The sequence below is a fragment of the Ursus americanus genome, chromosome 30 (genome assembly GCF_024610735.1).
Source record: "Ursus americanus isolate L20-20 chromosome 30, mUrsAme1.1.p, whole genome shotgun sequence".
Taxonomy (NCBI): domain Eukaryota; kingdom Metazoa; phylum Chordata; class Mammalia; order Carnivora; family Ursidae; genus Ursus; species Ursus americanus.
The window spans coordinates 30,455,811-30,593,996 of NC_142156.1; the positions used below are offsets into that span (position 1 = coordinate 30,455,811).

Below are 138,186 nucleotides of genomic sequence, written 5' to 3' on the forward strand. Positions count from 1 at the left end.
CCTGTTCAGTGGGGAGTCTGCTTCTCCCTCTGACCCTCCCTCCTCTTGTGCATTTTCTCTCTCTCTCTCTCAAATTAAATAAAATCTTAAAAAAAAAAAGTAGGTCCCCACACTTTCCCATCACCCAGTTTTCTTTTAAGATTTTATTTATTTGACACACAGAGAGAACAAGCAGGGGGAGCAGCAGAGGGAGAGGGAGAAGCAGGCTCTCCGCTGAGCAAGGAGCCCAATGGGGACTCGATCCGAACACCCTGGGATCATGAACTGAGTGGAAGGCAGACGCTTAACTGAGTGGAAGGCAGACACTTAACTCGGTTTCCTTTTCTTCACAGCACTTATCAGTGTCCAGAATAATCTTGGTTATTCAATGATCTTATGCAAACAATATTTATTGTGCACCTACTATGTGCCAAGCACCTTTGTAATCGCCGTCGGATTGGACGTCCAGTAAAGGCAGGGTGTCTCCCAGTCCCGTTCATCTGTGTTCGCCCAGCACCCTGGCGGCACACAGTAGGCACTTCGCACTTCGGGGAGCGCTCCGCCCGCCCCTCCCCCGCTCCAGGAAGTGCGGGGGCTCCAGCCGCCGGGCGGGCCGCGATGCATTCTGGGAAAGCAGCAGCACCAGTTCCAAGATGGCGGCCAGCAGGAGGCTGATGAAGGTAAAAGCCATTCTCCGGCGCCGGTCGGGCGGGGTGGGGGGGGCGTCTCGGGCCCGGGGTCCCCGCGGCGGACCGGGACTCCTCGGGGCGTCGCCGCTGGGTCTCCCTTCCCTGTGTGGCCCCACCGCCCCCCTGACCGCACGCGGGCTGAGGGAGGTAACGGGGCCGCCTAGGCCGCAGCCTGGGCGGGAGCGCCAGGCCGCGCTGGGAGCTGCCGCTGGCCCCTCCGCCCGGGCTGGGGCGTTCACGTCGCCCTCCGCCCGGAACCGGGCCAGGTCCTCCTCGCGGTGGCTGCCTCCCGAGTCGGGGGCGGCGTTGATGTGGGGGCCCGGCCGTGAGGTCCCAAACCGGGCGCCCGCGGGGAAGGCCCGAGCGCCGGAGCTCCGGCCGGGAGCCCGCGCCGCCGAGCCGCCCCGCCCTGGGCCGCAGCGCGCCGGTTTTAGAGCTCCGGAGGCCGGGAGGTTGGGAGGCTTGGGCTGGGGAAGGAAGGAGGAGGCCAGGCGAAAAAAGTTAGGGCAGTTTGTTTGTGGGTCGTTTGAAATTGCTCTGGGTCCTAGCAAACTGTCGCCTTGTGACTGCAGAGTCACACAGCGGGCAAGTTCCAACTCCAGGAAGGCGTGGGGTCGGCCGCGTTCGCGGCGCTGTTCTTCCCCGTCTCCTTTTCAACCTACCATTTACAATTATCAGTATCTCCTTTCCCCGCTGAAGCAAAAGTGCCATTTCAGGGGGTGGGGTGGGGATTGGCTTCAGTCGTTCGAACCCAAACCCGCCAAAGTTTATAAAAATAACTTGGTACTTTGTATCTTACATGCAGCGGGGTGCCTTCTTGCTAAGTGGCTCCTCTGGTGAGGAATACAGATGCTAAACTGGCTTGGTTCTTTCTCGAGTATGTTTGCCGGCGTCCTCAGGAGGACTCACAAGATTTGTGAGTCCGCGCCCGGATAGTGCTGCCGGGTTGCACCGGGCCGGAAATAAAAAGACCCGGGAGCTGATTTCCTGAGAGGAGATAAAGAGCTGGGCCTCCTCTTGGGCAGAGAGCAGTGCTTGGTGAAACTAGACATTGAACTTGGAGTCACAGCCTCTGGGCCCTCCCTCCCTGGGAACGTTTCCTTTCTTTTGTTCACTAAGGGCTGGAGACGACATTTAACTTCATAAAACTGGATTGGAAGTGGGCGCAAAAGAACAGTCAGCAGATTCCAGACTTCTCATCTTTTTTCTCCCGGTGACACCACCATTCACCCACCAGTCATCCAGATGAGAGAACTGTTATTCACTTATTTCCGTACTCTACTCCCCAAATGCAGTCACCCATTAAGACTTGTGGATTTTACTTTAGACGGAGTTCTTGAGTGTGCTTCCCTTCCTAATCTTACTGCAATTACGAGTGTCCGTACCCTCATCTCTCAGATGCTTTTCCAAGTACGAACTCGTCTCGGACTCCCCTTCTTGGACACCAAAGTTCTTTTTCTAAAGTAAATATTTAATCCTTTCACTCCTATTGAAACCTCTGTGATCTTATTGTCCTCAGCAGTTAATCTTAACTTCTTATTTGGCATGCAAGACCCTTCTTAGGCTGGCTGAAAGTAATCTCTTTAGCCTCACCTCCTGCCCCTTATTTTCCCACTATCCTTGCAAATCATAGTAGCTACTTTTTTTTTTTAAGCTGTGCCTTTGTGCAGCCCCGTACTTCACATTCATAATCATGTTTAATCTTCCCTGAAAAGTAGACATTCCCATTTTGTAGGTGGGAAAACGGAATGCTGAGAGATTTGTTGCGTTGCTCCAGTTTGCCTAGCTTGGGAAAGTGAACTATAATCAATCGCATTTCTGTTTGACTTCCGAGCCCACTGCTCTTACTCAGTTGCTATGTGTTCTTCCTTTGCACTTGCTGTTTGGTCTTTGAGAAAGGCTGCCTTCCCCCTCTCCTCTCCTCCCTTCCAGGGAAATCCTAGGTTCTGTTCCAGTGCCAGCTACTCTCTGAGGCCTTTGCCCCGTCCCCCTTCAGAGTAGGTTGTTTCCTCCTTTTTGTGACCACAGCACTTTTCTTTATGTTTCTCTTCGAGATTTGTCCCAATCAGATTTTGTGTTAGACTTGCCTTCCTATTGGGTTCTGAGTTCCTCGAGGACAGGAATCTTGACCTAATTCATCCTTGTATGGTATCCCTAGTCTACCCCAGTTGACCTAGTTTGGGGTTCGCAGGCTTCCAAGGGTCTGAAAGGGGAGTTACTGTGGTTTTTAAGTTATTTTTGTGTTTCCAAAAAACTGAAGCTTAGAGAAAATGTGTAACATTAACTGAGTGCTTTTAAGTGCTAGATCATTTACGTTAATTCTTTTCAATAACATTTAGAGTTAGCATATTGTCATCTTTATTTTGCAAATGAGAGAATTGTGAGGCTTTGATAGGTTGAGTGTTACTAAGGTGGAGTAGCAAGCTGACCAGGGTGGGAGAGGTAAGAGGTTTAAATCTCCCTAGCTTCAGATTCCAAGGTCTATGCGCCTTTCTTACTCCAAGGATGCTTGGAAGACTATGTAGTTTCTTGAGTTGTGGATGGAAATTCTTTTAGTTTAGTAGAGGAATGCTGGTTACATGATGCAGGTCATTGGCTCTGAGAGTCAGGGTTTAAGCGTGTTAGTTAAAAAAAAAAACACCAAATTATTGATGGATGTCGATCAGTATCTGGGGTGGAAGTAATAAAAGGCGTTTTCTTTTTTTCTTTTTTTTTTTTTTAAAGATTTTATTTATTTATTCGACAGAGATAGAGACAGCCAGCGGGAGAGGGAACACAAGCAGGGGGAGTGGGAGAGGAAGAAGCAGGCTCATAGCGGAAGAGCCTGATGTGGGGCTCGATCCCAGAACGCCGGGATCACGCCCTGAGCGGAAGGCAGACGCTTAACCGCTGTGCCACCCAGGCGCCCCTAAAAGGCGTTTTCTATGATGAAAGAAACATGTTGAAAAATCAAATGAATTACATCTTAAAGAATTTTAGATTTCCTCAAAAACTATTATCGAGGACACTCACGAAGATTTCTTTATAACAATGGACTGTCTGCAGATAGTATAAGATACATTATTAAAAGTAGAGTGATTTGTATTTGGGCTGAGAAGTTATTTTAGGCAAGGTGAGTATGATCAAGTCTTTAATTTAAAAAGCATTTGCCAGGGGGCTCCTGGGTGGCTCGGTCATTAAGCGTCTGCCTTCGGCTCAGGTTATGATCCCGGGGTCCTGGGATCGAGCCCCACATCGGGCTCCCTGCTCAGCGGGAAGCCTGCTTCTCCCTCTCCCACTCCCCCTGCTTGTGTTCCCTCTCTCGCTGTGTCTCTCTCTGTCAAATAAAAAAAAAATCTTAAAAAAAAAAACCAAAATAAAAAGCATTTGCCAGGAGCCGGAGTGGCTCAGTTGGTTAGGCTTCTGTTTGCCTTTGGCTCCGGTCGTGGTCCCAAGGTCCTGGGGGTCTGACGTTGGGCTCCCTGCTCAGCGGGCAGTCTGCTTCTCCCTCTGCCCCTCCCCCGGCTCTCTCTCTCTCTCTCTCTCTCTCAAAAATAATCTTAAAAAAAATAAAAAGCATTTGCCAAAAGGATTAGCCTTGCTCAGAACCCTTTTTAGGAATTACAATGTTAAAACATTAAATACATTTTAATTTGCAAGCAGCAAATTCAGCATTGGTGGCAACAATTCGAATGTAACCATTGCTTCTATCAGGAAGGGAAATAGCTACAAAAGTGAAACCTGTAGGTGTGGCTAAGGAAATTGATTGCAGTCTGATCATTTCTTTTCAGCCTCTGAATTGCACACATGTCCCTTAAGGGCCTTGCAGCTGGGTATCTTCCCAGAAGGGCTTTTCTAAGTGGGGAAAGTTAGAGATTTAAGAAGGGGGGGTGACATTTTATTAGTTATTATGGTGTAACTGTTGAGATAAGGAATTGAGATTTGTAGCACCCTTTTAATGCTATTTAAATAATCTTCAGTCAGAGGGTTCCTGGGTGGCTCAGTCGACATCGGACTAGTGATTTCGGCGCAGGTCGTGATCTCATAGGTCATGGGATCACCCATCTGTGACGGCTCGGTGCTTAGCGGGGAGTTGGCTTGGGGTTCTCTCCTTGTGCCCCTCCCGCCACTCATGCTCACCTGCACGCGCTCTTTCTCTTTTTCTCTCTCTCAAATAAATCTTGAAAAAAAAAAAGTTCAGTCAGAACTCCATATTGGTGTACTTTGTCTCATGGTATACTCCATATTGGTGTACTTCTTATGGTTACACATGAATAAGTGGGAGGAGTCACTAAATAACAGTTCTTTTCTTGGAATTCATAGGCAATAAACTGGTTTGCTTTTGAGTACAAGTTTATGTTCTCTGAAGTTGGGTAATTAACATGATAGTAGTGAGCATGTCTGGTGGGTGTGTTGTGTGTGTCAGAAGGTTTTCCAAGATGACGCTGTGCCAATATAAATGTCCTGAATGCACTGGGTTTTGGGGAATTCAGAAAAGCATTGCATTTTTTCTTTTATCCTAAATGTAAAATCCCAGTAAGTTGGGATTATTTCGGCCTCCCTTAATGACACTCATTGTAAATGTTTCTACATTAAAAGAAAATTGGGGCAGGCCCTGGAAAAGAGAGTGTACTTAGTTGTTGCAACATTTGCGATCTTTTCTTAAGGTCTGTACTAGAACAAAAACACTTGTCTCAGGGTACTTGGACCTATTCTGATTTTGTTACAACTCTATCAAGAGTTTGTCAAATTAGTGTCATATTGTACGAAGTCACTTGGACATATTCTCATTCCATTGGAGAGCACCATGAAATGTTCAAGAGATATTTCTATTTTCTTTGCTATAACGCTAAGGGATTAAACTTAGAGAACCCCAAGATATCTTTCCTGAGCCCAGATTTTGTATCTAACCACCTTGAGAGTTTTCTCTTTGAATGGCACGTGGAACTGTAGTTGTCCAAGCTCATCTGTGCCCCATGCTTCTTCGGTCTTACCTTCCTTAGTTAATGATTGCCTTGTCTACTCAGTCACCCAAGGAGGAACCTGGGGAAGCCCTCCTCACTCCATCTTCCCCCATCTAGCCACTTGCCAGATTCTGCTCAACTAGGCCTTTATCTCTGGTGTCTGTGTGTCTCTTCTCCATACGCAGTACTGCTCCTTTAGTTGAGGCCATCCATTGTGGTAGGACACCTGCACTGGATTCCTCGGTGCTTCCTCTTATTCCTCACCAGTCTGTCCTCAGTCCCGCATGATTCCTAACCAGCAGTGCATCAAGCAGAAGTGCATGTGCTCAGGGCTCAGGCCCTGCTCTCAGCGATTGGAACCAAATCCAGGAGATCAGGGCTCTGTATTTAAAAACCCACATTCCTTAGTATGTTCCTTCAAGGTCTGGTCTTGACAGTCTCTTTCCCCACTTGCCCTTGGGATCCCCTAAACATACTTTGCACCCTTGGGTCTTGTAATGGGCCTCCCTGGCTCTTCTCTCCATCAGGGCAATTTCTTGTCCTTTAAGGCTCAGCTCACAGGGCACCTCCTCTTGGCTCTGTACTCGAGGAGCTCAGTGAGGGAGAAAAACGCCATGCGTCTAGAACAAAGAAATCCTGGTCTGTCCATTGTATGCTGGATATATGCCAGCTGAATAATGGAGTACAGGGGAGGGAAAGATCCTCTGACATTGAGAAGGTGGAACTTGGTCTGGCCCTGGAAGAATAAGCAAGGGTTTGGTTTGTTGAGGGGAGGGGCCTGGCAGCCGGTGAGGTTAAGTAGTTCATCCCTCAAAGTGAATGTGGGCAGTGGCTATGAGAGATGCCCTGGGGAACGCTGGTGACAGTTCACCTACTTCCCAGTATGGCTGCCTGCTTCTTCTGACCTTGTGCTGTCTCTTTCTTAGGTTTTAGTTAGGCTAGCCCTGAGGAATTTTCCAGAAGCAGTGGGTAAGTGGCCGTTTTACCCTAAATTGGTATATCTGGTGCACCTGGCCCTCCAGAACTATGAGCCTTCCCTCCCTCCCTCTGCCCTGGCAGGGCTGAGTTCTTTGGCCAGCCACGGAAGACTTGTCTCTGCATGAAGGAGTGTTGCAGAGGGCGATGCTGATGAGTTTAAGGATAGGTGGCAAAGAGATGCCTGGGCCTTTCAGTTTAGGGGGTCAGATGTATCCTCAGCTTCAGGATCCAGGACAAGCAGCAGACTGCTCACATGCGAGAGCTTTTGCCTCCAGGTTTTCCTCTAGCCAGCCTTGTCTGTCTGTTCTTACAGGCATAGACAAACCTAACCCTCACCCCAGTAAAAACCGGGGAGGAAAGGATCTTTCTTTCAGGGCAAAGCTGTTGAGAGGAAAAATACACTATACTGGTTAAGAGCTTCTGAAAGGGCGCCTTGGCCGCTCAGTCAGTTAAGCGTCTGCCTTTGGCTCAGGTCATGATCCCGGGATCCTGAATTCGAGGCCCGCATCGGGCTTTCTGTACAGTGAGGAGCCAACTTCTCCCTCTCCTGCCTGCTGTTCCCCCTGCTTGTGCTCTCCTGCTGTCTCTGTCAAATAAATAAATAAAATCTTTAAAAAAAAACCCAACTTCTGGAGGTTGTGTATCCTGTGCCTTCCACATCTTAGTTGGAGGAACTTGGGCAAGTTACTTAATCTCTGTGTGTTAGTTTACTTAACCTATGTGTGAAAGTGAAATAAATTAGTATATATCACATGTTCTGGAGAGTGCTTGGCATATCCTAAGTGTCAGATACGTGTAGATTATTATTATTATTATTCAGAGTCAGCAAGACACGTGCCAGGGCAATGAGGAGAGCCACCTGGCGGCAGGAGGGGAGGCAGGAGGGGAGGGCTCGGTGCTGAAAAGGTGGGTGGGGCCAGGTAGGGGTGGCATGCCTAGACGGGACCTCACCATAGGCAGAGCCTGTTCTCTTTCCCTCCCCTCTCTCCTGCCTCTTGAAGTAACCTGTTCCTTAGGGTTAGCAAGAGGTTTCTTGAGACTGCTGTGTGAATGTATGTGTCTTTGTTTAGAAATGTATATTTTTTCCTGCAAAATTGAAAAGCTCTTGAATTCAAAATCTGTCTTCCCCGTATCTCAGAATCTCACCCTTGTATTACTTCCTCCTGTCCTGCATGTATGATGTGCAGTGCAGTGACCGTCACAGTGTCCAAAGATGAGCACACCAGGCGCAATGGAAGGCACCGAACAGTGCTGAGCTGGGAGTAGGGGTTGGGAATTTGAAGGGAACTCTCTCTCCTTTTTTTTTTTTTAAAGAGATTTTATTTGAGAGAGTGTGCACACACATGCGTTCAAGGAGTGGGAGAGAAAGGGAGAGAATACCAGTCAGACTCCCAGAGCCAGGAGCCTGGTGCGGGCCGATCCCAGAAACCCAAGATCGTGACCTGAGCCGAAACCAAGAGTCGGACCTCAACCGACTGAGCCACCCTGAAGGAAACTCTTAAATAAGTAGTTGCAGTCCCAGGAATAATGCTGTTGCTTTTTGTCTTCTCTTTCAGCCCTGAAGCAGAAAGTTAAGGAAGAGCCTCCTGGCTCTTTGCAGTCTGTTTAGAATTCCAGAGCTGCAAGGGGCCCCCTTGACAGACAGGAGGCTGAGGCTTCGGGAGGGGGGGGGGCACCACCCACAGGCTAACAGTGGAGCCGGGCACACTCCCTGCCCAGACAGGCCTCCTTGCTCTCAGGGTCTTGCTCCTGCTCTTCACGTGGCTGCTTTTGGTTTTTAAGGAAGGACATGGTGGAGAGGAGAATTCATTTCAGGTTAGGTGCTGGTTTTGTTCAGTTTTTAACATTTCCAGGTCTGTGTTGATTATAGTTTTCTGTACTTCCTGATCTTGTCAGATTCCGTTTCCACTTGTTTACCAGCATAGTTGAGCAGAGGAGTGAAATACGATTTTGACAGCCCCTGGCCCAGCGGGTACATTTGCCAGCAAAGCAGTCAGTAATATCAAATCCAGTGCTCATGGTGGTGCTGTCTTTCTGAGAGGGGATGCTGCCTGACTCTATCACGGGATTGGAGAGTGGGTACAACTCAGAAGTTGAACAGCCTCTGAGTCCCTTCTGACATGGTTTGTAAAATACCTGCTTCACACCAGCATACCTCTTGATAAGAAAACTCAGCACAGGAAAGCTAACCTCACAGAAGGAGACCTGCCACATGTTTTACACATGCGGTTCCCATTCCGGTCTCTCATGCTGGGGTGCTGGACTCAGGAGTGTGTGACGTAGGTCAAGAACGCCAGGTACAACCATGTTCAGATGGGGACAGAAACCTGTTCCAGGGGCAAGGCCCACATTCGGAAGCTATGTGGGGAGCTGGTGTCAGAGCCCGCTCAGCTGGGGCCCGGGCTGTGCTCACCCCGAGGTGTGTGGGCAGTGCGTTCCTATAAGCCTGTTCTGAATGTTCTCTTCAGCCATGCCCTCTTAGAATGACCTCTTGATAAGTGGCCCATCACCCTGGAGCAGTGTGCTGTGGTCGAATAACCGGGACCTGAGTTCAGATCTTAACTTCCGCCACGGACTCACTTCTGTCATCACTTTGAGCCTGTGTCCTGATTCTGCAGTGGGATAATGAAACTACTTTGTGGAGTTATGATAGTAGTTAAGTGCATTAGTTGTGATTATTAATAAGTAAGTGTAGGATGGTATACTGCTGACCCATGGAAGGGTTGCTGTGTTGTTGTGGGTCCCGCCTCTTTTGCTGAGTATTCATTGAAATAAGAGAAATCACATTTGGGGCGCTCTGAAACCTTATGTTTAGATGTACAGTATTTTGAATTATATTTAAGTCATGATTTAGTGTCATTGCCACTGGTTGCTTTGTCCAAGCTTGGAAAACACATTTCTGTCAAAATTAGTTACTTGGTTCCCGTCACACAGAAAAGCAGGAAGTAGTTTTTTCAAATTATTAATGTCCTCCCAATTGTGTAGCTGGTACTTGAGAGCGATACTGTACTTAGATTTAAGGCAGGTTTGTGTAACTTTCCCTTAGAGATCCAGCTCCATCTGCCAGGTTTCATTTTGCCTGGATAAGAGGAGCCTAGAAACGTTCCTTGCACAACATAAACACTCAATGACCAGCTGTGAAGGGTTAGGGCAGATGCTGTATTTGTTCATGCTTTTGTCATTACAAATCTGGGGAAGTGCTATTCCAGAGCAGGCTGAGCCCTCCCAGGATCCTGCTCAGGAAATAGGAGCTCCTGCGCTGCCTGTTGGCAGGGGAAATCTTCACCACCCTCACCCACTGCTTTGTGTGGCTGAGACACTCTACTGTCTCCAGTCCTGGCCGTACCCTGTAAAAGGCCTCGGAACTTCGGCTTTACCACCTGTAAGATGAAGCTAATATGCCTGACCTGCCTGTCTCCAGGGGTGTTTCGAGCTTCCAGCCCTAGTCTATGTGTTGTTTATTATAAACACTGCAGAGTGGTGTTGTGACCAGCCACCTTGTGCTTCTCTCTCAGGGTCTTGCTCCTGCTTTTTACATGGCTGCTTGGGGGCTTATCTCCTGCACTGAAGCCACGCACCTTCCATAGCATCTTCGTTTCTGGATATTCCCTCCAGAAATAACCGGCTCTTTCCTAGAAGACCACCTCTTCCCTAGCATCTCTCCATTTCTATATGGTGTTTTTTATTGTTTGTTTTTTCATTTCTGTTTCTTGTTGGGATTTTGAGGGTGATGAAACTAAGCTGTTGCCCTCCAAAGGGGAGTGTGGTGGTGATGTATTCTTAGCAACTCCTCTGCCTTATGTTTCTTTTTCCTTTTTCTTTTCTTTTTTCTTTCTTTTATTGAGATACAGTTGATCAGGTCATTTCTGGAAAAGCTTTGTGCCAACAACTATAAACATATTCATTTCTTTTTTTTAACATGACAAACTTTTTTTGTAAATATTTATTTGGGCACCTGGGTGGCTCAGTCGGTTAAGCATCTGCCTTCAGCTCAGGTCATGATCCCTTGGGTCCTGGGATGGAGTCCCGGATCAGGCTCCCTGCTCCATGGGGAGCCTGCTTCTCCCTCTGCCGTTCCCCCTGCTTATGTGCGCGCATATGCGCTTTATCTCTCTCTCTGTCAGATAAATAAGTAAATAATAAATCTTTTTTTAAAAAGATTTATTTATTTATTTATTTGAGAGAGAGTGCACACAAGCTCACAAGGGGAGGGGGGAGGGGCAGAGAGCTGAGGGGAGAGCTGAAGGCAGATGCTTAACCAACAAAGCCACCCAGGTGCCCCCATATTCCTTTCTAATTTAAGACCCTATGAGTTCTGGTCATAGGCTGTCAACACCATATCGTGTCTATTCCCTGCTATGTAGAGTGGGGAATGTATGTTGGTACCTCGACACTGTCTTGGATTTTAAGAACTATGGTGATATAATTATGGAAGGGAATGAACTGACATTGATTGAGTATCTATGAGGGGTGCTAAGTGTTAAGACTGTATAAGTTTCTTGTAATTCATAGTAGAGCCCTGTGAAGTTGGGTTTCCTATGTTTCAGGTGAGACTGCTAGAAGACTTGGAGCTTCAGGTGCTATGAGGGGTGGGGCAGGGGCGTAAGCCCAGGCCTGTCTGGCTCTAGAGGCCTCTGCTCTTTCTAGTCCAGTGACAGTTTGACAGCTGTTGAAGCAACTGCTTGTCAAATCAAAACATTGTTTCTCTGTATAATATATAAAAGTGTTGAAGAGAATAGTTGGGGATTGCAATATTTTGATTTTTTTTGTCTATAGGAATCTTCAGAATAGAGAACAGTAAAATAAGCAGTGTAAGTCATAGTAAGCGTTCATTTAAAAAAAAAAAAAGTTCAGAAAGATTTCCAGGTTTCTGTTACCACAGACTTGTTGCAGTAAAAAGGATTCCTTACATTGCTTCTGTGTGCCTGGCTCAGTGGGAGGTGTTAGCTCTTTTAGGAGCTTATTTCTAGTCATGGAAATGACAGTGAATTAATCAGGGCCTCAGTATCTTCCTTCGTAAAAGACCAGATTGGATGAGCATGTTTTTTTGTTCTTTTTTTTTTTTTTTTTTTAAGATTTTATGTATTTATTTGAGAGAGATCACAAGCAGGGGCGAAGGGTAGAAAAGCCGACTCCCCACTGAGCGGGGAGCCCGATGTGAGACTCGATCCCAGGACCCTGGGATCATAACCTAAGCCGAAAGCAGGCGCTTTATCAACAGAAACACCCAGGCGCCCTGTGTATGGTGGTTCTTAAGCAGGGGTACACCTCACTGTCACTGGGGGATCCCCTGGCACAGGTGCCCAGACTTGCTCTAGAGATTCTGATTCTGCAGGTCTAGAATGAGGCCTAGACACGATTCAGGCTTTCTCCCTCCACCCTCCCTCTCTGCCCCACCTCTCTGCATATGAGTGTTGAATAACTTCCCTGGGGCCTTTGGGTGCACTCTCTGATTGAGAGTCCCCTAGCAATAGTTAACACTCCAGCCAAATTTGGCTCCCAGCTGCTTCCCAAACACACCCGGTGATTTCTTCTTTCCATGGCTCTGCATATGTTTCTAGCACACGGACACACCTGTTCTCTTCTCTGCAATGGTTTGGTTTTCCCCATCCTTCAAGGCCAGTCTGACAGCCTTTGTTCCATGAACCGATGACCCTGTGCTGTTACCTGTGGGGCCTCCCTTGCTCTGACCTCCAGTTTCCTAGAGTAGCGCTTCTCTGCTCTTCTGACGTCATCTCAACAGCCAAGAAGATGGCGCTCAGCTTTACTCTCTGTGGTTCCCTTAGGGGTACAGGATGCTATCGAATATGGTGTTTTAAACTGTATAAACACCCCCTGCCTTGTGACTTGCTGTCCATAGTGTTGATTTGACATCTGAAGCAGCCCTGGCTTTCATAGCTGATTTTGCCTCTGTCCATTTGTCTGGATTTCTTAAAGCGGACTGTGGTCACAAGCTAGTTAAGAATCACTGGCTCCTGAAGGGTTCTCAGGTCCTGTGTGAGGGTTGTCTGGGGAGATTTTGAATGGTTGCCTTTCCAGGAGATTTCCATCGTAGATTTCCAGGAAAGAAAAAAAAAACACTGTTAAATACTTTGCCCAAACTCGGATGCACACACCGCAGTCATGTAACAGAAAGCCCACTGTGTATATAGCTATCTCCTGCCGTCCCTGAGTCTCCCCTGCTGGGGGCAGGGCCGTCTCCTGTTAGTCCCTCAGAGCTGTTAGGCAGTGATCTGTTTCTGGAGCTTGCCACACTCTGGCCTGGCATGGGCATCAAGCTCTCTGGGCTGGAGTCTAGGCATTGGGCTTTTCCCATTTTGAAGAGCTGGGCAGCACACCCATGCTCTTGTGGGTTCCCTCAGTACACTGAGGTCCACCTCCGGGTTCAGAAATGGACCTCATTTTGAGAAGCATTGCTGTCTTCTTCACCACTTGCCCTGGCTGGGAAGCCTGTTTTCCCCTGCCGGGAGAAGGAATGAGCTAGTGGCTGGTTCTGCTTTCCCCCCTGCTCTTCTTTTGGTTTGTCAGTATGGCGCCCTCAGCCTGGAGCAGCTGCCCCAGCGCAGCTTCTTGCAGAACTGAAACAGACCTTTGGGAGCATGTTTTGTAAGCTCCTGTTGTTCTTGGCTTTGGTCTTCCTGACTCCGTTCTAGAGCTGGGCCACTCTCAGTTTTCCTTTGTCGGGTTCCTTTTCCCCCATCGTTTGTAATAATATCCTTTTGAATTTGAACTCTGAATTTACATTGGTTTCTTTAAATTCCTTCACCAGTTCTTCTCAGGATCCTTCTCAGTTATAGGGGTGCACTTCTGCTTGAGGGTTTTTCAGGCCCCTTGGGTCATCTTGCCTTTTCGAGTCTCAGACCTTCATATGAATCTCTCTTCTCTGACTGACTTGAATCCGTCTTCTTCAAGTTGTTCTCCTTGGTGCAGCTGTGATTGGCATTTTGGCCTGAACAGTTCTTGACTGGAGGACCTGCTTGTGCAATGCAGGACTTTTAGCGTCCTGGCCCCTGATGGTGCCAGGGGTTCTCAGCAGCTGCAGCTCTAGGGGATGTTGGGAAATCGGGTGGGGTGGTGTCACAATGCTTGGCATGTAATGGGCAGGGCTCGGGATGCTCAAGTGCAGAGTCCTGCCTGGATGCCGGTGCCACCCCGTTGAGAAAGGCTCTTCTAGGGCTGCCCAACATTGCCTGGAGATTATAGGGCTTGCTTGCTTGTTTGTTTGTCTTGGTTTCTCTCACTTCTGCCTTATAATCACTTCTTCCTTGTTGGTTAGAATTATGCAAAGGAAGTTGCCTCTTCCGCTCTTTGGTGAGTTTAACTTGACAGCAGGGTAAATTGAGAGTGTCTGATAACCAGCAATTGATAACTGAGCTTTGGAGTCCTTGAGCCTCCCAGTTCTGCCAACATTAGTGTCACCCTTCTTCTCTGGCAGGAGGTAGGAAGGATGGCGTCCTCTCCCTCAGTACGGCTTTTATCTTTGTGCATGTATCTCTTTCTGTCTCTCTCTTTTTTTTAAGTAGGCTGCATGCCCAATGTAGGGCTTGAATTCATAACCCTGAGATTGAGTTGTGTACCTACCGAGCCAGCTGGGGGCCCCAATGTTCATGTATGTCTTGATATCAGAGCACCAGTAGGTGTCCTCTCTGCACCCCTGCCCCCAGTGCCCACTCCTTCCTCCCTTTTTCTTGAGCAAGATGCAGGTTTTCACTGCCATCTTACAGTTGAGTCTCATCTTGCCATACTTCTGTAATCTTTTGAAATTTACCTTCTTGGGTTTATTACTGATGCTTCCTATTGTTAGTATGTGGATTTCTGAAGCCGCATGTACAGATTATTTTATTTAATTAATTAATTTATTTTTTAAAAGATTTTATTTATTTATTTGACAGAGAGACAGCTGGCGAGAGAGGGAACACAAGCATGGGGAGTGGGAGAGGAAAAAGCAGGCTCCCGGCGGAGGAGCCTGATGCAGGGCTCGATCCCAGAACGCCGGGATCATGCCCTGAGCCAAAGGCAGACACTTAACGACTGAACCACCCAGGCGCCCCCAGATTATTTTAAAATTAATTTCCTCCCATGAAAATTGAATATAGTCTCATTGGTTGTCCGATTTCAAAGTTCTATCTGGAATTGTTTTCCTGCCTATATTTGGTTTAAAACGTTTCTGATAGCTTGGTAGGATTTGTCTGTAGTCAGGAATCTTACTGTAGCATCTTGCACCAATTACCAGAAAATCAAATACGTGGTGAGTCTTTCCCATCCCAGAGTCTTTTTCCTCCCCAATCACCAGCTTCCTGTCCCTTCACTGTCCTGATAATTAAGCAAGTGTTTGATCATGACCATGAGCTCCTGGGGGTTTTAGATCCCTGCCCTCAAGCTTGCCCTCATGGAACTTATATGCTGTTTGGGGATAGAGTGGTAGAGTGAGATTTATTTATTCCCCATCCTGAAGGCTTCATTGTCCCCAGGGGAGCATTTCTTTCTTTCTTTCTTTTTTTTTTTTAAAGATTTTATTTATTTACTTGACAGACAGAGAGACAGCCAGCGAGAGAGGGAACACAAGCAGGGGGAGGGGGAGAGGAAGAAGCAGGCTCATAGCGGAGGAGCCCGATGTGGGGCTCGATCCCATAACGCCGGGATCACGCCCTGAGCCGAAGGCAGACGCTTAACCGCTGTGCCACCCAGGCGCCCCCCAGGGGAGCATTTCTGATGAGTCCTGGGCAATAGCAGGAGGACCAGATGGCAGTTGGCAGGTTGAGTGGTCTCTCAGGTTCCATGTTCTCCTTCCTGCAGGCTCAGGAAGAGCAGCTGGACCACACTTTCCCCAGTGCAGGGGCCACAACCATGGCAAGTAGCTTCCTACGGAAGCTGAGCGTTGCTTAGAAATGGAACTCCTCTCTTAGTGGCAGAGGCTCTCTCCTCTCACTGCGTAGCTTGTTAAAAATCCCCATTTCAGACTCCACCCCACAGTTGCTGGACCAGAATTTCCAGGGCTGGGGCCTAAGCCCATATGATTGTGGTGGGCAGCTAGGGTTGACAAGCAGCAGCACCCTGTGGGAAGAAACTTGGTTGGCGTGTTGCCTTCCACGAAGCACCAGCATGTCCCAACTGCCTGTTCTGCATGGTCATTTGATACCCTGTCCTCCTCAGCCCGCTGCATGCCAGGCACACCACACATCCTCCAGCTTAGAACCTGTAATGTCGGCTTAGTTCCTACTTCCTCTGGAATTGTTTCCCCACCTTGTAAACTGTTGCATATATGATGGGAATGTGGGTGCAAAGCATCTTTTGGGCTAGATGTAGAGGCTGGTGCAGAGCCTCTGTGCCATTGTGAGCCAAGGCACCACACAAGGAGGGGCTTCTCCGTTGCAAAAGGGTGCAAGGGCTGGACCAACAAGGAGGAAACCAGGGCCAGTGAATAAACTGTCCTGCCTGCTAAGCCGGGTGGTGCTCTAGGGATGCAGAAGAAGGGACCCAAGAGATGCGAAGGAGGCTTTTGTAGCAAGGACAAGAGGCCAGGTTGGGACTTTGGCGGGATTGTGTCACTGCAGGTGTCTGAGGATGGAGGAATATTGGGAATGTGAGCAGGCCGGCACACATTGGGTCTGGGGCCGTAATGCCTGCTGCATGTTGACTGGAGTTGTTGGAGAAGCAGTGGTGCACAGTTGAAAAACAGTGACAGACGGTTGCAGACTAAAGACATCTCAGGCAGGGCCCTGAAGTAGTTAGTCCCGGTGGTCATGCTTTCTGGATGAAATGGCATTTGCTGCATGGACTGTTTGTATAATAATCCCTCGTTTGCAAAGGGTTCTCTCGTGTACAACAGGGTTTCCCCTTTGTTGTGTTCAGTTCTGGGTCTTACTACCCCCTTTTTTTTTGAAGCTGAGGGAATGAGGGTCAGTGAAAGGCTCCTGTCCCCCTCCCCATCCCAGACTGATTAGTTGTTCTCTTCGCCGTGTCCATGCTGAGGCAGAGTTCTGAAATCACACTTATGCTCTGGGTAGAAAACCTATGTGTTTGCTCCTAGTCCTTGGCATCTGACTCATAGCTTAATAAATCTTGGTTGGAAGAAGTCAGGTCTGTAGCACCTTTCTTGCATCCCTACTGCGTGGCTGCCCTGTGTAGGGGTCTGAGGGTGATTAAACAGAGGTCTGGTGACCAGCCCAAAGAGGAGGCGATGTGTCTGCGGAAGACAGTTATTTATCCCACTGAGTTCCATTGGGTCACTGAGGTGGGGGCCTGTCTCGGTCTGGGGCATGGGTTTGAGGGGACCGTTGTGGCTCCAGGCCTCTTAACCAGACCGGGCGCAGTCTAGTCCACACTCTGAAATTTGGTCCTCAGTGGTGTTGGCACTCGGTTTAATTTGAGGGAGTCAGGAGGGATCTTAATGTGTGGTGCTTTCCCCTGTTTGACACCCCTTTATGCTTTGTTAATCAACAGGAGCTTGAAGAAATCCGCAAATGTGGAATGAAAAACTTCCGTAACATCCAGGTTGATGAAGCTAATTTATTGACTTGGCAAGGGCTTATTGTTCCTGTGAGTATTGAACACTTCCACTTCTTACCAGATTATTCTTCAAGGTGATGTGTGTGTGTTGGGCTTATGTCTCCGCTCCCAAGTAGGCTCTTAGGTGAGGCAGCCGACAGACGCACAGAAGGGGGCTGTCACTCTAGGATGTAACAAGGCAGGGACCTTAGCCTCGGCTGCCTGAGTAGAATCCCATCTCTGCACTGGTTTTGTAACATTCCGGGGGGGGGGCCCCCCGAGCTTTCCACATTTGTGGTTATTGCCCAGGGAAAGGAGCATGTGTTTGTGCTCCTGGCTTCCCTGGCTTCTCTGTGCCTAGCCCCGTTTGTCCAGACGGGGCTGCCTTCTCTGACCTCTCTTGGGAGATGGTGGCTGTTCCCATTTAGATCTTTTCTTTGCTTCCCTGCCTGGTTTTGCATCTGTGTGTCTAACCCTCTGGACACGGGTTCCAGGCTTTATTCCTGGCACCCTCCAGTATGTGCCTTCCGTTGTTTCAAATCCCTTTGCCTAATGGCCTACCTGGCCCCCTCACCCAGTGTCTTGTTTGGGGCTTCTGCCTCTACTTTCTGACCCCCACAGCTCTGCTCTTTCTGCCTCACAGACTTCTGCCTTCAGGTGGGCTCAGGCTTGCTCCTAACAGTGGCCTTCCTGTGGCCTTGCTGTCCTCTTGATTTAGTGTCTGCTCTTTCTCCATCCTTTCCTCTCCTCACCCCTTGAGAGCCTCGTCCTGTACTAACTCCAGTTTGCAATCCCAGTTCTCCCACCCTCCTGTAACCACCTCACACTGAGCCCACGGCCCCCCTCTGGCCTCAGCCTCGGCAGCCCCAGAGCCTGCTTGCCTGTGGAGCCTTTGCAGCCTGTGCGGCCTCCGGTTCTGTGACCTTGTGTCACTCACTCCTGTCCCGCTGCTGCTGCTTCTGAGCTCTTAGACATAGGCCTTGTTTAGTCTCCTGCCTTTGTCTCGTGCTGTTTCTTGGGGCCCCTGCTTCTTCCAGCATCACAGATTACTAGATTAGTGCACGTGAAGGAGTCCTGTCCTTGCCTCTGTTCCTGCCCTTTCTCCAGAGCTACACCATCTGTCCATGAGGTGGCCTCACTTGGACAGCGTGTGCTTTCCAGGCTCCCCAGCTCACAACCGGGATTTCATCGCAAGTGCTCCCTTCCTTCCTGTTTTTCCATCCCCACCACGTGCTTTTTTCATCCCCACTTTCCTCGTGAGCCTCAGGCCCTTTTCCTGTGCCTGTCCCTGTGCTACATTGTTGTGCAGAATCTTTCTCCTTATGGGCAGATTGGCTACTTTGCCAAAGCAGAACATGGGACATGCTTACTGTAGGTGCTTTCTTCTTGATGCCGGTTATAGGTCATGCCCTTTTTAAAAGTCCTTGCAACTCAAACAGCAGATACTGGATTCATACTTTATTTTCGTGATCATTCGAATAATGAAGGAACGGTATGCTTTTGTAGTGTTTCAGTACACATTCAGAATTTTTAAATGTGGGAGCATCCAGTCTGGTTTTGAGGATGAGTCCTTGAGATTTCTCCAGGCTTGGAGATGGTAGGACTCAGGGCACAGTGTGTAGATGGTAGAGGGGCCCTGGCTGGGAAGGTTCAGCCGGTGACCCCCAGGGCTGACCTGCTGTAGCGAGTTGTTAGGTACTAAGTGGAAAGACCATCTGACCTGTCCCTTTTCTAATTGATATTTTGTATCCTACTGATATAAGAAGAGTTAATCCGTGGATCTTTTGAAAAATGGTAAGAATGAATGGGACTGTTTTGAGCAGTCAGACTTGGGCAATCTGTCCTGTGATCTCAGTGGCCTGAGAGTGCAGGCCGGCTCCAAGGGTAGGTGGCTCTCATCAGGCTCTGCCCAGAGCATGACCCAAGGCCTCCCTCTGGTGTCATGTTGGTGGACCCTGTAGCGTGGGCTATGGTTTCACGGTGGAGACTCTCTGGTAGAATGCAGCATGCTTGGGTTGAGGCTTTGGCGAGTGTCCAGGCCAAAGCCTCACCTTCCATTTAGGGGAAGCTGGGCCCAGGGACAGTAGGCCATAGCTACTCTCTCCCCATTCCACTGCCTCTTCCCATTTCTCTCTTGTGTCCTTACTACAGTCACTGCCCAGGCCCCCTGGCTTGGTGTAAGGAGCATTTCAAGGAAGAAGTTAAGGTGCTCTTAGCAACTGACCCCTCCACGGTCTTCACTAGTACCCCACACCTGGGCCTCAGGTCTTCCTGCACCATAGGGGCTGGGTCAGTATGGGGAATTTTCTCCCCAGACTCACCTGGGGTCCACTCAGCTGGGGTGAAAGCAGGGTCAGGCTGGTAGAGCATAGTAGTCCAGACTCATGCGTTGACTGCCTGGTACTGGTCCTCAGGGAGCAGCTTAGTGAATATGACCTAGCTGTAGCTCAGAGAAGGGGCAGACCCAGACTCCCCAGAGAGGGAAGATGGGAGTGAACCAGATTTGGTGCTTCCTCGAGACATTTCACTGTTACCATGGCACTTCAGGCTTATTCCCTCTAAGCACTTGTTTTTATATACATCTTTTTTCATTGGAAATTCGGAGGTGTTGGCTAAGGAAAAAATGATCTCGAAATGCTATCATGAAGAAATTCAGTAATTTTTTGGACACCTGCCCTTCAGGAACTGGAGACGTGGTGGTGAGCCTTCTCAAATTTCTCACCCAGTGAACATGTTGACTCTTTTTTTTTTTTTTTTTAAGATTATTTACTTATTTATTTGACAGAGAGCGAGAGAGCACAAGCAGGGGGAACAGCAGAGGGAGAGGGAGAAGCAGACTCCCCACCGAGCAGGGAGCCCGACGCGGGGCTCGATCCCAGGACCCCGGGATCATGACCTGAGCCGAAGGCAGACGCTTAACCATCTGAGCCACCCAGGCGCCCTGAACATGACTCTTACCCATTAGCATATCCCTCCTAGCCTTTTACATGCATTTTTTAATGGACCATTTGATAGTTTCATAATTATCACATCTTCATCATTTAGTCCTTGCCTCAAAACTCTTTGTGAACGTAATATCCCATAATATTTGTGTTATCATTTATTCAATCATTCCTTTAATTTTGGCCACTTGGATTGTTTTTCCATTTTTAAGATAATTTATCTATGAACGTCTGTATGTGAAAATCTTAGTGAGCATCTTTGTTTATTTTAGGTTTGATTTGTTTTTAAAGATTTCATTTATTTTTTTTCAAGTAATCTCCATACCCAACGTGGGGCTCGAACTCACAACCCTGAGATCAAGAGCTGTGCACTCTGCTGACTGAGCCAGCCAGGTGCCTGTATTTTATGTTTGATCTTAAGATGCTGTAGTCTGACCAGGAGGATGAAGGTTATATTATATATATCTGTAAGCCTGTGTATTGTCAAGTTATTTCCCAGAAAGGTTGTGCCAGTTTATACTCTTATGGGCACTGTCTGCACCAGTGCCTGCACATGTCCTTGTCCATCATGGAGATTGTTGGGTGTTATTAAAGGGGGTTCTGAATGGCAGTACTTCAGCCCCCAGGCTGTGGGGTCTGATTGCCCCGGTGAGAACCCTAGCCCTGCCCCTGACTGGTTTGGGGATCTCTGGCAAGTTTAGTTTGTCCCAGTATCTTCACGTCTAAAAGGAGTACTCATCTCTCTGGTTGTTGTCAAAGTTCTCAGTGCCTGTGTGTCAAGTGCTTAGTCTCACTCTTACTATTAAAGTCTTTGTGGGGCTCGCTGCAAAACTGTTTGGCAGTATGTAGCAAAGAGCCTATGAAACAAGCATCCAGAAAGAAATTGTTGCCAGTGTGATAGGTGCAAAGGTACTCAATTGGATTTGTGTCTTTAGTCCCATTCAGGCTGTTATGGAACAAAATACCAGATACTGGTTAGTTTATAACAACAGAAATTTATTTCTCACAGTTCTGGGAGCTGGAAGTCTGAGATCAGAGTGCCAGTCTGGGGAGGGCCTTGTTCTTGGTCACATACTTCCCGAGTATCCTCCAAGTGGCAGAAGGAGCAAGCTAGTTCTCTGAGGCCTGTTACAAGGCACTAATCCCCTTTATGAGGGCTCTTCCTTAATGATCTAATCGCTTCCTAAAGGCCCTACCTCCTAACACCATCATTAAGTTTTCAATGTATGACCTTTGGGGCTACACAAACATTTAGACCATAGTAATGTGCATTTCTGATTTTGTTATTGTAGTTGAAGCTTTTGTTATTAATTTTTTGACTGTTTATATTTCCATCATCTATTATCTATTGGAGTTTTAGTATGTTGCTTTGCTGAATTGTAAGAATTCTGTATATTAGTCCTTTGTGTCTAGGAAAAATATTTTTCAGCACACTGTTTCTTTTCTTGCTTATTCAAGAATTCTTAACTTGAAAGTTTCTCTTAAAATTAAAAATTTTTTTGCTTCATTAATTTTTTTATTGTGGTAAAACACACTTAACACAAAATTTGCCATTTGTAAGTACACCATTCAGTGACATTAATTATGTTCAAAATGTTGTGCAGCTGCCACTGTCTATTTCCAGAATTTTTCATCACTCAAAGAGAAACTCTGTATCCATTCAATAGTAACACCCTTCTTCTTGTGGCCCCCCTAGCCCCTGGGAACTTCTAATCTACTATCTTCAAGAATTTACCTATTGCAGATATTTCATATAAATCATATAATATTTGTCCTTTTGATCTGGCTTATTTCACTAGCATAATTTTTTCAGGGTCATCTACCTGTATCAGAACCAGAACATCATTCCTTTTTTATGGCTGAATAATGTTCCACTTTGTTTTTATACCACATTTTGTTTATTCACTCATATGTTGATGGAAACTAGGGTGAAAAAAAAAAGAGAAACTAGGGTGGTTTCCACCTTTTGGCTGTTGTGAACATTGGCATGTGTGGTTGAGTCCCTGTTTTCAGTTCTTTTGGGTGTATATGTAAGAGTAGAATTGCTGGATCATATGGTAATTCCATGTTTTTAAATTTTTTGAGGAACCACCAAACTGATTTTCACAGTGGCTGCCTTGTGTACAAGCATTCCAATTTTACTTCATCCTCACCAACGTTTGTTATTTTACTTTTTAAAAAAGTTACAGGCGCCTGGGTGGCTCAGTCATTAAGCGTCTGCCTTCGGCTCAGGTCATGATCCGGGGGTCCTGGGATCAAGCCCCGCATCGGGCTCCCTGCTCAGCAGGAAGCCTGCTTCTCCCTCTCCCACTCCCCCTGCTGGTGTTCCCTTTCACTGTGTCTCTCTCTGTCCAATGAATAAATAAAATCTTAAAAAATAAATAAAATTTTAAAAAAGTTATAGCCATCCTGGTAGATGTGAAGTGGTATCTCATTGTGGTTTTGATTTTTTTCCCATCGTGACTATATGTGTTGAATATCTTTTCATGTGCTTTTTGGCCATTTGTATATCTTCCTTGGGGAAATGTTAATTCAAGCAAGGTCTTTACCCTCTTTCCTCTTTCTTTCTTTTCTTTTTCTTTTCCTTTTCCTTTTTCAAGTAGGCTCTATGCCCAGTGTGGAGCGTAGCAGGGGGCTTGACCCTGAGATCAAGACCTGAGCTGAGATCAAGAGTCAGATGCTTAACCAACCGAGTTAGCCAGGTGCCCCAAGACTTAAGTTTTTTAGAAGCAGCAGTTTTAGGTTCACAGCAACATTAAGAGAAAGGGATCGAGATTTCCTGCATACCCCCTGGCCCCTACACATGCCTAACCTCCCCCATTATGGACAGTCCCTACCAGAGTGGTATATTTGTTACGATTGATGAACCTACCTTGACACATCATAATCACCTAAACCCATTAGGGTTCATCGTTGATATTGTGTATTCTGTGAGTTTGGAAAAATGTATAGTGGCACATACCCATTATCATAGTATCATACGGAGTATTTTCACTGCCCTAAAATCCTCTGTATGCTACTTTTGCATTCCTCCCTACCCCTTGCCCTATGCCCACCCACAGCAACCACTAATCTTTTTACTGTCTTCATAGTTTTGCCTTTTCTAGAATGTCGTTTGGTTGGAATCATACAGTATATAGTCTTTTTCAGACTGGCTTCTTTCAGTTATATTATACACTTAAATTTCCTCCATGTCTTTCATGGTTTGATAGCTGCCTTCTTTTTAGTGCTGAATAATATTCTGTTGTCTGGATATTCCACAGTTTATCTGTTCACCTACTAAAGAGCATCTTGTTTGCTTCCAAGTTTCGGCAATTATGAATAAAGCAGCTATGAACATTTTTAGTTGGGTGCTTGTGTTCTCCTTGTCTTTGAATTGTAGGAGTCCTTTATATGTTATAGATATTAAACCCTTACCAGATATATGATTTGCACATATTTTCTCCTATTCAGTGGGCTGTCCTTTCACACTTTTGATAGTGTCTTTTTTTTTTTTTTTTTTTTTTTAATTCATGTGTAGCTGACACACACTGTTACATTACTTGGCTAGTGTTCTTTGAGGCACAGTTTTTAATTTTAATGAAGTACATTTTATCTGTTTTTTCTTTTGTTGCCTTCAGTATCATATATAAGAAACCATTGCCAAATCCAAGTCATACAGGCCTTCCCCTGTTTTTGTTTTTGTTTTTTTAAGTAAGCTCCACACCCAGTGTGGGGCTTGGACTCACGACCCTGAGAGCAAGAGCCTCGTGCTCTAGCCACTGAGCCAGCAGTCAGCCCCCACCCTGTTTTTTTCTAAGAATGTTTATAGTTCTAGCTCTTAAATTTATGTCTTTGATCCATTTTAAGTTAATTTTTACATATGGTGTAAGGTAAGTCCACCTTCCTTATTTTGCATGTGGATACCCAGTTTTCCCAGTAGAGCAGTTGAAGAGACTGCTCTTGATCCTGGCATCTTTGTTAAAAATCAGTTGAGCATATATGTGGGGGTTTACTTGTGGGCTCTCAGTTCTATGTTGTTGGTCTGTATTTCTGTCTTTTTGCCAGCCACACTGTTTTGGTTACTATAGCTTTGTAGTGTGTTTTGAAATCAGAAGTGCGAGTCCTCCAGGTTTGGTCATCTTTTTTTCTTCTTCTTCCTCTTCTTTCTCTTCTTCCTCTTCTTTCTCTTCTTCCTCTTCTTTCTCTTTTTCCTCTTCTTTCTCTTCTTCCTCTTCTTTCTCTTCTTCCTATTCTTCCTCCTCCTCCTCCTCTTCCTCCTCCTTCTCCTCCTTTTGTAATGATTTTATTTATTTATTTGAGAGAGAGAGGGAGCACAAGCAGGGGGAGCAGCAGAGGGAGAAGCAGGCTCCTGGCTGAGCAGGAAGCCTGACACAAGGCTAGATTCCAGGACCCTGGGATCATGACCTGAGCCAAAGGCAGATACTTAACGACTGAGCCACCAAGGCACCCCATACTTTTTTTTTTTTTTTTTTTAAGTAAACTCTGCCCCCGACGTGGAGCTCAAACTCACAACCCCAAGATCAAGAGTCGCGCGCTCTACCAACTTAGTTAGGTGTCCCTTTGGTCGTCTTTTACAAGATTGTTTTGGCTATTCAGAGTTCCTTGAGATCCTGTGAATTTTAGGATGGCTTTTCTATTTTGCAAAAATAACACTTGGGATTTTGGTGGAGCTCACATTGAATCTTGAGATCACTTGGGTGGTATTGTCATCAGAATATTAAGTCTTCCAATCCATGAACCCAGGATGTCTTTTCATTTAGTTAGGTCTTTAATGTCTTTCAGCAGTGCTTTGTAATTTTCAGTGTGTAAGCTTTATGCTTCTGTATTAAGTAGCTGAGACTGCCATAACAATACCATAGACTGGATGGCTTAAGCAACAGAAATTAATTTTTTCACACTTCTAGAAGCTAGATGTCTTAGATCAGGGTCTGGCAAGGTCACTTTCTGGTGAAGACTCTTCCTGGCTTGCAAATGGCTACCTACTTTGTGCTCACATGGAGAGGGAGAGCAAGGGAGTTCTTTGGTGCTTCTTCTGGGAAGTGCAGTGGCCCTCCCCGCCCTAATCTGCAGTTTCAGTTGCCCACAGTCAACTGTGATCCCAAAGCAGATGATCTTCTTTCTGACATATCGTCAGGTCAGTAGTTATGATGCCTACGTGATTCACCTTACATCATCTGATCGCATCATCACAAGAAGAAGAGTGAGTACAGTACCGTAAGATACTTTGAGAGAGACCACATTCACATAACTTTTATTACAGGATATTGTTGTAATTTTTTTTTTTTTTTGGTTAATCTCTTACTATGCCTAATTTATAAATTAAACTTTATCATAGGTATGTATGCATAGGAAAAAACAGTATATAGATGGTTTGGTACTATCTGTGGTTTCAGATACCCACTATGGGTGTTAGAAAGTATACCACGTGGATAAAGGGGGACTCCTACTGTACATTAATCCCGTCGGATCAGGGCTCCACCTTATGATCTCATTTAACCTTAATTACTTGCTTACCCCAAATACAGTCACACTGGGGCTGGGGCTTCAATATATAAATTTGAAGGAAACACATTCAGTCTATACTAGCCTCCTTGGTTAAATTTGTTTTCTAGGTATTTTATTCTTTTCAGTGTTATTTTGAATGGACTTGTTAATTTCGTTTTTTGGATTATTCATTGTGTAATTAAATGCAACTGATATTTTTATGTTGCTTTTGTTATCTTGCACTTTTGCTGAACTCATTGTGTGTGTGTGTGTGTGTGTGTGTGTGATCTTCAGGGTTTTCTACATATGAGATCAGGTCCTCTTTGAGTAGAGGTAGTTTTATATCTTCCATTCCAATTTGGATATCTTTTACTTCTTGCCTAGTTGTCCTGGCTAGAAGCACCAACACTTTGTCAAATAAAAGTGGGAAAATGCAAGCATCCATGTCTTATTCTTGATTTTACGGGAAAAATGTTCAGACTTTCACCATTGAGTGTGATGTTGGCTGTAGCTTTTTCATATATAGCTTTTTGTGGTGTTCTTTACCTAGTTTATAAAGTGTTTTTTATCATAAAAGTGTGTTAAGTTTTTGTCAAGTGCTTTTTCTGCATCACTTGAGAGGATTGTGTTTTTTTCTTTATTCTGTTAATGTGGTGTATTACATTAATTGATTTTTGTATATTTAGGCATCCTTGCATTCCTGGAATAAATCCACTTGGTGATGGTGTGTAATCGTTTTAATATGCTTCTGAATTCATTTTGCTAGTGCTTTGTTGAGGATTTTGGCTCAAAACTCATATGGGATTTTGTTATTTTCTTGTAGTGTCTTTGGCTTGAGTATTAGGGTGATGCTGGCCTTATAGAATGAGTTACAAAGTATTCCCTTTTTGGAAGAGTTCTAGTAGGATTGGTGTTTATTCTTTATACATTTAGTGTCATTCATCAGTAAAACCATCTGATTCGGAACTCTTTTGTTGGGAGATTTTTTTTTTTTAAAGATTTTATTTATTTATTTGACAGAGATAGAGACAGCTCGCGAGAGAGGGAACACAAGCAGGGGGAGTGGGAGAGGAAGAAGCAGGCTCCCAGCGGAGGAGCCTGATGTGGGGCTCGATCCCACAACGCTGGGATCACGCCCTGAGCCGAAGGCAGACGCTTAACCACTGTGCCACCCAGGCGCCCCTCGTTGGGAGATTTTTGATTACTGATTCAATCTCCTTAGTCATTATAGGTTTATTTCTGTTTTCTTGATTCAGTTTTAGTAGATTTAGTGTTCCTGGGAGTTTGTCCATCTTATCTAAGTTATCTAATTTGTTGGTGTACACAACTGTTTATAGTACTCTCTTACGATCTTGTTTATTGCTGTAAAATTGGGAGTAATGCTTCCACTTCATTTCTGATTTGAGTAATGTTAGTTTCCTTTCTTTTCCTTAGGCAGCCTAAGCAGAGGTTTTATCAGTTTCGTTGATTTTTTCAAAGAACGAGGTGTTTTTCTACACTCTGTTTCATTTATCTCCTCTGTAATTGTTATTTACTTTCTGCTGGCTTTGGGTTTTGTTTGCTCTTCCTTTCTTCGTTCCTTAAGGTGTCCAGTTAGGTTATTGATTTGAGATCTTTCTTAATTGTTATTATTGGTGTTTACAGCTGTAAAATTCCCTCTGAGAGCTACTTCCACTGCATCCCTGAAGTTTTGGTCTGTTGTGTTTTAATTTTCATTCATCTTTCAAGGTATTTTCTAATTTCCCTTGTGATTTTTTTTCCCTTGACCCATTGTTTTTTTAAGAATATGTTTAATTTCCGCATATTTGTGAGTTTTCCAGTTTTCCTTTTGTTACTGACTTCTAGTTGCATTCCACACTGGCCAAAAAATATGCTTTGTGTGGCTTAACATGGTTTATTGTAGAGTATGTTTCACAGGCACTTGAAAAGAACATGCATTCTGCTACTGTTAGATGGAGTGTTCTGTATGTGTTAGGTCTAATTGGTTGTTCAAGTCCTCCATTTCCTTGTTGTGTTATTGAAAATGGAGTATTGAAATCCCCAAAGATTATTTTAGAACTTGTATTTCTTATCTTTCTCCCTTCACTTCTGTCAATTTTTGCTTCATGTATTTTGGTTCATATGTTTGTTGTGTACAGGTGTGTAATTGTTCTTCTTGATGGATTGAACCTTTGTCAATATATAATGTCCTTTGTTGTAATCTTTTTTACTTAAAATCTATCTTGTTTGATAATAATATAGTCATCATAGCTCTCTTTTGGTTACTAATTGCATAGAATATCTTTTTCCATCTTTTACTTTTTTTTTTTTAAGATTTTATTTATTTATTTGACAGAGAGAGACAGCCAGCGAGAAAGGGAACACAAGCAGGGGGAGTGGGAAGGGAAGAAGCAGGCTCCCAGCGGAGGAGCCTGACGTGGGACTTGATCCCATAACGCTGGGATCACACCCTGAGCCGAAGGCAGACGCTTAACGACTAAGCCACCTAGGTGCCCCTCCATCTTTTACTTCTAACTTCTTTATGTCTTTGTAAAGTGAGTCTCTTGCAATCACCATATAGATGGATAGCATTTTCTTTTTTTAAAAATTTATTTGCCAGAGAGAGAGAGAGAGCACGAGAGAGAGAGCACCGGCGGGGGGGTGGGGGGTGGGGAAGTGGCAGGCAGAAGGAGAAGCAGGCACCCCACTGAGCAAGGAGCCCAGTGTAGGACTCGATCCCAGGACCCTGGGATCATGACCTGAGCTGATGACGGATGGTTAAATGACTGAGCCACCCAGGCGTCCCTACCTTCCACTTTTATATTGTTACTCTCAGAAAGAGCAGTTAAAACCCAAAGTACAATAATCTATAATATTAGCTTTTATAGTTTTCTGTGTAAATTTATTATTGCTCTTTATTTCTTCATATGGCTTTAAGTTACTATCCTTTCATTTAGCCTGTTGGACTCCTGTTTGTATTTCTTTTAGGGAAAGTGATGATTCTCCCAGCTTTTTTTAAAATCTGGGAATATTTTAATTTCTCATTCATTTTTGGAGGGTAGTTTTTGCTGATATCTTTTCCTTTCAGCCCCTTGAATATGTCATCCCACTGCCTTCTGGCCTCCACGGTTTCTAGTGAGAAATCATTTGTTTGTCTTCCTGAGGATCCAAGAAATCACTTCTCTTTTTACAGCTTTCAAGATTATCTCTTTGTCTGGGGTGCCTGGGTGGCACAGTCAGTTAAGCATCTGACTCTTAATATCAGTTCAGGTTTTAATCTCAGGGCTGTGAGTTCAAGCTCCACACTGGGCATGGAGCCTACTTAAAAAAAAAGATTATCTTGGGGCACCTGGGTGGCTCAGTAGGTTAAGTGTCTGCCTTTGGCTCAGGTCGTGATCCCAGTGTCCTGGGATTGAGCCCCATGTTAGGCTCTCTGCTCAGTGGGGAGCCTGCTTCTCCCTCTCCCTCTGCCTGCCATTCCCTGTTTGTGCTTGCTCTCTCTGTCAAATAAATAAATTAAAATCTTAAAAAAAAAAAGATTATGTCTTTGTCCTTGGTGGTTTGAGTATGTGTCTTGGTATAGATGTCTCTGAGTTGATTCTGCTTGGAGTTCATTAAGCTTCTCTTATGTGTAGATTTATCTTTCATGGAATTTGGGAAGTTTTTGTGCATTATTTTTCAAATATGTTTTCTGCCCCCCCTTTCTCAGACTTCTGGGGCTCCCATAATGTGTATGTTGGTCTTCTTGATGGTGTTCCATATTTTCCTGGGCTCTGTTCACTTTTCTTCATTTCTTTTTCTTTCTGGTCCTCAGACTGGATAGTTGTCCTTAATTTCAGGCAGTTCTTTCTGATTTTCTGCTTGCTGAAATCTACTGTCAAACTGCTCTACTGTGGTCTTCATTTCAGTTATTGTTTCAGCTCCCAAATTTGTTTCCTTTTTATAATTTCTGTCTATTGGTGTTCTCATTTTGTTCAGAAATCATTTTCCTGGTTTTAGTTAGTTCTTGGTCCATGATTTGCTTTATCTCTTTGAGTATGTTTAAGACTTGATTTTAGGGGTGCCTGGCTGGTTCAGTCAGAAGAGCATGTGACTCTTGATCTCAGGGTCGTGAGTTTGAGCCCTGTGTTGGGTGTAGAGATCACTTAAATAAATGAATAAATAAAAACTTAGAAAAAAGAAGACCTTTGATTTTAATTTTTTGTCTTGTAAGTCCAGTGTTTAGACTTCTTCAGGGATGGTTTCTGTCTATTTGTTTTATTCCTTTAAATGGGTCATACTTTTCTTTTTCTTTTCTTTTCTTTTTTTTTTTTTTTAAGATTTTATTTTTGGGGCACCTCAGTGGCTCAGTTGGTTAAGTGTCTGACTCTTTTTTATTTTTTTTTAAAGGTTTTATTTATTTATTAGCGAGAGAGGGAGTACAAGCAGAGGGAGTGGCAGGCCGAAGGTGAGGGAGAAACAGGCTCCTTGCTGAGCAAAGGGCCCAGTGTGGGACTTGATCCCAGACCCTGGGATCATGATCTTGAGCCAAAGGCAGACGCTTAACCAGTGGAGCCACCCAGGTGCCTCAGGCGTCTGACTCTTGATCTGAACTCAGGTCTTGATCTCAGGGTCGTGAGTTTAAGCCTTGCGTTTGGCTCCATGCTGGGTGGGCATCGAGCCTACTTTAAATTTAAAAAAAAAAAATTATTTTATTTTATTATTTATTTTAAAAGATTTATTCATTAGAGAGAGAGAGAGAGGGCATGTGTGAGCTTGAGTGGGGGGAGGGGCAGAGGGAGAGGGGAAGCTGACTCCCTGCTGACAGCCCTGAGATCATGACCTGAACTGAAACCAAGAATTGAACACTTAACCGACTGAGCCACCACCCCCAGGAACCCCTGTTAGTTAATTTTTTAAAAGATTTATTTGTGAGAGAGAGAGAGTACAAGTGCACACACACGCAGGCTGGGGAAGGGGCAGAGGGAGAGAGAGAATCTCCAGCAGACTCCCCACTGAGTGTGAAGCCTGAAGTGCAGCTCTATCTCCCCACACAAATCATGACCTGAGCCGAAATCAAGAGTCAGACGTTCAACCAGCTGAGCCACCCAGGTGCCCCAAGATTTTATTTTTAAGTGATCTCTAAACCAATGTGGGGCTTGAATTTTCAACCCCAGGATCGCATGCTCTATGGACCTAGCCAGCAGGTGCCTCTCCTTTTCTTGTGTCCGTTGTGATTTTTGTTGTTGTTGTTGAAAACTGGACATTTGAATATTACAATGTGGAATCAGATTCTCCCCCTTGCCCAGGATTTGCTGGGGGTTTTTTGTTTTGTTTTTTAATTAATCTCTACAGCCAAGGTAGGGCTTGAACTTACAACCCCAAGATCAACAGTCACATGTTCTACTGACTGAGCCAGCCAGGCGCCATGGGGTTTGCTGTTCTTGATTGTTAAAGGTTTCACTTGTGTTCTACCAATGTTTGGGCTGAAATTTCCTTGAATGTCAAAAGCTTAAAAAAAATAAAAAGAGTCTCTCAGTCTGTGCAGACTGGCTCAGCGCTGGGGTACTGCTTTAACACGTAGCCAGCTCAGCGCAGTTCTCCCATAGCCTTTACTTGTTGCTTGCATTGAGGCTACAGTTAGCCAGTGGTGAAAGTTTCAGATATTCTCAAGGCTTTGTTGAGCATGTAGCCTGTCCTAGGCACATGCATGGCTTTCTCAATTCCCCAGTGTACCTGGGCACTTTGGAATGCCCTAATTTCCCCAGGTTTCTCCTTGGCTTTTCCTCTTTTGCTTTCGGAAGTCTATCGTATGTCTCAGTCATTGTCTTTGCTCCAGTTCGCTGTGGGCTTTTCATTGCCTTACAGTGTTTTTGAGCAGTGCCTGCGATTTTCCACCCTTGTGTGGATTCTGAGTTAGGCAAAACAAAGATAAGCGCCTTGTAGTCAGCCCCTCAGGTAGCCCTAAGACAGATTAGAACAGACAGACACAGAAATTTGCAAGTAAGGTCTGCTGTGCTCCCTCTGGAACTGGGGCCCAGAGCCCCACACTGGAAATAGAGGCTGCCATCTGCAAGGTCGTCTGCTGACCAGCCAGGGAGGGGGGGTGGAGTAAGAGCGAGTAAAATTGCCACAAAGCTTTCCCGCCAGTTTTCAGTAGCCTTTTTCTTGATTCTGCATTGATTCCGTGGCTGTAAACCTTGAACTGTTTTCCAGAGTTCATACAAAGTTGGTTCTGACAGTTTCTGTGTGTGGGGGGGTTTTGTTTCTTTGTTTTGTTTTATGTTTCTGTGGATGGGCGTTTGGAGCTGCTTGCTTTGCCATTTTGTTGATGTTGCTCTCTCAATTTTTAAATTTTAATCAGGAATGAGTGGATTTCATTAAAGGCCATATTACTGTCAATTAAATTTTATGATATGGGTTTTCAAAGTGGCCTGTTAGTTAAACCCCTCTTCCCTTTCTGGATTAACCCCTCCTTCATCATGAACTATTTTAAAAATATTCCATTGTAGGGGTGCCTGGTGGCTCAGTTGTCTGAGCGTTGGCTCTTGATTTTGGCTTAGGTAGTGATCCTGGGCCATGGGATTAAGCCCTGGGGGGGTCTCTGCTCATCAGGGAGTCTGCTTCTCTCCCTCTCCCTTTGCCCCTCTCCCCTGCTTGTGGGCACACGCACACACTCTCTAAAATAAATAAATACATCTTCAAAATGCTTTTTAAAAAAATAAAAATAAAGTAAAAAAATAAAATGTTCCATTGTATTAAGTTTTCTAGTCTTTAGTGTTTTTGCCTCTGTGCTCATATGTGAGCTTGGATTGCGTTTTCTGTGTGCTCGTGGATTTGGGTAGAATGGTCATGTGGGCTTCATGTGTCATGAAGTAGAAATTCCATTCTTTTCCTGTGTTGTGAGTAGTTAATTTTTGCTTTTCTGGTAATTTCTGCTTTTATGTTATGATATCTTCTATTTTCCTTGGTGTTTGCTCTTTGTCCTTTTCTAATTTTGTGCTTTGAGTGCTTCATTCTTTAAGGCAGGAATTCATTCCATCTCTTTTTTTCCCCTTCAACTTTATTTGAGGGAGAGAGAGAAAGAATTGGGGGGAGGAGCAGAGGGAGAGAGACAAGCAGACTCTGAGCTGACCACGGAGCCTGACACAGGGCGCAGTCTGGACCGGGGGATCACGACCTGAGCTGAAACTGACAGTCAGACGCTTAACCACCTGAGCCGCCCAGGCACCCCAGGAATTCATTCCATCTCGTGTTCCTTTCTTGCCTGGGCTACTCCTGTCCCCTGTCATTGTCACCCCGAACTTGTGGTGGTGCTGCTACTAGCTTTACCTTTTACTGAGAAGGTAAGACATGTACAGATGGAAACATTCCAACAGTGACAGTAAGTCTTCCTTCTGACTGTGCCTCAGTTCCTCGTTTGTAAAATGGAGCTAATAAGTGCCCGCTTCTCGCAGTGGGCAGGGGACTAAATGAGTTGACAGTGCAGCGCAGAGCAAGTGTTTACTGCAGCTAGTGTTGTGGTTAATGCTCCAGTCAGCTGCCCTGGATGTCTTTGCCTTTGGGCTTCGGAACCACAGACTTGTGAGTCATCTTTGTATCCCTGAGGCCTTGTATATCAAAGGCTGCCTTAAGAATTGTTTTTTGAAATGAAATGAAGGCCCTCTGGAGAGGCCTTGTACTTCCTGGTTGTTTCCCCCACCAGCTGGTGGGAGAGGAAGTAGAGTCTCTCTGACAGGGCAGTTTCTCTGGCCTCCACGCTGGCTCCTGGGGTGCACTGCTCTCCTTTCAGTGCCTACACACACCAGGTTCTGGTGAACCCCTCCAGAATAGTTTTGGGGATGGGCATGAGTTGCACTGATAATGTCCTCTTTCAAAAACAGGAAGTACTTTTGTCTCTGTGGAGGCTTTTCCATTTCAGAGGTTCTTTGCAGCACCTCCCAGGCTCCTCAGCACATCTCCCCCATCTGGGCTGCATACCAGCCTCTTTTGAACAGCTTCTCTCCCTTGTCTTGTGAGCCGCAGGTCAGTGCCCTCCACCAGTTGACTCAAAGTTGGACTGTGGCTAGGGTACTCGAAACTGATTCTTGAGTTAAATTCCTATTAGCCTTCGGGGAGAGGCATCACATTTTCTCAGGAGCAATACACCTTTTTCTGCTCAGGAAGCCACGCATACCTCTTCTATTTAAGGTATCCATCCTCCTCGCCCTGAGTCTTCCCTGAAACTCCCCATCCCCTGGTCTCAGTGAGTCACAGCCTTCCTTCTGTGTTCTCTCCAGTCACCATCCATACTGGTGAGGTCACTCTTGACTGCAGTTAAGGAAACCCCCAACTCAGCTTTGCTTCGAAAAGGGAAAGTTCTGCTCCTGACAGAAAGTCCTATGGGGCCTGCTCTGGGCTGGTTAATCCAGCAGCTCAGTGATGTGAGCAGGGACCTAAATTCTCCCTGTCCCTCTTCTCCTGTTCTCAGTTCTGTTCAGCCTGGCTTTCACCCAGTCATCACATAGCTACTGCAGTACTGGAGTCGGCTGCAGGGCCCACAGCGGCCAGGGTAGGTAGACGGCCTTCCCTTCACTTCTTTTCTGTCTCTTTGAACAGTTTATTTTGAGGTAATCATAGATTCTCATGCAATTATAGCAGTAGACATCGGCAGTACCTTTCACCTGTTGCATAACCATAGCAGAGTATCACAACCAGAAAATTAACAGCGATACAGTCTACTGACCTTATTCAGATTTCTCCAGTTTTAATATGTGTGTGTTTATGTCTGTGTAGTTCTGTCATAATATGTAGTTTGGTGTGACCAAGAACAAAGACACCCATCCCAGAAGCTGCCCACAGGCCCCCCAATGTCATGATCCAGAATCAGGACACATGGCTTAACCCTTCCCCAGCCCCACCCCCATCTATCACTGGCTGAGGTAGGAAAGTCCCACAGTGGATAGTGCTGTCCAGTCGGGGTATCCTGTGAGTCCCAGCTGTACTCCTAAATTTTCTAGTAGTCCCATTACAAATTTACAAATTCATTTTGGAGTTCATTTTGATGAAATCGTTTACATGATGCATTATATTAAAAATGTTTCTTAACACATAATATCAATAATTATTACTGAAATATTTTAAATTCTTTTTTTTTTTGTACAAGGTCTCTGAAATCCAGGTGGTATTTTGCACTCATATCACATCTCAACTCAGAAGAGTCGCCTCCCTCCCTTCCTTCCTTCCGTTCTTCCTTCCAAAAAGGTGATTTTACTAAAAGCCCCAAGGACCGGGGCGCCTGGGTGGCTCAGGTCAGCTCAGGTCTTGATCCCTGCTCAGCGGGAAGCCTGCTTCTGCCTCTCCCACTCCCCCTGCTTGTGTTCCCTCTCTGGCTGTCTCTCTGTCAAATAAATAAATAAAATCTTTAAAAAAAAAAAAAAAGCCCCAAAGACAGGACCCATGGGTAGAAAGAGCTGCTGCCCATTTCTTTCTTTCTGCATGGAGCGCATTGTGGGGCTTCCACTCCTGACCCTGAGATCAAGACCCACGCTGAGATCAAGAGTCTGATGCTTAACCGACTGAGCCACCCAGGCGCCCCAGAAGCATCACATTTCAAATGTGCAGTAGCCACTAGCAACAGGTGGCTGCTTCGTTGGACAGGTTTAGAGCAGTCAGGACTTACCCTGGATCCCAGTGAGGGAGCAGCATGACCACATACAAAACTGGAGTTTTGCCTGCAAAGAAATGGGGAAATGCCTGTTGGCTGACAGCCTGTTGGGGTCTGCTGTGACCTGCCCCACATCACTTTACCCCGTCTGTTTGGGCACTCCTCAGTGTGACTTTTGCTTTATTGTGGTATGGATAACTGTCTCAACAAGTTCTGGGTCAGGTAGAGAAGCCTGTATCAGTTTCCCTTCCACTTCCTGTCGCTAGCACCACATGTCGCACGTAGTAGACACCTCCCAAACAGTTTGTAAATTGAACTTGTAGTTATCCTGAAGCAGTATTTCTCAATGCGATTGCATTGTAAACCGCATTTTGTTGTGTGCCTGTGGGTTATTTGTGTAGGGTTGTCCCTGTTTCTCGTTCAGTAGGTGCCAGCGGCCAGCTTTGTCACTGGGACAATGTAAGGACACCTTCAGGCATTTCTCTCTCTCTTTTTTTAAGATTCTATTGATTTGAGAGAGGTGGGGGTGGGGTGGGGGGAGAAGCAGAGGGAAAGGCAGACTCCCCACAGAGCAGGGAGCCCTACAAGGGGCTCAATCCTAGGACCCTGAGATTATGACCTGAGCCGAAGGCAGACACTAAACTGACTAGACCACCTAGCACACCCCACCCCCGCCCAGGCATTTCTAAACCTGTGAGGGACAACACTACCCTTAGTTGAGAACTACTGTTTCTATGTTAGCTTTGATTATTTTTTAAAAATTATTTATTTCTTTGAAGCAGACAGAGCAGGAGTGTGTGAATGAGCACACACACACTGCATGAGCCGGGGGAAGAGGCAGAGGGAGAGGGAGAGAATCTCAAGCACACTCCCTGCCGAGTGCAGAGCCTGATGTGGGACTTGACCTCATGACCCTGAGATCATGACCTGAGCCGAAACCAAGAGTCGGGTGCTCAGCCAACTGAGCCACCCAAGTGCCCCAATTTTTTTTAAAGTGTTATTGAGATTCACAAACCATGCATTTCATCCTTTTAAAGTTTACAATTCAGGGGCGCCTGGGTGACTCAGTCAGTTAAGCATCTCCCTTCGACTCAGGTCACAATCCCAGGGTCCTGGGATCGATTCCCACGTCGGGTTCCCCTCTCAGCGGGGAGCCTGCTTCTCCCTCTGCCTCTTCCCCTGCTTGTGCTTGCTCTCTCTCTCACTCTCTCAAATAAATAAATAAGTAAAATCTTAAAAAAAATAAAGTATACAATTCAATGGATTTTAGTATATTCACAGAGTTGTGCACCTATTACCACCATTTTGGAACATTTTTCATTATTCCCAAAGAACACCCCCCCCCCCCATAGCCATCACCCTCATCCCCCCCAGGCCTAGGCAACCAAAAATCTACTTTGTCTCTGTAGATTTAGCTATTTTGCATATTTCATGTAAATGGAATCATACAATATATGACCTTTTGCGCCTGGCTTCTTTCCTTAGCATAATACTTTCAGGGTTCATCCATGTTGTAGCATTGTCAGTAATTCATTCCTCTTACTGCCAAATAAGGTTCCCTTATAATGGTTATATTCTGTTTACTTATCCATTCATCAGTTGATGCATATTTGGATTGTTTACCGTTTTTAGCTGTTAAAAATAATGCTGCTGTGAGCATTCACATCCAGGTTTTTATGTGGACGTATGTTTTCATTTCTTTGGGAATTTACGTAGAAGTGGAGTTGCTGGGTTGTATGGTAACTGCCATTTGAGGAATCTTCAGACTGTTTCCACAGTGGCTGCACCACTTAGGTTTCTACCAGCAGAGTATAAGAGCTCTGATTCCTCACATCCTTGTCAGCACTTGCTATTGTCTGTCCTTTTAATTACAGCCTTCCTAGTAGGTGCGGAGTGGTATCCCATTGGGGTTTTTGATTTGCACTTCCCTGATGGCTAATAATGTGGAACATATTTTCCTGTGCTCATTGGACATTTATATATCTTTTTTGGAGAGATGTCTGTTCGAGTTACCTTGCCCATTTTTAAAATTTTTAAAATTTATTTGGGTCTGTGTGTTTTGTTTTTGTTTTTTTAATTTAGTTGTAATTAGCTTTGGTTTTTAAGAAAGCAGTAATATCAGTTTTTCTTTTTTTTTTTTTTTTAAGATTTTATTTATTTATTTGAGAGAGCATGCACAAGCAAGGGGAGCAGCAGAGGTGGGGGGAGCCTGACGCGGGGCTCGATCCCAGGACCAGAGCTCATGACCTGAGCCAAAGGCAAATACTTAACTTACTAAGCCACCCAGCTGCCCCTCAGTTTTTCTTTTCTAACAAGAACTTGTTTTACTTTTGTGAATGACCTGGAGTTGACTCCCTGTCTCTTAGATGGGCTGTGAGGTTCTCATACTTCCTATTTTATTAGCCACTCTTAAGTTGTGACTGGTGCCTGGGATATCCAAAGATGTGGAAATGTTTTTGTGTACAAGCTTCTGGGGTCATTGTGTTTCAGGTATGGTTAAACCGTTATTCTGAGAGCTGATATTCCTGGACATATTCAAAAGAATACCATAAACCCTGGCATTGATGATTTTATAATCAAGAAGAGAATCTGCTGGTTTAGCAGTTCAGTTAGCAGACATTTGAGGCTCGCTTCTGAGGCTGCCTTGGGTTCCCGCTCTTAGGTATCTCCTGGACTAATAGGGGAAGACAGGTGATCAAAATGCAACTATCAGAACATGGTAAGGAGCCCACCAGAACAGCAAGGTTCCTTGCCACCACTTCCATCTCTCTTAGATAAAACCAGGCTTCTTCCTTATATGAAAACATATTCAGGGCGCTGGGGTGGCACAGTTCGTTAAGTATCCAACTCTAGGTTTCGGCTCAGGTCATGATCTCAGGGTCATGGGATTGAGCCCTACAAGGGGCTCCCTGCTCAGTGGGGAGTCTCCCTCAGATTCTCTCCCTCTGCCCCCCCCCCCAGCTCAAGCCCTCTCTCTCTCCCTTTCCAAAATAAATAAGTAAATCTTTAAACAACAAAAAAGGGAAGAAATGTCATTGTTGATCTTGCGGCTTCCCACAGTGGGTGCTGCCACCATGTTCTCACAGCTCCCTACAGACTTGCCAGCCCTGCTTTCCTCCTTTTCAACCAGGGGAGCTGGCCAGTGCTCTTGGGAATGCATGGTAGCTTTGCTTTTTATTTAAAAAGTATGTTGGGTCTTTAGTGCTCCCACGGACACTCATGATACTATTGATTTCATCTTTACAAATGAAATGAAGTTCATGCCCTGCAGTGGGGTGGTGATAAAGAAACTGTGGTACACCCAGACCTTATTAAGATTGAGGAGATAAGTGTGCATGGGTGATGAGGGTAATGCCAGCAGCAAACTGCAAGGTAAATGAAAATAAAGGTGGTTATGGCACCGTGCGCGCAAATCCCCAGCATGTGAGAGAGTGCACGCTGATGTGTTCACCTAAAAGAAAAGGGGCAGGAGTGCCATCTGCCGGCGTGCTGGCCCCAGGTCTCTGTCAGGGAGGAGAGATGAGGGTAGCACGTTTCCCCACCTTTTCTACAACAAACACAGATTTCTGTCTCTGAGAGCACCGAATGTCATTTTAGCAATTCTAGAGGCCGGATTGTAGAAAGTGACATGTGTTCCTTCTTGGCTTGCCTCCCCTCTACCTGAGGGTCCCTCCTTCAAGCTTGAGCTCCTGTCCTCTCCCTCCTGGGAGAAGTTAGCCACCTCTGGCCAAGCTCCCTCAGCCTCCACTGAAGCAAAAATGCAATTTATTGAACAAAGTTTTATTGCCTCAATTTTCTGTTTGTTACTTCATGGATACAGTGTTTGAAGGCAAAGACAATCTTGAAATTAGAGGGGTTTATACATAATGTCCATAACGTACAACATTATAAATTGACTAAATACCACCAAACCATACATGCCAAGACAGTTACTTGTCTGTTAATTTTGCCTCAATTAAAAAACTTTTCTTCCCACTTGTAACAAAACCTAAAAACTTGCCAGAGCTAGTAGGGTGTTTGGATATCTTTGACACAGGCACCCCTCCTTCCCTTTTCTTCCGTTGCCCTCTGGTGATTGGTGTACTGTTCTTGATTAAAGTATTTGGCACTGTCCCAAGCACAGTAGAAGAGCTCCTTCAATGCTAGGTTATTTTTTCTGTCAGGGAAGAAGGAAGATTTCTCTCAACTCCACCCTGGCCTCCGGGAGCCCATCTGAGGCTTTGGTTTCCTTCTTTCACCTTTTTGTTGCTACATTTGTAGTTCCAGTCTCTCACCTTCCTTTCCGAGTCCTTACTCACCTTACAGCCCATTTCACCGGAAATCCTCACCTGCCAGACCCCTTCCTTCTTTCCCCTTTGCCTCTCTGGACGGAGGTGGGGCCAAGTCCTGCCTCTCTCAGGACCCAGCCCTGGTCTGGGTTCTCTGCTCTTCTCTGCTTTCCTGCTGATTCTCCTGCAGCTTCTCCATCTGCCTTTCTGGAGCTGTAACGATTGAAGCCAAACAGGGGAGCCATACATAAAACATAATTTTGTCGCCAACCTCGGATTACACTGGGGACATTTTTTGGGGAAAGAGCATCCCTCCGCATTGGTGGGAACTGTTGAGCTCCTGTCAAGCCAGGCACAGGCTTTGTGGACAAAAGCCACAGGGGCGCTGCCCTCCATGGCCTCTTTAACAGTGAGTGCTGCTCCACCTGCAAGGTGCTGTGGCCTAACAGAAGTGGGAAACATCTGGATTGCCGAATGAAAGACAGTGTGTAGCAACGTGAACAGAAGTACAAAAGAATAGAGACAGTATGACTCCAGTTTTATAACTTCTTGTAAGTAATACGTACAGATGGCCAGAATAAAACGCCTCTGTTTACACTGTGTATGCATAGAGGACATGCCACGCCATGCAGCAGGGGACTAGCGGCTGTTATCCTGGGGGATGGAATGTTTAATACACTTTTTTGGGTACAAATGTTAGCTGCTTCCATTCTTGGGGGGAGAGTGGATTGTGTGTGAGAGGTATGTATGAATTCAGAGGAAAGGAAGTTCCTTATTGAATTCAGTTCATGACGATTGTGATTTTTAAATTTAGATACAATTCACAGGGTAATTTGGTCACGAGAGACAGGCAAACCAGTTCTAAAAATACTCGCACTCGGGGCGCCTGGGTGGCACAGCGGTTAAGCGTCTGCCTTCAGCTCAGGGCGTGATCCCGGCGTTCTGGGATCGAGCCCCACATCAGGCTCCTCCGCTGTGAGCCTGCTTCTTCCTCTCCCACTCCCCCTGCTTGTGTTCCCTCTCTCGCTGGCTGTCTCTATCTCTGTCGAATAAATAAATAAAATCTTAAAAAATAAATAAAAATACTCGCACTAATACTTTTAATATGATGGAATTCTGTAACATTGGGTCTTCACTGACAAAGACCTATACTGTGAACGGCCCTACAGACCAAACTGTTGGAAATAGTACAAACGACTCCTCCTCAGAAAGCAGGATTAGCGCAAAATGAGCCTACTGGTCAAGCAGATTTTGTGATTCAGGCAACCAGAAAGCGTACTTTCAGAATAGATATGAAATAATAAATACTTGACAATTTACAAAGGGTAAGAAGGCATCGTCTGTGTTCAGAAGAACCGTGAGCTTGTCTCTGCTTTTGACAAGATTCTAGAGTGGACCCTGAAGGCTTGAGAGCATAGAAGGCTCCCCTTAACAAAACAGCTCAACTCTGGGGGACAGGCAGCCAGCAGGGCAGGTCCGGGCTTGGCATCCTAGTGGTAGTGAATCTCGGGCTTTGTTAACTTGCCGGGTGAAGCATAGGGAAAGGATGCTGCTGAGGGGCCGTCACCAGAGTGGACAGAAGTGGATGCAATGCACAGAGCCTTTAGTCTGTCTGACACTTGAAAGGACAGCATGTTCATTAGATCGAAACCAGGATCTTCCTGTTCACGTCAAGTCAGCCACGGGTCCTGCATGTGGTGTCGGACAGTTAGCTGTGCACTCGCTGTGGGGGCATGCCGAGTGGCACCGATCCATGTCAGGGAGTGGGGGGTTGGCCTGACTTCCTCTCCCTGCCAGAGAGCTGTGTGGTGTCCTCACTGCATCACAGAGAAAGCAGTCACTGTGGTGACGCAAATTGCGACTTCAGTGGATAATTGAAGGAGTCGGTCTTCGCTCAAGGAAGGGAAGACATGAAATGCAATGGAGTCTTGAGACTCCTAAAGGGTTCCCTGGGGAAGGAGAGATTAGGTTTGGCCCCAGGGTTGGGAGTAGGACACGCAGGTAAAAGGCCCCAGGTGGTTTGGTGCCACATGTGGAGGAGCTTCCTCTTGGTCTTAGTTGCCACAGAACGGCCTTGTGCCTTGCAAGGATCTGAAGTTTTTACCCTACTCGCAAGCTCACAGGGTAGCCATGTCGGCAGGAGACGCGAGACTTCCCGTACAGACAGACAGTGACTCACGGCACAGCGAGCAGCGTGAGCAGTAGCACATTCTCATCGTTCCCCGGCCCGCAGTCCCACAGAGGTGACGAGGATGGGCCCAGATGGATTCCTGCACGTGCAGGGAGTCGTGTTACAGGAGAGGACGTCTGAGTTTAGGTCCTTCGGCTGATTGCTCAACTTCCATCTCGCCTGTCTTGTTTCCAGATGTGGGTGATGACAGCCTCTGCCTGAGGTTGCTGTTGGGGGAGGGGAATTGGAGATAAGACAGAAAAGCAGATAGCAGGTAATAAATAAGTCCTTGGTCAAGAGTGGTCGAATCTTCTTTACATGCATGTGTATCGTGACTAGAGGCAAATGCAGAGAAGTGGATTGTTAGCACAAAAGCAGTACTAAAGTTATTTTACTTTTTCCTTTTCTCCTCAACCATACTATTTATAAAATAAACAATAAACACTTTAAAACCAGTCACTTACATAAAGGGAGAGTGGATACGTGTTTGGCTAATCACCTGTAGAGTCTTCAAGAGAGAGAAGTAAAACTTGAAGTCTGTTCATTAATTGAGAGCATGTAAAATTATCAGAAGAAATTCATTTTACATCTAAAAACATTCCTTGACACAGTAATATGAGCTACAAACATGTTTTCTCATTACGGTCCCTTGTAGTTTCTGAGCTATCTTCCACAGAATAAGTTTAGCTCTGAAATGTCAAAAATTCGCATGTGGTGCTTTAGGCCTCTATTTAGAAGGTGTATCCTGTGTTTTAATTTTTGCACACCTTCTTCAGCAAAAATCACTGGGACAGGTGGACAGTCTGTGTGATTGGCACACACCCAAGCCACTCCTTTGGTCATCCCCAGAGCCCCGGACAAGGACAGAGGCTCAGAGAAGTTAAGGTGAGCTTAGCCGTGTTCCTTGGGTAGTGGTGAGAGGCTCAGCCTGTCCTGCTTCTGGTAGCAACAGAGCTGCTTTTCTTCAGCTTTTTGCCCTGCTGCCAGGCACGTTGGATTGTATGTGCTCGAGCCTCCTCATCAGTTCAGACTGCAGTTACACTCCCATTTCACAGCCGTTCGGGAATGTCCCAGGCTCGTCCAGAGAACAGGAGGCAGAGCTGAGGTTAGCAATGCCAGCTGGAACCGGCTCATTCTTGTCTCCCAGCTCCTAGCACAGGGCCCCGCATCAGGTGGGGCCTGGGGGTGGTTGATCAGTCTACGGTAATGAATGAATACATCTGGCAGATATGACCAGCCAAACAAAGTTGTACAGGAAAGCTCTTTTTACATGCCTCAAGTCGTGTAAGTGAACATGATTTTTACTTAGAAAATTGAAGTTTCTCTTAAAGACCAAAAGCAAAAACAAAACAAAACCCCTAAAAACCAAAAATCAAAACCAAAAGCAATCTTCTCTGAGTTCCCCCATTTGTAATTTGTACAAATTTGTATGTTTGTAACAGTGGGTTGAGCTGTCCTTGGTAGTGAGTGACTCCGAGTGGACACCCACGACAAGGCCTGGGAGGGGTCTGCTGCCACTTTAACTTCTGGACAGTATTCTAGAGAATTCTGTGTTCCTGAAGAAGGGATTAGGGAAGGTTTTGTTGGGATAAAAATGATTTTCCAGCCCTGTCTTCTAACCTTTCCCAGGTGTGTGCAGGGCTCTCTCCCCACAGAGGCACCCGGCCTGGACTGTCTGCCAAAATCTCCACCTTTTTCCAGACCCTGAGTCTCCCAACTTCCTCACAAGCTTCCCCACAGATTAATCTTCTGACAGGGTATCCCACTGCTCAGAGGGGAGTTTAGAGCCCTAAACGTGGCCCCAGCTTTTCCTCAGGAAGACCCCATGCAGCCTCTCAGCCACACTGGGCTCCCAGCCTCTTGTCTTGCCCCAGATTGCCCCTTCCAGGCCCCACCATCCTAGCCTTCAGTCTTCTCTGCCTGGCAGAGCTCTCTTACCGCTCAGCCTTCCCTCATTTTACCTGGCCTCAGAGGCCCCTGCTTTCTTTGGGTTGTGTGTGATACAGCAGGAGAACCAGAGTACTAGGAAAAGGCAATAGTGAAGGGGTTGGTCAACTTCCCAAAGGTAGACAAAGGGTGGGGAGAGGCTGGGCCCTTTATCTTGGGTCATCTCTCAGAGGCACACAGACTTTACCCCTGGTGTGACTCTTCATATTTTCTTTTTTAAAAAAATCTTTTTAGATTTATTATTTTTAAAGATTTATTTATTTTAGGGAGGGAGGGAGAGAGAGAGAATCTCCAGGAGACTCTGTGCTGAGGGTGGAGCCTGACGGGGAACTCAGTCTTATGACCCTGAGATCATGACCTGAGCTAAAACCAAGAGTTGGACATTTAATCAGCTGCACCACCTAGGCGCCCCCAACTCTCTCTGTTTTCAAAAAAGGTGAGATATTTGCAAAAGACCTATCTGATAAAGGGCTGTTACCCAAAAATATACAAAAAACTCTTAAAACTCAATAATAAGGAAAGAGACTGATTTTATTTTTTATTATTATTATTTTTTTAAGATTTTATTTGAGAGAGAGAGAGAGAGAGAGTGAGCAAGAGAGCACAAGCTGGAGGAGGGGCAGAGGGAGATGAAGAAGCAGAGGGAGAGGGAGGAGCAAACTTTCGGCCGAGCGGGAAGCCTGATGTGGGACTCCATCGCAGGACCCTGGGATCATAACCTGAGCTGAAGGCAGACTCTTAACCTATTGAGCCACCCAGGCACCCCAAGAGTCTCATTTAATTTTTTTTATATTTAAAAATTTTTTAAATTTATTTTTAAAGATTTTAATTATTTATTTGATAGAGAGCAGGAGAAACAGCAGGGGGAGGAGAAGCAGGCTCCCTGCTGAGGCAGGCTCCCTGCTGAGCAGGAAGTCTGACATGGGACTCGATCTCAGGACCCTGGGATCATGACCTGAGCCGAAGGCAGTTGCTTAACCAACTGAGCAACCCAGGCGCCCTAGGAGTCTCATTTTAAAATGGACAAAAAAGGGGTGCTTGAGTGGTTCAGTCATTTAGTGCCTGCCTTTGGCTTGGGTCCTGATCCCCGGGTCCTGGGATCCCGATCCCAGGTCGGGCTCCCTGCTCAGCAGGGAGTCTGCTTCTCCCTCTGCCCCTCCCCCTGCTCAGGTTCTCTCTCTCTCTCTCTCTCTCTCTCTCTCTCTCTCAAATAAATAAATAAATAAAATCTTCAAAAAATTAATAAAATGGGCAAAAAATCAGAACAGATATCTCACCAAGGAAGATAAATATATAGATGGCAAATAAGCATGTGAAATTATCAACATCATATTGTCATTAGGGAATTGCAAATTAAAATAACAAGATACCACTACACACCTATTAGAATGGCAGCAATCTAAAACACAAAGACCAGGGTACCTGGGTGGCTCAGTCGGTTAAGCGTCTGCCTTTGGCTCAGGTCCCAAGGTCCGGGGATCAAGCCCCACATTAGCCTGCTTCTCCCCCTGCCTGCGGCTTCCCTGGCTTGTGCTCACTCGGGCGCGCTCTCTCAGACAAATAAATAAATAAAATCTTTAAAAATAAATAAGTCTTGAAAACAAAAAACCCTAAACATACTCTTAACCTACAATCCAGGAGTCATGTTCCTTGGTATTTCTCCAGAGGAGTTGGGAGTGTCCACACAAAAACCTGCACACAGATGTGTAAGGCAGCTTTATTCATAGTTGGCAAACTCGGAAGCAACCAAGATGTCCTTCAGTGGATGAATGGATAAATAAGTGGTGCTAAATCCAGACAATGAAATATTCAGTGCTAAGAAGAAATGAGCTATTGTGCCATGAAAAAACATGGCAGAACCTTAAATGCATATTACTAAGTGAAAGAAGCCATCTGTAAAGGCTATATATACTGTAGGATTCTAACTCTTAACGTAGGATACCATACCAAAACCATAAAATGCACGATACTAAGAGTGAACCCTAATGTAACTGGACTGTGGGTGATAATGAGGTGTCAGTGTAGGTTCATTGATTGTAACAAACGACCCACTCTGTGAGGGACGTGGATAGTGGGGGAGGCTGTATGTGTGGAAGAGGGGACATACAGGAACCCAGCTTAGCTTTCCCCTGCTATCCAAAAGTAGGGCATTCCAGGGCGCCTGGCTGGGTCAGTCAGTGGAGCCTGCGACCCCTGATCTCGGGGTTGTGAGTTTGAGCCCCACGTTGGGGGAAGGGGTTACATAAGAATAAAATCTTAAAAACCACACAAACAGAAGTAGAGCGTTCCTAGGAAACCTTGTGTAAGCCAAAATGGTGTAAAGCAAAGAAGCAGTTAGTTACCATTAATTTGCATGGAAAAACTGTTTAGCGTTCCCAGACCCCAAAAATAACCTCTCTTATGCTTGTCTGATACTTTAGGACACATCTTGCTAACATAACACAAAGTAAATGAAGATAGAGCCAGGTGCTTACAGACGCAGTTCAGAGCTCTGGAGGCTTCCCACCGAGATGCTGCGTGTAGTTCCCGGGGAAGGCGCTGGGCGGCGCCACCTCTCTGGCTGCTCCTGGTGTGCGCTGCCTCTGTAAAGGATTGCAGCAAAACACTGTGCTGTTTTCACTTTTTTGCCTTTTTTGGTAAAAGTGAAAATCCCCTTCAGCTTTCTTTTTGTTGGCTAGCAGAACAGGTACTAATGTAGGTCTTTTGTGAAAGTGAAATGGCGGCCCTCGAACTTTTGTTGGTTTTTTGGGTTTTTTTATAATAATTTTTTATTATGTTAGTCACCATACAGTATATCCTTAGTTTCTGATGTAGTGTTCCATGACTCATTATTTGCGTATAACACCCAGTGTACCATGCACTACGTGCCCTCCTTACTACCCATAGGCCCTTGAACTTTTGGAAAGTGAGGGGTACCTGTACTTCCCTCTTGGTGTTGCTGTAAACCTAAAACTACTTAAACAAAGTCTGTTAAGGATACAAAGATAAAGAGACAACACCATCAGTCTCAGAGCTTTCGGGAACTTAGCAGACATCTTGCTCTAGAAATACTGATCGATTGTTGGTTGCCCTCCAGGTGACAAGGCTTCAGTGGGTGTACTGTTTGAAATAAATTAATTCTTGAAGTAAACAGAGCAGTTCTGTCTCAACGACAGGTTTCGAGCTGTAGCGTGTTCATTTTGATCTTTTCTCGTTCCCTGCAGGACAACCCTCCATATGATAAGGGGGCCTTCAGAATCGAAATCAACTTTCCAGCAGAGTACCCATTCAAACCACCGAAGATCACATTTAAAACAAAGATCTATCACCCAAACATCGATGAAAAGGGGCAGGTCTGCCTGCCAGTAATTAGTGCTGAAAACTGGAAGCCAGCAACCAAAACCGACCAAGGTAAGGCATGCTTCTTGTGCCTTCCTCGGATGGTGCTGCCGTGGGGCAGCGGCTCTTCAGTCCCTTCTAATGCCATGTCTCACAGAGTCCAGAGAAATCTTACCTGACCAACTCCAGTGCACACAGAGGTGCTGCTGAGCTCCTGCCGTTCCTCATGGGCGGGGCACATCTCAGCTAAACCGCGGGGCACATCTCAGCTAAACCGTTGACCTGCGTAGGCATTGGAGGAGGCCCTCCTGTGCTCCCGACTGGTGGAGACACACGTAGAGACACCAGCCCAGCATTGGCTGCCTGTGCAGTGAAGAGGTGTGGGCACCGTCCCTGCAAGTTTTTGTGAAGGATTGCAGGGCCGCTCTGAGTGAGAAGGGGCGAGTGGTGTTTAAGGTGGCCTCATACATCAGTTAGCACATGAACTCAGACTTCAAGGAGGAAGGGAGGTCCTGCCAGTCTAAAAGAAGCGTGTAGAGCAAAGCCACGTGGCGGGCAGCACAATGCCAGTGGCTCAGAGGGGGTGGTGTGGGGTGGGAGGGGGCGTGGTCATGGGCTGTGTGCCCTGATGAAAGCACAAGGTTGGCTTCAGCGGGCCTGGAATGACTCGTAATTGGATGTGGCCACGTGTCCGGGTGCCTCTGTGTGAGCGTACATGTGCTTATCTTTCTGGGAAAGGTTCTTGATTCGCTATTATGGGTAGCCTTCCTCTTGTCCCGTGGAAGTGTCTAGATTTTGTTACAGACTGTGTCCGGTTTTTATTTGTTAACTCCAGAACTTTCTTTTGAGCTCTTAATCCTATATTTTTAGTGGCTTTCTGATGTGTAGCTACCTGAACCACTGTATGGTCTTTTCAGATTAAAGGGAGTGGATGAGGCTGGAATTTGCGAGGCCACAGGTAGTTTTTCAGGGACCGATATAGTCATTTTTGAGTGGAACCCCTGGAAGATGGAGTTGAAAACCTTTTGCACGGGAAGTCGAGCCTTCTCATTTGAAATAATTGCCGTGAAAGGTGTCCATCAGGTTTCACAGCTGAGTAGTAGAAAGGAGTGGGCTTCAGTGTTGAGTCAGAATAGAAAGACCTCCAGTGGACATGGCATTCGGTCATGTACAAGCTGATACTTACAAAAGCTTGACGAAGTATGTTCTTAAGTGCACGTCCTTGGGTTTTTTTCCTGTACCACTTCCTAGCTCCTCGCGTACATCAAGCCTCCTGGCACTTGCTGCCGAGTTCCCTTGCTTCTGCTATCTGTTAATATATTACAAACCACCTCAAAACTTCACGGCTTAAAATAAGAATTTGGCATTTCTCGTTCTGTAGGTTGGCTGGGCTCAACTGGGTGGTTCTTAGCTGGTCACTCATGGCTCAGTATCTCTATGTAATTCAGCATTCATGGCAACGTTAGAGTACATAACTGCTGCAGAAAAACCTAGAATCGACTGTACATGGAATGTCCAGAATAGGCAGATCTACAGAGAGAGCACAGAGTTGTGTTTGTGGGGGCTGGGATGAGGGGATTAGGAAGTGACTGTGAGAGTGGGTGTTGGTTTTGGAATGATGAAAATGTTCTGGAGTGAAATGGTGGTATCACACAGTTTTGTGTGTCTACTAAAAACAACCTACTTGTATACTTTTAAGAGTTTTTCTTTTTTTGTATCTCAATTTTTTTTAATATCTCAACTTTTAATTAGGGAGTAGGGAAGCATTAAAAATTGAGCTAAAATACCAGGAGTAAAGTAAAAAAACAAAACAAAACTATATCAAACAGAGAGGTAGTAGAGTTGGCAATTATAATATCAGAAAAAAAGAACTTGAAGACAGTTTTGTTCAGCAGTGTATCTCGTTTCTAGTAGATGTCTCAGCGACAGAGCAAGGGCTTAGTTTGGTGGTCGAGTAAAATTTGCCATATGAACTAGAGTTAGTAACAAACCCAGCCTGATACGGACTCTATATGTACCAAACAACAGCAACAAAATTACATAAAGAGGAAAATCAAATAATTCCTCAACTGAATGTTTCAGTCCCCCGTACATTATTATCTTAAGTAGATAAAATTTAGAATGAGGACTCAAGAAATAATAATAAAAAGCGGAAGACTAATTAGATTTTATAGCACATTCTGTGAAGGCTGCTTAGCATTGCACGCCTTCAGGATTGGGGGGGTTACCATTCACATTTTATTCTGAGAATGGAGCCCCTGGATCTCCTTGAAAGGGGGTGGGGGTTGAATCAAGGATATTATTTACATCCCCTCTTACAAAGAAACTGTAAGAACAAAACTGAGGAAATTTTATAGCCTTTATACCCTTTATTCTCTGATCCTATACGTTGAGAGTGGGAGGTAAAATTTGATAATGTTTTTAAACTCTTACATTTTGGAGGGGAAATAAAATACCTCTGAGGAACATTTGGGTCAAGGAAGAGATTTTTAAAAAGCCAGGGCTAGACCATTTGTAAAATGTAACGAGTGCGCTGCTTTATGTGTGAAAATGCTGGGATGGGGCCACAGTTGTAGTCTGAAAAGCAGTCGTAGCTGTCAGTGTCCTCCCTAGCAAAGCAAGCTAAGCTCAGCTGGATTTTATTACAGTTTAGCTGAGGAGCCAGAAATGCACCCAAAGGAACAGAGAAAGAATGAAGTACTCGTCAGAACTACTATATAAATTGGAAAATATTTCGACTTGATCAAATAAGCAAAAGCACGTTCCCAGAAAAGAATTAAATAGATACAGCAAACTTGCAAAGTGATTATCTTTTGAAAAGCCAGCCTTAGTAATGAACAGATGGTTCCGTACTGATACATTAGGTATTAAGATGAGCGTAGTGAAAAGCAGAGAGCCTGAGTACCCGTCACAGAGGGTGAGCAAGAAACCTTGAAAACCTCTCAGTGCCCCCCACACGCCCAAGGCGCTCATCCAGGCAAGAGCCCCTTGAGGTTCCTGACATGCTAATGAAGCAGCAGGTTTGCTATAGAACAGTTTCTAATCAGCAGAAGACAGGAAGCCATGTTCATGCACTGAGTCACATGTGGTGCAGGTTTCTAACCTGAAGTCAAGAACAACAGGGGGACATGGCACAGTCTCACAGCTGAGCACGGGGTGGAGACTCTGGGAGCTTGCTGAAATAGGGCATGGCCCACGAGCTGGGGTAGTGTCTGAGAGAAGCTGTGAAAGGTGTCCTCAGGAAGAGTGTGTGTCCCACTGTGGTTGCTTCCCTGGCTGGACGGGAGGGGGCCTTAGGTGCTCTTTTTAATGTGTGTTGATGCATGCCTTCTGTTGATGCCAAGTGAAAGTGATTTTCCATGGCAGTTAGGAACATTTACTTTTTCTTTAAAAAAAGTACTTACATTTTAAAAAATGAGGTGATTAGAGGAATATATTAGGTAAATAATCATTTGGGCTATATGTGCATATATGGCAAACAGTGGAATACCAGTGGTGGCAGTTGGGGAAATAGGAACAAACAGAATAGCTCTATTATCATTTGTGCTGTTACACAAGAATCAAAGGGACAGATCTTGAATAAACAGACAAAAATATACTTCCAGGGCTTGCTTCCTCTTAGAGATATTTCTAGGTGTGAGGTTAGTAATGCCTGCCCCTGAGGGTGGTATGGAGATTGGATTAGAAACTGCCTCAGCCTCCAGAGATGCTTCCAGGCCCTGCACTCCTGCTTGCTCTGCACAGTCCACCCTCCTTGCCCGCCAGCCCCTCCTCCCTACTCATCCTGGACCCCGTCAGCCCTGCATGGGCCACCCCTTCTCGCCTGTGTCCACCATGGTCACAGAAGCCCTCAGTTGCCCCGTCTCACCTGGTAGCGCTGATAGGCAGAGGTGAAGGCAGGTGGTCTTTGGATGCCTGGTCAGGAGTACTTTGTGCTGTTCCTCCCACTCAAAGTAGAGCTCGTGGCTGGTTAGGCCTTTGTGCCTGGCTCAGCCAGCATTAGCATTTAATCCATAACTTGTTATGCTGGGGTGAAAGACATGGTCCCCAGCAAAGAAATCCGTGGCATATGTAATCCAGAGGAGAGATGCCTTTTTGCTGGGAGCATGGCAGTGGGAAGGAACGCAGCATTCTGGGGCTGCTGGTCCTAATCAGGGCTAGGTGAAGAGAAGCGTGTGTGAGAACGCAAAGTGGCTGCGTGCACCCCACTTCTGAGGTGTGGCCTGGGGTTCCTGGACCTTCCATGCTTCCCCCTCAATCTCCCTTTCCCAACTTCCATTCTCTGTGGCCCTCCCATCCCAGGGCTGGCCTTCCAGTCCATCTAGGACTTACTGTACTTTGGGAGAGCATTGTGGAGCCCACCCCAAGCAGTTGGTGTGATTTCTTCTTCTGGAATTGAGAGCGTAACACTGCTGAGGGCTATCTACCTTCCAGCAGTTCCGACAGGGTGTCAAGTGAACCCTTCTCAGCTAGATCAGAAGCTCCTAGGGGTCTTGTGGAGTGGGCTCATTATGCATTTACACCATGCCTACACCAGACCCCCCTGAACCGATCGTAGTGATGGGACACGTCACCCAGTCCCTACCCTGGAGAAGCTCCACCTGTGTGTCCAGGTGTGCGTATATGTATGTGAGGGGGTGTCCGTGCTAGGCCCGAGATCTCCAGAGTTCCGGAGAAGGGGGAGGGAGAGTGACTGGGGGTTCCCGAAGATGTCAGTTCAGAAAGGTTCCTGGAGGAGGTGGAGGTGTCACTCTGAACAGCTACCCGCTGTTAGCATCTTGTGGCCCAGCACTTTTCTCCCAACGACAGGGGAAAGATGGGTTGCGCCCTGATGGTTAGAATTTTGTGTAAATGGGAAGCCACTTTATCGTAAGAGCACCTTGACGTAAATCAGTGTTGCAGTCAGAAGTTGCCCTTTCTGAGACTGTTCTAACCAGCGGTGCCTGGTCCTTTTCTTGGCAGTAATCCAGTCCCTCATAGCACTGGTGAACGACCCCCAGCCCGAGCACCCACTTCGGGCTGACCTAGCTGAAGAATACTCTAAGGACCGTAAAAAATTCTGTAAGAACGCTGAAGAGTTTACAAAGAAATACGGGGAGAAGCGACCTGTGGACTAAACTCTGCCGCGACCGATTCCAGCGAGTGTGAGCGGAGACCCCGAGCAGTGAAGACACCCCGCAAAACAGGACTCTGTGGAAAATTGACACGTGCCACCGCCTGGCGTTTGCTTGTGGCAGATACTAACTTTCTACAGTTTTCTTAATCAAAAGTGGTCTAGGTAACCTGTAAAGAAAGGATTAAAAATTTAAGATGTTCTAGTTCTGCTTTCTTTGTTTTAAAAATCACTGCTTCAATCTACTTTAAAAGAATGGTGTTTCTTTTCTTGTCCAAATTGATCCAAAACCTTCAATTCACATTTAGCCCTTAAGGTTAAGGGGGAACAAAAGGTTGCAGCCCCCTTTCCTCCCTGCCCTTGCAACTCCCACTTTCTTGCATTGGGTTTATTTTTCACTCATTCACTTCCCCCAGACCCAGGGCTATCTCCTCCGTAAAGGAGAAGAGACTGCTCCTGGCAGTTCTGGTGGCTTCTCTACTCCCATGTTGCACTACCCTGTGTGGGAGTTGGTTCAAATTCTCCTGGCTCCAATTTATAACAACCTCCTTAAAAAAAAAAATTAAAAACAAGCAAACCACCACTCACCACCCCACCACCTCCCCCTCACCACCAAAAACAACAAACAAATAACAAAAACAAAAAAACCAGCCATGAAAAGGGAGGCCCAGTTCTTACGTAAAAATCTGGCCGGTGTTACCACAACAACATTGATTAAATGGGCAAACCCTGATGTCCTCGTGCGTGATTGAACTTCAGCCTGGCCTGGCCTGCTTGGGGAAACCCAGGTCTATGGCAACCCCAGGGGAGGGCCTGCCAACCAGAGGACGCTGTGTACTTGTGTGAGGAATTTCTCGCCAGAGAAGCTCCTGAGGCCAAAGGCTGATGCTCCCCCCTGCAGCCACTGTAGAAGACGTGCCGGTCATCGCAGACAACGCTGAAGCCAGAATGTCCATGGGAAATTCCACGCTCACCTGTTCACCGAGCTCCGTCTGAATGTGCCACGGAGCTCGCTCTCCCAGCTCCTCAGTGCAGCGCAGCCCCACTGCGACCCTCCCTCGGCACGGTTTGACCCTTTGCGGGGTTGCAATTGGCGGGACTTGGCTATAGCCAGCAGCAGGCTGGGGTTGCTGGCGCCCTGCTGGCCCCTTCCTTCGGAGCAGCCGGCCAGCCCAGGAACAAGACGGCCTTCCCTCTCCCTCTGGACTCACAGCCTTTGCAGAGTCAAGCTCCACGTGAAGCTCACTCAGTAATATCCTTTACATGTGTTTTATATTGTTTTGACTGCCTTTTTTTGTAGAAATAAAAATTGACCTTAGAATTGATCATCAGATGAACTTGTAAGGATTTGAATGTTAATGTCTTTTCAAAGCAAGTGGGACTGCCCCTGAAATCGAGAATGCGTGTCACTGACACCCAGAGGAAGCTGATGGTCCAAACGCCGTGTGTCACCAACTCCTCTTCTGCCCCTGGTGGCTGCCCTTCTTGGTTCTCAGGGGGAACTAGATCCTGTGGAGAAGATGACGTAAAGAAACTGCTTTCTGTGTTTAGCTGTCTAACTTGGGATCTTTCCGGGGCTTGCGGACCTGTAAGGTGGTCTCACCTGCTCAGAGGTGGGTGTGATGGTCGGTTAGGCAGCATCATGTTGTTTAGTTGCCCAGGTGCGTGGCCCCTGTGGTGTGTCAATGAACTCGGCTTCTTTAGTCCTCGGTACGCCCGGGGCGGGTTCTGGAGACCCCCGTGTGCCAGGAACGCAAGAGCGCCGGGCCAGTGTTTCCGTATCTGTCTCTTCATTAGCAGAAAGGTGATGATGGACTTTATTTCACTCACACGCAGATTTGTAATAAAACGCCAAATTCTGTCAGAAGCTATACAAATAAGCCACCATTTGTTCTCGTTGCTTCTCTGAACCCCGAAAGATTGCCATTCTTGGAAACTGTCCCGTTGCTTCATATCTCTACCAGCGTTTGCTCATCATGGGAGGATACCTTTGTCAAAGCCGGCAGCCCCTCGGGGACTCTCAGCCCTGGCATGGCAGCGCATGGTTTGCCCCCTCAGAGGCCTGGCCCTGGGAGAGCGAGGCAGTGGGTGGTCCCTCCCTCAGGCCTAGGCGGTTTGTCCCCGGGACGGGCTTTGAGCACGCTGGCGGGCAGCCCTGGCTGCTCCACAACCCAACAGCTGGGTCCTCTGGAGAAGGGGAGAGCCGTGGAGCAGCCCCCGCCGATCCAAGCCCACTCAGGAATTCACACCCGCCGGGTTCCTCGGAGTGCGCTGGGTCCTCCCCCTCCGCCCTGCCCCTCCCCGCCACACCCACGGCGGAGAATAGGCTTTCTAAGATGCTGCGATCCCGTTCTGCTGCCCTTAATAAAAATGCTCTCCGACACTGGTTTGGTCTTGTGGGTTTCTTCCTTCCTGGGAGTGGGCAGAGCCAGGGCCTGTGTTCTTGTAGATGGGGGAGGGCTGGCCAAAGCCCAGGCTCGCTCTTCTGCCTGCTCCTCTCTCCCCACGCCCAGCTTTTTCAAAAGAGGTGCACAGAGGTGCGGCCTTCCCAGGAGGGTAGCAGAAAAGACTGGAGATCCAGACCATCAGGGCCTGCCAAGGGGCACCTTGGGTGTCAGGGGAGCGGACAGTGGCCTCTGTGTAGAGGCCTCATTTCAGTCCACTTGTCAGTCCCAAGAGAATGATACCATCCACATTTAGTGGAGGAGCAGACTGAGGTCCTGAGAAGGGTGGCCGAACTAAGGAGGGTGTGCCTGAGGGTAGGGCTAGGCCAGTTCCTTGAATGGTTCCAGCCAGAAACCTGCCTCCAAGTCCCAGTGTCCTGTTGCAGTATTGACTCAGCACGGGGCCATGATGCTTATTTTTTTTATTTCCCCAGTGGAGATCAGACCTGCCCTGTCAGATGGGTCTGCAGGTGTCCTGGAGGAACCTTCCTGGGACGTCATTTTACCAGGAAGCAGGGAGCCGGTCCTTGGATCATCAGCAGGGTACTCTGCCGTGTTCTAGCACTTCATCCTCCATTGATTCTCAGGACAACCCCATGGACACCATTATCCCTATTTTTACAGAGGAAGAGACTGAGGTTCATGATAGCCAAGGAAACCAGGCCTGGGTTTTTACAGCCTGGCTCCAGAGCCTATTATAGTCCACCACTCAGGTCCCTTGGAGCCCGACCCTTCCCAAATCCAGAGCCCTACAGGACCTTCTCTCAACTTTCTGAACTCTGGAGCCACCATTTTCTTGCCTTCCTCGCTCTTGCATTAATTGTTCAGCTCAAAATAACGCATCTACTCTATCGCTCTGGTGCCCACTGCAGCCTGGCTTCTGTCCGCCCCTGGCTTCCTGAAGCTTCCTCTGGCAAGGGCCCCAGGACTTCCTCACTGCGCAGTCCACAGGCTGGCGGCCTCTCAGCCCCACTCTCTTGCTTCAGTTGGCAGCACCTCTGTGTCCCAGCCTGTCAGGGCAGCCACCTGACCCAGTTGAAGGCAAAGCCAGAGCTGGTCTTGGTTCTTCTTGCCCTGTCTGTGCTGGCTCTTCCTCCTCTCCCTGCTTCCCTCGTGCAGCACGGGGGGCAGGGGGGATGGCACCAGCTGGAGAAGCAGAGCTGAAGGTGGTCTGGCTCAGGCAGTGCTTGCTCAATAGCTGTTTCCTGGGTGATTGGAACATACTCTTGCAGGAGGGCTCCTAGGGGCACCACACATGCCTCAGAGGATCAGAGCGGAGAGCACTGCCCAACAGCAGGCGGAGGCCAGAACTGAGGCCCAGAGAAAGAAGTCACTTCTTCCAGAGAGCGTTCTCCGAGTAGGCCTGGCTTGGTTAGGAAGCCCCTTTTGCCCCCCACACTTTGTGTTCCTGACAGACTGTGAGCTTCTTGCAGGCTGGGCTGTCCCGGCACCCAGGCCTGGCCTGGCCCAGAGCAGACCTTCTGTTCCTGACTGATGAATGGGTGGAGAAGAGTAAACCCCTTGCCTAAACCACCCAGTGCACAGCAGGTTTGACATAAGGAATACCCCCATCTCCCCAGTGGGGTGCTAGTGACCAGCTCGGCAATGGGCCCTGTGCTGCCTGCAGCCTTCTGCCTTCTCACTTTCCCTCCCCTTGTGAAGTGGACCTCGGTCTCCAGATTATTCTACCAGTCTGGCCATGCCCCCCCTCCTCTCCACTGTTACATGCTCATGGTCCCTAGGGCTGACCTGGGCCCTCAGCTCTGCTCACCCCTCTCTCCCTCCCTGAGCAACAGGAGCCCACTCCACAGCTTCGTCTTGCGTCTGTGCAGACCCCAAGACTCTCCTGACTACCTACACCTCCGTCCTGAGCCTCACAGCCACACAGCCAGGTGCCTCCTCCTCTTGAAATAGAACCCCCTTCCCCCCTCAGAGGAGGTGCCTCTGTGCCAACAGGCTACCTTCAGGCTACCTCTACCGGCTCCAGCCAGCAGCTGCAGGAGTGTGGCCAGACCCCACTGGGCTGAGGCAAGGAGGTGAGGGCAAGGCACTAGGAGGGACTAAGTGATTCCAGTTTATAGCCAGGGAGGAAAGGGCTCGTTGCTGAAAGAATCATGGTCAAGGGAAGGTTATTGTGAAAGATGGAGCCAGAAAAGGGTGGGCTGAAGCCACAGTCAAGGGGGTAGAGCTGTAGGATGGGGGCAGCTGGAAGCTTCAGAAAGCTATCCATACCTCAGGACTGCCAAGGCGGAGAGGGCTCTTTGGGCACCTGATTCCTTGCCTGACACAGTGCATGGTGAATAAATGAACAGGTGGCTCCAAAGCCCTGATCTGCCACTTCTACTTCTTGGTCTGTAAAATGGGGATATCGGTCCCTGCACATAGCGGATTATGTGAGATTAAATGAGACCGGAAGGATCATTGTTCCATTTGCCTCTCCACACTCCAGAGTGGGGCAGGACTCTGTGTTCCCAAGAACTCCCTGCCTGCCACCTTCCCCATCTGCTCCCTGCATCTCCTTGATCCAAGGCACATGAGCCCCAGTTGACAGGGCATGCACACATCACCAGGTCTGGTGAGGACTCCTGGATCCCATTTCCAAAGAAGACTGTTCCTCCTGGAAAAATTTAAATAGGCTTGCAGGACCTGCTTACATCTGCCTCCAGGATGGCAAAGGGATGCCTGTTGAGAACAGGTGACTTTTGGGGTGCCCAGGTGGCTCAGTCAGCTAGGCTTCCAACTCTTGATCTCAGCTGAGGTCTCTATCTCAGAGTTGTGAGTTCAAGCCCCGTGAAACAACAACAACAAAACAGGTGACTTTTTAAATAAAATTTGAGATGATATTACCTTCCAAAAAGTAGCCTGGTGAGACATTCTTCTCCCAACCTCCCTCCCCCCAAAATAATAAACTTAAGCATGAACAAAACTAGAACTTGGAGTATGTTTTGCATATCTATTCTGTTATAATGACCTGGTTTGGGCCCTGAAGGAGTTGCTTTTGCCCTGTCTTGTGTCTGTGAATGTTTTCTGGGCACAGTTTAAAAACCACCCAAATTTACAAGACATATCTTTTATTAATACAGTGATCTCTCTCTCTACTACATCTGAACAAGGAAGATGCTTTGGCAGGCCCCAGGCTCAGTTGTCACAGGGCCTACATGCCTGCAGCCAAGATGGGTTGCCAAAGCTCTGGCTGCCATTCTGAGCCATGAGGACCTGGACACAGAGGTGACAGGGGCTCACCCAGGGAAGTATGTTACTGGGCCCCCACTCTCGGCCTGGTTCCAGGCTGTCCCAGGGCTTGACACTGGCCCCCTTTCTGTGCACTAAAGGACATTTATGCTTGGCTGGCTGTCAGGGGCATGGTGGGGAGGGCTCCAGGAATGTTTCCAGAGTGGCTTCTCCAAGGACCCCTTCCCCAGGCCTCTTGGAGTCTAGGTCGTGAAGTGTGCAGAGCTGCACTCCGTCCTGTGCAAGCCGGGCCCGAAGTGTGGGCGCGGTGAGGATACGCAGTTCATGCAGCCGCTCCCAAGAGCAGGAAAAGGCATCGGGGCCCTCCCCGCAGCCCCCCGCGGGAGGCACACTCGGGTAGCCAGGGTGTGCCATCAGCTCGGCTGTCAGGGCGCGGCCCGTGGGTATGCCTTCCAGGGCCCGCGCTAGTGCTCCAGTTACGCGGTGAGCAGACATGTGCCGACCGCATGTGCTCAGGCCCACGAAGGCATCCGTCCACCTGTGGATGTAGGGGCATCAGCGGCAAGGACCAGCAGGTCTGTGATGGGCAGGGCTGGGGTGGGTGGGGACGACGTCAGTGGACGCCTGGGGAACGGCATAGGTGTCAGGTGAACCGCCGGCAGGACCCACTGGGATATCGGCGGGACAGGGGCGGAGGGCCTCACCGTAGGCCGTAGCGGGAGAAGGGGCCCACGGCTGCCCGGGCGTCGCGCTCCACCGCACAGGCGAAGGCACGCGCGGGGGCCTCGAGCCACGCGCAGCCGCCCAACCCGCGCTCCACCGGCAAACGTGTGTAGCTCACCCCGTTGGCCTGCAGCGTCTCTGCGAACACCTGGCACACGCCTGCAGATGGGGAGGAGTCAGGAAGTAGCACGTCCTACTATCTGGGACCACCTCTCACCCCCAGCCCCCTCGCCAGGGAACAACGCCCCCCGCCCCAACCTGGGAGCACGTGCACGTGTTGGTGCCCATCCACATGCGTGGGGTCCCCGCCCAGTAATTCCCGGAAGCGTATCAGCTGGGCCTCCAGCTCTTCCCGCACCTGGAGAGAGGACGACAAGGCACCTTGAATGTCTGGGAGCAGCTACCTAGGAGGACTCCCTCCAGGTGTCTCTGCGTGACTGCTCCAGTTTGAACCAGGAAAGCATCTATCGCGCTCTCCTGCCCCTGCCCCTGCCCCTGCCCCTAAATGGCTTCATGGTACCCTCGGGACGAGCCTTGGGGGTCAACGCGAGCCTCTTCCTGCAGCCGCCACCTCCGCACCTGGGGCAAGGCTACGTCTCCGGCCGCCACCGCCTCTCGAAATCCCATCTTGCCGAGGAAGAAGCCTTCGGGGCTGAGCAGCGACGAGGCGCCGTGGCGGGCCGGGCCCACGGGGCGGCCCTCGGATAGGTTGGCGTGGAGGCCCGTGGGGATTTGGTGCCTGCAGGCGGAGCGCGAGCGGGAGCACTGACGGCCACGGAGCGGCGGCTCCCCAAGCCCGCCCGGACCCTGTAGGGTGGCGCCACTCACCTGCCGGCCAGCTCCGCCGCGCTCTCTGCGGCTGCGCCGTTGACCAGCAGGGATACACTGGTCACAGCCCCCGCCAGGAAGGCCTCTACGATGCCTTCATCGCGCCGCGGGCAGTAACCAAAGTCGTCTGCGGTGACCACCAGCCGCACGCGCGCTCGGGCCATGGATGCTTCCGCGGACTGCTCAGGGCTCGGGAGGACTGCATCCAGGCCCCACCCCTAGACGCAGTCCGAGGCTCCGCCCCGACGCGCACGCCCCGGCGCGGCTGCACTTAGTCTTTGTTCTCGCCACCTACCGGTCCCGGTGTGGGCCTGCAACGATCTCCCGCCCGCCGCACAGTGCGCTCGCCCTAACAAACCACAGCTGGATTTATTGTAACGCGGGACTTTCAGTAACTGCAAAAATATTAGTATGAAAAATACAGGGGTACCTGGGTGGCTCAGTCGTTTAAGCGTCTGCCTTCGGCTTAGGTCATAGTCTCAGGGCCCTGGGATCCAGCCCGGGGTGGGAGTCCCTGCTCACCCTGGAGTCGGCTTCTCCCTCTGCCCCTCCTGCCTGCTTGTGCTCTCTCAAATAAATAAAATCTTTAAAAGAAATACGAAAAATAGAGGGAAAAAATGGAAAAAAAATTTTCTCTTACCTTTCCCTAAGCTCACCACTGTTAACTTTCTGGGTAGTGCCCTTTCAGTATTTTTCTAAGCAAATAAACCCGATTCCTTTACTCCCCCACCCCAAAGTTTTTGTGTTGTTTTGAGACGATAATGATCACATCACTGTTATCTCATTCTTGTAACGTTTCATTTTTTGATAGTCTATCAACTTTTTCAAATTTCCTATTTGGTGATTTTTTTCTAGGAAGAGGCTTTTTCTTTCTTTCGTTCGTTCTTTCTCTTTCTGAAAATAAAAGTTCTAAGTAAGAAAACATGTATACAAAAAAGAAAAAGGAAAGGAAAGAAAAGAAAAAGAAAGCATGTATACCAATGGCTTTGTTTGAGGAAGCATTAGTCCCGATTCCACAACTCGAGCTCTGTGCCAGGCTACAACGTTTACATTCATAATCTCATTTTTTTCCCCCTCTGTAGTCCACAAAAACTTTCCTTACTGATGGCTATACAAATAGTCACCATGGTTGAGAGAGTTTTCATTGTGATGTGTCTGCTTTGATGTTCCCAATGGAAAGTGCAGCGTTTGTGTCCAGCCCGTGAAGCTGGTAATGTCATTCCTGTTTTACAGATGAGGAAACTAATGCTCAGAGGGGGGAAGTGTCTTCTTGCCCAGCGTGGCCCTGCCAGAAGTAGTGGAGCTGGGACTGGCCTCCAAAGCTCTGGGCCTACTCTGGTTGTCTAGCCCCTAACTCTCCCCTGGGTTGGGGGCAAAGAGGGCAGAGCTGAGCTTGAGCATAACAAATCATATGCTCCTGGTGGGATGTTGTACAGATCAGAGGCCGCACAGGGCTCTTCATCAAGCTCCTGGCATAAGGATTGTTGTGTTCAGTCGTGATTATTGAATTGTTGGACTTCAACTATCTTTCTCCCCTGGAAAGCTGATCCTGGAAAGCCAGAGGCCCTGATGGCAAGCAGATTGGAAAGAGGAAATTGACATTTATTCAGCACCTACTGGTATTAGAAATACTAGAGATTAGGGGAGAGTGCCTCAGTTCCTACCCCCAAGGAGCACCATCTGGTAGACAAGTGGCAATACAAGTGGCAGAGTCAGAATGGGGTTTTTGTTAATTCTGTTTGGGGTGGCTGGCCTTCTGGGAAGGCTTCTTCAGAGGAGGTGACACCTGGGAGGAACATTAGGAGGAGTTTGCTGGGCCGAGGGGTAAGGAGGGAAAAGAGAGAAAGATACACAGGGCTCTTACTGGAGTGCCAGGTGTGTTGTCCGCAGATTTGATTTAATCTCCATACTCCCATATGGAAGGATGCTCAACTATTTACAGAGGAGGAGCAGATGATCAGAGAAGTCGAGTCACACTGGCAGGAAACAGCAGAGCTAGGAATTGAAGCTGGTCTGTGTCTTAGAACTGGGACTCTTACCACTGCTCTCAGGGACACCACAGAGGGGAGGGGGCTGAAGACACCCCCCCCCCCCCACTGTGGTCGTCCACACTGGGCGAGGGGAGAACCCTAGAAGGGAGCAGTCAGAGAGCAGGAGGCCCAGGACAACGCAGCGACCAGAGGTCGGGTCGAGGCAAGTGCTTGTGTCAACAGAGGAGGCTGTGGCTTTGACCCTTTAGGGCTCCCCTCAGGTTCGGAGCGCGGACCGGAGCCAAGTCTTGGGACTTCTCCTGGCTTGGGGGAGCAGTCAGATGCATCCATTGACACCCCCCCACACCCAGCTCCCACAGCGAGTGTGGGCGGGGCAAAGATAGAGAAGCGGGGGAGGGGCCAGCCTGGGTCCCGCCCCCAGTCATTGTTCCGGGGGAGCTGGAAGGCATTGAGGCCCAATCAGGATGTAGCATGTAAATGAGCAAGCCTGGCAGGTCGGGGAGACTCCAGAACTTGGTGTCGCCGCCCTGAAGAGGGCGCAGACTACATTGACCTGCACCGTGCGAGGCGCGGACTCTGGTGAGCAGGTCGGCTCTGGGCCAGGGGCAGAGGCCAGGGAGTTTTGGGTCTAGGAGGAGGGAGGGTCGGACACACTCAGGCCCAGAGATGGTCGGAGACAGCATGCGGACGTCCTTGGGGACCCCACCCCCGACGACTCTGGACACGGACCGTGCGCAGACGCCCAGGGGACGCCGAGCAGAGGAAGGGCCCGAAGCGTGAAGGACGTGGGGTGAGGGGAGGAGGGACCCGCGGACCCCGGGACCGCTGACGCAGTGGCTGACAGACGAAGGGAGAATTGGATTCATGGAGGACTAGGGAGACCCTCACGCCATCTCCCTGCCGGCGCAGAGAGGAATCCGTGGCTGCGCTGCGGAACCAGAGAGAGAGGAGGAGGATAGCCAGCCCGTCCACCCTCACCATGACCAGCTGCCGCCACCATTCCGGATACTTGGCAGACGACGAGGCTGGCCACACCACCTACATGGCCTGGGTAAGTGTGTCCGGCAGGGCCCTGACTCCCAAGATCCCCCAAATGTTCCCCAACATCCCACATCACAGCCCTTTCTCAGTGCCTATTGACCTCATCTCTGAGCCTCCTAGTGACATCCATATCACCTTGACCACTCCTCTGACCTTCTGCTGGGCCTTAGTCACCCTTGACTTCATTCACTGTGTCCCCTGACCTCTAGCAGCTCTGGAGGAGCTTGGTAGATTGGGACCTGAGTGGGAGCATGGAGTCTACTCAGAGCCCAAGGGTCAGGACTACAGGTGGTCTGTATAGTGGAGACGGCTGGTCTGCTCAAAGTACAGAGAAGCCCACGTAGGACTCAGAGAGGTTTGTGATTGCCCATTCCTGCCCTGTATGAGGGCAGAAGTGGGCTTTCAGACTCCCTGGCCACATCTTGTATATATGAAATGTATGTGTCAGGGAAGCATCAGGGTGACCCAAAAGTGATCCCTAATTTGCAGAAGAAGAAATTGGGCCTCAAGAGGGACCATCGTGCCCATGGTGTCACAGCCTGCAGTGGCAGAGCCAGCGTCCAAATCCAGGAACTTTCTGACTCCAAAACACACTTCCTTCCACTGCCCACTCCCACTCAGCTCCTGGCACCCTAGGAGGACCCTCAGGGACCCCCTACCCCTGTGGAACATCCCTGCCTTCTGTGACATGCCTGTCTGCTCTGGTGCAGCCGCCTAAGAAGCCACTGTTCCCGGAAATGAGGCAAGCCTCCAAGTTGGGCCACATGCCACACCCACCATCGAGGTACACTCCCACAGAGAGCTTAGGGCTCCGTGGCCACCGACGAAACCCAAGGGACCCTCGGCCCTTTGGTACCTTCTTGGATTTCCTCGTCGAGGGTCAGGTGCTAGACAGCCTACAGACGGTGGTGGAAGAGGCAACGGAGCGCATGACCACTATGAAGACAGAGGCTGGGGTTCCACTGGTGGAGGTGCAGGACCCCATAGAGGTGCCGAGGGGTGGGCGGCGGGTGCGTGCCCGGCCCAGCCTCAGTACCGTGCACCGGCACCAGGCCCGGCCCAGCCTCTGCACTGGATGCCCCAACAACTACCCATCCTCCTCCAGCTCCATGTCCGACTCCCATAGCAGCTTCACAGCTGGCTGGCTGGGCTCCCCCAACCGGCACAGTGACCTGGGCATCCATGGCATGGGCTCACTGCCACCCATGAGGGATAGACTTTTGCTGGAGAAGAACCTCAAACGGCTGCTGAAGCTGGAGAACAGAGGGGTGAGATCTAGGGCCATGGCCCAGGGTGGGTGGGATGGACCACAGTCCAGAGCTCAGGGCCAGGGTTAGCGCTGGCTTGGCTGCTTTTGAATGCCCCTGAAAACCCCCCTCTCTCTGCAGAAAGGCCTGGGTCAGTCCTGCTTCCGGAGGGACTCCCTGCTGTGGGACTCGCTGGGCAGCCAGGCCAGCAGCCAGTGGACCCAGGAGCCACCTCTGTCCTGGTTCTCGGGCCTGCTGGACTCAAGCACAGGCACACCCCAAACATCAGAGCCCAGGCCTGGAGAAGAGGAACTGACCTTCCTCAAGCAAGAGTTTGATAAGGAGATCAAGTCATTGTTGAGCCAGCCAGCGTCCTTTGACCTGCCTGGCTACTGTTCATTCCGTGAGCCCCATCAGACCCTGGACTTTCTGGCTGAGCACCACCTCTTCCCCGCCCTTCAGAGTGTGGTCCGCCAGGCTGTGGACAAGCTCAGTGGCGCCCGCCGCCATGATGGCTGCCCTCTCTTCCCATCAGAATGGGAGCCTGCAACAGAGCCCAATTCTGACTCCACGCCAGGCTCCAAGCCAGCCACACCCACCGATGGGGAGGAACCCTACGATGTGCTTCCCACCCAAGTCTCCAGCTCCAAGATGATTCAAAGAAAGAGCGCCAAGGGCAGAGGACAGGCCAAGCCCAAGGAAGGTGGTTCCCCTGTGTCTAGGGCCCAAGTGGCCACCAGATGCAGGATCGAGGTGACACCCACAGAAGAACCCAAGGTTCCCTCACCCCACCACAGACAGGAGACTCCTGACCAGGACCCTGAAGTACAGAGATCACCCATACCTTCTTCTGGGCCCTTGAGCTCGAGCCAGAAGGCCCATCCCTGGCAGAGCCTGCACATCACTCTGCCTGCCCCTGGGATCGTGGTGGAAGGGTCCTCCAGCCAGACCCCGTCCACCATCTGGGGAATAGCTCCTCCTCTCGCCTCCCCCTGCCCTGGCTTCTCCCATCACCTCCCACTTGCCTCCTCTGTAAGAAGCTTCTCCCCATCTCCTGTTTCACTGTATCCAGAGATGACCTCAAGGGTGGAGCTAGGGGGCTTAGGGAAAGGTTTGCATGGGAAAGGCTCTTTCAGCTACAACCCTTAGCATCCACTGTCACAGGTATCTTGCCCTGTGCAGTGGAACCACCTGAGCAAGCGACAAGCTGATGGGGAGCAGAAATCCTGGCCTAGCTACTGCCAGGTGTGGTCAAAGATGAATAAAGCCTATTTTTTATCCTGGGCATTTTTGTAATGTTTACAAGTGAATCTCAGAGGTCCTTCTCTGTGGGCAGCATCCTGTCCCTTGTGGACAGCAGCCTCAGCCATAGCGGGGCCCTGCATCCTAGGTCCAGCTTCGTCTGCTTCCAACCTTGGACAGGACTCTCCAGTGTGTCTGCCGAGAGCGAGTTACTCAGGAAGGGTATGGAGGAGACGTAGGTAGGTGGCTGCACCCTGGTAGATTCCCGGCATAGCCCCTGACCCTCATCTCACCGATCAAGGCCCAGGCAGGCTTCCTTCCTCTGAACCTGGCCTGGGGGAGAACCCCAGGTTACCCAGGCTCCAGTTTGGCTGACACCATGACTGACATCACCAGCCTTGCCTCAGGCCTGCCAGGTGTGGCCTGTGTGAGGCCAGTGTGGTAAGTGGGAGGGTGCGGCCGGCATGCAGGACGTGTGCTCAGCTGTTGACTGAGACGGCATAGCAGATGTGGCAAGGCAGGACCGCGAGGGCGACAAGTGTGGCATCTGTGTGGGTGATGCGGAGGGTGCTCTGGGCGTGAGGGGCATCCGAAGGCATCAGGAGTGGCATGACATGTCTCCCTTTCCCTCCCCGGCTGTTGCACAGAGCCCCAATTACAAGTTCACGAGGAAGAAGCCACTACCCTCCATCTCCTCCAAGTCCAGCGCGTCCCACATCTCCAACCCCTTGTACGAGGAGCTCGTCAACTACTTGGTGGAGCAGGTCGTGTCCTTGCTCATCTACAAGTACAAGTTTGAGAAGAATCTCTCCAAGCAGCTGGGCTTCATCTCCTTCCCTGTCACCGAGACGCTCATGGACCTCTTCCTGGGCTTCAAGAAGGTGAAGGGCTCCCGCATCTGCCTGTCTTCAAAGATCGACTGGAGCTGCCTGCTGCGCAGGCTGGAGGAGGCCGAGTGGGCCCGGCAGCTGTCCAGACAAGCATCCCAGCATGACTCTGCCTCCCAGCGTAGCTCCCACCACGGCACCGCCCACCGCAGGGCCCCCCACCACAGGGCGCCCCAGAGCAGCACGGAGTCCCCCTCCACGCTGCTGGAGCCGGCCACCCAAGGGGATCAGAGTGAGGCCACGGAGTCCAGCCTCAACAGTGAGTTGCCAGACTCTCAGCTGCTCCCGGCTCGGGAGGGCACTACAGCCGAGGAGCGGGAGCCCGCAAGCCAGCAAGAGCCCAAGCCTGCGGTGTTCTCCGGCACAGACATGGGCTCTCATCAGTATCAGGAAGTAGTAGACACGGACAGTCAGAGCGATGAGGAAGAGGACGAGGACGATGACTTCTTAGGGGACAGTGGCACGTCCCAGAGCTCCCCCGAGCCTCGAGCGGAGGTGGAGGTCAGCCACCCCACAAACGGCCCCAGCGACCCTCTGTGAGGCCCCCGGGGAAGCTGCACCCAGCGCTTGATTCCCTGCCCCTCCTCTTGCTCCAATGGACTGCTGCCCCCCATCCCCAGCCGGTCCCTGCCCCGAGCAGAGGCCAGTGTCGGCTGGATGCCCACGAGGAGCTCTGCTGGCCTGTCAGGGGAGCCAACGGGAGAAATAAAGCTTGTATTGATGGAGCACAGTTTTCTCGACCGGCGATTGCAGCCCTGCCTCTGCAGGCCTGAGCACCTGCCCTGGCGTAACACCTCGGACAGGCCTTCACGACAGCTGCCATGCCCTGACCCCCTGACCGCACACGCTCTGCTTGAACACAAGAATCTGCTCGCGGCTCTTCTCCGCTCCAGTGTGCACCTTCCTGGCTCTTCCAGCCTCTTAGGACTCATGGCCCCTTTCCCTAACGGCCCCTATGCGTCGCGGTTCCTGCTTCCAGAGGGAAGGGCAGCAACCGGCTCCCTCTGACATGCCGTACCCTCCTATTCCTCTCGAGGAACCATGCAGCCGGCCTTTCCTGATGCCCCCTGTCTTTCTTATTTGTATTTCCCAGCTCCAACTCCCGAATCTGGAGGGTCCAAGCTAGGTCCCATGGGGGCTGCCAGTCTGGCAAGCTGTGCGACCAGGACCCCAAGATGGGTGGGTCAGGGACCCATTTTTCCAGAAAGCTCTTGTGGCAAGGATCTTTTAGGGCATATGCTCAGCTCATAAGGCCCATTCCCTGAGGCCACCCACTGCCTCCACCACCATAGTGTGGGCCCACAATGTTTTGGTACTTTCTTGCCACACCACTTGGCCATAGTCGATTAGCCCCTTTGACGCATCCCTGTTCCAAGCTAGGGCGGTCAGTTTTTTCCCCCCAGGAGCTTGTAATTGGGATGGACTGAGAGATTTTTTTAAGTTTATTTATTTTTAGTAATCTCTACACCTAACATAGGGCTTGAACTCACAACCCCGAGATCAAGAGTTGCATACTCTTCCAACTGAGCCTGCCAGGCGCCCCAAGATAGACTGAGAGATTCTGGTGCAGTTTGCACTGATTGCTAAAGACAAGTGGACAGTGCAGAGCAGCCATCTTCCAACCCCTCTCTAGAGAGGCAAGAAATCCTGTCTGTAGGGAAGCGCCTGGAGGGGAGCCCTAAGGGCTCTGACATGCAGCAGCTGGCACGATACCTACCAGCTTTGCAGGGCTCTCTGCCAAGTCCTCCAGGGGAAAAGAGCACAGAGCCCCGCCCCCCCCCCCCCGGCCTCAGAAGCACATGTCTAGAGACTGCCCTGGAGTGGGAGCAGCCCCTTTGGGAACTGCCGTTGCACTGTGCTGAAGACAGCTGACCTTAGCTCCTGTTTCAGGCATCCGTTGCTGTGTAACCACTCCAAGGCTTAAGTGGCTCCAAAGTCCTTTTTCCTAATGCTGGAGTTTGGCAGGCTCAGCTGGCGGTGGTGTAGGCAGTCTCTTGTGTGGCTGCTTCTAGCCGGGGGCATGGCTGCGACCAGAATGTCCCGCATGGCCTCTCCCCATCCAAGCTGTCTCCCCAAGGCTCCTGACTGTTCGGTCAGTCATCTAGCCTGCAGTTCCTTACAGCACGAGGCAGCAGCTGGCTTCCGAGGGAGAGGAAGCAAGAACCACTGGTCCTCTTGCAGCTTGTGCTCAGAAGTCCCAAAGCAGCACTTCTGTGCCATTCTCTTGGTCAAAGCGAATTGCCATGCCCGCCCAGATTCAGTGTTTTGATGAGAGAGTCCATGTCTTGATGAGAGAAGCAGCTTACACTTATGGGGATGGGAGGAATTGTTAGTAGCCGTATTTGGAAGCCAGCAACCACCCTCCCCACCCCATAGCTGATTGCTCCTTGAGCGGTCCCTGGAACCAAGTTGAGTGGGTGAGCATCTGAACCTGAAAGCAAACTGTGGCTGGAAAGTGGAGGCTGCGGAGACACCATAATCCGCCCTGAGCATCTGCCCATAGGGTGAGCTGGGGAAGGTGGTCTGCAGGGGAAGCTGGGAAAGGGAACAGCTTTGAGAAGGCAAGAGGCCTTGAGAAAGTCGAGGGAGAGCCAGGTTGGCTTCTCTTACTCCAGTTCTGGGCTCTGTTGGGGAGATTGCCTGCTGGGTCCTCACCATCCGCTGGTCTTACATGCAACGGGAAGCTGTTGGCAGCTTTAAGCAGGTGCCTGGCATGATTTGATATATGGTTTTTTGTTTTTTGTTTTTTTTTTAAGATTTTAAGTAATCTCTACACCCACATGGGGCTCGAACTCACAACCCCGAGATCAAGAGTTGCATGCTCCACCGGCTGAGTCAGCCAGGCACCCCTGATTTTTTTTTTTTAATTTAAGTAGGCTCTATGCCCAACGTGGGGCATGAACTCATGACTCCTGAGATGAAGAGTCACATGCTGTACTGACTGAGCCAGCCAGTTGCCCCCCTCCAATACATGCTTTCTAAAGTATAAATCACTTTCCTGTGTGGAGAGTGACTTGGAGGGCCCTGAGCAGTGGAAGTACAGGACTCTGTTAGGAGGCAATGGTCGATATCTGGAGAGGAGAGACCGATATCAATAGATACCGATCTGGAGAGTGGCTTGGATTAGGGCGATGATAAGGAATGCAGGAGAGATGCTTTACAATCTGTTTTGGAGTTAGAGTCATCAGGATGTGTTGGATGAGATGTGAAAATGTGGCAAAGAATGGAATTAAAGACAAGTCCCAATTTGGGGGTTCAATCAAGGCAAGTGGAGGTGCCATTACTGCGACTCAGAAGACTGGGGGAGGGGGAAAAGTTTGAGGGAGGAGACCAAGAATTCTGCTTTGGACATACTAAGTCTGAAATGCTTGTTGGTATGTCCAAGAGAACATATCTATTGCTTCCCAGATTATACTCTAGCCCCTCCACCATGGATTGGAGGCCCCTCAAGTGAGTGCAGGGTCTGCCAGGGCAGATCTTTAGCAATTTAGACACCCTAAACCCTGAAAAGATCAAGTATCTTATCCCATATGTAATTCAAAATAGAAACACTATTAAACATGAAAACCCCAAAATAACATGTTGCTGTAATTAAAATGGCTCTACTCTGGATTTTCTGAATGCAAAATTCCAAATAATTTAATTAAATATAAACTTTTCTCCCTGCTTCGTTGGTGCCGCTGGTGCATGGGTTGTCAGCCTATTGAGTAATGTAGCCCGGAGCCAGTTCCCCAGTGGCTCTCAGCACAGGGACTGGAATTAAGTCAACATAAGAACGTTCCACCAATGAATAAATAAAGAGTAGTATAAGTTCTCCTCCCTTGAAGATTGAGCTGACAGCCCTCTGAAAAGGCACTGAGACAGCGACCCACTCATCAGAAACCTGGCACACTTAGTTCCCACAGTCACTTGGTCTCCCCGATTTCTGGTTTCCTAAGAAACTTTGGGGCTTTTAGGTGAGAACCTAGCGTTATCCTCAAAACCACAGATCCCTGCTGCCCTCTGCTGCCCAGTGGCCCTGTGCATGTGATTCCGCCCTGCAAAGAGTCCGTGAGTTGCCAGGGGAATTAAAAAAACCCAGAGTCCAGGGACTGAGGTGACCCATTCTCATAAAGGAGGTAATGACCGAATCACTGGGGGATTAATTAATCCTGGGATTCAGGGACTGAAGAACCAAGTTTATCCAGTATCTGAGATGCATCGACCTCGTGACCACAAAATCCAGTGGTCCAGCAACCCTGAAGCTGAGGACCCAGAGTCCAAGAGGAAAGATCGTGATTGAAAGCCCGATGATCCAAGATCAAGGGGTTTTGTGAACACCTGCCCGCAGGGTCCTGGGATCCCCAGCCAGGTGTCCAGGGGCTCCCGTGCCCCTGGGTGGGGCGCCCGAACCTACAGAGCCGCTCGGCAGCTGCTCTCTAACCATTCTGCGCCGCACCAGCCTTCCCTTAGCATTCATTGGTGAGTCCTCGGAAGCGTGGACCAATCAAAACCCTCCTCGTGTCTCCAGCCCCCTCCCAGTCGCCGCTCTGGAAAGCTGGGGGCGGGGCCCCTCCAGGCTGACCCAATGGCAATGCAGGCGGAACGCCGTGCGGGCTGGCGATTGGCTGCCCTTACTGGCTCTGTCAGAGCCGGATTGGCGGGTGGCGGAGACGGAAGCGTCCCTTGGGCCCGAGCCGCCGGAGCTCGGCCGGGGCGATGTGGAGCGCGGGTCGCGGCAGAGCTGCCGGACAGGCGCTTCTGGGGCTGCTGCTGACGTTCTTGGTGGCGAGCAGCGGTGCCGCCAAGACCGGCGCAGGGCTCGTGACCTGCGGGTCGGTGCTGAAGCTATTCAACACGCAGCACAGGGTGCGGCTGCACTCACACGACATCAAATACGGATCCGGTGCGCGGGGCCCGGGACTGGGGCATCGTCAGGGGGCGGAGCCCAGGGCTGGGAGTTTGAAGGTGGGGTGGACTTGGGGGGAGTCTTCAGGGCTATGAGTCTGGGGGGGGGTCATCAAGGAGCCTGGCTAGGGAGCCGGGGGGGCCAAGGACCGGCCGTTTTAAGGGGGGGGGGTCGTCGGAATATTGGGGGCGAGGAGGGTCGTCCGGGAGCTGCGGGCCAAGGGACTTGGGAGTTCAGCCAGGGTCCAAGGGCCAGAGATGGGGGCTGGGAGTGAGCCGTTGGGGTCCCAGGATTGAGGTTGTCCCGGAAAGTTTATGGTGTGCGGGTCAAGGGTAGGGAGTTCAGAGATTGACTGCGACCCCGGGGTGGGGTGGGATGTCGCCCCTCAGGCAGCGGCCAACAGTCGGTGACTGGCGTGGAGGCGTCTGACGACGCCAATAGCTACTGGCGGATCCGCGGTGGCTCGGAGGGCGGGTGCCCGCGCGGGTCCCCGGTGCGCTGCGGGCAAGCGGTTCGGCTCACGCACGTGCTAACCGGCAAGAACCTGCACACGCACCACTTTCCGTCGCCGCTGTCCAACAACCAGGTGAGCCCTCGCCCCGGAGAGGCTCCTTGTGTGTGGTGAGGGGGAGGGCAGGGGCAGAATCTTGACTCTTCCTCTCCGTGGCTCTGAGCCTCAGCTTCCTGTGCGAAGTGGCAATTTCAATTCAGAAATGTTTACTGAGCACCACCTCTGCGGGGCAACTGACAGGAAGAGAGATCTGCTGGATAGCTTATCTCCTGGGGTTGAGTTGGACCCAGGAAGGGGATCCACAAGGCCTTTGGGTGGCGAATATGAAACTGGGCAGGGAAGGAGGGACTCAAGCTGGGTCTGGAAGGATGAGTGAGAGTTCTCCAGGCCACAGAGGGGGAGAATAGGGGTTTTTGCCAGGCCTAGGGAAGAGCTTGTGCTCCAGTGGAATTCATTGAAACTGGGGATGGAGAGGTGAAGGGGTGGAGTTGGGGTGGATGAGGGTTGTGGGGTTAGGGAGGGAGTGGGGAGGAACAGAGGCTGTTTGTATGAAATAGAGACCTGTCAGCCTAGGATGTCATGCTGAGTGAGGCTCAGAGAGGTTAGGAAGGGGAACATGGAGGAGAGAGGAGGAGGCCTTAGCTACTTGGGGGCCAGTGGCTACTGCCCAGACAGATGGGGTAGGGTGTGCATGTGTTTAAAGAGACCGTGTTGAGAGCCTACTGGGTGCTGGGGGTGGCGGTGGTAGTGTCCTATTTTGCAGCTGTGGAAGCTGAGGCTCAAGGGTACAGGGAAGGACCCAAGGACCAGTGCCCTGGGTGTGAGTGCTGCTGCCAGAGTGACCACAGGGGATTCAGTGTGCCCTCTGTGGTGAGCACTGTCCTTCTACCCCCTGCACCCGTAGGAGGTGAGCGCCTTTGGGGAAGACGGTGAGGGTGACGACCTGGATCTGTGGACCGTACGCTGCTCAGGGCAGCACTGGGAGCGAGAGGCCGCTGTGCGCTTCCAGCACGTGGGCACCTCTGTGTTCCTGTCAGTCACTGGAGAGCAGTACGGGAGCCCCATCCGCGGACAGCACGAAGTGCATGGCATGTCCAGCGCCAATACACACAATACGTGGAAGGCCATGGAAGGCATCTTCATCAAGCCCAGTGTGGATCCCTCTGCAGGTCACGATGAACTCTGAGTGCCATGGATGGGTGGATGGAGGCAGCAGGGTGGGGCATCTGCGGGGCCACTCTTGGTGGAGACTTTGGGTTTGTAGGGGTTCTCAAGTGCCTTTGTGATTAAAGAATGTTAGTCTGTGATTGTGTTTTGCTGTAAGCCTGGGGGTGAACAGGAGGTGCCAGCCGTCCCTGACCTGGCTCACCATCTCTTCCTTAGTGCAAAACCTCTTGTCTCCAGCACGGAATGACAGCTAAACCCATTCAAACCTTGATGCTCTTTCATGTATGCCAACACTGCCATCACAACATCCCTCTCCACCTTCAGATGGTCTGATGGCAAGTGACCCCAGTTCCCTAGCTCCTGAGCTTCATGAACCTTAGTGTTAAGGCCTCACACCCTAGCCTGCCTGGGCATGTGGCATCTCAAGCCCCCACTACAACTTTCCAGGGTCCCCAAGGAGATAACAGAACTTCAGAAGATATTACAATGGAAGGTAACCACAAAGGACTACTACCTGCAGAAATCTGAGTAGTGTTCTTGGAAGGAGAGGCACAATTCTGGCAGGCAAAGCATTGCAACTTAAAGGCAGGAACAATAAATGGGAGAGCCCTAATAAAGGAAGGGAACAGTTAGTTTTGCTGGTGCATAGGTGACCTCTAGAGGTCATGGGGGAGACTACAGTCTTCCTGGACTTGCTAACTTGGCCCAGGTGGGACTGTATAGGTAGGAGGGGAGGGGTTAAAGGGAGCTGCTGGGGGTGCAGAGTGCCACTTTCCTGAATGAGAATACAAGAGCCCAAGGAGAAGCTGGGAGTAGCAGCTGGTGGGAAGGGGCTTGGAGGAGTGTGGGCAGAGCACCTTGCAGGTGAAAAATAAATTGTGAGACTTGACGGGAGGTGGCTCATGCTGTAGGCCCTGGACCATTACTTCCCCGCCCTCTCAACCCATGAGCTGCTGCTCTGATCAAACACAGACCACCTGACCCCTCCACTGCCAACCCCCTCAAGCATTTGTCTGCAAGTTTAAGCTCCTCTCCCATCACCCACCTGACCTGCGACATGACTGCAGTACACCTAGATGAATAGCAGAACCAGTGTACAGCATGTAGGAAGCCTTGGGGAACCAAGGCTGAAGCTGTGACAACACTTAAGATGGCTCCAGACAGAACACAGGACAAGACCAAAAATTAAATTGCAGCAGCAGCAGCAGCAGCAGCAGCAGCAGCAGCAGCAGCACAGCACACGTTTACTGAACACTAAGTGTCAGGCACTTGGCCAACGATTTACACAGCATCTCATTGCTCCTGGCAACAATTCTGGGAAGCAAGTTCAATTGTCTTAATTTTGCAGAGGAGGCTGCAGGTTGGTAAAGATTCAACCCAGCTCTACCTGCCTCAGAAACATTTGCTCTTGGTCATTGCATTGAGAGAATAAAGGGGGGGGGGAGCGAAGAACCATAGCCTGAGCAACCCCCCCCCCCCCCAACACACACACACACTGCAGCTGTGTGAGGGCTGAACGATGTATATCCTCATGGGTTATCAGCTCTGGGTAGGCACTTAATGCGTATCCACAAAGTGGATAGCAATCGCGGAGACACTCAAGCTGACACTCTCTTGCCCGTACCTCCCACAGATCCACAAGGCTTCAGGGCTCCAGGACCAGATCTCTGCAGCTCAGGCCTAACCGGGTGGCTTCAGGTCAAGCCAGGCGATGAGGTGGGGTTGGGTGGGGAACGGGGACTACCCCAGCCGGGAAGCCCACTGCAGCCGAGTATCTTGTCCGGGAGGGACAGGGAGAGATGTCAGCACGCAAAATGAAGCAGCCTGCGGCACTGCACCGCAGAGAACTAGAAGAGGGTTCGGGCATTTTCCCAGGATCGCAGCCGTCTTCCCAGTGGGCTCAGCTGCGTGGACTGCGCCCCCCTCCGGGCTCCCAAGCATCCTCGCCGGTGCCACTATTAAACTCGCGGAGACTGGAGCTGAGAAAAGGCGGGCAAAATCCTTTTTGATAAGTTATGAATGGGGAGAAAGTGTTTGTAGTACTCATTGTTAAAACCACGGAGCCGGGGACTTGGCTCGCTCCCGGCCAATCGGAGCCCGGAGGCTATTTTGAAATCGCTCCGGTTTCAGCCAATAGGCGTGCAGGAGGTGAAGCCCCGCACGGACTCCGACCAATGAGCGCGGCGTTATGCTAAGAAGCCGGGGGCCGGGCCCCGCCGACTGTCAGCGGGTTAAAGATGGAGCCGGCGAGCGAGAGGGCGCCACGAGGTGCGGGGTCGTCCTTATGGGGACGACAGGGGCGACCAACCGCCAGGACCTTTCTTTCGCTAACCTTCGCGTCCTGCCCTGGCCTGGTTTGGAAGGGGCGTCCCGCCGCGTGAGTAGCAGGGTCCGAGGCGGAGAGCACAGGCAGGGCGGCCCTACCCGGCGGGACTGTGCGGAGGGGAGAAGCCCCGACCCCGGGCGCCCTCCCCGGGCAGGGGACTCCAGAAGGGCGGGAAGCCTCCCTTGTTCTTTGCTTCGCTCTGGGCCGCCAGGCAGAGAATCTTTAGGACTGGAGCCCAAGTTGGGGGCTAGGGGTCAGGAATGGGGGGCCTGAGCCTGCGGGGACGCGTCGTTCGGAATGGGGCCACCCTCCTTCTCTCGGAGCCGCAGGCCGAGTGAGGGCGTAGGGTCGTCGGGCTGTACCCACCCTCGCTCCGTGCGCGAATGGGCTTCGGACTGCGGTGGAGCGCGGGTCCCTCTCCTTTGTGTGTTCGCCCCCTCCCCCGTCCGCTCCCGCTCTTGGGTTGGAGCTACCCCTCAGTCTGGGGTCTCTCCCGCACCGCAACGTGGAGCGTGCTGGGGAAGGTCGGGGACCTTCTGACGACCTCCAGGACCGCAGCCCTGCCGAAATCCTTCCCTCCTTGAGGTCCAGGACTGGGCCTCTAGCCCCACCCACCCCCGGTTGAGCTTCCCGCCCTGAGCTTCTTGGGGTCCGTGGGGGTCCCCCCTGCTGGCCCCAGGTGCTCTGACGAGGTTGCACTACTGTGCTCTGAGAAGCAGTGCAATGATATTGTCAAAGCATCTGGGACCAGCCTTGGGAACCCCCCCTTCCCCACACCACCAACCCCCTCCCCAGGCCGGGCCCCTTGGGCCTGCAGGCCCTCCCCTCCCCCCCTCCCCAGCCTTGCTCCCTTCTCCATGGAAACTTGAGATCCTGGCCAGGCCTGGGCCTCTAGGGTCAGAGGGCACCCTTCCCCCCAGGCAGAAGCCCCACCCCAGTGGGCCTGCATTCCAGGTCTCAGATCCTCATGGACCACCACCGGGAGAGGCGCTGGCAGGCCTGCCTGACACTCTTTCCCTGTTGCACTACTGTGGGCCGCTGGGAAGCAGTGCAATGATGAAAGGGCATCGGTCAGGCCCAGCCCACCACCCTTAGCGCCTGAAGGGAGGGAGTTTTGCTGCCTCACTCCACTTTCTAGCAGTTAGGAGCAGGTGTGGAACTGGGCTGGACCCTCCATCAGAGGATTAGGTGAGTGCAGAGCTGGGGGATCCTCCCACAAATTCTCCTTCTGGGTTGCGGCTGAACAGGAGCAGGGGCAGGGGCCCTGGATTCAGAAAAGCTCTGGTTTGAAGAAGATCTTTCCATACGAACTCCCGGGGTAAGGTCGGGGACTCCAGGTTCCGTCAGGGCCTTGTGGAGGAATGGAAACCCACTGTATTGCCTGGCTCAGTCCCAGCTCAACTTTGACCATGTGCAGGTGAACTACACCCAGCCCTCCTTGAGGGCTTGGGGAGGGTCAGACTCTGGAGAGAACATTCTCCTGGGTTCTTAGGAGCAGCACTATCTGGGGTGGGTGGGTGGACTTGGGCTATGAAGCCCATAGGTGATACCCATCAACCATGCCAGCTTGTTCTCTTACAGGGAGGTATGCTGCCCTGAGACTGCAGGAGGGACCAAGAGGTGCCTGGCATGCCCCTCCTAACAGCTACAATTAGGGGGGATTGCCAAGGAGCCAGGCCCCAGGCATGCCTGCAAGGCCACCTCCTCCATCAGGACCTGCCACAATGCAAAAGGCTTTTGTGTGCCCAGTGACGGTCATTCAAGCCTGTCTCTTTTGAGAGGAGGCCTAGGTTTCCAGATGGGCATTTGGGAGTACCCCTCACCCCTGGCTGAGCACATCAAGATGTCAGCTTCACCCCCACCCTGGGGGGTAGAAGACTGGGCATCTGTGGCTGGAGGTGGCCATCATTATTTCTGTGTAGATTCTGTGCCCACGGGCTGGAGACCCTCATACAGCTGTCTCTGGCCCTTGCTGGGGGATGCTTGTGAACTCAGGGCTTTGCTCAAATGTTCCCTCTTAGGGAAAGCCTTTCCTGGGCTCCACAGCATCCAATATTCCTCCAGTGGAGCCTGTTAGATGGAAATTTCTCATTGTGACTGAAGTCCTCATTAGACCGGGAGCCCTGAGGGCAGGGACAATGTTCCTTTTTATATCTCTCTTGGCAGTGCCTGGCACAGAGGAGGGGGCCAATACAACTTTAATAAATACAAATAAGTACATGAAGTGTGAAGTATTATCAGCACAACATGGTGGGGGGGGTAATTAGGGGTCTACTTAACCCCTCAGAGGATGCTTGTGCTGTATATAAAAAGCCACATACTGTATATTTCAAAGTAAGGTCTTTAACTCACACAGCGACAGAAAGTAGAATGAAGATTTGAACCATGTGTATCATATCTGTTTGCACCCCATGCTAAAATTTTTTCCTCCTTGGTTATTTTCATCTTGCTCTCTGGCCTCAAAGCCGGAGGAAGTGAGGTCCATCTCCTATGCTGGGGACAGCAGAACCTAGAGGGTTGGTGGTTTGGCAGTGGGAGGTGAAAAATCTCTTTGGACTTCTCAGATACACTCCATGGATCTCAGGTTGATGGGGGTAAAGGGGGTGTGGAAGCAACAGAGAGGAAGCAATCCAGGGTGGACCCCCTTATCAGAGTGGCTGCGGTGGATGGTGGTGACATCGCCGACCAAGTAGGAGAGGGAGAAGAGAAGCAGGTTTGGGGTTGGGAGGGAAGAAGCTGTATGCCAAAATGGGTATGTTCAGCATGAGACGCCCAAGAAACGTCCCCAGCAGAAACTTGGATGTGGTTCTGGAATTCAGGGGAGGTCTGAGCCTGAGACGCAGGTTAGAGTTGGTTAAGTCAGCTCTGAGTTGGGACCAAGAAGTGGGGTAAGATCGCCCCAGATGGTACCGCGAAGATGGGCTCTTCTGAAACGCATAAGGAGCAGCTGGAGATGCTGGTGAAGAGCAACCACGAGTGTTTGAGTATAGAGTATTGAGAGAGAAGATAGAAGCTGGGGAGTGGTGGGTTTGATGCTGAAGAGTAAATCAGGAGACAAAGAGTGAAGTCTGGGGCCAGAGGAGTTAGGGGCTGAGTGAAGCCCTTGGTGTTGTCTACAGACCCCTAGGAGGGAGGCCGAGCAGGCGGAATGGGGAGCAGTGAGAGCCTTAAAGAAGTTTGAAGAGTTCGGGTGCTAACCACGTTCTCCGCGTGGCCACTGCCCGCTCCCCCACCAAGGCCTGCAACGCGCCAGCAGGATGGGGTTTCCGCCCCGCGCGGCAGCGTTTGCCCCGTCGAAGGCTTCAGAGCGCATGCTCAGAGCGGGGGCATTGTCGCGTGCGGCCGCCTCGCGCGGATTGGTTCCCTGCTCGCGAGCTCCGGGGGGATTGGCTAGAGCGGTCGGGGCGGTGGTGGCGGCACGCGGAGGGAGGCTGCGTCGGCGCGGCGGCTGTGGGGCAGAGAGCAGGTGCGTCCCCGCGGTCCCCGCCCCGATGGCCCCCGTCGGCCGCGGCGACCCGATCCCCGGCCCACGGGACGTGCCCCTGTCCCCCGGCTCGAGGAGGGTGGGGGTCGGCGCTCCTGGAGCCTCGGTGGCCCCGCCCCGACGGCCTCTCCGCCCCCAGGCCGCCCGGGTCCGCCCGCAGCCCCTCTGGGATGGAGGTCCTGGACGAGTTCGACAGCGAGTTCCCCCAGAGTGTGACCTTCTGCCAGCTCATCTCCGAGGAGGACTTCGAGAGGCAGGCGGCCACCTACACGGAGCGCGCGCTGCGCCGCCTCTTCCGCAGCATCGACCGCAACCCCGCGCTGGCCGAGAGGGTGGTGCGCAAGGGCAAGCTGGCGGAGTACGAGGGGCGCGGGCTCCTCTCCTTCTTCTGGGTGCGAGCCGGCCGGCGGGCCTCCGAGGGGGGAGGTGCGGTGGGGGGTGCTCACACCGCTCCCGCTCGCTGTCCTCTGGGGCGGAGCTCTGAGGATACATTAGGGGCGGGGCGGGGCCGGTGTTTGGGTGGGGAGGGCCCCTTCGGGCCTAGCTGGAGCGGCAGGGTAGGGTCTTCCAGAAGCCCCAGGGGGCCCCGCTTGGGAAGTGCGGCCGGCAGGCGTCTCACCTGTCTGGCTCCGTCCTGCCCTGCCTCTCCCCTTGTCGCAGGCGAAGTTCTTCTGTGCAGTTCAGGGGGAGCTGAATTGTTGCAACAGCATGGGTGCCCTGGAGATGCACCAGCGCCTGGAGCAGCTGAAGAGGAGCATGCACCGCGTGCACCTCTACTCCCAGGGTGAGGCCCAGCCTCTGCCAGGCTCCAGGAACCCAGCGGACCTGACGCGCGTTCCCTCGTCCCTGGTTCTGTGCTTGGCGGCGCCTTTTTTTTTTTTTTTTAATTTGGTGTTTATTTTTAAAGTTTTTATTGTGAAAATGAACATACACAAAACTGGTACCGGTCACCCTTCAGCTTCAGCAACTGTCTCCATCTTGCCAAGCTTGCTTCACTCTCACTTCCCCCCCTTCTTTTTTCTGGAGCATTCTGGGGGGAATCTCAGACATCATTGTGTTCCTGGATCCTTTAGAATGCTTTTTTATATATTAAAAAAAGACATTTTGTTATCACAATGTTACCCGGATATTATTGACAACAATTTCTTAATATCAGTTGATACTTGGTTTGGGTGTTAGGTCCTTTGAAGTTCCTTTTCACTAGGATGGCCATAAACTCCATGTCCACACTGGCACACTTGTGAGAGTGGAATGGAAGGGGGCCACACTAGTGACCACGAAGGGATGGTAAGTGAGGGATGGCCACATCTGTTGCAGTCCCTTTGAGGTGGGATGCCCTCACCTCACTCCCCCATGCCATCAACTTGAAGAACTGTGTTGTCCTTTGGGGCATTCCACTCTGGGTTTACATCTGTGGTTAGGGGCCACTGGTGCTGTCTGTCCTGTCCCCCTGCCTGTATTTCTTGGACAGTTGCTCTAAAGCCTTGATTAGAGTCGGGTTCAGTTCTTTCGGTGCGTTTGTCTTCAGTGATACGGTAGCTGGTGGTGGAGCAGCTCTCTCCGTTGTGTCAGGCGGCCCTGCTCACCTGGGGGTCCCACCGCCCATGCTGCTGCGTGTGAGTGCGCCACACCACCTTTTCATCCGCTGGGCCCACAGTATGTGTAGCTCTTACATGGCCTTACACTGGCCTCCTGAGGTAGTGTCCGTGCTATTAAACTCATTTTACTGCAGAGGACATAGAGGCCCAGAGTCACATAGTAAGCAGTGGAGTCTGGACTTGAACTCAGGTTTGGGTTGCTCTGGGGCCCGGGCTCTTAGCCTCCAGGTCAGTGCTCCCTGGTGGTGGTGATCATCGTTCTAGAAGAACCCTTTTAATAGGCTGTATGAGGCACTTGTTCATACCCACTTTGCTAGCGTCCAGTAGAAATAGACGCATTGAATATAGGAAGAAAACCTGAGGTGGAAAGAGGAGAGGGGGCAGGCCCCAGAGTCCTGCTACTCAAAGATTCTCTCCCTGAGCCCACTTCTGTAAGACCTCCTACAGAAGGGTTTCCTAACAGAGAAAGCAGCCTTTGCACACCCCCAGGATGGTAAACTCACCATCCAGGGCCTGGATACCCCATGAAGGTGCTGGCTGACTCAGGAGCTTTCCACAATGCTTGGGGTAGGTGGCAGCCTGACCTGCCTGGGATAAGCCCAGCCCTCCTTGGTGGTGATACTCTGCTACTTCCCCTGAAATTCTGGCCTTGAAGTCAGACAGTCGGGGTGTGGATCCTGTCTGGGAGCTTCCAGTTCTACTTGTAAGAGAGAGACAAAACTACCCTTTCTGCATGGGGGTAGTTGTGGGGTGGGTGAGATGGTGCGTGTTGGTGCCCCTCAGCGGTGGCTCTAGGCATTCTAACGTTGTGCCCTGTGGGGGAGGAACCTTGTGAAGAACCCACACCGTTGTTTGGCCTCCACTCTACCCTGTTCTGGCCATGGGGTAGGCACTCATTGGTCCCTTTTGTTACAGATGCCAAGAAGAAGAGAAGAAAGCCGAAACTGAAGAAACCAGAACCCATCCTCTTGCGAGACCGATCAACCTCCCCATGCCTGCCACCAACGTTGCTGCCACCTCCACCACTGCCGTCACCTGCCACCACCATGGCCTCCGTGGTGGCCCCATCACCCCCTGTCTACACTATGCCTAGGGTCTTTGGCCCCTTCCCTCCGCTGCCCAGCAAGTCGGTCAGTGAGCTCATCCCCCGTTCCACGTGGTCCTGGGAGGGGCAGGCTCTGCCCCTCTGCTCAGAACCACCCCAGCGGCTCTCCCGGGCCCACGGCAGTAACTGTCAGAACTTTGTTTTAAGTGGCAGAACACTATCTGGAGACAAAATCTTGGGTGGAATGTTGGTGGATTAAGCAGATAAAATGGGGTCTGCTCTGGTCGAAGGATTGGAGGCATGGAGTTTCACCTGGTTGGCCTCAGCTGAGCAAGGCAGCAGCCAAAACACGGGGCAGAATGCTCGGGTGCCCAAAGGACAGGTGGAGAACCGTGGCCACCCCCCAACATCTCCAGCCCCATGCCTGCTCCGCGTCATGGCTGGTGTTCTCCTTGCCACTCTCTAAGTGCCTGTGCAGTGCCTTCCTAACCGCCTGCTTCCCCTGTCCCCTGCTTATCCCGCACACTTGCCAGGCAGCCCCCCATCCTCCCTCAGTTCCCAGCCCCCATCCTGTCCCCATCCGCCTAACACCAAGCTTGAGGTGGGTGCTAAGGATGTCCTTGATGTATTTGTTGAATGAGTGATGGTCACATAGTTTCTCTAGTTCTTGTATAAGGTATTTTTCTTCCCAGTGAGGCCCCCAAGCTTGTCCTAAGATTTCCTTTGTTTCCTGCAGATGGAGAAGTTGGAGGTTGCAAGGTCAGAAGTGAAATTGAACTGGGCTGGCCTGTCATCGAACCCAAAGAGGTGGAAGGAATTGATTCTAGGCTCGGAGCAAATGAAAAGAGAGCATTTTAGGGAGCACGATGTGTGCCACGCTTGGTTCCCGTTTCCCCCACCTTGTTGTTAGTCCTCCCCACAACACTGAGAGGTTGTTATTGCCATTGTGTACGGGGACGGAGTCAAGGCTCAGAGGTCTGCTCTGTGAACGGGAGTCCCTGTGGGAGGGCCTGCCGGGGAGGAGCCCAGAGCTGATGTTCCCCTCTCCGCCCTGTCTTGCAGACACATGGTTGATCTGACCCCCTTGGTCCTCAACCCTGGAGGCTTCCATTTCTCGTACCTGGCCGGAAACAGCGCGCACAAGCTCCATTGCCCTGGCTTCCCTTGGTAAGCATGCCTCTGAGCCTCTCGGGCAGGACATCGTCCTGGCTTACCTGGCTTGATGGCATTATGGCAGTGTGCACGAGGGCCAGAAAAATGTTCTGTATGATGGTCCTTTGCATTTTGTGAAAAGACCCTAATGTAATCGGGTGCTGGAAAAGTCACTCCCCCTGCCTAGTGTTTGTAAATGCTGAGAATTGGAAACAAGCAGCTCAGAGACCCACGAGAAAGGGAACAATCCCATCAACTGTGGGTGGCCCCTAAGGCTTATACACATGTATTTTGCAAAGCAGGGATTTACTGAATGTGTGGTTGGTTGGTTGGTTTTAATCACCTGTTTTTGCCCCTTAGGGTGGTAGTATTTCCCATGTCATCCGTGGAGTGTTATTTCAAAGTATGTATTTAGACTGGCTGCTTCATTGCATCAGATGACTTTTTTTTTTTTAATAGCTGTTTTTTAGAGTCTTAGATTCACAGCAAACTGAGAAAGAGCTGAGAGTTCCCACATGCCCCCTGCCCCTACGCAGGCACAGACTCCCCCGCTATCAACATCCCCCACCTTATAATTGATGAAGCTACGTTGACACGTCATTATCACCCAGAGTCCATATGTTTGCACTCACGCCTGGCATTGTCGATGTATGATGACAGATGTCCGCTATTACAGCGTCCTACAGCATAGTTTCATTGCCCTCAAAATCCTCCACGCTCCAGCTCTTCATCCCTCCCCCTCCCCTAACCCCTCACTACCCCTGCTCTTTTTACTGTCTCCGTAATTTTCCCTTTTCCAGGATATCGTATCTTGCAATCCTGCAGTAGGTAGCCATTCCAGATTGGCTTCTTTCACTTACGGTTCCTCCGTAATGTCTCTTCATGGCTGGCTAGTCCCTTCTTAGCGCTGAGTCACTGGGTGTGCTGTAGTTTATCCATCCGCCTACTGAAGGACATCTTGGTGGCTTCTAAGTTTTGGTGATTATGAATAAAGCTGCTGTAGACATCTACACGCAGGTTTGTGTGGACGTGAGTTTTCAGCTCTCTTACCGAGGAGCATGGTTGCTGGATCATAGGGTGGTGATGTGTTTAGTGTTAAAGAAACTACCAGCCTGGTTGTACCATCACGTAGTCCCACTAGCAACGAGCGTGCATGCAAGGGACTTCTTATGTTAGAAGCCTGCACAGTGCTGTAAAGATGATTCTGAATGTAGTTGATGGAAAGCTTATTCACGAAGACACCCACAGTGTAAGCAAACCTGGAAGAGTGTTTCTGGCTTCCTTAGTAATGAAAGACGCACACGTTAAGGTTGTTGGGATGTAGGTTCGTACCTATCCCAAAGCCCCGAGGAACGAGAATCCTGTGCTACCAAGGCTTTCGGAGGAGATTCATTTTTGCTGTGAAAACACTAGACATTGGCTTTGTCCCTTTAAAAATTCTTTTATTGAGATAATTTGCATAGCATCGTATGAATTCGCCCATTTAAAGTGCCCACTGTAGTGGCCTCTTATGTATTCACATTTGTGCAACGTTTCCATCATGTCAAAAAGAAGAGAGTGAAAAGATAACCCATAGAATGGGAGGAAATATTTGTAAATCAACAACAAAAAACCCGTTCCAGGAAAGGGGCAAAGGGCTTGAATAGACATTTCTCCAAAGACTTACAAATGGCCAGTAAACACAGGAAAAGATGCCCCATGTCGTGAGACGTCAGGGAAATGCAGATGGCCACCACGGTGAAATGCCACGTCGCGCCCGCTAGGACGGCTGTCATCGTGAAGGCAGACAATGACAAGTGTTGACGAGCCTGTGGGGAAACTGGAACTCTAGCGTGTGGCTGGTGGGAATGTAAAATGGTGCAGCCACCGTAGCAAAAAAGCACGGTGGTTCCCCAAAATGTTAAACACAGGATTACCATATGACCCGGTGATCCCACTCCCAGGCATGTGCCTGAAGGAATTGAAGTAGAGAGCCCAACAGGTGCTTGCTCATGAATATTCATAGCACCAGTATCACAGTGGCCAAAAGGAGAAGACAACCCCAGTGTATCCAAGATGAGCAAAATGCGACCTAGCCACATCCTAGAATGTTGAAACAAGTGGAAGAAGCCAGCATGAAAGGACAGATTATTGTGTGGTTCCTGTTACATGGGAGATCTAGAATAGGCAGAGTCCCTAAAACAAAGTAGATGAGAGGTTACCAGGAACTGGGAGAAGGAAGTGAGCTGTTGCTCAATTGGTACAGTTTCTGTTCGGGGTGTTGAAAAAGTTCTGGAAATAGAGAGTGGTGGTGGCCACAGGACATTGTAAATGTACCTCATGCCACTGAATTGTACACAGGAATGGTTACAATGGTTAATTTTATGTATATTTTACTACGATTAAAAAAAAAAAGAGACCCTAGCACCAATTAGCTGTCACCCCCAGTTCCTCCATCCCCCAGCCCTAGGCAGCCATTAACCTCCTTTCTCTGTGGATTTGCCTGTTCTGGACATTTCACATAAATGAAACCGTACGATAACACGGTCTTTCGTGACTGGCTTCTTTCATTTAGCAGAACGTTTGCAAGGTTCGTCCATGTCATAGCACGTGTTACTACTTAATTTCCTGATTGTTTGTTTTAATTGGCAGAATAATTCATATTTATTTTTTTTTTAAGATTTTATTTATTTGACAGACAGCCAGCGAGAGAGGGAACACAAGCAGGGGGAGTGGGAGAGGAAGAAGCAGGCTCCCAGCAGAGAAGCCTGATGCGGGGCTCGATCCCAGAACGCCGGGATCACGCCCTGAGCTGAAGGCAGACACTTAACGACTGCGCCACGCAGGCGCCCCTATTTATTTATTTTTAAAGATTTTATTTATTTTGGAGCGAGAGCAAGTGCGTGCATGTGAGCTTTGGTTGGGGGGAGAGAGAGGGAGAGGGAGAATCTCAAGCAGACTCTGTATTGAGCAAGGAGCCCGCCCCAGGGCTCGATCTCACAACACTGAGATCACGACCTGAGCCGAAACCAAGAGTCGGATGCTTAACTGACTGACCCACCCAGGTGCCCCTCGAATAATTTATTTTATTTTTTATTTTAAAAAAATTGATCTAAATTTGAGTTAGCATACGAATTTCCTGTTTTTTAAATTTCTTTTTTAAGACTTAAATTTTTTTAGAGCAGTTTCAGGTTCACAGCAAAATTGATAGGAAAGTACAGGGTCCCCATACAGCCCCTGCCCCCCCACGGGCACAGGTTCCCTCATCGTCAGCACGCCCTCCAGAGCGGTGCGTGTGTTCACAGCCCCTGAGCCTGCCCTGGCACATCGCAGTCACACCGAAGTCCACGGGCTACGTCAGGGCTCCCTTTCGGAGCGTACGTTCTATGGGTTGACTTTCTTCTTACGGTGGAATGGTATTGCATTGTTATGGATACACCGCACTTGCTCCATCTATTCATGAGTTGATGGACATTTGGGTCGTTTCCCTTTTTTGCTCTTGTGAATACTGTTAGGAACATTTGTGGCCAAGGGTCTGTGAAGACATAGTTTTCAGTTTTCTGGAGTATACCCTTAAGTGTGGAATTGCTGGGCTATGTGGTAAGTCTGTATCTTGAAGAACTGCCAAAGACGCAAGTCCCTTATCAGACATAGGATCTGCAAAACTTTCCTCCCACTATGTGGATTGTCTTCTCACTTTCTCAGTGGTGTCTTTTGAAGCACGAAAGTATAAGGTTAGTCCTTTTGAAAGGCAGTTTACCAAAACATCAGGAGCCATAGATGTCTTGGAATGCTTTGCTCTGGTCTTGTCTTTTCTTTTTTCTTTTCTTTTCTCTTCTTTTCCTTCCTTCCTTCTTTCCTTTCCTTTCCTTTCCTTTCCTTTCCTTTCCTTTCCTTTCCTTCCCCTTTCTTTTTCTTTCTTTCTTTCTTTCTTTCTTTCTTTCTTTCTTTCTTTCTTTCTTTCTTTCTTCTTTCTTTCTTTCGATTTTATTTATTTGAGAGAGAGAGCACAAGCAGGGGGAGTGGCAGAGGGAAAAGGAGAAGCAGACTCCCCGCTGAGCAGCGAGCCCAATGTGGGGCTCGATCCCAAGACCCCGGGATCATGACCTGAGCCGAAGGCAGACACTTAACCAACTGAGCCACCCAGGCGCCCTTGCTCTGGTCTTTTCAGTCCTGGAAACTGGCCCCAAGGAGATGATTAAGGTAAAGAAAAAAGCAATGGTGTATAGAAATGTTTAGGGCAGTGTCATGTAAAAGGAGAAAAAACTGGAAACAGCATAAGCGTGCATTCGCCTACTGATGGCATATTATGCAGACATAAAATTATAAACATGATTCTATACATTTGTAGATCCATGTAGATTCATGATCTGTAGATTTGTGAGTTTATGTCTAAGTGGAAGCAGTAGGCTAGCCAATCAGAAGGAGGTGGGATGAAGGGATAGGAAGGTGACTGACTGCTGGGTGACAGAGAAGGGGTTGTCAGCAAACACATGTGCAGTGTTGTCATGAAGCAAAATGTAAAAATCAGGTGTTGGCATCACCAGATCCTCACAGAATTGTGGGGCCCCGCACCAGGGCTGGACCACCATCAGAGTGTTGCTGTCGGGATACCTTCTAGCTTTTTCTAGGCATAGTTTTATGAAGGTGTGATTCAATTAGACAGTGTCATTTTCTTATGTTGCCTTTGTCACTTATCATTAAGGCCGTGGGGGCTGGTCCACTTCTTGACGGTCTTTCGAAGAGGAGCTTCCTTGGCTGCATAATCAAGACCCTGTGTGGGTAGTGCCGTCACTTCACTCCACCGGCTGCAGCCACGAGCACATGCGCTGCTTCTACTTGTCTTTTCCACCAGGGTAGTTAGTGCTGGGGTTGAGGTCTTGAGTGCTAAGCTGTTCCTGAATTTCAGATGAATTTCCTAAGTGGAATTATAAGGGAAATGGTATGAACAGTTTTCAAAAAGACTCTTTTTTCAGATTCTGAAACAATATGTATTTGCTGTAGACAATTTGAAAGCCACACACCAAGGAGAAGAAAAGCCGTACCAAATCCCTCTTGGTCCCACTGCCAGAAATAACCAGCACTAGCATGTATTTGTCTCTGCCCCGTGGGGATACATGTTGATACACATATGGTCTGTTACCTAATAGGGAGTGTCCTGTTAGGCAGTTTTGTAGCCAGCTCTGGAATGTGTTTCTTCTCATGTCCTTAGAAATATACTTAAATTCACCAATAATAAGAGATGCAAAGTGCTCCGTTGTATGGATGGGATATTTCCTCAATCATTCTTGCTCGTTGAAACATTGCACTGATGGGGACAATTTTAGGCTCTTGTTATGTGTTGCTTTCTGAGTGAGCTGTGTTCTCATGATGCTATCGTCAAAAATGGGTTATTTTTAATTGGCTTTAAACAGTTTACAAAAGCAGGATATGTTCTTTTTTTTTTTTTTAAAGATTTTATTTATTTGACAGGCACAGTGAAAGAGGGAACACAAGCAGGGGTAGAGGGAGAGGGAGAACCAGGCTTCCTGCTGAGCAGGGAGCCCGATGTGGGGCTCGATCCCAGGACCCATGACCTGAGCTGAAGGCATACGCTTAACAACTGAGCCACCCAGACAGCCCAAAAGTAGGACATGTTCTATGGGAAAAAGTTCACAATAGAGAAATGAACACATAAATATAAGAGGCCCCTGCTGCTAAGAGTCCCACTGCTAAGAGTTTTGTGTGTACCCTTCTAACACACACACACACACACACACACACACACACACACACACACACACACACACAAATACACTGGTTAATTTTGTAACCAGAGCAGGACCATATTGCATGTACTTCCCAGCAACTTGCTTTTTTTCACTACTGTACCATTGGGGCATCTTTTTTTGCTGGGATATACAGACTACCTCAGTCCTCCAACAGCTGCAGAGCAGTCTGCCACATGGCATCCATGGTTCCTTTAGCCATTCCCTGAGGAATGTTTAGGTTGTTTCCAGGTTTTCACAATCACAAACATTGCTGTGATGAACAGCCTGGAACAACCATCTGTGGGAGAGAGTTCTGGAAGTAGAAATGTCTTGAGAGCCATCCCACAGCCTGAAGTTTTGTCATGTGTACTTCTGATGGCTCTTTGTGCCAGTATCTCACCTCATGGACATGTCTTGGCTGTCTCCTGCACAGGACCTCGGCTTGTAGTGGCTCCCCCAATACCGAGGAGACGCCACTCCCTCCTGTGAAGGCCTCCATCTTCACCCCGCCTGTCTTGCTCAAGTTCCAGCCTGTGCCAAGACCCAAAGATGACTCTGAGAACGACCCTAGCAGCACAGAGTCTGTGCCCCACAAGAGGGGCACATAACCTCTTCCCTACAGACCATGGCTAGAGGAATGAATAAAGTTCCCATGGAGGTGCCTTACTTGTGATGGGCTCCCTAGAGGCTGTACAATCCAATCCCGTGGGCATCCTCCAGTCAGAAGAGGTGGTCAGGGTAGTGCAAGCCTGAGGCCCCCTTGGCCTGAGCCTGCATACAGTAATTGGTCAGGTCAGTGCTACTGTGAAGTCCCCTTGCTTGCACTCTAACATGGGAATTCAGCCACGGTATTTTTAAAAAAGATTTTATTTATTTGAGAGACAGAGATAGCAAGAGAAAGCATGAGTGGGGAGGAATGGAAGAAGCAGGCTCCCCACAGAGCAGGGATCCCTATGTGGGGCTTGATCCCAGGACCCTGAGATCATGACCTGAACTGAAGGCAGACGCTTTCCTGACAGCCACCCAGGCACCCCAGCCACAGCGCTTTGAAAGAGAAATGAGTGATGAGACAGTGCTGCCCTTCCCTACAGTGACTCTGTGGCCCCTTTGGGCCTCGCTTGACCCCACTGAGTTGCAAATCTACCATTTTTTCCTACACTTGGCCCCTAAACTCAAGCCTTATCTGGGTGTGGGTTTAGAAACAATGATCTGTTTCCTCCCTGGAGGGAAACAAGCTGGTATGTTAGTTTCCAACTTGGCACCTCCCTAAGAAATTTCAGAAACACTACTACTGTCTCACACACCAACCTGCATGTGATATGTGAGTCCTCACAAAATGCTTGGTGACTGCAGGACATAGCAGATACTCACTGAGCCCTGTGTATGCCCCACACCTTGCTTGGGACTGGAGATAATAAACCAGGTGGTTGGGGTCCCTGCCCTTAAGGAGCTTACATCCTATCCTCCTATGTGTGTGTGTGTGTGTGTGTGTGTGTGTGTGTGTGTGTGTGTGTAACCAGTGCATAGATCTAATTAATAACAGGGTTATAAGTTGTGGTAAGTCCTGTGTGAGCTGAGTTGGACATGTGTGCAGTGGGCTGTTAGGGTAGGCATCTCTGAGGAGATGACCTTTATATTGAAAACTAGAAAATGAGAAGGAGGCAGCCATGAGATGAGAAAGGGCAAGGACAACTGGCTTTGGGTGACTGGCTAGTGGTACGGTTGAGGAGTAGTGGGTAGAGGGGGGATGGATAATTCTGTTTTGACCAGAAATGTTAAAATCGAGATCAGTGGTACCTAGGTAGAGGTCAGGAATCTGGAGTGTTGGCCGTTTAATAATGAGAGTCAAGGGATACAAGTGGTATTTAAAACCACGAGTGGGGGCAAGATCACCCAGTGCTTGGGTGTAGATGGAGACCCAGGGCTTAGGCTGGGGCACACGAACATAGTGATCTGGTAGAGGGAAGGGTCCTTAAGAAAGGGGAAGAGTGAGGGCTTTGGACTTTCGGGCTTAAAGGTCATTTGCCCCTAATTTGCCCAGGAGAGGGGCCTGGAGGCAGTGGGGACTGAATGGGAGGAGAACGGGCACACAGCGAACGTGGACGTGGCTTTGGAGGCGTCTGCCGCAGAAGGAAACACATATGAGCCGGAGGCTGGTGGGACTTATGGTGCCAGGCAGACTTTTTTAAAGACCTGAGAACCCAGGTGAAACCAGGGCAGGCTTGAGCAGGGACGGCACCTAGCCAGGGCTGGATGGTTTTGCGAAAAGTCCAGAGAGAGCATCCCCCACCCTCTCGAGAAAGTGGGGCTTCGAAGTAGAAGCCCCTGGGCCCCGCCAGCGCCTAATCCGTACAGGGAACTCTCCCCAGGAACCCTAGGACCGGGCTGTACCTGCTGGGCATGCGCACTTCGCACCTGGCGCCGCCGTTCCCTCTCGCCTCGCGCCGGCTTCCGGGGCGGGTCCGCGGGACCCGGAAGTAATTAGGAAGCTGGGCCGGGAAGTGGAAATCTGGATTGTTTGCCGTCGTTTCTCCGCGCTCTCTGGTTCTGGCACCGCCAGCACCGCTGCCGCCGCCGCAGCCATGGGGAAGCGGCAGCATCAGAAGGACAAGATGTAAGTTGAACCGAGCGGAGCCCCGCTCGGCCTCAGTGCCCGCCTGTCCCTCGCTCCGCGCTGCCCCCCTTCCCTCTCTCAGAGCTGGTTCCCAGAGCCACTCTCAAAGTGGAAGCCTCTGCCCCCTCCTCAGGTGGAGAATTACAGCCCCCTGCTCCGAAGTCTCCCGGGCTCCCGGTTCTAACACACCGTAGGTGCCCTCATCCGAGCGTGGCCCGCCCACCGCCTCGGCGCTGGGCGAGCACGGGCCCCTGGACCGCGCCGTCTGCACTCGCGAGCTCTGCTCTTGAATCAGCCCCTTCCTCTCTTGCTCCTCTAGTCTCCGTGCCTGCTGGTTCGTCGGCCTACACTCATGCTCCGGAGTCTCGCAGTTTAAAACAAACTGGTCTTGCCCCGTGCTTCCCTCCAGCTGCCACTGTGGTTTGTTGTTTCTTCTAACAAGACGTGAAAGACTTGCGTCTGCTTGCTGTGTTCTCATGTTTTTTGAAACCACTCCAGGCAGGCTTTACTCCCCAGCACTACTCTTGTCAGGATCCCAGTAACTTCTCTGTTGCTAAGTCTAGTAGTCAGTTCACAATTCTCATTTTGTTGGGCTTCTCAACAGCATATGACACAGTTGACCACCTCGCTCCTTCTGAAGCCCTTCTTTGGTATGTGGGACACCATACGCTCTTGGTTTTATGTCTGCCTCAGTGGCCTCTCTATTCTCAGTCTCCTTTGCTGGATCCTTCTCCCTCTCTCCCAGACTTCAAACACCCATGTCCTCCACGGTTTTTCTCCCTTTATGTTCTTCCTCGTGATCTCCCCCCTTACATTAGTCAGCTGCTTACTCAACATCTCCAGTTGGAGGTCTGATGGACATCTCAAATTTAATATGCTCCCCTCTCTCAGTGGTCACACCGCCATTCAGTTTCTTAGGTCAGAAGTCTGGGAGTTAGCCTTGGTGCATCTTTCCTGTGGCTCTCTCCAACCCTCTGTTCTTTGGTAAATCCTTGTGGCTCTTCCAGGAACCACTTCTCACTAGTCCACCAGCCCTCCCGTAGGTGGAGTTTATGCCAGCTCCTCCTTGAACCTTTGTAGTTGCCTCCTGATTGGTTTTCTGCTGCCTCTCTTGCTTGTCCCTCTCTACACAGGCACCAGAGGGACGCTTTGAGGAGTTATGTTAGATCATGCCAGGGCCCTACTCAAAATCCTCCAGCAGCTTTCCATCCTGCTTAACGCCAGTCCACAGCTCTTACCCGCTTGCGGGGCCCCATGTGATCCGACCACCGCCCTTCTTCATCTGCTGCCACATGCCCCTGTGCACACTCTTCAACGGCTTCACCCTTTTCTAAAAACTCAACAGCTTTTCCTGTCTCAGGGCTTTTATATGTGATAAGCCTCCTTGGTCTCTCTGCCTGGAAAGTTCTTCCCCAGATCTCCACATGGCTAGCTCCTTTGCATCATCAAGTCTTCTGTTAAATTTTGTTCATTTCCTTCAGAGGAAAGCAGGCCTGTTTGTATTTGCTTATTAGTTTGTGTATCCCTGTGTTTTGTTGTATTTACCACTGTGCGTCTGTATAGTAGGTGTTTAATAAGCATTTGCTGAATGAGTGAAACAATTCAGTCACCAGTTACTTCCAGAGACTGTCCTCTTTATAAAGCGGGGTGGTAGTAAGAGTCTCTTCCTCTTCTCCAGGTACATTACCTGTGCCGAATACACTCACTTCTATGGCGGCAAGAAACCAGGTACGGCGTGAAATCCTTCTGTTCCTTTGGTGTGGATGTGTGTGTGTGTGTGGGGGGGGGTTGTAATTAAGGAATGACGTCTTCACTACACAATAAGACTATAAAAGTTAACAATGAACGAGAACACAGAAAGTGTAGCAGACAGATGGGTTGAGAACACGGATAATTCGCAAAAGAGAAAATACACTAAACACATGAGAAAATGTTTAATCTTGATGGCTATACATACATGTATATACGTTTCGTGAGAGCACGCGTGAGAGTGAGTACAGGTCAGGGGAGGGGCAGAGGGCAAGAGAGAGTCTTAAGGAGGCTCCACGCTGAGCACAGAGTGGATGCAGGGCTCGATCTCACGACCCTGAGACCATGACCTGAGCCAATATCAAGAGTCAGACGCTTAACCGACTGAGCCACCCAGGCGTCCCAGTGGTGATATTTTTTGACATAGATTAAGATAACATTCTTTTTTTCTGTCAGGTTAATAAAGAATAAAAAGAACGATAATACCCAGAGCCATCAAGGCTGCAGTAAAAAGACCACATTCTCGTTAATTGCTGATGGGGATAACACCAGCACAGCTGTTTTGGAAAGCTAAGCCAGGCCCCACAGCAAGGGTGTTAGGGTTGTGGGAGAAACCCAACCGCAGTGGCTTAAGCAAGTATGGACTTTTCCCTCTAAGTTTGTTCTTGACGTACCCCATGTATTATACCTATTGAAACGTTTTTAACCCACACTAGTTTTTGCACTAGGTAGTGTACGTGAACTTTTGCCTTGGCATGGAATTGAGTTGGTGGTAGGAACACATACATGAGGTTACTTACAGAAGAACCTTTCTTTTCTTTTCATCTTAAACAGATATCCCACAAGCAAATTTTCGTCGTTTACCTTTCGATCACTGCAGGTAAGAGTTTCGAGTGTTAATCTGTCCCTCCTAGTTGTGTTCTGATGCTCATTATTTGACGGTGAATCTGATCCTTGGGGATGCAGATGGGGGTTCTGTCTGTGTTCCCTCACCTAGATCTTCCTTGAACTGAGAGAAGGTGACCTAACAGTGATAAGAACTAATACTTTCTGCTCCTTCTGTGTCTGTATGTTTATGCACTGTTTCTTTTAGCCTCTTTCTTACCTTCCAAGGTAAGTAGACTGTTGGTTAGCCTATTTTATAATTGAGAGGATCACCGTTTAAAAGTGGGAAGTCCCTCGCCCAGGTGTCACATCCAGGAAGTGATGCCTTTGAGGCTTGAACCCGGTGGTCTGACTCCAGGCCCATGTCTTTCATGCTTTACTTTTAGTCCAGAGCCTAAGTAGTAACAGCATCAGTGATCGTCCTGATACCGTGAACCCCATTCCCCTTCCCTGGGAACACAGGTTACTGGTGGGGATGGGGAGAGACCCAGCTGTAGAGCCACTCAGATGCTTCTTCCCACCATGGTTGGTGTGTGTTTGAACAGAAGGTGGGTCTGTTGGAGAAGTGGGGCTCGCAGTAATGAACCCCAAGACATTGGGGGTTTGGGGATGGTCCATTTGGGCCTGAGTTTCCCCCAGCTCGAGCTGAGATCGTCCCTGCTCCGGACACATGCATTGTGTGTTTGTGTGTGTGTGTGTGTGTGTGTGTGTGTGTGTGTCCCATTGGGTTCTGATTCCGTAGGTCACGATGAGCCTTGAGAACTGACAGAGCTCTCCTAGTGCTCTCAGCCAGACACCACAGGCAGGTAAGGGTGTAGGAAGGGCCAGGGATGCAGCCACTCGGTCTGCCGCAGGAGGCTCCCGTGTAGCTCTGAGGGAAGGCTTTTCTCTGCTCCTGGCACTTGCTCAGGGAGGGTCAGCAAGTGGGACCCAGGCATCATTGGCTGGATTTCTCCCCGCCCAGTTTTGTCATCAGCCTCGTGGGAATGTGGTCTCCTTCAGAGTGCCTGTGAATGGATTTTATGGAAATACTTTCATCCTTGGTTCCCAGTTCCTCCAAGAGGTCTCCAAACTGTGTTTCATCCGCTTTTTAACTACCTTGGGTTCTGGGTAAAAATGTGCTTTGAGAACATGCACTTCAAGGCCCGTTTGGGAGAAGATGCATGTACGGTGTCTCGCTATTTGGAGCTCGCTTTGTTATTGGGTCGTGTTTTCATCAGTCCCCAGCAGCAGCAGGGTCACCCCTGGGTTAGAGTAGTAGGTTGGGCCAGAGAGGGAGGGGTGAGGTTGCCCCTTGAGGGCTTTCTGGAGCAGCATCTGGGGAGGTGACCCCATCACTGCCAGGCTGTCCAGGTCTGGGGGATTGACCTGTGCTGCCCAAACTTAGAGATGACCGATTTACAAACAAGCCAGGTCAGCCAGGGCTCTTGATGGCTAGTGATGGAAACCCGGTGCAAGAAAAAAGGGTATTGACTCAAGGAAGTTCACTAGGTACAGTCTCCCTTCATCTGTGGGTTCTGCTTTTCCTTTTTTTTTTTTTTTTTTAAGATTTTATTAATTTATTTGACAGAGAGAGAGCCAGAGAGCACAAGCAGGGGAAGTAGCAGAGGGAGAGGGAGAAGCAGGCTCCCCATGGAGCAGGGAGCCCGATGCGGGACTGGATTCCAAGACCCTGAGATCATGACCTGAGCTGAAGGCAGCTGCTTAACCGACTGAGCCCCCCAGGTGCCCCTGGGGTCTGCTTTTCCTAAGCAGGCTCCCCATGAGGTGGTAAATGGCTTGTGACAGTCTGGGTCTCTGCAGACCAGTCTACCCCCATATCCATGTATTAGAACTTACCCAGGGCTCCTAGGGCACTTGCCTGAGTCACGTGCCTACCCCTTGGAAATGTGGGGGGAATTGTGTGCACACACTAAGCAGGAGCAGGCGGGGCACCCCCAGACCAGGATCTGTTGGGATGAGAGAGGGCAGCTCTCAGTAGAAGAGTGTGGCCTACCTGCTATGTGAGGTTTTAGGGAGTGAATTCCAATCCTGCCGCCCCAAAGGCTACCTCCAGGAACCTCTTTTGGGCTTGAACGTGATGACATGTGTCACATGACACGGCAGATAGCACCTCCTGGGACCCTTGCCTTGTATTTATTGGTTTGTGCAGGGAGCTTCTGAGGGGCAGGGATGTGGGGGTCACCTCTGTACCGGCACCCAGCCCTGGCTAGGCAGAGGAGCCCCAGAATTGTTGGAGGGAAGAAGGGAGGAATGAAGGGAGAAGTCACGGGAGCCACTGGGTGACCCACAGTGACTCTGTCCTTTCTCAGTCTCTCTCTGCAGCCATTCGTCTACCCAGTCTGCACCCCTGAAGGCGTCGTCTTTGACTTGCTGTGAGTTTTCCCTCGACTTTTGAGCTAACAAAAGGGGTGAGACTGTTGATACCCACTCAGGAAGGGGGTATGGGACCAGCTGGAGGGTTTGTGGCTTCAGGCGTGCCAAGCCGGGCCACGCTGGGGTCTTGGCAGCCTCGGGAGCCCTGGGTGGCACCTTGGGGACACAGGAGGGACTTCCAGAGCCTCGGGATGAGGCCGCAGTGTTGCTGTGACCCCTGGGCAGGCAGCCTTGCTAGCAGGCGCTACTGTCCCTGCCTCGGGTGGCATTGACCTCTTTCCACACATGGGGGTGTCTAGGGTTCTAGTTGGTCTACCTATACCTGTTTTGGAATGTTAATGAACTTGAGCACTTTTCACTTGATGAAAGCAGAGCCATAATTTAGGTACATACTTTCCCAGTGCTGTGTTTTGAAGCATGCTGCTCAGTTTTATGTTCCAACATAAACGAGCTTCTGTAATTTTTTCATGTTTCAGTCTCTTTTTGGAAAATGTGGAAAATACTTCAAGGTAAAAGGAAAAATTTACAAAATCACACTATCCAGGATAACCACTGTCAACATTTATTCTCCTCTTTTTCTGTGAGTTTATTTCTGGCACGTGGTTGAGGTCATACTGCGAAGATAGTTCTGAATCCATTTTTCACTCAGTTGTGTCATCAGAATTCTCTGGAAGCCTGATTTTTGATGCTGGCCCAGTATCTCATTATATAGACGTATCAGTATTTGCATATGTCTTTGTTCGCTGGCTTGTGTTGTTTATCCATAACCGCAATAAAAACACTGGACGTACGTTGAGACCCACGTATCCAGAAACACTCCTCACTTCCTTGGTCAAGGCAAGCTGCTCGCGGAAGTGAAGCGGAGCCCATTCGTAGGTCTCACCTGGACGCGACCCTCCTGGACGGTGGCCTCGTCACCGGGCTGCGCCTGACTGCCTGGGTGACATTCTCTCTTCTCTCCCCTTCAGTAACATTGTCCCTTGGCTTAAGAAGTATGGGACCAACCCCAGCAATGGAGAGGTAAGCGGCTGGGCAGGAGTTTAAGAGATGCCGAGTGAATGCTGTCCTCTCATCTGTCCTTTTGTTCTGTGTTTTTGGTACACATGAGCGCGGTAGAAGACTGTTCACGGGGCACCGTGAGTGGGACTGTCCTCCCCTCCCTTCCCCACACTGTTCCTTTCTGGAAATGTTCCCTACACGTACACGCATGTACAGACGTACATCTTCTTTCCTTGGCCCGTGGATGCAGTCACACGTGCGAACCCCTCTGTACCTTGCTTGTGCACCCCACGGCATGTCGGAGATCTGAACATCAGTGCGTAGGGCCCTGCCACGTTCTGTGGTGGCTACATGCGTCTTCCTGTGGGGCTGCTGCAGCATGTTTGAAGTTACCCGCTGTCACAGTGGACAGGGACTGCCCTTGCGCACGTTTCTCCAGACACACATATGAGTGTCCTCCCAGGACTGCTGGGTGACAGGGTGGGTGCGGTTTCAGTTTTGGAAGCTACTGGCAAATTGTCCTTCAGGGAAGTTGCAAATGCCTGTTTCCCCATACTCAACGACCATGAGTATCATCAAGTTTTTAGAAATTTTCCTTGCCTCAGCCTGAAAGCGTTTTTTAATTTTTTTTTTTTTAAGATTTTATTTTTAAGTAATCTCACACCCAGTGCGGGCCTCGAACCCACAACCCTGAGATCAGAGTTGCATGCTCCACTGATTGAGCCAGCCAGGCGCCCCTTAATTTGTATTTTTATCCTGAGTGAGGTTAAGCAGCTGCTTCTGTGTCACGCATACAGGCCCAGTGTCAGGAATTCTGTGCCACTCGGGAAGAGAGCCCCAGAGCCAAGTTCCAGTGTAGTCACCTTTTCTGCCCCCCGCTGCGTGCCTCCGTCATAAACTCGTGGGGCTGCTACAGTTCCCACGTTCCGGTGGTCCCTTTACTTCTCGGAGCCCTCTCGTTCCCTCACACTGCAGCGCGGGCCCGTTTCTTCACTTCCTCGGTGGCATCCGGTGGCGAGGTGTGGGCCTGTGCTGCGTGCAGCGCCTGCGAGCTGTCAGCTGTGGGAGGTAGAGGCGTTCACCGACAGGGGGCTGGGGGCCTTGGGGAACGTCTGTGTGGCAGCGCCGTTGAAGCTGAGACCCGAGGATGGGGGGCGATGGTGGCAGATAGAGGCCACGTCACGGGGGGCCTTGAAGGCCCTGGGGGGAGCTCGGGTTTGTTCTGGGGGTGCTGGAGGCTGGGCAGGGTTTCAGGCAGAAGCGTGTCGTGATCTGGCCTGTGTTTTTGTTTTGTTTTAAAGATTTTATTTGACAGAGAGAGAGCACAAGCAGCTTGGCAGAGCAGCAGGCAGAGGCAGAGGGAGAAGCAGACTCCCTGTCTAGCAGAGTCCGACATGGGGCTTGATCCCAGGACTCTGGGATCATGACCCGAGCTGAAGGCAGACGCCTGACCGACTGTGCCACCCAGGTGCCCCTGGCCTGTGTTTCAGAGGCTCGGTTTGGCTGCGGTGGGGAAACGGGACGGTAGGGAGGCAAGGGTGGAAGGTGGGAAAGCAGCCAGGGGGCTGTGCGCCGTCTGCGTGAGAGGTGTTGTGCGAGCTCGGACCGGGATGGGGGCTGAGGAGGTGGCCCAGAGAGGCTGGACCCACGACTGCTGTTACAGATGGACCTGGGGGCCTCGTGGGGCCATCACATCAGGTTCTGTGTTTTTCCCGGGGCCGGGGAGAGCTCAGTAGGAGCCTTCTAGTGCAGCCCCATCTCGGGCGGATTGATCAGTTAGCGTGTCCTGTGTCAGGGATGCCAGGGACAGACAGGTGGAAGCACGTGATCCAGCCTGTGCTCGGCGTTCCAGGCCAGGGGGGCTCAGCAGGAAGGCGGACGCCTCAGAAGCAGAGGTTAGCGGCAGGAGGGATTCGGGTGCGCGGAGTAGGGGCAGGCAGTAGGGTGGAGGTGGGGTGAGGAGAGCCAGCGGGGAGGGTGGGGACTTCTGTGCGACCTTGGAGGACGGTCGACTTCAGGGTGGCCGGAGGAGGTGTTTGAGGCGGAGAGGTTAACCTGATGCAATGCGGCCTGCGTGAGGAGGGCTGGCGTGCCGGGCGAGGCGGGCCGGTTCTGGCGCCGTGGAGCTGAGAGCCCTGTGTGCTGGGATGAGGCCCTGCCCTGCCGCGGAGGACAGCAGCTGGATGAGGCCTGGTCAGTTCTGGGACGGAGACCCGGGAGGCCGTGCAGCGTGGCGGCCGCCGTCAGGGAGGCCCAGGAGGGCCTGGGCGCTGTGCGCTCGAGGGGAGGTAGTGAGGGGGCGAGCAGCGTGAACGGCGTCCTGGTCACCAGCCTAGGACAGGTGAAGTGTCACTGGTTCTTCACTTCGCCGAGGTCTTGTTACCTGTTTCCCAGAGGCCCTTCTGTGCTGTCCGGGCTCCCTGGCCCTTGTGACAGAGTGTAGGGTGCTGTGGGCCCCTCGGTACGGTGGGTGGCTCCCCAGTGGTCCTTCCCCGCCCTTGGAAGAAAGGGGGCTAGACCGGGGGGGGTGTCCTGGGCCCGGCCGCCCAGGGCCGTTGGGCTTGTTCTCAGACGGTTGAGGTGGTGCTGGCAGCCCGGCCTCCCTTAGAGAGAGCTCTCCTTCAGGCGTCTGCTGCGTCCCTCCTCATGGTTTGTCATTCGAAAGCGTGACTGGCAGTGTTTTCCTGTGAGGCCTTCTGCTGGGAGCCACCGTGGGCTTCCAGGGCCTTGCCGTGGGGTCCGTGCTCCCTGCCTGTGCCCCGTGATTGGCTTGTGGTCGGGGTTCACTGCCTTCCCTGACATGAAGGCTGCGTCCGCCTCAGGGGAGCAGCCGGTCTCAGGGCTCCTCTAGGCCGGAGGGTCTGCACCCTGCGCTCCCAGTGGTGGCTTTCCGGCCCCACTCTGCCCCGGGGCCCCTCGTGTCTTCTTGTCCGTGCTTGTCCTCATGGCCTCCGTCTCCTTCCCCGTGGATATTGTCGTTCAGTGGCCTCCGGGGCGCTTTTCGTTACTTTGGACGTTTTGCTTCACGGGTGCGCTTCAGAGCCCCAAAACATGTAGATGCTCGGCTCGGCCTCTGGGCCCGGTTAGCGGGCCCAACATGGCAGCTAACAGGGGCAGTTCACCAAGGGCAGGCTTGGCCCATGTGCCTTCTCGGGGACCCAGGAGGAGCGTGTTGTGTGCAGGGTCATGTTCCCGGGCTGCCTGGGCCCGAAGGAGGAGGGCTGTCTGATGGGAGCAGCCTTGGAGCGAGGACCCTGTTGTCTGTCCTGGAGTCGAATGCCCACCTGCACCGGTGGCGGGATGGTGGGGGGCAGTTGAGTGACAACGGAAGGAATGAAACCAGCCGTGGAGGAGCAGGTGGGGGCTGGCCGCTGCAGGAGGGCGAGGACCCAGGGGCCTGGCCCCAGGATGCCCATCCGGCGTCTCCTCTGTGCCTCGTGTAGGCAGGGCTGGGCCGGGCCCGCACCAGAGTGGCCACGGGCCGCTGGGACGTGGGCCCTCAGTCAGGTGCTCCCGGGCACACAGCTTTGCCTCCCCCTTCTGGAGTCCCTCCACAGTCCCCTTCACTTGCTCCAATCCAGGCCCCCCACTCCGGGGCAGCTTTTTTCCTCTGGCTGCCTGGGCTGTGTTTTATCGTAAAGTTTCCCACAGTAGAGGCGTAAACTGTAGACAGTGCAGAACTTTGAAAAATAGAGGATCCCATCACACTCACTCAGCATGCGGGGGTACCGATTCTTTCCCCTCCCCCCACTTTGTAATGTTCTTTCTTAAGTAGTCCTACAGCAGAACAGTAGGGGCATGCCTGTGTACCCACCACTTAGATGAAGAAATACATTCATTTTTAACTTCAGAAGTAGTCAGTGCATCAGGGCTCACCATAAAAACGTGTCAGCACTTGAGAAGTATAAAACACACCTCCACCCTCGGCGTCTAGGCAGGGGTCGCCCCTGTGAGTGCGCCGCTCAGAGGCTGGGGGTTCCGTGGGGCAGCCCTCCTTATCCACGTCACTTCTGGGTCCCGGGGCCCTCAGGGTGGCCCCTGCGGCTTTACTCCTCGCCTGCAGCTGTAAAGGCTTGCGTGGTCAGAGACTTTGCCCATCTCTCTGCTTCACCCAGCCTCATAGGCTCTGCATTTCTTCACATCAGCCATTTATTCGTTACGACTAATTTTAATAATTCTTCTTCCAGAAACTGGATGGGAGGTCCCTGATCAAGCTGAACTTTGCAAAGAATAAGGAAGGTGAGTGGTCCCTTTTATGGCCATTTCAAAGACTGTGCCACAGACCCCAACGCCCCACCTCTCATCAAGTACTCTGCAGAATCCATCATTCCTTTCTGATCAAGCCGGACACTCAATTTTTCAAATACAAGGGGCGGCTTGGCTGACTCAGTCAGTGGAGCCCGCAACTCTTGATCTCGGGGATGTGAGTTCAAGCCCCACATTGGCAGTAAAGATTACTTAAAATAATAAGATAAAATGGTTGAAGTGGCAGAGGTTATTTGTACTTTACCCCAGTTAAAAAAAAAAAAAAGATGTAACATAATTTTTCCTTAAAGGTCCAGGTAGTTTAAAGCTGGGGGTGGGGTGGGGGGTGAAATGTTGAGTTTTGGGCACTTCTTCCCACAAGGGCAGCGGGGCCGAGAGGGTTGCTGATGGCCTCTGTGTGTACAGTTGGGCCCGTGGGCATGGACCCTGTCTAGCTGCGACCCTGGTCTGCTCACTGCTCAGACGGAGGCCCAGGGCTGGTGGGCGTGGGGGGTGATGGGTTTGCCACTGGTTGTGAAGCCCCACCCCAGCCCAGGGGTCCTGCTTTCTAGTCCTCCACATTGTCCACTGTTGTTGTCAAATATACCAAAGCTGAGTGACCGCCGCGGGCACCGACCTTGCTCTTGACTCTTTGTGGGCCTGGCCCAGTTCTCTCGGCCCGTGCAGATGCCACGGTTGAGGTTATCTGCGCTCGTTGGGTGTGTGCGTCCTGGGAAGATGCTGGGGTCTGACACGCCTGTCTCCCCCAGAGCCTGGCCCACAGTAGGTGGCGGCTCACCGTAAAAGAGGGAGTGGCCTCGACAGAGCAGAAGCACGGTGCTTTGTGGATGGTCTCTGGAGGTCAGGGAGCTCCGTGCTGGTAGCCAAGCACTGTAGACCTTCCGCTCTGAGATCGGCTGACTCCAAGGCCCACAGCGTGTCTCTCATTCAGCACGTATTTACTGAGTGCCTGCTATGTGCAGAGAGCAAAACAGACCACATCCCTCCTGGAATAAAAGCAGCTTACGTTATGGTGAGGGAGGAAGCTGGAAAACAGTTCACCATAGTGTGTCAGATGCTGCTTCTGCCAGCAACCGAAGATAAGGAGCAGGGAGGAGAGGGAGTCATAGCAAGACACGCTGGTGGGGTTTGCGTGGGAATCCAATGAGAGACAAGGCGTGAGGGATGTGGGGGAAAGCGTTCCAGGCAGAGGGCACAGCCAGTGCAAAGGCCCTGAGGAAGCCTGTGTTGCTGGCACAGTGTGAGGCGTGGAAGCAGGGGGCTGTGGTCAGAGGGGTCCGGGTTGGGGACAGTGCAGAGCAGTCGTGTAGGGCACGGGCAGCCACAGAACTCTCAGGTGCCAGCCGGAGAGGAGAGACGAGATCTGAGCGTTCACCTGTTTTTTTTGTTTGTTTGTTTTCTTTTTAACATTTTTGACCTGCAAGCACCTTTTTTTTTTCTTTTTTTTTTTAAAGAAGGCTCCACACCCAGCATGGAGCCCAGTGCGGGGCTGACACTCACAACCTTGAGATCAAGACCTGAGCTGAGATCAAGAGTTGGATGCTTGAGGGGCGCCTGGGTGGCGCAGTCGTTAAGCGTCTGCCTTCGGCTCAGGGCGTGATCCCGGTGCTCTGGGATCGAGCCCCACATTGGGCTCCTCCGCTAGGAGCCTGCTTCTTCCTCTCCCACTCCCCCTGCTTGTGTTCCCTCTCTCGCTGGCTGTCTCTCTCTATCAAATAAATAAATAAAATCTGTAAAAAAAAAATTAAAAAAAGAAAAAAGAGTTGGATGCTTGGGGGGCGCCTGGGTGGCTCAGTCGTTAAGCGTCTGCCTTCGGCTCAGGGCGTGATCCCGGCGTTCTAGGATCGAGCCCCACATCGAGCTCCTCTGCCGGGAGCCTGCTTCTTCCTCTCCCACTCCCCCTGCTTGTGTTCCCTCTCTCGCTGGCTGTCTCTCTCTGTCAAATAAATAAATAAAATCTTTAAAAAAAAAAAAAAAAGAAGGAAGTCCACACAAATCCGTGTGGTTGCCATCTCCTAAGTCTCTTAATCTGTAAATATCCTCCCCCCACCTTTTTCCACAGTGTATTTGTTGGGACTTACTTGAACGTGCTTCCTGGCTGCCTGGTGCAGAGTCGGTGGGGCAGGGGCGGGGCAGGGCGGGCAGTGGGAGCTTGTTGCAGTAACACAGGCCACGATACAGGAGGTTCGGGAATGGGGCGGGGTCTGAGATGGAGGAGGAGGAGGCCAGGGTGGTGGCTACTAGCAGCAGGCTGGGGGCTGATGGCGCAGACTCCTCCAGGGAAGGCCATGTAGGGCTTGGGTTTTGCAGGACCACTAGGAGTTTCCCACTGGGATTGGAGCAGGGGGCTTGAGCAGCTCATTGTCCCTCTGGGTCTCCGTTGTGAGCCTGCTGACAGGGTTCTGCCTCCTCTCTTGCCCTTGGCCCTTGGCCCTTTCTCTGACTGGTTTTGCATGTGCCTTCTTTCTAGGAAAGTACCACTGCCCGGTGCTGTTCACCGTGTTCACCAACAACACCCACATTGTAGCTGTCAGGACCACTGGCAACGTCTACACCCATGAGGTGGGTTCTCAGGAACGGTGGCACGTGTAGGCTTTTCGGCTCTTCAGCTGTGTGGCTCAGGGCAGCCCTGGGCTGGCAGGGCTACGTTCTGAGAGCCACCGGCGCAGTCAAGAAGAGGTGTGCCCTTCCTGTGGCCTCCGGACCTGAGACCTGGGGGGTGGTTTTGTACCCCATGGGTCCGCCCCACAGTTTTGGTCTTCATTGATCAGGCCCTGGGAGGGAACCTGTGCTCTGAGGACAGGCCCAGGGCCGAGGGGAGCGCCGAGTCGTGTCCCCCCGCCCCCACCTTGTGCTGGAGTCCCCAGGTGGGCTGGCAGAGGGCACAGCAGCAGTCGCGTTGGTGCCGTATTGCAGGGAAGCCCTCTCTGAGCTGTTTTCCCACCTGTCCCTGGCCGTTGGCAGGGTCTGGATGGCCAGCGCTGCCCTGGGGGACCCAGGGGTCACTTTTGCCCAAAGAATGCACAGATTTGGTGGGAGGGGCTTGGTAGAACTGCATGGCCGGCCTTGTTGAGCCCGTTTGCTGATGTCAGATGTGTGTCACGGGAGTGTCCTTCGGTGAGCCTTGCTGAGATGGCTGATTCGAATATCTGGAACTCAGCAGGCTCTGCGCTCCATGGCGGGGCCGCTGCCGTGAGCCCCTGGAGGGTACGTGGTCGGGGCGGGCACGATAACCGTGGGCTCCCTCCTGGCTGCAGGCAGTGGAGCAGCTAAATATCAAGGCCAAGAACTTCCGAGACCTGCTGACGGACGAGCCCTTCTCTCGGCAGGACATCATCACTCTCCAGGTGGGTGTCCCCTTGCCTCTGCTGTGCCCAGGAAGGACCCTGGTGCCCTCTGCCAACCCCGCCTCCCCGCCTAGGCTCAGGGGCCTGCCTGGTTGCGGTTTCCCAGCTGCCCCCAGCTCCTGGCAGCGCCCCCAGCTCCAGCGCCCCTGTTCTCTGTCAGCCCGGGTCTTCACACGGCCGCTTCCGTCTGGCTCTCGCATCTCCTTCCGATGCCTGTCCTTGCTGTGTCAGGGCCGCTCATCTCTGCCCCCAAAGCCATCTCCGTATCCAGGTGGGAGAGGACAGGCTGGTGTGTGTCCTACCCCAGCGTTGAACATAGAACGTGCCTCTAGATGTCAGCCCTGAGTGGGTTCCTGAAAGACCTGGACTTAGAAACTCGGGGGGTGGCCTTTGTGGGCTGTTCCTGTCCTTGGCTTGTTCCATCCTCATCAGAGGTCTGCGCGCGCTCCCGCCCACAGGGGGCCTCGCCGTCGCCAGGGCTCGAGGCGCTGTGGGCTCCGTGTCTGGCAGCCACGCTGAAGGGAGCGTGTGGGGGGGGTGTGGGAGGCCTAAGGTAGCTGCCCCGTGTCTGACCGCACCCCCAGATGAACATCCATCCGTGCTCATCAGCCGTGTGACGGGGAGAAGGGGACATAGTTTGGTGTGCCACTGTCCCCACCCTACCCCTGCTTGTGGCCTTGCCCGGGCAGAGCCCGCTCCTGACCCCTGGTGCCCTCCATTCCCTGCTCGACACCTCAGATCTCTGTGCTGCCCCTGGCCTCGTGCCTTCCAGGCCTGGGACTCTCAGGCCACCCGCCCGTCCTCTGCTGCCCGGCTCACTCTGCCCCACGTGTTGTTTTTGCTGCAGGACCCCACCAATTTGGACAAATTCAATGTCTCCAATTTTTTTCATGTGAAGAATAACATAAAAATAACAGATCCTGGTAGGTACAACCACAGCTGGCCTGGGTGCCAGGGGTTTGGGTGAAATATGTAGTGCTTTCTGGGGAAAGCCCTCACCTTGCTGGGGGCTGGAGCTTCCAGGAGTCTTGCTCAAGCCCAGACTGGCTGATGCTTCACTTCTGTGTGGAGGTTGGCAGGACCGCACTTGCCCACACCCGCCCACAGGGGACCTGATGTGGGGAGTCCCAGCCGGGGCCCATATGCTTGGTGGGCACAGCCACCTATGGTGGAGGCCTGGCCCCCGCCTCTGCCCCACTCAGGGCTCCACCCCAGGGCCCCTTGGGGCCGCGTCCTCTCCCAGGTCCTCCCCTGGCTCCTTAGAAGTTGTCTCTGTTCCCACTGCAGGGACAGGTGATGAGTGCAGGCTGCTGGGTCCCTCTGGCGTGGAGGCAGGTCCTGGGGTGGGGGGGCCGGTGACTGGGGCCAGGGGGCAGCTGGGGACAGAGTCCAGAGCTGACCACAGCAGAAGCTGCAGCGGACTGACTTGCCACCCTTGTGGGCTCTTGCCTCGAGCTCTTCCCCGCACCCTCTCCCCTGCATCGTAGCCACCAGGAAAGTGTCACCGTGTGGAGGCTCGGGTTACGTGGCCTGCATCCTCCTCCGGGCTTCCGCTGTTGCAACTGGCTCTGGCCTCCTGTCCCCGTCATGCCTGTCTGGGGACACTGCTGGGTGATCGGCTGAGCAGGGCCACCGTGCTGTTTTGTAGATGAAGAAAAGGCCAAACAGGACCCATCTTATTATTTGAAAAATACAAATGCCGAGACCCGCGAGACACTGCAAGAGCTCTACAAGGAGTTCAAAGGGGATGAGGTCCTGGCGGCCACCATGAAGGTCCCCGAGAAGAAGAAAGTGGACAAGCTGAATGCTGTGAGTAGGCAGAGGGCCACACAGCTTCCAGTGCGGCCAGCCTGCCCATCTCGGCCCCTCAGAGGGGTCCTGGGGGAAGGAGCTCGTGGGGGCCCTGGGATATGTTTGGAGGGAGGTGGCCGGGACCCCTCACAGCCCAGCTGCCCCTTGGGGGCCCAGAGGCGGGCTGCACTGAGGCTGGGCCTCAGGAGGCTGAGGGTGGCAGATGCGTGTGCTGGGGGCCATACAGGGTCTGTATCTCACCCTGGCCCGAACTGGGCAGCCCGGAGTTGATATGCTGGGTGGACCTCTGCCTGGGTACCACGTGACACTGCATCCTCAGGACAGCAGGGAAGAGACAGCCCCTGGGACTACCCTGCAGAGCTGGTCAGTTGGTGCCCAGAGGAAACCCAGGGAGAGATGACGGGTGTCTCAGGGTACCGTAGCGCTGAGGGGAGGGGACAGGTGGTGCCCTCTGCTTGGGTATCACGTTTGCTTCTCGTCGGCCCCGAGGCCCCCAGTTGGCAGTGATGGTGCCAGGATTTGTGCCCCGACCTGTCAGGCCCCAGAGCGGCTCCTTCTCCTGTTGAGGCAGGGCTATGGGGGATGGGGGATAGAGGGGCTCTGAGGCTTCCTCAGAGAATTATCCAGGGAAACTTGCGAGAGAAAAGAAAGAAGGTTGGTGTTCACAGCCCCACTCCTCTAAAACAACAGTGCTTAGCGTTTTGGTGTATTTCCTTCTGATGGGGAGAAATCACCTTTTTTTCCTCCTCTGTCTCGGACAAAAATACAACATATTGGGGCTTATTTTTTCCTGACTAAAAAAGCAATGTGTTTACTGTAGAAGATTGAAACCTTTGAAAAGGAACTAGAGTCCCTCGTACTGTGAACCCAGCAGTGACCAGTTCCTAGTTCTGTCCAGGGTCTCAGTTACCATGAGAGCCTTGGCCAGCTGGGCCTCAGCCTCCTGCCCAGGCGGGGCCCTCTGTTGCACGTGTCCCCGCTCGGTCCCCTCACTCCCTGAGCCCTTAGAGGGCCAGGCCCCCTGGAAGTCCCCGCTGGGCTCTGTGGGTGGCAGCCAGGGACAGCTTCTTAGAGGCACTGAGCGGGCCTCAAGTGGTGGGGTCCGGGCCTTCCAGCCTCCCGGGGCACTGCTCATGGGCCGCCTGGTTTTCTCTGCAGGCGCACTATTCCACCGGGAAGGTCAGCGCCTCCTTCACCTCCACCGCCATGGTTCCGGAGACCACGCACGAAGCAGGTAGCTGCCCGTGCACCTCCGTCCCCAGTAGTGCGGCCGAGGGCGGGCGCCCTGCCCCCCAACGCCCCCCATCCCCCACCCAAGCGTCGCTCCATCTGTGCCAGACCTTCATGGGTGCTGTGGCAGCTCTGGTGTGGTCGGGCAGTGACGGGCCCTTTCTGAAAGTGTGTATGTATCGGGGGGCGGTGGGTTTGGAGACTGCAGTGGGGGCCCAGCTGGGGGCAGGAGACCCTTGGGCTCCAGCCCATGTCCCACCATGGCACCGGCCCCACACCCCTTCCTCTCGTGTTTTTGGCCTACCAGGCCCCCACTGTCCCCTTCCTCCCACTGATCCCATGTCCAGGCTTTTCCAGTACCCCCCCCCCCCTTAACTACTGAGCCCTGCCTCGTCCCTCTGCCCCTACACCCACCCTGCCCTGTGGCCCGGGGCCGACCCTCGGGCTCTCCCCGGAGCCTGGTGTGGGTGGGGGGTGCTGCCCCAGCCGGAGGGCAGTACAGAGCTCGGCCTCGGTTCGCAGCTGCCATCGATGAGGATGTGCTGCGCTACCAGTTTGTGAAGAAGAAGGGCTACGTGCGGCTGCACACGAACAAGGGCGACCTCAACCTGGAGCTGCACTGCGACATGGTGCGTGTGGCCGCCGTCCCCACCCTGAGCCTGCGCTCCTTTCCAGGGTCTTAAATCCATGCCCGCACTTGGTACGCGCTGGTAGAGCGAGCGAATGTTCCACCTGGTCCCTAGAAGGCCTGGTGCCCGCACTTCCCTCCCCTGTGAGCCGTGCACTGCGTTTCCTGGGCCCGTGTTCTGGGCGGGGCGTGCGCACCCATCACTCAGAAGGGGTCAGGCTCCTTACACGCGCGCGCACACACACGCACACACACCCCTGCCCCCCACTTGCTCGAGTGTCTCTCGGCGGCGCTCGCTCAGGGTCACGGCAGATGCAGGTGTCCTGTCGTTCAGCCTCATGGGTCCTGCTTTACTGTGTCCGGCCGGGCAGCTGAGCAGCACCCCTGCCTGATAAGGGCCCTGAGTGGTGCTTGCAGTCCTCCCGTCCGCTGCTCCTCACCTCACGGAAGTATCTGGGCTGTTTTGTAGACGCCAAAGACCTGTGAGAACTTCATCAAGCTCTGCAAGAAGCAGTATTACGATGGCACCATCTTCCACAGATCCATCAGGAACTTTGTGGTGAGTGACGAGAGTCTGTGCTGGCCGCAGACTCGCGCCTCTGCAGGGGTGCGGGACTCGTGGCCGGGGCGAGGGCTGCCGGTGTCTCCTGTGATCGTACCCATGAGCCCCTTCTCGGGTGGGGAACATGCGGGCTGACCCCTAGGTGTCCCCAGCCCGGCCATGCTGGGCTCGTGCAGAGAGGCGGCCCGAGAGGGCTCTGTTCTTACCAGCAACTCAGCTGCTCTCGAGCCCACCTGGCCGGTGGGGAGTTGGTTCAGTCGGTGGTGGGCAGCAGCCGGAGGGCCAGTGGGGCCTTGGGCGCATGGGGTACAGCTTGCTGACTGGCTTTGGTTCCTCTCACAGATCCAGGGGGGGGACCCCACCGGCACAGGCACAGGTAGGCACTGGTGGGAGGGCTTCCCCGGCAGCTTTGGCTGCTCTCTGGGCCATGGCGGGTGGGTGGGCGGGAGGCGTGCCGAGAGTTTGTATGTGGAATCTGATAGGCCGGCCACCAGCCTGCTGTGTGACCTCAGGCACATCCCTCAGTTTTCTCTCTTTGAGATGGTTGCAAGGCCTAGATGGATGGGGAGAGAAACACGATGCCCTCTGGCTGCTCTAGAGCCCCTTCCGGGCCTGTCGGCTCCGAGGCCCAGGCCGCTCACTCACTCGGTGTGGTGTGAGCGGTCGTGACCCGCAGCTTTCACCCTTTACTCCTTGTACTAGGGGTCCAGCCCCACACAGGGCTTCGAGGGGCCTGGGGGCCGGGGGTAGATCCGTGGGGAGACGGTGATGAGGGTCCCTCGAGGCCAGGGGTGCCCTCTGAAGTACTCGTCAGTGTCCCCTTGGGACTTAGCACAGATTTCCAGAGCTGGCTGCATGCAGCTGGGACCCAGTCATGGCTGCTGCCAGCCGTGCTTGCTTCCTCTTGCAGGCGGGGAGTCGTACTGGGGAAAGCCCTTCAAAGACGAGTTCCGGCCCAACCTCTCGCACACGGGCCGGGGCATCCTCAGCATGGCCAACTCGGGGCCCAACGCCAACAAGTCTCAGTTGTGAGTCAGCGGGCACCTGTGGGTGGCTCCTCCCTCTCTGCTTTGCCCTAAAGGGGCTCCACCTGAGTCCCACCCAGACAGTGGGCAGCGCCCTGGAGGAGATCACATACCACCCCCGTGTGTGTGCCTTGGGGTGCGTGCCCACGAAGCCATAAACGTAGGTGGTTGCTCAGAGACCAGGGAGGCTGCAGGAGGCGGCAGGTGCTGGCTTGGGTGGCGGGGGAGGGGCGGTGGCCTAGGACATGTAGTGCATTTGTCGAAACGGGGCGGCCCGGTGAGGGCCTGAGAATTGTGCTTGCAGCGCTGGTGTGTCTGATGCCTGGGACACCCAGCCTCATCCTAGTGGGTCAGCCGAGGGGGTGAGAATAGGCTGGAAGTATGGGCCTGGGCAGCCCCATGTCCTGGGAAGGGCAGGGGGTGAGGGCCCAGCGGGAGTGAGTGTGGGGAGGAGAGCGGCCAGACCCAGCCTGGCAGGGGCAGGGGCCGAGGGGCGTCTTCGGGGTGGCGGAAAGACAGTTTTCTGGAGGAGCCTTACGCCATGGGGCAGGCAGGCAGGGGAGATTGGTCTGTGCAGTGTGGGGGCCGGTGGTCAGGGATGGTGGCATTGGGGGTGGTGGCTTTCCTGCACATGTGATGGGATTCCCGTGCAGAATTGTCCGGCTGGGTGGAATGGGGGTGCCTGTCCAGCCAGGGTTTCTCTTGACCTATCTGTCCTTCCCTCTCTGGGAGCTGTAGGAGTTCACCTGAGTTTCATCATTTCCAATTTTTAAAAATTCTTTGGTTTCTGCTTGTTCTTTGTTGACTCTTTCCTCTTTGCTCTCTTTTTACGAGGAGGTTTGTATTTTTCTTCAGAGCTTTTTAGATTAGGCATCTGTATTCTGGATATTTTTTCCAGGTGTTTCCAGTTGGAAAAACTGCCCATGGTATTTTAAAATATATTCCAGTATGTCTCTCGTACAGTTTTTAGTTGTACTTAAGGGACTCTACCCTTAGTTCATTGGTTCATGGGGTCTCCAGAAGTTTTGGAAGACTTTAGTTTTTTGAGGTGGGAAGGTTTTAATTTTTGTTATCATGTCTTTACACACCGTGTCTGTACACGGATGCGAACCAAGTGTTCTGCGTCCCTCCCGCTGTGCCGGCGTCACTTAGAGAGTAATCCCTGCTTTTCCCGGTTCAGTTGCAGCCCTGCCGCTGACTCGTCTTCTCACGTGAGGTTGCCCGCTGGAGCTCTGGTCAAGTGTGGCGGCTGGGGCCACCCGGACCCCGGGCCATCCTCTCCTGAGGGGGCCCCGTCAGGTGGAACACCTCCCTTTTGTACCCTGAGGGTCTCCGAGCTTCAGTGACTTGTTCTGGGTGATTTTCCACGAATCCTTTACCTGTAGGAGGTAATCCTACTCAATCATACTGGCTCTCTGTAGGAAGTTCTAGTAGGGGAGTCCACCTTCCCTGCTTCCACAGCATGTTTTGGCTTGATTTGGTTGTTTCCTCTTTAATATGAAATTTTAGATCATTTTTGTTTTTAAAGATTTTATTTTTATTTTTATTTTATTTTAAAGATTTTATTTATTTATTTGACAGAGATAGAGACAACCAGCGAGAGAGGGAACACAAGCAGGGGGAGTGGGAGAGGAAGAAGCAGGCTCCCAGCGAAGGAGCCTGACGTGGGGCTCGATCCCACAACGCCAGGATCACGCCCTGAGCCGAAGGCAGATGCTTAACCGCTGTGCCACCCAGGCGCCCCAAGATTTTATTTTTTTAAAGTAATGTCTGCACCCACCGTGGGGCTCGAACTTATGACCCCGAGATCAAGAGTACACGCTGCACCGACTGAGTCAGCCAGGCTCCCCAAACTTTAAAATCATTTTCTCTAGAGCAAACTCTAGGGGTGTTCTAATTGGAGTGACAGGACATTGATATTTTGAAAGGATAGATGTAGGACATCTTCCATTTAAGAACGTGGCTTGACTTTCCCTGAGGGTATGTTTTCTGTCTTTTAATGTGGTTTTGGAGTTTTCACCTGGGTTCCCTGCCTTCCCAGATAAGGCTACTTAAGGATTGTATAATTTGATTTTTTTTCTATTTATTAGAGAGAGAGAGCATAGGGGGAGGGGCAGAGGGAGAATCAGGCTCCCCGCTGAGCAGGGAGCTTGAATGTGGGGCTCCATCCCAGGACTCCAGGATCATGACCTGAGCCACCCAAGTGTCCCTAATTTGATTTTTTTTTTTAAGATTTTATTTATTAATTTGACAGAAACAGCCAGCAAGAGAGGGAACACAAGCAGGGGGAGTGGGAGAGGATGAAGCAGGCTCCCAGCAAAGGAGCCTGATGTGGGACTCGATCCCAGAACGCTGGGATCACGCCCTGAGCCCAAGGCAGACGCTTAACGACTGTGCCACCCAGGCGCCCCTAATTTGATATTTTTAAATCAGAATTCTTTGCCAATTCTGTTGCTTATATAGGGAAAGTTTTTTTGGGGGGGTGCCTGGGTGGCTCAGTCCAGTGCCTGCCTTCAGCTCAGGTCATGATCCGGGGTCCTGGGATCGAGCTCCACATCAGGCTCCCTGCTCAGCGGGGAGTCTGCTTCTCCCTCTCCCTCTGCCTGCCACTCTCTTGCTTGTGCGTGTGCGTGCCCTCTCTCTCAAATAAATACAGTCTTTTTAAAAAGTCTATTTTAGGGGCGCCTGGGTGGCACAGCGGTTAAGCGTCTGCCTTTGGCTCAGGGAGTGATCCTGGCGTTATGGGATCGAGCCCCACATCGGGCTCTTCTGCTGTGAGCCTGCTTCTTCCTCTCCCACTCCCCCTGCTTGTGTTCCCTCTCTCGCTGGCTGTCTCTATCTCTGTCGAATAAATAAATAAAATCTTAAAAAAAAATAAATAAAAAGTCTATTTTATATCTACTTTATTAAATTCTCTTATAATTTGAATAGTTTTTATTAAGAGTGTCTTGGGTTTCCTAGATACGGTTATCAGCACAAGGTAGTGTTCCGCTCTTCCAGCCTGAACACCAGCCCCCTCAGGGTCAGGCCTGCAAGGAGAGGACGTGGGCACCCCGCTCTCCAGGTTACATGCTGCTTTACCATCTGATCATTTGTTGCTGGGCCTACTTTTTGGGAGAGGCTGTGTTTCCAGATGCTTTTCTCTTAGCATCTGTTACTCTGGTCAGACCGTTTTCTTTTCCTTCTGGAATTTGTGGATAGAAGCTCTGGGTTGACCAGCCTAGCTGTTACTGTTTTGTCCTGGAGTAAACCTGGGCTGGTCCTCGCCACACTGGGCGCTCCGCCGGCCACTGCTTTAGGCCACTTGCCGCTGTCCTCACCCCTGATCCGGGTCTGCTGGCCGGGCCTGAGGTCCAGTGTGCACAGCCTGGGGAGGCTTGGCGGACACGGGGTCTGCGTGGTAAGTAGCATGCCAAGGACAGCTTGTGCGGACCCTTCACGCTAATTCCTTAGTCGGCTTCCACTTTGTGGGCCATCTGGGTAGCTTCTGTTTCTTGCCAGAATGTAACTGGTCCATCTCAAGATTTCCAAACTTCTGGTGGCGTCTCCCTTCCCGTCCATCACCACGTCTGCATTTCCGCTCTCCTTAATGGCTTACGGAGGGCTTTTCTGGTTTTATTTTATGTAATTTCCTTCTGTTTCCATCTCCCTGGCTTCCTTCTGTTTCTCTCCTTTCTCAGGCTCCCATCTTGCTCTCCACCACTGCTGACGGCACGTACTCTCCTGTCTTCGCAGGTCACAGAACTAATCGTAGACTTGACTTCCTTTCTGGTATATCTTTGTTTGTCCTGTCGTTGCTTTTCTTGCTTTCTTTTTCTTCAGGACTGTTTCATTCCCTCTTAAGCTTCCTGAGCTGCGTTAGAAACGTGCGGTGGAGAGACCTCTTGGTGGGCAGAGTTCAGGTCTGCACAGTGGTGGGTGTTGACGTCTAGTCGGGACTTGCCCGCCGGCCGTGTCTGGTCAGGCCCGGGGGGCTCCAAAGGGGTGCTGTCCCCGGTGGAATGGGCTTCAGCCTCTGTCCCTCGCCGAGTGTGCGTGCCGTGAGCCGTCGGGGACGTGGACGGCATTGCACGGTGTCCCAGGAGGGCTGCCCGGCCCACACCGCTTCTCAGGGGACCCCACCCCAGGATGCTTCTCTCCATCTCTTGTTAGACCTCTCCTTCTGTTCTTTTACTCAGAGCTTTCCAGATTCCTGAAGTTTTAGGGCTGTCTTTATGGCGCACACCTAGATTTGGGGTTAATTCAACCTGATGGTCTTAGGTGCGTACTTAACTTTCCAGTCAGTAACCATATTTTATCTTAATGTGTACTGCCAGGTTACTGTTTTTTAAAAATATTTTTCATTTCTTCCTTTCCTCTTTCTCCCAGTTTGGAAGTTACGTGTCACTTCTGGCTTTAAGTAGATTTATTTCAAGCCTGCAGTTACCAGTTCATCTCTCTCCCTCCCTCGCAGGCAGACCTTGCCCGAGCCGTCGCCCCAGCCCAGCCAGCTCACATGTTCATATCGTTGGGCATTGAAATTTCACTCATTTTTACACCAAATTAGATGTGACAGTTTACTAGGTCAGCATTTATGGGTGTTTACCCACGTTCCTTGGTGTCTTTGCTCCCTTTCCTGCCCGTCTGCTTTCTTCCAGTTCAGAGTCCCTGCTGCTTCAGCTGCTGTCGCACCGGGACGGGCTCTGGTGTCCAGTCTCCCTCTCCACCCACCCCCCCCCAACAGTCTCTGCCTGCGGGCTCTGGCAGCGTCTGTCCGCCCACCAGAAGTTGGCAGCAGCCGAGGCTGGAGGCAGAGCCTTCCTTGGCCTTTCCTGGGCAGCTGTGCCCGGGGCCTTCTCCTGGGGAGCTGGGGTCCCGGTGCCCCTGGGTGGCCTTGGCTGACAGCCTGCCCTGACCAGGCAGGGTGTGGGGGCCGCGCACACATGTGAGCTGCAGCTTCCCGGAGCTGCTTTGAGGGGACGGGGATGCCTAGTGTGTGCCCAGAAGTCTTGGGGGCCCAGCAGGCTGGGTGGGGAAGGCTGCCGGGCTCTTCCTGACCCCCTGTCCTCCTCGCCCAGCTTCATCACCTTCCGCTCCTGCGCGTACCTCGACAAGAAGCACACCATCTTCGGGCGGTAAGAGAAGCTGCTGCTGACGGCCGGGGCGCTGCTGCGGGTGGGCTCCTTGCCCAGTGGGACCCTCTCGCTGCCTTTCCCCTTGCCTGGCTCCGTGCTCACTTGCCCGCATGACCATCACTGCTGAGGTCACGGCCATGCGGAAGTGGGGCCTTGGGGCCTTTCTGTTGGCCAGGGGATGGTTGGCTCCGCAGACCTGCTGGCTGAGGGGAGGGCCGCTCTAGCCCCCTCTGGCCGGCTGCCCTGTCCAAACTCACCCTCCTCGGGCTGTCCTCTGGGTGCTTCCAATTCTCAAGCCTGGGCCATGTCCTCTCTGTCCTCTTGTCCTGTGAAGGCCCAGGTGGTATTTCCAGCTTGTGGCCTCATGGCACGTCACGCCCCTTGGCTCGGCAGCCTGTAGCACAAAGGGCACTATGGAGAGTGTGGAAGCAGTGTGTGCGGCTGTGGCCCACCCGCCCTGCTCTCACCTCTTCCCCCACCAGGCCCCTCATCCCCGTGGCACCTTCTCAGGCCCGTCCTCCTCCCCTCTTCCTGCCATGCCACAGGGACTTGGCTCTTGGGGGTGTGCTGCCCTGGGGCACATTCAGAGGTACCCCCGTCCCTTGGCCGCAGGGTTGTTGGGGGCTTTGACACACTGACAGCCATGGAGAACGTGGAGAGCGATCCCAAAACCGATCGCCCTAAGGTATGTGCCGCGGGCGAACCGAGGGAGCGCGACGGCCCGGGCTGGGCACCGGGCAGGTGGGTTTGGAGGGGCCCGCTGCCTCCTGCCGCCCGCTCACTCGCCTCCTTCCGCTGCTAGGAGGAGATCCGCATCGACTCCACCACGGTGTTTGTGGACCCCTATGAGGAGGCCGACGCCCAGGTGAGGTGGCCACGGGGCGGGCAGGGGCTGCGGGGAGCCTGCCCGGCCTGCGGGGCTGCGGGCCAGCTGTCACCCTGCTCCGCCGTAGATCGCCGAGGAGCGGAAGAAGACGCAGCTCGAGGCGGCGGCCCCAGAAAGCACTGTGAAAACACAGCAGCCCAAGCCGGGGAGCCAGGGCCCCCAGACGTACCGCCAGGGGGTGGGCAAGTACATCAACCCAGCAGCCACGTGAGTGCGGCGAGGGCGCTCGTCCCGTTGCGTGGTGACCTCAGAGCCTCCCGGTGCCCACGGGTGAGAACCCGCCTGTGGCGAAGGAGTGGCGGGCATTGGGGGTGAGCAGGTGCCGTGGGGGCCACGGTGCAGGCTGGAGCTCGAGGACTCGAGCTGGGGGAGGGTAGTGACTGTGTGACCTCACAGCCAGCCGGCGCTGCGGGAGGGCGTGGGCTCCCAGCTCGGGGGCTGGTCCGCACCCAGCAGCTAGAGCGGTTCTCCTCTTTCCAGGAAACGGGCAGCAGAGGAAGAGCCGTCAACCAGCACAGCTGCTCCTGTGGCCAAGAAAAAGGCCAGCCGAGGCTTTGGGGACTTTAGCTCATGGTAGCAACGGGTCTACCCCTCTGGAGTCTCGGAGGGACTCAGGGCGGGGTCCTGTGTCCACACCACGGAGTTTTCTGTCCTTCCGACTACAGCTCACTAAAGCTCTTGCTTGTTGCCCCGAGTCCCCTTTCCTGGCCCTCGGAGTCCATGAGCCTTCCCAGCCCGAACGCACGTCTCCGATCACCAGGCATGGGCTGTGGCCCTTAGGCCCGCCTGCAGTGTGGGCTGGGGTCGGGGAGGAAGGCGGGATCTCTTGACCCGGGCTTTCCTACCCTCCCCCACCCCGTTTTCTTAAGGACTGTTTACTCAGCGTGGCCCCTGGGACCTGGTTAGAAACAGGTTTGTGGAGCCCGGACCTCCTGGAGGGGGGCCGGTGCGGGGGAGGGGGCGCAGGGGCGGGGCTCCACACCTGTGGCTGCCACACCTGGAGGAGTGCCTGCCGCCAGTGGCTTGAGGACCCTCGCCCAGAGCCTTGACACGGGTTTCTAAAACCTCTTCTGCTGCCTCTTGCCTGGACTCCCTGGGGCCTGGCCGCCCAGCAAGGACTCTCAGCCATGTTCCCGCACGGGCCTGCTCAGCCCGGTGGGGGCTGCACCCAGGACCCCCTGCCGCTCTGCCTCAGGATGGTAATAGGAGCGCTGGGAGCCGGGGCCCAGCCCTGCAGTTCCTGGCTGTGCCCCACACCCCGCCCTCCGCCCTCAGGGCCTGACTTCGTGCTCACTTGACCCTTCACCGCAGCACTAGGGCTTCCAGACCAGTCTCACCAGCGTTTCCAGACTTAAAAATCCCTTCCCTTGACGTTATTTTTCTATAAATGTAAAAAAAAAAAAAAAAACCTCACAAAAAAACCTGTAACATTTGCTGGCCCGCCCTTTGTTTTCTGTTCATTCTGTAGCCGGTGCCAGCGTGGCTTCGCCGCTCCTGACCTTGACACCACCACCTCGGCTTTCCCAAAGCACCTCTGCAAAAGCGTGGGGACAGCCGTCCACCCCTCACACCCACTCCCAAGGCCTGTCATCTTCGGGCCGGCACGGGCCACGACCCCCTCCAGCTTGTCACACTGCAGTCCTCACTTAGGCTCCATCCTTCTTTCCCCTACCCAAACCTCAAATCCATCGGCACGTGTCAACAGCTGCTCCGGAACTACTGAGCTCCTTTTTCCACCTCTGATGCTGAACCCCAGACCCAAGCCTGGTCTCACCTGCCTCCATCCAAGCCCCGTGTGCACGTCCACACAGGTGCCCTCCGGGCTCCCTTCCTAGAGCTCGTCGGCCCCGTGTCTTCGTGCTTCACACCAGGCACTGGCTGTCCTCTGTGCAGAGAACAAAGTCTGTGTTCCACATGCACCCTGTCCTCTGCAGCCCTCTGCCTATGACTGCAGCCAGGGACCGGGCTCTAGAGCGCCCGCTCAGCCCTCTGTACCCAGGGCCAGGCCCTCGTCCCTCCTCACGACCTCTTCACCACGACCCCTCCCAGCTACACCGAGACATCGAAGAGCTGGTGAAAAGCTTACACTCCAGTGTTTGTGCCGAGAATGCCTCCAAGAGCCTGGTTCACCCAGGAGGAGAGGGCTGTGTGCAGGGACAGCTGTGTAGACACACTGGCAGGCCTCCGGATAGCTGCTGGTGGCTCAGGGTGTGGGTGTGGGTGGGGGTGGAGGCCCTGGAGAGGGAAGGTCCCAGACGGTTCCCAGACTCCTCAGCCTTTGGTGTTTGGGGGAGGGAGGAGCTCAGGTGAGGCTTTCTCGGGCTACGTGCACCAGCCCCAGACTGGTGGAGTGGGGAGCCCGGCAGCACACTGCTCCGGGACACGGCGGGCCGCAGGCCACCACACAGGACCAGAGCGGCCACAGGAGCTCGGAGACCCCCGACGCAAAGCTCCCAGCGGAACCCAGGGCCCTCAGCCTCAAAGCAGAGCGCCTGAGACAGAAGGACACATCTGACAGTGGAAGCTTTATTTTTCAACCTCACACAGACACAGAGGACAGAGGGCTGGACATGGAGGCTAAAGGAGGCTTGTGCGCGTGAGCTTGGCAGTCCTGCTCCAAGGGGCAAACCTTCCGCTGTTGTCCATCCGTACGTCCTTCCAGCTGTACCCAGCGACCACACCCACCTGGCCCAAAGCGTGGCTGGGCCACCAGGGGCTGCAGATCCACCCAAGAGCCTTTCACAAAGGAGGGTTTACATTTCTGTAGGTCGTTTGGGAACTTTAGTTTTCTAGGTATTAAAACCACTTGGATGTTTTAAGTACCTGGTGAGGTCCTCAGGTAAATTAAAAGACTTTTGGAAAAATTCCCATGTCTGATCTTGCCTAATGTCTGACAGATGCCATCAAGAATAAGCATTAAGGTACAAAAATACTATATATATGTATATATAAAACGGCAACAAAACTAAACCACGCTTCTAAAGCAGATGTGCTGTGCCAGAGAACACTGCGTAGTTTAAGTTAAATGCATTTCTGGTCCTGGCATCACCTCCCATTCTTAAGGAAAAAAAATACTTTAAATAATTTAAATAAAAGTCACAGGATGATGTTTACTGTTTAGGAATTTAAGAGGGTGGAACATTCCAACACTTCACCAGTACATCTGGTTGTGGTCTCTTGAATGTCCTTCCCTGAAGCCAGCTCAGGGTCCGTTCATTTGGTTTCGAAAGGAGCTTGGATTTTTCAGAAGACCAACAAAAAATGTGGTAAGAGTTTTCGTTGGTATCAATTACAAAAAAACCCAAAAAAACCAAGGCCTAAGAAGACTAGTAAAAATGTTCCAATGCCATCACAAAAGACAATACAAAAACCAAAGTGCTCAAATTGAAGGAGCAGTAACCTTGTCCAGAACATATAAAAGCTGTAAATATAGGTTTAGTATATACAAAACTCGGTCAGAAGAATTTGAGAGCATTCTTCACTGTAAGCGAAGAGCTTGCGGGGAACCTGCCCTCGGCGCCCCCAGGACACCCCCCCCCACCATCCTCTCGGGGCCTGGGGCGCAGCACGGAGACTCGCGGAGGGACCAAGGCAAGAAGGGAAACGTCAGTTCAGGTGAAGTTTTCGATGACGAGTACTCAATGAAGGGGCCGTTCTGTCCCTTCACAGTGGCCACTAGGGACTGCAGCCGCCACGGTGCACGCTCCACGGGTCAGCTGCGGGGTGAAGCGCCTGCGGATCTCGGAGCAGGGCAGCGAGTGCGCCGCGCGTGCAGGACCGGCCCGGGCGCCTGCGGGCTGTACAGCTGAACGTGGACTTAGACATACGGGGACGGTGTGGGGACGACCTAAACCTGCGGCGGACGCCAGCTCCGGAGGCAGCAGCCTGCCGGCGTACCTGCACGCGCAGAGGCTCCCGCAGCCGTACGAAGATCTGCCCTTGACACTTGGAGACACGCGTCGGCCCGCGGCAGGGCGCTGCATCTCCCCACGTCCACGGCTTCGCTGAGCCAGAGACGTGGTGCCGAGAGGGAAGCTCCGGGTGAGCAGCTGTGCCGGAACCAGTCAGGGCAGCCCGGTGCCTGCCCAGGCCATGGGCTCTGGGCTCAGGGGAGGGCTGGAGGGAGGGGAGGGACCTCCCACAGGACCACAAGCCATTCTCTCGCCCTTCCCGGCCACCCTGGGCTGACCTTCTCTGCAGGTGGTTTCAGAGCCACGGGCCGGGCTGGGAAACGTCTGGGTACGCTGCCCTGCTCTCTCCCTGCCTCCCTGGGCCCTTTTCCTGCCCCTCAGCACTGGGGTCTCAGGAGGTTCGTGCCATGCTACACCAAGGCCCCCCCAGACTCCTGGAGCAGCAGGCTGGGCCCAGCAGCCGGAGTCAGGTCAGAACATTGAAAACCAAAACTTATTTGGGAATGATTTTGGGCCTCCATTCTCCGAAAACTGGCCCAAACCCTGCATCGTGCCCTCTCCCTGCGGAGGCACTGGTGGATCGTAACTTAAAATACATCGCAGAGACACAGGACGTAGAAGCCCGCCCAGGTCCCTTCTGTGTCAGCTCAAGGGGCAGAACCAGTGGGGCACGGGAGACCCATATTCGTTTACAGAGTTTAAATCTGTTTTGGAACTTCAACCTTTCCTGAAAAAGTTTTAAAATAATCTCCCAAATCTCAAGTTTGGAAGTTCATCCCACTAGCTCTGGCCTCTTTCATACGCAAAAGTAATTCTTTTTCTTCAAGTGCATCAGAATGGAAAAGGAAGTCCGACTTGACTCGGTCCACTGCCTTAACTTCTAACAGCGTGGACCACCCCGTCCAGAGACTGACACAGAAGCCCGACCTCCAGAGCCCTGCCGGACTGCAGCCCTACGCACATGCGCACCTGCGGCCCCTGCAACAGTCTTTGCTAACGCTTACTTTCTAGATAAGGAAGCTGTTGGCTTAAATAAACAAGATGTTCCATTAGATTTCTCTATTTATAGCTTACCTAAAATATAATCAGTGGTGTCTTCTAGTTCTGAACAAGGCTTAAAAAAAAAAGGTCCCTTGGTGTATAGATTTGTTGACTGTTTCTGGAAGATTCCTAAATGAGCACGATGCCTTAACAGCTCATTTGCAAGAGGAATGACCCATTTGTAGTTTCACGAACTAGGAAAAAGTGGCCTACAGTACCCTCAGTCAACGAGAGGGGAATGAACTTGCCCTCTGAAAAGCCCCTAACCCTGTGGTCCAAGAAAATTTGGTTTGGTTTTCTATCAAACATGAAAGAGCACAGCCAAACTCTATCTTAAAGCCATAGCTTAAAAGAAGGTATTAACTAGTGGGTAAGTCATCAGTTGGTTAATTCTTTATCTAAAACTTGAGAAGTTAGAAAAAGGTCACTGAAACATTTCAGAAACAGCCATGTACGTGAACAGGACAGAGGCTGGAGGGACACCTTACCATCGGAACGGCCGGGAGAGGCCAGCCCGCAAGGTTCAAGTTCAAGAAACACTGTCATCCAGGATGCTCCTGGATGTCTGCATTACACTTTCAGTCTCTTTCACAAGATAGTATTCAGAAGAGAACAAAGTTTTTATTTTACTCCCAACCATTGTCTTTGATCATGTGGGCAAGCTCAATAATAAATTTTCCTTCCTTGTATTTCTGACTGCTTTCAAAGGCATGTTCCTTGAAAAAGAAAAAAAAGTAGAAAGAAGGTTTCAGGGCAGAATCGATTCACTTTTCAACTTCATTACACTCTTGGCAAAGAAAATAAGTGTATGGGATCAAGTCTCCCCAGGTGTTCCTTGTTCCACTGACCAGGGCCAGGGAGAGGTCTGTCTGCGCGACAAGCCCATCCGGGGCAGGGCAGCCCGCTGCACTCGTCCCAACCTCGTCCTAACCTCACAGATCAACTCTCGGCGAAAGGGTAACTCCGGTTCGTCCCTAAACATCTACGGCGCACAAGGCAAACTGGGAGGAAGAGGAGCAGAGACTCCCTGCAGGGGCTGCGGGTAAGAGGCAGGTGAAGGCAACTACACCGAGCGCCCTGGGGATCGTTGAGGACGTTAGAGGAAGAGAAGGCCCTCGGATGGGCAGTGAGGGTGGAAAGGAATGGGGCTCAGTGGGGGATGTGTGCGCATGTGCCCGTGCAGGCCTCAGCTGGGGACTGCGTCTCCTCATGTGTGAGGGGGAATACGGAGAACAGGAACAATCAGGAATTCCAGAAAGAGGGAACACAGGTGGCCCTGACCAAAACCAGCCAGAACGGCTGCAGGGGACGACTGCACTGGCCACACCCACGCGTACCTCTCAGATGCCGGGTGTGGTTGGGGGTGTGGGGGACAAATTTGGGAGTCAACAGCAGGGGTGGGGAACAACGGGAGCAGGGAGTGGGGGGGGGCAGAAGCTGCCCACGGGTGGGCCGGGGGAGGCCAGGTCTCGGTGGGGGTGGCAGCAACCGTGCCGAGCTCCGCAGAGGGGTCTGCCGTCACCGCTACCGCACAAGTAATGTCACCAGCCACCTGTGTGGGGGACACTCCCCTCGTTCCAGGGGGCCTCAGAGGGCACAGGTCTCCAGGGCTGTCACCTGTGCCCTGGGAGTGAGGTGAGCACGGGTGCGCCCACGTGAGGACCTCCATCTTTAACGGGCTCAAAGGAGATTCTGTTGCGAGAACACAGATTTTCTGACACTTCCAGCGGGAGGTCTTATTCCTTTGCAAATTTTGTTTCTGTTTGTAATGTGTGTTTTCTTTATTGTGCTAAGTGTGGGCCTCTCCGGGAGGCGGAGTGGACGGTACTCACGTATTTCCACCCGAGCGTGGTTTTGCAGTTCTCACAGTAGATGTCTGCGACCGCGTGCAGGCCCGTGAGAAGGACCCTCTCCTCCGCGGGGCCGCAGCCCACGTTCACCCTGCGGCAGGAGGCAGCACAGCGCTGAGGACCCCGCGCTCTCCGCTGGCCCCCCTCCGCCCGCCCTGGGTGGTTCTGTCTCCAGCTAACCGCGTACCAGAGGCACTGCCCCCTGCCCACCACCACCTGTCGTGAGAAGAACAACTGTATTTCCCCAGGAGAAGCCCAGGCGGGCACAGGCTGCGGGGGCAGTGACCACGGCTCTGTATGGAGCGCGGTCAAAATCAAACCCACCACAATGGGTCACAGGCCACACCGCGTGTGGCAGCTTGTTCTCCGGTAAGAGCACACCCTTCCCCCAAATCCTCACACTAGAGACAGAAGAATTCCTCAAGACCATATGAAAACACTGGGTCATTCCGGCGGTGTCTGGTGGCTCAGTCGGTTAAGCGTCTGCCTTCGGCTCTGGTCGTGATCCCAGGGTCCTGGGATGGAGCCCCAGGTCGGGCTCCCTGCTCAGTGCAGAGTCTGCTTCTCCTTCTCCCTCTGTCCCTCCCCCACCCTACCCCGGCTCATGCTCTCTCTCTCTCTCTCAAATAAATACAATCTTAAAAAAACAAAAACAACACCACTGGGTCATTCTCGCCCACCGGGGAACTCTAGCTACATAGTCCGGCTTTGAGTAATTAAGTGCATGGACGGACAGAAGCACTAAGTGTGACCTGACCACGAACACAGCATGTCCCCAAGGCCGATGGCAGTAGTACTCACACAGAATTGAAGAGGTAGGCTCGTCCCTGACTTCCCTGAAAAGACTGCAAAGAAGAAAAAAATTTTAACACGTTTATTGCAGTAAGATGAAAAGTCTGGCACTTTGGGATGAAGGTGGAGAGCCTGTCTCGGGTCACAGACCTCAACACGAGTGGAGGGGCCGCCTCGCGGAGTGTTTCGATCAGGGCTCAGGAGGAGCAGTGACCCCAGGCCTCCAGGGCCCCGGACCCCACAAGGGACCTGGAAGTCACGGTGCTCCGAGAGCCCCAGAGGGGCTGCTCAGCGTCCCGATTCCCCCCACCATCAGTCAGAGAGTAGGGGCGAGGGGACGTTCCCATGCTTTCCCACTGAAATTTAAAGCAAAGCCGCATCCCAAGATGACCCCTTACTTGGAGGAAGGGACCTTCCAGTGACCTCTCCCCCAGGAAAGTGCCGTAAGCCAAGAGACAGCTTGCAGCACACTCATGTAGTCTGGGACGATAAAGGAGGCAGGATGGGGTACCGTCCGGTCAGTTCCAGACTTGGCGCCCGCACCCTTCACTCTCAGCAACAAGAGGGAATGTGAGTTCCCTCTTAGGCAGATGGGGGGGCTCGTCCGCTTCAGTGCCAGGCTCAAATGACTGAATGGAACACAGGGACCTCAAAAATAACCAAATCAAGAGAACTTTTTGGGGGGTGTTTTTTGCCCATCGCCGCAGCACAAATTCAAAAGACTATGAGGGATGCTGACTGGAGCACAGGGCGACAATATCTAAATATAAGAGGCACACGCTGTGTGACCAGCCGGCCCATTCCTAAGAATTCACTGTCGAGACAAACCAACCGGAGGGCATAGGGAAACGTGTGACAAGAATGGTCAGCGGTAAGTGTTTGCAATCGCACAAAGGTGAGACCCACCAGCAAGTGAGCAAACAAGGGCACTCACGTTCAGGACTCACGTAGACTACTAAGAGGGGGACGGAAGCAGCTGGGCACAGGCGGGTGTGGGGAGAGGGTCACAAACACTGGGAAGTGAAGGAGAGCTAGCCATGAAATGCCATGTCGTGGGGGCCCTTCAATTAAAGGGAAAACCATAGGGCACCTGGGTGGCCCAGTCAGCTAAGCATCTGCCTTTGGCTTGGGTCATGATCCCAGGTCCTGGGATCGAGTCCTGCGTCGGTAGCCACGCTAAGCAGGGAGCCTGCTTCTCCCTCTCCCTCTGCCTGCCTCTCCCCCTGCTTGTGTTCTCTCTCTCTCTCTCAAATAAATAAAAACTGAAAAAAAGATAAAGGGAAAACCATGTTCTTATAGAGGAGGGACAGACCACATATGCCACCCGACTAATAGCGACAAGTGGAAGCGCCCCCGCGGGCCCCGGACGTGCGTTCACTGGAACAGCATGGAGACCCCCATGCTAAGCCACTGCACCAGTTCGGTTTGGGGGCTCTGTTACTGCGGCATAACCTGGCCTGAGGCTAACAGCATTTTGATTGAGATATACAGCTTTCAGACTTAAAAAAAAGGAAAGAAAGAAAAAAAAAGAAAACCCTTTTTAAGAGTTTTCCTTTCAAGTGGCTTTCTAGAATTAGGAATTTTACTTGATGTCCAATTTAACAAATAATCAGCTTATGGGCTTCCCCACACATCCTTACCAGCCTTCAAGTCTGTAGACCCATTTCCCTAACTCTCTCACCTACTCTGAAAATCCTTTCCCCTCCCCCACAAACCCTTATTTACAGGGTTTGGATCAGTGATGTGGCCAGATCTGTGGTTCAGGTTTAGAGTCGGACCGGAGCGGGAAGCGGTTTCGGCTCCGGGGCGCACAGGCTCCATGGTCGTGTGCCGGCCGCGGCCCACAGGGAACACCAGAACCTTCTAACGACCAGACCCGCCTGCACCGAGAACGGCTCCCTCGGGCCAGGGCATCACCGCCGAAGGGCAGGGACGGCCCCAGGAGCGGCTGAACCCCGTCAGGACCCCTGCCCTCGGACGAACTGGATCCTGCTCTGCGCGGGAAGGGCTTCCCCGATCGCCAGCCGGACCGCGAGCGCTCGAGCCGCTCGGCAGCCTGTGCCTGGGCCCCGGGGCTCGGCCTGACTCTCGCCGACATGCGCCGTGAAGGGCACGGCTCTCGCCGCCTAGCGGGCCTCTGCCCCCGTGTGACTGGGGAGCAGCTTCACGGCTTCCGGGCTCGTCAAAGCAGCATCCCGGACTCCTCGGGGCCCGCCTCCTCGCAGCCCTCACGGCACGTTCCAGAACGGAGCCCGCCGCGGCGCCCGAGGCCGCCGCCCGCTCAGGAGTCCCGGGAGGCCGCCAAGCCACAGGGCTCACGTGCAGGCCCCGCAGCGGCTCCGCCGCCGGGGAACCCAGCCGCGCGACACACGGCACCTCGGCAGGCGGCCGACAACGGACAAAGGAACCGCGGCAGAGCGGCGGAAACGCCGCCTCGTGCCCCAGTGTTTCTCTCAGACGCTGAACGGCAAGGAGACGGCCGCGCCGCTACCCAGTGAAAACCCAAGTAGACGAGCGATCTCCTGATCGAGGAAAACAAGAAGCCTAAGCAGAGACCCCGGAGAGGCACAGCTTCCGGGCAGGCTTGGCTCTGGAAGGAGCAGGGGGTTCACACAGCCCGGAAGGCGGACCCGTGAAGATGGGGGCGGCGGGGCGGTCACGACTGTGCGCATGGGGGGTGCTCGTGACCCTTGGGGATGGGTAGGAGAGAACTGGCCCAGCTGCCCGAGGGCACATTCGCTCATCTATCATCTTAAATGTTCAGAAGTGGTGGATCACAGACTTCACATACTGCCCAAAAGGAGTCCATGAGAAGGAACGGGGGGGGGGTACGTTCTCTGGACACCCCCAAGGATACCTAATGATAAGGAACGGGGCTGTTCTCTGGACACCCACGAGGCTGTTCCCAGTCCTGCAGAGCGCCCAGAGCAGCTGCTCTGACCCTGTTCACAGCATCCCTCCTGGGTATTTTTCTAAGAGAGCCAATTTCCCCCATCCCTCCCACGATAGTCTGTTTTCTTCTTAAGCATTCTGAGTTAACATTTCTTAATTTCCTTATTCTTAAACTATTTCCACAGATTTTCTAGACTTCCTCTGTTCCTTCGATGTTTTTTGGTTTTACATGAACTTTACTGCTCTCACAAGTAACCTACTCATCTTGCTCTTCGTGATTTTCTGTCCCAGCTGCCTAGCCCTCCAAAACCCACCCACTGCACAAACACCATGACCAACGTCACACCAAGATCACGGTGCAGTCACACTCAATCACGCACAAAGCTTTCATCAATGCTGCCCAGAAGGCTCTAGACTCCCAGGACACGACCGACCCAGGAAGTCATGTGATGGTCACATGTTTGTCTACGAAGCAAGTACCACCGTCGTTGAAGGGATTACATCATTTCCCAGACACAAACCACTTGCCTTGGAGATCAGCTCATCGTGATTGGCCAGGTGGGCTCTGCAGTGGACACAGCTGTATGTTCGGTGACAGTTTGACAGATAAGCTTGGAAAGTTCTGGATTTTGTCATCTTCACCATCTCGGCTGGGCACTCCTCGCTCAGCTCAGGGCTGGCACTGGAAGGCTGGCAGCTCTGCTGGGCTCTCTGACAAAAGAAACACTCACAGATGGACGCAAGAGCCGTTGCTGCTCGCAGGATGTGTTCCACGGTGCACACATCTGGGACGAGAGAAAGGGTCACAACCTGTCAACGAATCAGGACGAAGCAGAGGGTTACGGACGGAGGGAAATACTTCAAGGCGGCGTGTTTAGGATGTGTGTCTTTTGAGGAATGGGAGGGGCAGAACCAGAAGACAGGATTCTTTAATTAGTCACTGTTTCACCATTCTTTTTTTTTTTATTAAAAGTTTTTTTTTTTTAAGATTTTATTTATTCATTTGACAGAGAGAGAGACAGCCAGCGAGAGAGGGAACACAAGCAGGGGGAGTGGGAGAGGGAGAAGCAGGCTCCCAGCAGAGGAGCCTGATGTGGGGCTCGATCCCAGAACACCGGGATCACGCCCTGAGCTGAAGGCAGACACTTAATGACTGCGCCACCCAGGCGCCCCTGTTTCACCATTCTAAACGTCATTGGAAGTGGTGAGCGAACTACTTTTAAACACAAATAATTTGAGAAAAACATCCACTTAAGTACATTTGAGGCCGCGTGGGGCTTCAGGAAACAAAGAAAAGGCAGCCAACAAGCCTCCAGTCTGAGTGAGGCCAGCAGCAGCCCGCATACAGCTTGTCCCGAATCCTGGAATTAATGACTCAAAGCACCAAGACATTCATGAATATGCGTGAGGTGCCCAGTGTAATTAATCCTGAAGAAGCTACGTATCAATCCAGAAACAAACCCTTTATGTGGTCAAATGATCGCCCATAAGGGCGCCAAGATGATTCAGTGGGGAAAGGGCAGTCTTTTCAACAAACGGTGCTGGGAAAACTGGATATCCACATGCAAAAAACTGAAGTTGGACCCCTTATTTAACACCACATATGAAAATTAACTCAAAATGGATCAAAGACCTAAATGTAAGAATGAAAACTGTAAAGTGTTAGGTGAAATTCTAGGGGAAAGTGTCCACAACATTGATGTCACTTGATTTCCTGCAAATGACAACAGAGGCCCAGGCACATATCTAGATTTACAGAAGGTAAAGTGAGAGAAGAGTGGGGCAGAGCACCTGCAGAATACCAAAGAAAGAGAAATGAAAGTCTTAGAAGTATCCAGAAGGGAAGGGAAAATTACCTTCCAACAGAACAACTTCCTAAGTAAAACAACAGAACCCAGAGGCACTCGGGAAAGGTACCTCTAAGGTCCTGAAAGGCAATAATGGCTATTCCAGAATTCTGTATCCAGTAAAAATCTCTTTCAAGAATTCCGGAATGACATTTTCAGACAACTAAAAAGTTTGACTTCAGCAAGATATCACTAAAGGAAGTGCAAGGATGTGCTTCAGACAGAAGAAAAACAACACTAAACGTTAGACCCTAAAAAAAGCAATGGCCCATAAAGAAGACGGCAAGTCCACGGGTAAACAGAACAGCAGTATCTTGTAGAGCTCTGAAAAGACAGGACTGTGTGGGGCACCTGGGGGTCCCCGTCAGTTAAGTGTCAGACTCTTGATTTCCACTCCGGTCATGATCTCAGGGTGGTAAGATTGAGCCCCGTGTCAGGCTCTGCGCTGGGCATGGAGCCTGCTTAAGATCCGCCCCCTTCTCTGTCTCCCCCCCCCACTCTGCCCCTTCCCCTAAAAAAATAAAAGAAAAAGGAAAGATATGATCGTAATATGTGAACACAGGAACTCAGGGTGAGAGCTCCGATGAAAAATTTCTAGAGCCCTTGTATTATTCAAAAAAGTAGATGTAAGTATTGGTTAAACTTCAGATTCTGGTAAAGTCAGGATAAATGTTTTTTTTTTTTTAAAGATTTTATTTATTTATTCGACAGAGATAGAGACAGCCAGCGAGAGAGGGAACACAAGCAGGGGGAGTGGGAGAGGAAGAGGCAGGCTCATAGCGGAGGAGCCTGATGTGGGGCTTGATCCCAGAACGCCGGGATCACGCCCTGAGCCGAAGGCAGATGCTTAACCGCTGTGCCACCCAGGCACCCCAAATGTTGTGATTTTGATGAAATTTCTCTAACAACAAAACCTAACTGTAGAACTTCCAAACCTACAAAGGGGCAGATTACCGAATGACAAAATGTCAATCTAAAAGGACGAGAGAAAAGGGGCGCCTGGCTGGCTCAGCTGGGGAGCGCGCATCTCGTGATCTCGGAGCCGTGAGTTCAACAATTCATCTAGATGCAATGAACAGGAGACATGCCTCAAAATGCAGACGCAGAGTGGCTGAAAGATTGGGCTAGAAACCTGGCTAACAATGTATTTGCTTTATGTGTTATATGTATATGATTCACAATAAAGAAGTTAAAGTAGTGAAAGGATTGGGCGCCTGGCTGGTTCGGTCGGTAGAGCACGCGACTCTTGATCTCTGGGTTGTGAGTTCAAGCCCCACGCTGGGCATAAAACTCAGTTAAAAAAAAAAAAAAAGAACAGGATTACTGATTATAGTGTGTAAATATGGTATACTTATTACGTATTTATGTTACACTTAAAATACAGCACGTAAGTATATAGTACAAATATATTTATGTTCTACTATGCCTTTTGCTGACTGACAGAACGAACACAAATGATTACAGACAGAGAGGATGTGCACGATGTGATGAATGAATCAGACCTAAAGACATGGAGAAAACTGTGTCTAAGAACTGCAGAATCCACATTCATTCAAAGCACACATTTACAAAAGCCAGCACTACAAGTCTCACCCACCTTCCAAAAATTGAAAACACAGTATATTCTCTGACCGCAATACACTTAAGTTAGAGATCAATAAGAAAACATAACAAGAAAAATCTTCGTATGCTTAGAAATTCAGACACGTACTTCTCCACAAATAGATGCAAAGAAAATTCTGTGCCCATGGACTGGAAGAATACTGTTAAAATCCTCATACTACCCAAAGCAAGCTATAGATTCAATGCAATCCCTCACAAAATACCAGTGGCATTTTTCACAGAACAAAGGATCCTAACATTTGGATAAAACCACAAAGACCCCAAAAAGCCAAAGCAATCTGGAGAAAGAGGAACAAAGCTGGAGGTACCACAGCCCGTAATTTCAAACTGTACTACAAAGCTACAGTCATCGAGGCATGTGGCGCTGGTGCAAAAACGGCCACACGGATCAACGGAAAGAATAGAGAGCCCAGCACAAAACTCACGCGTGCGTGGCCAATCTCGGACAACGGTGCCAAGAATACACGACTCTCTTCAATAAATGGTCTTGGGGACACTGGACAGCTAGGCACAAAAGAATCAAACTGGACCACTGTCTTACATCATACACAAAAATAAATTCAAAATGGATTAAAGACTTGAATGTAAGACCCCAAACTGTCAAACTCTCAAAGAAACCATAGGCAGTAAGCTCTTCGACATCATTCTTAGCAATATGTTTTTTTTGGACCAGTCTCCTCAGACAAGGGCAACAAAAGAGAAAATAAACAAATGGGATGGTATCAAACTAAAAAGTTTTTCCATGGCAAAGGAAGCCATCAACAAAAGACCACCTATGAAATGGGAGAAAATATTTGCAAATCCTACATCTGATAAGGGGTTAATACCCAAAATATACAAAGGACTTAACACAACTTAAAAACAAACAACCTGATTAAAAATGGGTGTGGGGGGGTGGCTGGCTCGGTTGGTAGAGCGTGCGACTTTTGATCTCGGGGCTGTGAGTCCGAGCCCCAGGCTGGGTGTGGAGCCTACCTAAAAGAAAAATGGGCAGAGGACTTTAATGGACATTCTTCCAAAGAAGACATCCAGATGGCCGACAGACGCATGAAAAGATAGAGGACTCAACATCACTAACCATCCGGGAAATACAAATCAAAACTACAATAAGCTATCAGCTCACACCTGTCAGATTGGCTGTTATCAAAGAGACAAAAAATAAGAGTTGGCGAGGATGTGGAGAAAAGGGAAGTGATGGAAGCAGCCCAAGTGTCCATCGACAGGTGCCTGGATAATGGAGGTGTGGCGTGTATACACAACGGAATATTACGCAGTCATCTCATCATGGAATCTTACATGGATCAACGTCAACAGCACTACAGTAGGTGAAATAAATCAGAGAGAAAGACAATATCACACGATCTCACCTGTATGTGGAATCTAAACAAAAAAATGAAACAAAAAACAAAACAGAAACAGACTCACAGATACAGAAAACAAATAGTTGGTTACCAGAGGGGATGGAGGTGGGGGATGGGCAAAATAGATGAAGGGGATTAAGGGGTATGAACTTCCAGTTATACAATAAAGGAAGTCGTGGGGATACAATGTACGGCACAGAGAATGTGGTCAGTAACTTTGTAATAACTTTTTATGGGGACAGAGGATAACTAGATTTATGGTGGGGATCATTTCATAATGTACAAAAATATTCAATCAATACGACATACAGTTGAAACTAACAGGATATTGTGTGTCAATTATTCTCCGATCTTTAAAAAAGTATAATCTGAGGAGAGAAAAGGCTTGTACTTCTATGTACCCATGGGTCTAAGAATGGAAATTAGAAGATATTTTTATTAATATTATTAAACAATAATAAAACAACTACTTTCTAGTACTTAAAGGGAAATGTATAATCTTATAGGATGTAGATTAGAAAATATAACAGGTGGAATTGATGAGCTAAACACCATCTTTTTTTTTTTTTTTTTAAGATTTTGTTTATTTATTTGTTTGAGAGAGAGAGTGCCCAAGTTGGGGTGAGAGGGAAAAGGAGAGGGAGAAGCAGACTCCTCGCTGAGCAGGGAGCCTGACGTGGGGCTCGATCCCAGGACCCTGGGATCATGACCTGAGCCAAAGGCAGACGCTTAACTGACCGAGCCACCCAGGTGTCCCTAAACACTTATGTTTATTTATTTATTTTAATGTCTACAGCAGCTTTATTGACACTAGCCAGAAAGTGGAAACAAGCCAGATGAGCAAACAGTGGTGCACCCCTACCCTGGAGTACCACTCCTCTATAAAAAGGAACGAGCCATGAACATACACAACCACCTGAAGGACTCTTCAGAGGATTCTGCTACGGAAAGAAAAAAACAAAAAGCCAACCCCCCAAACGTGACAACTATATTATTCCATTTATATAATATTCGTGAAGTGACAAAATCATGGAAATGGGGAACCGGTTAGAGGACGCTGGGGGTTAAGGGAGGGCTGAGGGGGGGGAGTGAAGTGGGTGTGGATGTCAGATGGCAACACAAGGAATCTTGCTGTGATGAGGCTTTTTTTAAATCTAAATTCAATTAATTAACATATCGTGAATTATTAGTTTCAGAGGTAGAGTTCGGTGATTCATCAGTCTTATATAACACCCAGTGCTCATTACAGCACGTGCCCTCCTTAAGGCCCATCACCCAGTTAATGCCCTTAATGCCATTACCCCATCCCCCACCCCTCTCCCCTCCAGCAACCCTCAGTTTGTCTCCTATGATTAAGAGTCTCTTATGGTTTGTCTTCCTCTCTGATTTCATCTTATTTTTTTCCCTCTCTTCCCCTATGATCCTCTGTTTTGTTTCTCACATGAGTGAGATCATATGATAATTGTCTTTCTCTGACTGACTTATTTCGCTTAGCATAATACCCTCTAGTTCCATCCACGTCATTGCAAATGGCAAGATTTCATTTTTGTGATGGCTGAGAATTCCACTGTGTGTGTGTATACACGCATGTATATATATCATATGTGATCTATCATATGTGATATATATATCACATCTTCTTTATTCATTCATCTGTTGATGGACATTTGGGTTCTTTCCACAGTTTGGCTGTTGTGGACACTGCTGCTATAAACATTGGGGTGCAGGTGCCCCTTCGGATCACTACATTTGTATCTTTGGGGTAAATACCTAGTAGTGCAATTCCTGGGTCATAGGGTAGCTCTATTTTCAACTTTTTGAGGAACCTCCATACTGTTTTCCAGAATGGCTGTACCGGCTTGCATTCCCACCAGCGGTAAACACCCATCTTTAAAAGTTAAAGTAACAGAGAAATAACCCAAAGAAAATATAAGGAAGGAAATGAACAGGAAAAAATGTAATGCAACACACAAGGAAAATATGGATATGCAAGAGAGGACCAAGAAAGCCAACGTTTGTCCTGGAAAAGACTGACAAAACTGGTAAAGTTTTGTTCGAGTGACTGGGGAGAGAGGTGGGGTGCGGGGAGAGATGGGATATAAGTAATAACATGGCAGAAATGGAAAAGGGATATCACTTTCTTTGGATGAGATTTATGGGTAAGAGGATGTTGTGATCAATTTAATATATTTGAAAATGTGAACCACACAAATTCTTAGAAGAAATATGACTGAAAAACAGGACTCAGGAAGAAACAGCAAACCTCAACAACCTGATAAACATTAAAGAAACAGGAATGAACCAGCTAGCTTAACTTGATACCAAACCTTGATCAGGGCAGTGCAAGAATGAAATTCACTATAATTTTCTTCTCATGAACCAAGATGCAAACACCCTAAATCACTTTACCAAACAGAATCTAATACTATTTTTTTATTATTTTTTATTTTTTTAAAGATTTTATTTATTTATTTATTTATTTATTTATTTATTTATTTATTTATTTATTTATTTGACAGACAGAGGCAGCGAGAGAGGGAACACAAGCAGGGGGAGTGGGAGAGGGAGAAGCAGGCTCCCCGCCGAGCAGGGAGCCCGATGTGGGGCTCGATCCCAGCGTTTTGGGATCGTGACCTGAGCAGAAGGCAGGCACTTAATGACTGAGCCACCCAGGCGCCCCTGAATCTAATACTATTCTAAAAGGATAATAAAATACAATTAGGTTGACTTTATCACCGGAATACAAAATCATTTAATGTTAGAAAATGTAGTTCATACAATGTACCGCCTATTCTCTGAATCTGTTTATCTCAATAGATGTAGAGAAAGCATTTGACAAAATCTACCATCCATTCACAATTCTAACAACATTCCGTGCAGACTAAGAATATAAGGGAACTTCCTTATCTGTTGAGACATCTATAAAAATGAACCAAACCACAGTGAACATCATCCTTCGTGGTAAGACTCAGAAACATTCTCTCCGAGATCAGGACTGAGCCTCTACCGCCATTCCCACAAGCCCTGGCCCAAGTCCCAGGCGGCTTGGCAAGGCAACAAGGCATACGGATCGGAACGGAAAATACACACTTATGCAACAGTGTAGCAGTACAAAGTACCTAAGAATAAATTCAAAGACCTGAAATACCTTGACAGAGTAGAGTGTAAGATTTTCAGGGACAATAAGGAATACCTAAATAAGCAGAGATATACCAAGATCGGGACCAGAAGATATTGTAAACATACGAATTCTCCCCAAAGTAATTTTTATGTGTTTTTTGTACTTTGTTTTTAAAGATTTTATTTGAGAGAGAGTGTGTGTGCGTAGGGGGAGGGGCAGTGGGGAAGGGAGAATCTCAAGCAAACTCCATGTTGAGTGTAGAGCCCGACACAGGGCTTGATCCCATGACCCTGAGATCATGATTGGAGCCGAAACCAAGAGTTGGATGCTTAACCAACTGAGCCACCCAGAAGCCCCTAGATGTTATTTAAGTAATTTCTACACTCAACGTGGGGCTCAAACTCATGACCTCAAGATCAAGAGTTGCACGCCCTTCTGACTCAGCCAGCCAGATGCCCCCCAACAGAATTTTTAAATTAAATGCAATTCAAATCAAAATCCAGAAAAGATGTGTTGGTGTGTGTGTGTGTGTGTGTGTGTGTGTGTGCACGCATATGCAAGCCAGGGACCCAGTGAGAGGCAGAGACTGGATTCTAAAACTTATCCTAGAAGGGTCTATGGGGGAGGGAAAAGTTTTCCTCAACCCTCTTGGGGTCCCTGGCTGGGTCTGAACATTAAACTGGCAAAGACGGATCAGCAGGAGATATGCACAGAGATTTTATTGAATGTTTCCATGAACATGGGACCCTTCGCAAGAGAATGGAGAATCAAAGCAGCAGCAGAGCGGGAAGCTTTTCTACCATTTAGTCAAAGAAACAATTTATTCATGAAGAACTGACAAGGCAGAGGGCTTTGGTTGAGGGGGTAGTCCATGGTGGAAAAGTAACTAGAAAGATAGGGCAGGTTTAACAAGGTTGTGCAGAATTCTTGGCCTCGAATTCCCTGTCTCTGGTGATAAGAATATCTTCGCTCCTCCTGGGAGGACCCCTTTCCCGGGGGGGCTTATGACCTGTGTCAGGGAATAAGGGCAGAGGGGGAGGTCAGAATGACCTTCCTCCTTCTGTCATTTTCTCAAAGTCCTCCAGCTTAAGACACTCCATATGCCGAGGTGACATGTTTTGGGGTAGTGCGTCCTGAGCCCCATCGTGCCAAAGGTCAGAAGTAGTGAGGGCGCTCTTGAAGAGCCCGAAGGAAGCCCATCCCCCACCTGAGTCTGACCGAGAGCAGTCCTGCCGTTTCCATAGTCATGGAGGCAGAGCGGTGCCGGCAGGGGACGGGAAAACAGGTCGATGGGACCCAAAAGAGAGCCTAGAAACAGACCTATGCATAGACCAGATACCGCGACAGTGAAACTGCAGCTCCCTGGGAAATAGACGTTTCCAAAAACTGGTGCTGGACGTTAGGGACACCCATCCACAGGAAAAGACCAAGTTGGATCCTATTTTATACCAGCAATGACAATTAATGGTTCGTCCCATTTCCCAACAGAGAAAATCAGCTAGCAAGAATATTGTGGAGGAAGTTTCCATACAAGGGGCACACACCCACGCCTACACATCTGTCCTCCAAAATGAAGCTCTGGTTCTTTCTCCACTAGAAGTTTTCTCAACCAAGGATTAAGGGAGTTCTGAAGAAGTCTGATTATATTTGATAGTCCCCATCAGGGATTCCTAAAACCACCTTTTCAAGCCATCACATTAGCCCCAACACATTTTATCTGCTGCCCCCAAGCCACTGGGCACTCTCTAAATTTGAACCCTGGCATCCCTCCCGTCTTGGCGGCAGGTTGTGGGGGGGGGAGGATCAGCCTGGATGCATCCCACCGCAGCAGCCCAGCTCCCACCCGTGTCCCACACGGGCTGCATAGACACCGTCAATCCACACGTGCACCACCCCCCCAATTCGGTGATGACCCATAAGGGAGGAAAGAACCTCCTCCTTTTCTTTTTTAGTAGGCCCCACACCTGAACTCACGCGCTGCGATCCAGAGTCCCGGGCTCGAGGGACGGAGCCAGCCAGGCGCCTCCTGACCTGACTGCTCACTGAGCTCATGTTGAGTCGGCTTTAAGACCTTCACCTGAGTTTCTCTCTCTTTATCGAAAGGAGCCTTCAGTTGTGCCCCTTCTCTGCTCAGACCCCCTCTAATGAAGGTTCCAAAAGCACATGGTGAAAGGGGCCGAGAGTCCGGAATCCCAGACTCTTCCCGGGCTGGCCCGTCAGGTCTTGAGAGTCCTGCCCCTTTAGTGGCAGAAACACTGTTCCCCGTGACTGCACGGAGAACCCGCCGACGCTGCCCTCTGGCCTGGAAACAAGGGATTTCAGGGCGCCTGGCTGGCTAAGTTGGCAGAGCGAGCGCCTCTTGATCTCGGGAGTGGTGAGTTCGAGCCCCACACTGGGTGTAGGTCCCTTTAAAAAAGTGACTTCACTTGTATTCATAAGAACAATGGGGGCAACACCTCTCACTTTCAGCTCGCAGGCAGTTCCCTTTGCATGGGACCACCCCTTCCGAAGCGGCAGCTTGCCGAGGCCCTTCTGCTTATCGGCCTTGCTCCGTGGGGCGCCTGCGCCCTTCCGCAGGCCTCCAGGACGGCCTCGCCCCGGGGGACCTGAGCCCAAGGAGCGCCGGTGTCCGCAAGGCCCGTCTCTGCGGAGCAGCCCTGCTCGCAGGCTCCCGTCACCTTCGCGGAGCCTCGTCCGCGCTCAGGCTCACGGCAGCCCCTCCACGGCGGGAGGGCGCCTCAGGAACACCCACTTCACCGGCTCCATCCTGAGCGCCACCCCGTCACCATCCGGCGGGGGGTTCCTGGCAGAGCCACGGCCAGGCCTGGTCTGGGGGAAGCGTGTCAGGCTGTGTTTTCACCAGGCTCTTAACCTGGACATCCACTGCGGCCCTGGCGAAATCACGTCCAAGTGTTCAGGCAACCAGTGTGCAAAGTGGGCTTTTACAACAAGATCTCCTGGCAAGTTAGGGGCCGCTGTGACGTGAACAAAAGGCAAAGGGGATGCAGTGAGCCGTGTTCGCCACAGGACACTGTTTCCCCTGGGTTTGGAGGGCAGCCGCCATCCCCCGGAAGATATTACTGTGGGGTAAGTTTTTGGAGCAAAAACAATATTCTGGATTCCAGAAATTTCTCTCCTAAAATAAACATGTATATTGGGGCGCCTGGGTGGCGCAGTCGTTGAGCGTCTGCCTTCGGCTCAGGGCGTGATCCCGGCATTATGGGATCGAGCCCCACATCAGGCTCCTCCGCTGGGAGCCTGCTTCTTCCTCTCCCACTCCCCATGCTTGTGTTCCCTCTCTCGCTGGCTGTCTCTCTCTCCGTCAAATAAATAAATAAAATAATAAATAAATAAAATAAACATGTATAATTATTTTAAGAGAACGTGAATCAGGCCCATGTCCATATGGTGCTGTTACCACACTTCTAAAGACAAAAACATGAGAAATAAAGCCCCAACCAAGCAGCTCTGACATTTCCAGGATGGAGTGGAGGCTCCCGAGAGCCCCACACCCTGGGACACCCATTCTCTCTACTCCCCACGCCACCTCCTCACACCGCCACGACATGGCAGATGGGCTCAGCCCCAGCCCTCCACTTCCCCGGGGAGGAGGAAGGGAGGCACCAGGCACACAAAGCGTTCAGCCAGAGTTCATGGCGAAAGTGGGACCCCAGGTGGGTGGCTCGGGCAGGGACATCCACATCCTCCACGGAAAAGGGAACATGGGGGCTCTGCACCAAACACACTGGCAGCAACCCTCAGAGGTGGGGGTTCCTATTAGTCCCACCGTGCAGATATGGAAACTGGGGCCCAGAGAGGTTAACCAACCTGCCAAGGTTGCACAGCTAGTAAGCTGTGGATTCAAAGCCAGAGTCTACACCCTGGACCACTGTGCCTGCAGACAAATGAACCAGAGTGAACTTCACTCATCGATGCAAATTAAAGGCGGTCTGGTAGGTCTTACAACCTAGCGGGTGGGCAAAGGTTTTTAAAAAGTCGCTATCACCACTGGCGAGGGCTGGCTGGGATGTAGCCATCTGGTAACACCTATCTGCGCTCCTGGGCGCACACCCCTGGACCTCAGCTGGGGGCTAGGAAGCACGGGGAAGGTGCCTTCCTTTTCACCATCTGCCTTTTGGTAACTAGATTTTTTAAAAATTATTTATTTATTAGATTGAGAGAGAGAGAGAGAGCACAAGCACGGGGAGTGGCAGGCAGAGGGAGACTGTGGGACCCGATCCCAGGACCCTGGGATCATGACCTGAGCCGAAGGCAGACGCTTCACCAACTGAGCCACCCAGGCGTCCCGGTAACTCTAGATTTTCGATACCAAATGTATGTAACTCACTCACACAGGCACAGAAAGACCTGGAAGGATTCACGTCAAAGGGCAATAGCAGGAGTCCAGTTTGCCTTTGGCAGAACCAGCTTCCCTTCACACACACGGCCTGCCTTCTTACTGGAGTCACAGATGAAACATTTTTCTCCACACATTTCAGGAGCTGCAGGCTTGGTGATCAGCAGACCCCCTGGAAGGGGCAAGATTTCTTCAGTCCTACCACCTGTCCGGCTGCCCCCAGATAAAGCCCCCACAGCCTCTTGGGAATCTGGGCAGGGGTGTCTGGGCAACTTCAGCACCCCGTGGCCCCGCGCCTCTGCTCTCCAGGTCCTAGTCCTCACCCCTCCTCCCTCCTGCCTCAGGTCCTGCCTCTGCCACCAGTCTCCCGCAAGACTGGTTAATGTGTGTGCACTGAGCCCTTTTCCAACAACCTGTAATACATTCTTTTGTATTTCTCCCATGAGTAACAAAGTCCCCCAGAGTCAGGGCCTAGGG

The 138,186-nt window shown here is 51.1% G+C and overlaps 7 protein-coding genes across 10 annotated transcripts in view; 5 read left to right on the plus strand and 2 right to left on the minus strand.

The window, feature by feature from the left end:
* Nucleotides 1-574: 574 nt before the first annotated feature.
* UBE2L3 (ubiquitin conjugating enzyme E2 L3) lies at nt 575-54,309 on the plus strand. Its single transcript, XM_045802538.2, has 4 exons — nt 575-659; nt 17,033-17,128; nt 46,699-46,885; nt 51,776-54,309. The coding sequence occupies exons 1-4, from the start codon at nt 633-635 to the stop codon at nt 51,928-51,930; spliced, it is 465 nt and encodes a 154-aa protein (XP_045658494.1). The 5' UTR covers nt 575-632; the 3' UTR covers nt 51,931-54,309.
* A 3,115-nt stretch (nt 54,310-57,424) lies between these two features.
* YDJC (YdjC chitooligosaccharide deacetylase homolog) lies at nt 57,425-59,316 on the minus strand. Its single transcript, XM_045802537.2, has 5 exons — nt 59,114-59,316; nt 58,865-59,024; nt 58,544-58,643; nt 58,267-58,444; nt 57,425-58,100 (listed from the first exon to the last, which is right to left on the minus strand). Exons 1-5 carry the CDS (start codon nt 59,275-59,277, stop codon nt 57,725-57,727), a joined length of 978 nt encoding a protein of 325 aa, XP_045658493.1. The 5' UTR covers nt 59,278-59,316; the 3' UTR covers nt 57,425-57,724.
* A 2,727-nt stretch (nt 59,317-62,043) lies between these two features.
* CCDC116 (coiled-coil domain containing 116) lies at nt 62,044-67,168 on the plus strand. The gene is made up of 5 exons (XM_087857537.1): nt 62,044-62,161; nt 62,856-63,413; nt 63,534-64,415; nt 64,529-64,549; nt 65,282-67,168. The coding sequence occupies exons 1-5, from the start codon at nt 62,084-62,086 to the stop codon at nt 66,059-66,061; spliced, it is 2,319 nt and encodes a 772-aa protein (XP_087713663.1). The 5' UTR covers nt 62,044-62,083; the 3' UTR covers nt 66,062-67,168.
* Nucleotides 67,169-70,169: 3,001 nt separating this feature from the next.
* SDF2L1 (stromal cell derived factor 2 like 1) lies at nt 70,170-72,227 on the plus strand. The gene is made up of 3 exons (XM_045802434.2): nt 70,170-70,406; nt 70,799-70,995; nt 71,825-72,227. The coding sequence occupies exons 1-3, from the start codon at nt 70,220-70,222 to the stop codon at nt 72,104-72,106; spliced, it is 666 nt and encodes a 221-aa protein (XP_045658390.1). The 5' UTR covers nt 70,170-70,219; the 3' UTR covers nt 72,107-72,227.
* A 5,840-nt stretch (nt 72,228-78,067) lies between these two features.
* On the plus strand, nt 78,068-88,102 carry LOC123795590 (uncharacterized). The gene is made up of 6 exons (XM_045802433.2): nt 78,068-78,289; nt 78,558-78,681; nt 80,411-80,625; nt 81,277-81,347; nt 81,603-81,707; nt 87,855-88,102. The coding sequence occupies exons 1-6, from the start codon at nt 78,068-78,070 to the stop codon at nt 88,027-88,029; spliced, it is 912 nt and encodes a 303-aa protein (XP_045658389.2). The 3' UTR covers nt 88,030-88,102.
* Nucleotides 88,103-89,879: 1,777 nt separating this feature from the next.
* Nucleotides 89,880-116,896, plus strand: PPIL2 (peptidylprolyl isomerase like 2). 3 transcript variants are annotated; one of them, XR_006780555.2, is made up of 20 exons: nt 89,880-90,035; nt 91,714-91,763; nt 92,619-92,664; nt 94,982-95,044; nt 96,014-96,065; nt 100,232-100,283; nt 102,781-102,872; nt 103,568-103,657; nt 104,505-104,580; nt 105,306-105,466; nt 106,628-106,703; nt 107,222-107,328; nt 107,797-107,886; nt 108,232-108,265; nt 108,800-108,917; nt 113,972-114,028; nt 114,641-114,713; nt 114,831-114,893; nt 114,982-115,184; nt 115,395-116,896. XR_006780555.2 is itself a non-coding variant. In XM_045802533.2 (20 exons), exons 1-20 carry the CDS (start codon nt 90,004-90,006, stop codon nt 115,489-115,491), a joined length of 1,569 nt encoding a protein of 522 aa, XP_045658489.1. In that variant the 5' UTR covers nt 89,880-90,003; the 3' UTR covers nt 115,492-116,896. The 3 variants fall into 3 exon arrangements, 2 of the variants coding, with proteins under 2 accessions (XP_045658489.1, XP_087713664.1); XM_045802533.2 differs by having other exon boundaries at nt 114,982-115,121; XM_087857538.1 differs by lacking the exon at nt 94,982-95,044 and having other exon boundaries at nt 114,982-115,121.
* Nucleotides 116,897-117,426: 530 nt separating this feature from the next.
* Nucleotides 117,427-138,186, minus strand: part of YPEL1 (yippee like 1) — a 24,406-nt gene continuing 3,646 nt past the window's right edge. The window contains exons 2-5 of one of the 2 annotated variants that reach the window (XM_045802535.2): nt 125,929-126,185; nt 122,518-122,561; nt 121,699-121,807; nt 117,427-120,582 (exon numbers count right to left, since the gene is read on the minus strand). In XM_045802535.2, the coding sequence (XP_045658491.1) occupies nt 120,493-120,582; nt 121,699-121,807; nt 122,518-122,561; nt 125,929-126,045 (360 nt within the window). In that variant the 5' untranslated portion in view covers nt 126,046-126,185 and the 3' untranslated portion in view covers nt 117,427-120,492. Of the gene's footprint in view, nt 120,583-121,698; nt 121,808-122,517; nt 122,562-125,928; nt 126,211-138,186 lie in introns of both variants that reach the window. The other variant, XM_045802534.2, reaches the window with a different exon arrangement.

Bases quoted from the DNA above. Each gene is read 5' to 3' on its own strand.
- UBE2L3 (XM_045802538.2), top strand. From the start codon at position 633: ATGGCGGCCAGCAGGAGGCTGATGAAG. The intron at 660-17,032 runs GTAAAAGCCATT...GTTAATCAACAG, and splicing joins CCAGCAGGAGGCTGATGAAG to GAGCTTGAAGAAATCCGCAA. The intron at 17,129-46,698 runs GTGAGTATTGAA...CGTTCCCTGCAG, and splicing joins GGCAAGGGCTTATTGTTCCT to GACAACCCTCCATATGATAA.
- YDJC (XM_045802537.2), bottom strand. From the start codon at position 59,277: ATGGCCCGAGCGCGCGTGCGGCTGGTGGTCACCGCAGACGACTTTGGT. The intron at 59,025-59,113 runs GTGAGTGGCGCC...CTCCGCCTGCAG, and splicing joins GCGGCGGAGCTGGCCGGCAG to GCACCAAATCCCCACGGGCC. The intron at 58,644-58,864 runs GTGCGGAGGTGG...TCCTCTCTCCAG, and splicing joins GAGACGTAGCCTTGCCCCAG to GTGCGGGAAGAGCTGGAGGC.
- CCDC116 (XM_087857537.1), top strand. From the start codon at position 62,084: ATGACCAGCTGCCGCCACCATTCCGGATACTTGGCAGACGACGAGGCT. The intron at 62,162-62,855 runs GTGTCCGGCAGG...GCTCTGGTGCAG, and splicing joins CCTACATGGCCTGGGTAAGT to CCGCCTAAGAAGCCACTGTT. The intron at 63,414-63,533 runs GTGAGATCTAGG...CTCTCTCTGCAG, and splicing joins TGAAGCTGGAGAACAGAGGG to AAAGGCCTGGGTCAGTCCTG.
- SDF2L1 (XM_045802434.2), top strand. From the start codon at position 70,220: ATGTGGAGCGCGGGTCGCGGCAGAGCTGCCGGACAGGCGCTTCTGGGG. The intron at 70,407-70,798 runs GTGCGCGGGGCC...GTCGCCCCTCAG, and splicing joins CGACATCAAATACGGATCCG to GCAGCGGCCAACAGTCGGTG. The intron at 70,996-71,824 runs GTGAGCCCTCGC...CTGCACCCGTAG, and splicing joins CGCCGCTGTCCAACAACCAG to GAGGTGAGCGCCTTTGGGGA.
- LOC123795590 (XM_045802433.2), top strand. From the start codon at position 78,068: ATGGAGGTCCTGGACGAGTTCGACAGCGAGTTCCCCCAGAGTGTGACC. The intron at 78,290-78,557 runs GTGCGAGCCGGC...CCCTTGTCGCAG, and splicing joins GGCTCCTCTCCTTCTTCTGG to GCGAAGTTCTTCTGTGCAGT. The intron at 80,626-81,276 runs GTCAGTGAGCTC...TGTTTCCTGCAG, and splicing joins CTCCGCTGCCCAGCAAGTCG to ATGGAGAAGTTGGAGGTTGC.
- PPIL2 (XM_045802533.2), top strand. From the start codon at position 90,004: ATGGGGAAGCGGCAGCATCAGAAGGACAAGAT. The intron at 114,714-114,830 runs GTATGTGCCGCG...TTCCGCTGCTAG, and splicing joins CCAAAACCGATCGCCCTAAG to GAGGAGATCCGCATCGACTC. The intron at 114,894-114,981 runs GTGAGGTGGCCA...GCTCCGCCGTAG, and splicing joins ATGAGGAGGCCGACGCCCAG to ATCGCCGAGGAGCGGAAGAA.